Source organism: Leptonotus elevatus, chromosome 7 (assembly GCF_054856555.1).
Source record: "Leptonotus elevatus isolate MCC_2025b chromosome 7, RoL_Lele_1.0, whole genome shotgun sequence".
Taxonomy (NCBI): Eukaryota; Metazoa; Chordata; class Actinopteri; order Syngnathiformes; family Syngnathidae; genus Leptonotus; species Leptonotus elevatus.
In genome coordinates, this window is record NC_141245.1 from 5,980,562 (window position 1) to 6,124,740 (window position 144,179).

The following is a 144,179-nucleotide window of genomic DNA, read 5'->3' on the forward strand; positions in this document are numbered from 1 at the left end:
GCTACTCGGGGGACACATAGGACCACACACTTGCTAGCCAGATGACAAAAATGCCATTGTATATATGGACAAAACATGCTATTATTATTATCATTATTATTATTATTATATTTCATTTTTGATCATGAAATATGTATAAGAGATACATTATCCGAACATAACAACGGGTTTGAAGCAAACAACAAAATAACCACATACAGTATTTTTTTTTCCCCAGTGCAAAGGGATCTTGCATAAATTACAATTCAAGGACCACACAAAACTGCTGAACAGTAAACCAGCATTAAGTGCAATAACTCATTTTGTGCTCCCCAGCCCCATACACACACAAAAAATCAACTCACTCAAAATGTTTAATATTATTCAGGTACTCAGGTAGGTTTGTCCTGCATGTAATTTCAAAGCCGGAAACATTTATTTGGCCTACTCAGATAGATGGATGGATAGATGGATGCATGGATGGATGCATGGATGGATGCATGGATGGATGCATGGATGGATGCATGGATGGATGTTATAGTATAGGGCAGTGTAAGACCAGTTGTAAGCGCAACTAATCCATGCCTTATGTCTGCCATCTAGTGGTGAATAGTGATATTGTAACTTAAAACCGCAGTTTGGAATATTTGCATTTTTATATATATGTATATATGTTGTTTTTGTCTGTTTTTTTCTGGGATTTTTTTCTTTTCACTGTACTTTAATTGTATTTTCACATGCGTCTTGCCCATCCCTGAGATGGAGACTTCAACTCTGCTGTGTCATTTCTGGTAATGGTTCCAGTGTTAATATTGTAACTCTCATTGACTCCGGCGCTAATGACTGTTTTGTGGGTACGTGCGCAGCTATTAAGTTACTTAATTGCCCGGTATTCGCGCTCAATCCTCCAAAGGAGGTAAATGTTCTCGATGGGCATATCACGGCGGTAATCACTCATGAGACTAAGATACTTTTGTTACAACTGTCTGGTCATCTCAATCCATTTCTTCTTTGTTCCTTCACAATCAGCTTTAGTAGTTCTAGATTAGATCTGTTTTAAAGGGATACTTGTCTCATTGAGACATTTTCATCAGCAAAAAGTTAATATTTTGTCCAGAATGAATTTGGTAACTTAATTCTTTTTCATGTACAATTAATACCTTAAAATACACTTTTTTCCATTTGCTTTCGACTGAAGATGACATCACCTATGATGAGGAAGTAGATAACGACAAATCTTGGCTCAGTTTGCTGACCAAACCTAGAAAACAGGTGAGCCATGATTGGTCGTTACCTACTTCCTCATCTTCAGTCGACAGCAAGTGGAAAATTTAGTTTTTAAAGTTGTTAATAATTGTACAAGAAAAATAATAAAGTTATCAAATTCATTCTGGACAAAATATTAACTGCTGAAAATGGCTCAATGAGTCAAGTATCCCTTTAAACTTTACAACATGAGCAATAACTGTGGGAAACCGGTTAGCAAGAATTAGCCACACAATTTCTTCCTCCATTCTTCCTTATGACTGTGCAATAGATTTGCCAAACTCTTCATTACCTATTTGGAAACGATATACTGTATAGAGCCGCAGCTAACGGGGCTCTAGTGAAACTCCAGGAGGTGCCAACATTAGGATTCAAGAGCTTGTGGCCGTCTTTGCTTCGACGTCTGTGGACAATATGTAGCATGCAAGTTGGAACCTATCCCAGTTGAATTTGGGCGAGAGGCGGTGTGCACCCTGGGCTGGTCACTAGTCAACAGCTGGGCATCACCATTCATGAGATTTTGAATTAATTCAGAATATGGGCTTCAACTTCTTTTTAAAAATAGATTAATTATATAAACTCACATTACTCCTGAGGGAGTATAGAAGCAAAAGCTTATGAAGTGAAACAGTAACAAATGGTGCTGCGTGCATGTGCGTGTCTCTGTATGCATTGTTGTGTGTGCGGGTGTGTGTGTGTGGGGGTGTGTGGTGGTGGTGGTGGTGGTGGGGGAGGGGGGGTTGTCAGGCGTGTAAGACACAGCCCCCTCCACCAATTCCCACTGAGAGACACTAATGAAAAGTATTCTGCGCCACAGCGTAGGAGGTGCTCAGCGTGTCCAATTAGCTTCATTACTCTCACCCTCTTTGCTCTTGTGCACTTTGTCCTGAGAAAAACTCTCTTGTACTTTCTGTCCAGTGTTGCCTCTCTCTCTCTCTCTCTCTCTCTCTCTCTCTCTCTCTCTCTCTCTCTCTCTCTCTCTCTCTCTCTCTCTCTCTCTCTCTCTCTCTCTCTCACTCACACACACACACACACACACACACACACACACACACACACACACACACACACACACACACACACACACTGTACATTAAAGGGTCATAGCCATGCACTAGTGTTAATTTTATCCACCATTTCGCCATTTTCAAATTTAGTCTCAGTCAGTTTTAGTACCGTTTCAGTCACACTTGTTAGTTTTTATTATAGTCAACATCATCCAGTTTTTATTTACTCCATTTATAGTCAACTATCTAGCATTTCAGTCTTTATTTTAGTGCAAGAAAACATAACTTTATTCATCTAGTTTTAGTCAACAAAAACTGTCAACGTTTTAGTCTGGTTTAATCAGGGTAATTATTTTACCCCAGTATATTTTTTGTCACCAGATAATGTTGAACATAAAACTGTTTCACATAAAAAAATCTCTCATTTTTTTGACTGGCTACTTTGGCTCCATGCTATGAGCTAGTAAGTTAGCCAGCATTAGTTAGCGGTCATTACGGTATTGTTGGAACTTAATAGCTGTTGAATTAATGTTACGTTAAAACTATAATTTACTTTTCTTTTTTTCTTTTTTTACCTTTCACCGTGAAGCCACCTCCTGTCTCTCCCCTGTGTTTGTGCATGTTGCACTCACTAGCTACAGATTTTGTCATGATGCTGTCAGGCTTGGCTCTCAGGTTGTTTTGTGTTTTACTTGCATGCAGCCTGACCAGTGGGCGGGTCTCAGCAGCTGATGTCTGAGTCACTTGTCGGACTATTCGTTTTGCTCACCTCCTTAGCACAACTGTAGTCTCGACTTCCTGATCCTGTTCCTCGACCACGTTTGGCCTCGCCCATTCTTGATCTTGCTTCCATGTTTTTTTTTTTAAGTACTTTGACCTGTTGATTACTGTTTTCTTGCTGCCTTTTTGTTTGGCGCAAAAAACAAGACACTCTTGTGTCAGTTTTAAATGAAAAAGTAAAATACTTGTGCAACAGAAAACTGATGATGGTATTTGAATAAAATGCTTGTGACACTGGGACGGGGATTTGGGTGTTGTTGGTTTCAGTCGGTTCCTATGACCTCTCCAGCTTTGGAGAAGATACTTGTGATTTGATCATTTGATTTATATTATAAATCAGTGTATATAGTGTGTGAATGAATGCCTATGCACAATTTCAAATTAATCTATTGTGTAATAATTCACCTCCACTGTTAAAAAAAAAAATGTGTGTGTGTGGGGGGGGGGGGGGGTATTTACTTGATAAAAACATGGTAACGTTTTTTTTTTAAATTATATTATACATTTTACAAGGACAGTTTTGGGTACATTTCCCCAGTTGATTTATTTAAAAACGTAACTAAACTGTTGAGGAGTGAATTTGTGACCTTCTGCTTGGTAGGCAGACACTCTATCATGTGAGCCATATTAGCAACACACCAGCATCACAGCAAGAGTGGCGTGGCTCAGCTCCTAGCTTGGCTGTCACCCAACCTGAAGGTTGTGGGTTTGTGCCTCAACCCTAGTACTTTTTTTTTCATTAGGAAAAAAAACTAACAAACTGATAAGATGTACTGGGAACAATACTTGGAATTTGTTCTTAATTTTGGAGTGAAAACACTTTCATAGTTTTTTTTCCCTCACGTAAATATTACTCATTGTTTTTTATTGCACCCTTTCTCAATCTCAGGGACTTCAATGCGCGTAAAAGCTCTTCTCCTCTCAATCTTGCCCCAAGGAAGCATTGTGAGTTTGACTAAATCAAATTGACTGACTCGACCTCTCCCTAACTGGAGTGACACTACACACGACAGTCGCGGCCGACGAGTGTGACGTACAATGTTTCGCTTCCGCGGTCACGTGATTTTCCACCGAATGAAGCACGGCATCCGAACAGCGTATCGAACCACTATTGCCAAGAGCGCTCGATACCTGCCGAGCGTCCAGCGTGACGTCACTAGCGCCAGCACCTTTTGTTTATGTAGACTTCCGGTGGACTCCAGGTGGCGGAGTGGTACCGTCACTTGCCTACGATGCAGGTTGGCGTAAAAAATATGTAGACTTCCGCGTTTTGACGTGCGCTTTCTGATCTTCTCGTTCCTTGCATTTGCAAGCGATTTCAGTTGTACTTTGATTATTGTGTGCTCTTTGTGTAGAATACATTTTTGTGTTCCTACTTGGTGTCTACATTTTTGGGATCCACTGCTTACACAAAACAGATTTGAAAGGGTGTGTGTCACAATACAGTGACAGATTAGCAGACAAGATTTTACAAAAATCATATAATTTTTGTCTCGTTTTTGTTCATGAACTAAAATGCCCATAGATTTTATTCCAGTTTGTATTAAGTGAAGTACATTTTCGTCTCGTCTTCATTAGTCAACGAAAATGCATACTGATTTAGTCCCATTTATTGCTTATTAATGCGGGTTTTAGACTAGTCTAGTTTTAGTCCGGTGAAAAAATGTGTTCACAAAATAGTTTGTTTAGTTTTTGTTGATGAAATTAACACTACTATGCACATACTGTATTATCATTATTGCTACAAACTCAGCAGTGCATCACCTTGAGGTTCCTTGTAGGAAAAAGATTTAATGTTCGTGCGTGCGTGTGTGTGTGTGTGTGTGTGTGTGTGTGTGTGTGTGTGTGTGTGTGTGTGTGTGTGTGTGTGTGTGTGTGTGTGTGTGTGTGTGTGTGTGTGTGTGTGTGTGTGTGTGTGTGTGTGTGTGTGTGTGTGTGTGTGTGTGTGTGCTCTATATGAATTATTTAGTGGTGTTTATGTTAAGGACGAAATAGGATTTTGAATGCTTCAGCAATCTGCAGCACGCCGCTTGGGTGTCTAAAAGAAGAATAGAAGATGGGATTCCCTCTCAGTGTGATGTCCAGTGGCGTCGCTCATATCAGGAGAGAGGACGTGTGAACAGAAAGATCACAGTTCGGCAGCACATTGTGCCACGCTTCTGATGTGAAAGAGGTGGAGCTTTGTAATCGGTGTGAGGGCAGCAACGTGTTCATCACTGATAAGAGAGAAAAGGTTTTTACTTGACAACCTAAACGTGATCAGCTTGTCAGGTTGTAATGACGGAAGACAGGTGACAGGAGGGAGAAATTAATGTGGCATGATGGAGAGATAGGGGAGTTCTGGAAAATGTTCCTTCAGAAGGTTCATGTTAGCACAGCAAAGTGGCATCTTGCCATCTAGACATGATTCAGATGTGAACTATAAATTTTAAGTTTTACTGATTTTACACCAGGTGGCCACAATATTAAGAACATGCAGAAAGAAGAAAGGGTCTCTATAACACTTGGCCTCGTTCGATGAGCTGGAGTCCCAGATGGCTTCAGGCCAGAACTGTGGTGCACACCAGGAAATTGCAGGCAGGGTTGGGGAATCCAGGTCCAGAAAGTATAAAACCCTGCCACAGGTCGGCTTTAGCCACAAACAACTGGCAGGTAAACAAGCTCGGGACATAATAGACAAAAACAACCATTCACACTCACGTCAATGCTGCCAAGTGTAAACACATTGTTAAATGAATACCTTTCTGCTAGTGTCACTCAAAACTAAATAAAGTTACATTTCTGGTACAACAGTGGATCTTGATACCAACAAATTACCCTAATGATTATTTTTCTAAATAAAAGATGACACATCATTGATTTTAAGCCTCATTCCCTGAAAAGCATGTGTGGACATATGACTTGGGATACACATACGTTGATGATTTCAAAACAACAACAAAAACAGCTTCAGAGAATGGAATTGGTTTTAAACACAGAAAAGACTAAGCTCATGGTCTCCTCCAACGCAAGTTACAGGGGAATATCCCAATCTTTGTAACTCAACAAGGACATCTCTAAATATAAGTATCGCGGCTTTCTCCTGGACCGTGAGCTTTCTGTTAAAGCACACATCTCATGTTTTGTCACCAAGCTCTAGGTCAGGGCTAGGGAACCCTGGTCTTTGAAAGCCACTGTCCTCCCTGTCTTCCATGTCTCCCTCCACCAACACAGCTGATTTGATGAACACGATCGTTATCAGGCTTCTACACAGAAAATTCAGCAGAGTAAATTTGACTCTATTTAGAGTAAAATGTACGCTATTTAGAGTGGGACCAAATAGACTCAGTTTTAGAGTAGACTAATATTTACACTTAGAAGAGAGTCTTCTTCTTTTCCTTTCGGCTCCATCTAGCCCTGTCCTCTGCATCCTCTGCTCTCACACCAACTACCTTCATGTCCTCTTTAACTACATCCATAAGCCTCCTCTTTGGTCTTCCTCTAGACCTCCTGCCTGGCATTTGGAAACTCAGCATCCTTCTGCCAATATACTCACTATCTCTCCTCTAGACATGTCTAAACCATCTCAGTCTGGCCTCTCTGACTTTATGTCCAAAGCCTCTAACATGTGCTGTCCCTCTGATGAACTCATTCCTGATTCTTTCCATCCTGGTCACTCCCAAAAAGAACCTCAGCATCTTCATCTCTGCCACCTCCAGCTCTGCGTCTGTCTTTTTCTCAGTGGCAATGTCTCCAGACCAAACAACATCCCTGGTCTCACCACAGTTTTATAAATCTTTCCTTTCATTTTAGCTGAAACTCTTCTATCACACATCACAACTGACACTTTTCTCCACCCGTTCCAGCCTGCCTGCACACACTTCTTCAATTATTTTTCACACTCTCCATTGCTCTGGGCTTTTGACCCTAAATGCTTAAACGTATCCACCTTCTTGGTCTCTTCTCCCTGTAATCTCACTCCACTTGGGTTCCTCCTATTCACACACAGATACTCCGTCTTGCTACGGCTAACCTTCATTCCCCTCCTTTCCAGGGCAAACCTCCACGCCTCTAGCTTCTCCTCCACCTGTTCCCTGCTCTCACTACAGATCACAATTTCATCAGCAAACTTCAAAGTCCATGGAGATTCCTGTCTAACCTCGTCTGTCATCCTGTCCATTACCATAGCGAACAGGAAAGGGCTCAGAGCTGATCCCTGATGTAGTCCCACTTCCACTTTGAAGTCCTCCGTCACACCTACAGCACACCTCACCACTGTCTTACAGTCCTTATACATGTCCTGCACCACTTGAACATACTTCTCTGCTACTCCAGACTTCCTCATACAAAACCACAGTTCCTCCCTGGGCACCCTGTCGTAAGCTTTCTCCAGATCTACAAAGACACAATGCAGCTCCTTCTGACCTTCCAAACCATACTGCTGCTCACAAATGTTCACCTCCGCCCTCAGTCTAGCTTCAACTACTCTTTCCCATAGCTTCATTGTGTGACTCATCAGCTTTATTCCTCTGTAGTTACCACAAGTCTGAACATCTCCCTTGTTCTAAAAAAATGGGCACCAGCACACTCCTCCATTCCTCAGGCATCTTCTCACTATCTAACATCCTGAGATCTTAGATAGATAAGATCCTACCTAAGATTTTAAGCCTCATTCCCTGAAAAACGTGTGGACATTTGATTTGCAATATACAGCAGTACATACCACGCCACTGATGGACAATGGGAATGAGCTGTATATTGGTGCTTTATTGAAATATCTTCAGTGTATAGGGTTAACCCTATAACGCCAAATGCATCATATTAAATACAAGACATTTTGAGCCCTCTATTTCATGAGTATAATATTGTTTCCCCATTAAAACCCTGACGTATATGATCTGACACATGCATTGCAAGGGAAATTAGTATATGAACGGATGTATCAAATATGACACAAAACAAAAGTAATTTGTGGAAGTTGATTTTCAAAAAAAGAAAAGTTTGTTTAAAAGGACCAATAAATACTCTATTTACAAAGAATCAGAATTTTCTCCCATATATTTCATGGTTCAGGCTTTATAGGGTTAAACACTAGCTGGGTTGACATTTATGGAGACATTTTAGTCATTCCGATTGAAATCATTCCGAATGAAGATCTGTGGTCACCTGTTCACATGTGACGTAACCCATTCCTATCTGCTGTTTACATGTTCCGCTCCGTTAATCAGATCGGGCTCCGCGGCAGCCGTGAGATGTGCGGACATTGATCACGTAGTTTATCAAGACGGTGTTCATTCGTCATTTAGCACAGTCCTTAAATGTTCTCCATCTTTTTGTTCCACACGTCAGAACTGAACAGGGGAAGAGAGAATGACTAGCTACTACTGGTAAAAATCACATCAAAGTATCACTTTACAACTGTAGATGCATTCATATTATAAATGTTTATTTATTTGTATTCATTCTTTTTTTTTTGTTCCAGACATATTGCTATTAAGTAGCATGTTTTTTTAAATTTTATTTATGCTGTTTAATTATTCGTAAGGAACGTTACACTGGTAAATGTGGCATATTTCTTTAAAATAAAAATACAAATATTTTTTTTAAAACATCCATTGAACCAATTTCTGAACCAGCTGGCAAGAGAGGCCCATTCATTTCTTTGGCCTGTCAAGGCAATTATCCTTTCCATATATCACGGCTTGGTGTTGCGTGTACTCCCTGTGGACTGCTTTTTGTGTCGGTCCGACAAGCTGTCCTTGTCGTGAGCTGAGAGACCGAAAGCCTGACAACATACAGCATATACTCCCTGGCCTACTCGGTGACTATATCTTGAAGTTCTGCCTCTATAAAAGTACCCAGATAGCAAAATTTGGGTGAATCAATGTTGAAATAGGGTTTGGCTTAAGTATCGAATCTAGGTTGAGACCTAATGTAGAAATTATACAGAAAACGCAAGATTGATCAAATGCTGAGTCAACGTGTTTTTTTTCAACCATAAATCACACAATATCATAGTTAATTCAAGCATCAATTAAATCAGAATATGCATGCACGTTTTAGTTTATTTTTAATTGAATCAATGTTAAAGAAACAATATTGATTCAACCATCATCTTAACTGGAATTTAAGTTACATGGAAATTTTAAATAATATAAAACATTTTTTAAGGGATACTTCATTTAGCCCTTTTCAGCAGTAAGAGGTGTATAATTAGATAATTTTTTTTTTTTTTCATGTGCAATTAATACCATTAAAAGCTCATTTTGACACTTACTGTTGACTGAAAATGACATCACAGGTGCTCAGGTCATGTGACGTTTGCAAACTAAGCCAATATCGGTCGTTACCTGAGCCCTGAGCATGTGTGATGTCATTTTTAGCCGACAGCAAGTGTCAAAATGGGTTTTTAAAGGTATTATTTGAACATAATATTTTTTTTTGTTGATTTTGGCTATTTATGTAATTAGAGCCAGTGTTTCAAATCAAATGTAATTTAGTTTTAATCATATTTTATTTATCTGAAAAGATTTAAATGAACTAAATCTCAAGTGACTGGCTGTAAGTACATCAATTCATATAGCTGTAAACATTTCGCTCTTTGACCGTAAGAACGTCAGTCCATTATAGAATCCATGAGGATGTATCCTCATTGGTCATAGCAGTTCCCTGATAAAGTTAGCGGAATTGGTATCTCCTACAACAGCCAGGCGCGCAATCTTTATCAGAAAAGATATTACTAGGCTCGAAAAGGAGACTAAAGGTCATTTTCTTGACCTTCAGGAATATAAGTATTGTAGAGACTGGACCTATTTCATTGATTCAGCGTCCTTCACTTAACAAGAAATTGTCCTGCTTGAAACAAAAGGTTTTGCAATCATGTAAAATATTTGCGACTAACATTTGCTAGTCAACCATGTTCATGACAATTCTCTATTCAAACACTTGATAAGCACTACGCCAACATTACGGTGAGTGACCTAACAGGAAAATGAAGTCAGTACACCAACTGTTAGCAAGTTAATATTTTATCAATTCTCGTTAGAAAACAGTACCCAAATCCAGCTAAATATGTCAAATCTGCTGTGATCTGTGATCGCCCTGGCCAACTTTACAACATCCACTGCTGATTTGAAAGGGAATGAGAGGTGCTGTTTCCACTGACCGGGAAACAAGCTGTCTGTGTCACTCCCACAACGGCACAAATGCACATTTCTAGCTGTGCACGTCTACGAAAATACCAAAAGAAATACAATTACACCCATAAGCACAGTTAGTCTGTGCTTTGCGCTAGACTTGGACTGAGCAGGAAAATAGGACCTTATTATATTACTGCTTCAAACAGGTAAAATGATATTGGTAACACTACTGTATATGAGGCAATCACTACAAACTACAAACAGAATACTGCAAAATAAAATCAAAATTTCATCAAATTAATACATATTTTAAGTCATTTTAAATAGTGTTGTTGTCGTTGTAGAGGTGGTGTAAACTGTTGCTTAGACACGGTGTTCAGTTCATTCAGAACCGTACAACCTTGTATTGTGTATTTCTTCTCAGCTTTGCATGGAATCATGACGTGCGGAAGGTTAGTTCCAAAATAACATGGACACAATCATTTCTTCCCTCTCATTTGACCCTCATTCTACTGGTTCATTGAATAACCGCTACAAGACTGCCCCCTATTGGTACAGTGCTGTATAACAACAAAACGAGAGCTCTGCATGTATTTCTGTATTGTACAAAGTAAACCATTTATTGTTCTTCCCTACCTCTTAAATTAAGTCTTACATGGTGACAAATACTAACATTCACATGTGCGCTATAGTGATCATGCAAATTTACTCCATAGATTATCAGAGCGCATATGCGGAAGCTAAAATATACGTTTGCTGACAGACAGACAAACAGGTCTATTAACAGTCTTTCAAGTGCGTTCCAGGTGCATTTTATCACTAGAGCATAATAGAGAAAGGGGGAATCAGTTTCAGTTCACTGAGCCAAAAGAAGATGGCCGGTTCCTTGGATATCCTGCAGGATGAGTCATCAACCCAAATTAGAGGGGTTGCAGAGAGGCAAGGCACAGATACTTCAGAAGAGAATACAAAAAAGCAATCCAACCTCGAGGTGTTTTTAACATAAATGGGGCACAAACAACTAGGTAGGCCAAGACAATTGTTGCCCTGTTTTCAAACTCACTATTTTTAAACATGTATAACAGCACAGACAATGAATACAATCTATATCACACGTGAAATGGCATTTCAGCAATCACAGCAGAATTGCTTGGATTGTTTTTCTTTTTCACTATCCCAAAAAAAGCATGGATAGCATTACGATGGATGAAACAAGTCTCTTTTTTTTCTTTTTTCTTTTTTTATACATTAGTTGCACCATTGAATCACCCAACGAGATAAGCAATTACACAGTCTGTACAATCAGCAGTCTGTATTAACAGATAATGTAAAAATGAAAAGTAAAACATAATAAACATCATCGTACCATTTGCTAGATAGTGAAGCACTGCCCCACTTATCCTTGATAAAAAAAAAACGGCTTAATTTATTTTGCTGCTACGATAAAACACAAGAACAGACTAATTTCTGAGCTCATATGTGCGTGTGTGTGTGCGTGGATCATGCTAAACACTTAATATGAATGATCGTAGATGACCACAATCCCACAAGGGGAACATTTAATGTCAATCCATTTATTTTCTATGTCGGTTGCCGCAGGTAAGCTGGAACCTATTTGAGCAAACATTGGGCAAAAGGCAAGTGTAACGATACGATTTTTCGATTCATCACTTGTGTGTGTTAATTAATTATTAACCAATCTATAGTGTTGAAAACGGCTTGCTCTATTTGACGATGCAATATGGTTGGACAAACGTGACGTTTTGGGGTCTAATTTTGGACAAGGATTCCGACATGTTATCAGTTCAGTCCCTGTCAGAATTTAATTTGCAGCAAAGCTCTTCCCTGTTTATTTTTTTCTCTCTCCGCAGTACGAGCACAATTGAAAACTGAGTAATTGTGTGCACTTTTTGTTGTTGTGCCAAGTTATGAAAAAAAGGCATTGTGTCTGACGGTAACATTTCATTTATTATGTTTTACTTTTGTTGTTAAGTAGGCCTATCTCAGAGTCTGCACTTTTTTACTTTTTCTTCAGTAGGCTATAGAGTTGAATCAGAACGCCCACTTTTACCAGAATCTTTCATTGGACAATCCGCACTTTAAAGTAAGTGTGAGTGCACCCCTGGTTCTTGAACATCATTAGGCAATATGGCCCTGACAGGGCCTTGAATCGTGCGATTCTTCCTTCCGTCCTTTTCAGCCGGAGTCCTCACTCCACTGCCCCCTTGGGGGTCTCATCCGGACCCTCCCCGGTTCCGCTGTCCGACTCCTCCTCCTCGATGGCCAAGCGCGTGTCCGCGGAGGAGCACAGGGAGCTGACGCTGCTTTGCTCCGTGCAGAGCGCGCACGCAAGCGGAGAGGGCAGCGCGCTCTCGTGACGTAGATGTCCGAAGGGGTTGCCGCGGTTACCGGAGAACGACAAAGCTAGGTTCAAAGAGCGCCCCGCCGGGGCGGCCTCCTCCGGGAAGGAGAGACTGTGCTTCTTGGGGAGCGCGCCCCACTCCCGTTTCTCCTCCTCGTGCACGAGGCGCGTGAAAATGTTGGTCCTCCTCTTCTCCTTCCTCTTGGAGTGGAAGTAGCCGAGCATGATGCCACAGAGGAAGACTCCGTAGAAAGAGATGACGATTAAAATGTACAAGTACGCGTTCCCGCTGCTTGGCGCCGCCTGCGCGCGAAGAGGGGTGTGTGGGGAAGACTGAGTGGAGTTCTCCAGGTGCACCATCTTGTCACAGAAGCCTCGCTTGGTAAACTAAAAGAAAATTAAATCCGTTTGGATATAGTTGTCCCTCAAACATGAAACATGCACAAGCATACACAAATTGTGTAATTAATCTGTATTAAATTAGAAGTAGGCTAAAACAGCACTCTCTCTCTCTCTAACATTACCTTATTCACTTTACAGACTTCAGTTTAAGTTGCTCATTAGGTATTTGTGTGAAACAAAACTTCACAGTATTTATAATAGGCAATAGAGATTAAACATTATTTTTTCTTCTTCATATAAACCAACATAAATGATCTTGAAACACACTGAAAAGATTAATTGTTAACTCACCAAAACGAGGAGCCAAATTTCATGAGCCTTGAACGAGCAACTTCTTGGAGCTCTTTTTGTTTGGCAGATGTTCTCCAAGGATGACATTATTTATACAGAGTCGCCACCCCCTACCCCAACTGTGAGTCACGTGGAGGGGGCCGCCTGTGTAACATGGCTTGTGTCTGTGCCTGCATGTGGAAATCTTAAGAAAACACAAAATGTCGTCTCACTTACGGCTGTTGGGATAAAAAAACTCCATCCACAACTTTATGAGACATTTTCAGAATTGTCGTCACATAATTTGGCTGTAAAAGCATGCAACGCATTCAAAACACGTTTCAGTAGTGCAGTTGTACACCACTGACAACAGCAATTGTAAATGCATTGTTAAACAAGTGGCTAAATTCATGAAGACAGAATTGTTGGTGCGGAACCTTTTTTTTAACAATGCCATGCAATTTTAACAAAAATGTGAGCTAACACACAGAATGTATTATAATGAGCTGTCTTTTGAAACTAAGGGATCTTTTCCTATACACATACAAGTATTTCATTAATGATACACAATTGTTTTGATAGATTTTTAGTTTTTCATATTCCCCCCCACCCCAGCTTTTTAAAACTGCTTTTTATGCTTACTTGTGTTATCTTTTGTCTGATTGTTTGATGACATTAAAAGGTAAACTTTGCAAAAAAATAAATAAAATAAAAGACTTTACAGAGGGCCTACAAATACTTTTTTTTTTTTACGGTACTGTAAATAGTGTTGTTTTTTTTACTCTGGGAGGAAGTCAGAGTAGCCAGCCTGGTTCAATCAAAAAGAAAGATAGTATTCTCTAGTGATTTTTTTTGGTTCATTAAAACGATAAGAAAACAAAACAACTCTACTTTAAAAGCTCTAATGCAGGGATGGATAGGCAATTTGAATGGTGGGGGCCACAATGTTTTGTCAGCGCTACTGGAAACATTCAATGTGTTTCCCATTAAAAAAACAACAACGGAGTGAATCTTCTAGAAATAAATTTAAAATGTATGTGTAAATTCATTTTCTATGTCTTCATCTTTCAAATACTTTCTACCAGCTGAAAAGGTCCAGAAACAACTCAAGCAGGTTCTCATATTCCGTATACCATTGAACACTTTAGTCAGAAAAAAAAGTTTATTTCCTCCATTTGATTTTTCCAATGGAGAAAAAAAAATCAATATAAATACAGATCATTCTTGCAAGCAACATCTCCATTTACAATGGCACATCGTGATAAATACATACTGTAATTTGAAGTCCTTTTATTTCACCCTGGAGCACAGCACCTAGAAATAAAGAAAAACCCCACCAGAAATGATAAAACTTTATCATGCTCCCTACATGTACTGGTTTAAGTCTTAGACTTCTGAGACTGTCCTTAGCTTAGATATGAGTTACTCTGTCTTCTTAAAAAATGCCATGCCATGAACGACACGTGAGCAAAAGTGTTCATTCCTGCTATTTAAAACATCTTCTGTAATCAAATGCCTTTCTTGGCTAAGAATGAGACATTTTCATGTTTGCATTGTTCATCAAAATGACACCGATTACAGAATATACATAAATAAATGTGAATTCTTCCTGGAGTGTGTGTTCAGAACATTGGAAAGTACACTCTGTTACAGAGTCCAAGAGCTGCACAGACTAAACAGTCATCTGTTTCCTACTTTGAAATAACCCATAAGGCGCAAAGCATTGTACTTCAGATACATTCATTACAAGAAAACAGTTTAGAAAATACAATTCAAATGTGCAATTATTCTGTGCTTTTGGAATCAATGCGCATGCTAAACATGCTTGAGGAGAATACAATAATCAAATTTTAAAATGTGAAATCAATATTCAGGCCAAAAGAACAAAAGACCAAAGCGTCCCCTGACCTGCAGGACAGACAAAATTATAATCATTTTGAGATTTCAATAAAGATCAAAGAACAACTCGTTGAGACAAATACAAGTGTGCAATCAAATGCAATGGAAAGCTTCTTGCTGTGAAACTCAAGCGAGTTCAACAGACAACATCTTAGCACAGCACAGTCTGTTTCATAACTCCCATCTGAAACAATAAAACACTTGACTCTAAGGTCGTACACATGGACACGAGAGGAAAAGGCAGCAGCAGACAAATTGTTTGCACTTCCTGGAAACTTCATGTCTACAGTATAGTATGCACTCATTCTGCTTTAGTTCAGCTACAAATTCAAGTAAGAGCAACCAAAGTGGAGCTGGCTAATGGTCCAAAAGTAAAACAAAAACCCTGTCAATTGGAACTTTGTACATGGACTGTCATGGTCTTTGTCATCATTTCCCATTGTACATCCTTGCAATGTCATTGCGGTAAAGCTTTTCCAGCTCCTTTCGCTTGAGCTTGAATGCATCAGTTATCAGTCCCATCTCAGGAGTCCACATGTCCGGACTCAGGTGGATCTTGCGAGGGATCTCGAAGCGCTCGAGTTGGGCTAAATGAAGACGGTAGATAGTCAGCATGCACCTCGCAAGAAAAAAACAAACACAACTTTTCTGGGTCACGATCTTCTTACCTGCTAGAGCGACTTCTGTGACGACCTTGAGCACCAGCTCTTCCATCACCTTGTTGTTACAAAGCTCGTCCCGTGAGCCGCGGATCTCATATTGGTCGGCCAGAGCTTGCAGCTGCTTCTGATTGGGCACCATGAAGGCAATCGCGTACGTCTCATCGCTGCAGCAACAGAACAAGTCAAAGAAAAGACAAAACAGTCCATCCGAATCCATACAATCGGATTACTGACATTGTTCTAGTACCATCCATTTTCTCTATCAGTGTTTCCAAACCATTATTATGTATTATGTGTATGATAAAAAAACGACACGATTGATTGCTTTGGTCCGGTGTTTATGCGCTAGTTAGTAGCGGCTAAACTGCTATTGCTACATGGGCAGGCTGTGCTAACTCCACTCAGGGTTTCCACATCAGCACTTGTTTAAATAACAGTATTGCTCTGCTGCCTGTTTAATGGCACAGTTTACACAACCGCTTAGTCCACATCGCTTTGGAGGTACTGTCACACAAGCCATGATGAGGAACCTCTCTTGTCAAAATAGCTTCATCTTTGTCAGATAATGCCGGATGCCCATCTGCTGCACGTTTAGCTGTGTCTTTGGTCATTGTTTACTACCTCTTACTATTACTTCAATTCAACTTGCAAACCAAAGTAGAGAAGGAAAAGCCGTACTTTGATGCATCACAGCTCACCTTCTGGCGTAGGCGCAGATGTTGTCAACCAGAGGGCAATTCTTCAACATAGCTTCGACTTTTCCCAAGGAGACGTACTCTCCTGCTTGCAGCTTCACAAGGTCTTTCTTACGATCTGGAATCACACGCAAAGACAGCTTGTTTGGTAACATCCCGTATGCAAGTTGTTCAATGTGTTTTGGATAACAATGAATCCTGTAATACTGTTACGTGTACTGTCCCTTTAATGGCGAGCTCACTATGTGTGATCCGGAAGTGGATTCTAAATAACTGAAATGTTAAACATTTATGTATCTTTGTTTTACTTTCAAACAAAAACTAAAGTTGCAGAGAGGTGCAAAAGATACGACTGCAAACAACTGCGGGCAATTGTGGATCTAACAGACTGTGCAAGGAGGAGTTTCGAGTGGACACTATTTTCTGTCTGATACTATCTATACTATTTTAGCATTTAAGACAACTTGAAAATAACCATTTGCACTTTTTCCCTTCCTTTATCTCACCAATGATCTTGAGGCATCCGTCTTCATGAAACTCTCCAATGTCTCCAGTGCAGAACCATCTTTGGCCGCTCTCATCCACAAAGAAATCACTTTGGTCCCCTCGGTCCTTATAATATCCCATAGTTACATTGGGTCCACCAATTAGAATCTCTCCTCGTGGGTATGGCTTGTCAGTGTGAAGGTAGCCCCCTGAGACACACACACACACTCACCATGTCAAAAATTCTATTTTGTAAATAAAATACATGAACAGTGACAACATAAGTGTGCCATAGACTGATGTTGTATGATTTGATATCTTATGTAAAAAGTGTTCAATTTCCACAGGAATGGGAGGTTCCAAGATTTAATTATTATTTTTTTTTACAAGGTCAATTCATCTATGAGGTCCACATTTTAGTAGGCTTTATATGAGATTTAAAGATTTTACATAAAAAAAAAACACTTTCAGGGACCATGACCACTACAGTGGACAGTTATTCAAAAGTTGTTTTATTATACTTTGTGCATAAAATGTTTGGTCAAATCCAAGTTGTTTGACCCAGATTCCACGTTATTGCCGTGTGGACAGTTTGGTAACTTCTGACCACAATTTGCGTGCGTTACGTGTGAAATAAAAGAAATGACAGCAACGCTGTGTATGTGCGTGTTGACAGGGAGAGGGGGGGGGGGGGGCGTGGTGAGGTGGGGGTGCTATTTCCTGACCCATATAGCATCACTCACCCTCTACCCAGTCTTTGAGTTTGATCTCACAGCACACTAGTGGCCCTCCTACTCGCCCGGAGCTATAATCCCACACTGAAACAGATCAAATACACACACGTAGACACGATCAGGAAGTGCACTCGAATCAAGCAACAAGTTTTAATACCATGGCGACATGACCCGCTGGCCCACTATGGTAGCCCCCATCCCAGAGGAAATACCCAAACCAGTGGGCTGCAGGCTGATTTGTGGTTGCTGTCCGTCTGGGAAAAGCTAACCATATTTCAATGTGCGATTTCTAAATAAGGTAAATTTGTAAGGAAGACATTCAAAAAGATGACTCACAACTGTATGACAGACTTAAAAGGAATTTCCTTTCTGTCACTGAACACTTCAGTACATGACATTAAGTAATGTATTTTGTAATCATGTTATAGAAACCGAAAAATATTAATACAATTAATGGTTTTGTTCTCATTTAGCATGTATGGTTTACCTGTGATTATGATCAGCTTGACATCTTTCAATTTTCATTCTGCTTACCTTCGCTAACGGTTCCAGCTCCACAGGTCTCTGTCAGACCATAGCCCTGACCCACAGGGCAGCAGAAACACACATTCATGAAGCGTTGGGTGGCAGCGGAGAGTGGGGCTCCACCCGAAAATAACACTCGCACACGACCTCCGAGCAGAGCACGAACTTTTCTGAAGACCAATCTAGATGGCCACATACAGAAAATATTTTTTAGCATATAGTAAAAGTATGTATTATTACATGTAGCATTGAATTTGAAAATGCACTGTGATGTTTCTCATGTTGTCCCTATCATAGTATTATAGTGCACAGCATTTCATGCTGCACGTGTTATCGAATAAAATGAGCAGTGAAGAGTAAATGTTATTAGAACGTGATGCTGCTGAAGAAACTCACATACTTGTCACACAGAGGTGCGCTGTGGCCTTTGGCGAGTTGATCCAATTTGTAGTTGTAGGCAAGAGTGAAGAGTGTTTGCTGGACAAAGCTCATCTCCTCAACCTTGGCCATCACATTCTTATAAATGCGATCCATGATCTCCTGTCGTCAAGGTATAGGTGTAGGGATGGAGTTTGGACAGGGACAATAGAGATATGATGAGCGCTTGTGAATCATGAGTTAATGTGAGAACAATATAGAAAAAAAATCCTTTAAAAATGCAAAACAGATGGTCCTTATGGGTTATTACAAGGATGAGCAAACGGTACCCCCCCCCCCCCAATTAATTAAAAAAAAAAATCGTATTTTTTTCGCTGACTTTCTAAAAATAAATAAATATGTTTTTATATGTATTTCTTCTTTTTTTGTTTTGCTTAGTTTTTTTGGAGGGAGAAATCCCTAAATTTTCATGGAAAATGTACACTGGAGTTTTATCCACATTTTTGGGGGGGGGGGGGTGTTAAATAAAATTCCCATGCTTATCAATGGTCACAAATTATTCAGATTTTGCACTATTTGCACTGTAGCAAGTTCCACTGTATAGTTTTACGTTTGTAATATCACCACCCACCACTAGACGGCAGACATAACTTATTTGCACTTGTACCAGATTTTTATTACAATGTGAATAGGATGATAATTTTTTTGCTGATTTGGAATGACAAGCACTGCAAATGTAGCCTACCTGAATAATGTAAAAAATTTGAGTTGATTTTTGTGACCTTTCAAAATGTTGATTTTCCCTTTCCACCACAAAAAAAAAGAAAAAAAATCACACTGTGGTTATTTTCTTTTTACATTTTCAAACCCTTTGTTGTTGAAGACTGGATCTTTTATACTAAGAGACTGTGATGTACATTGGTTAAAATAAAATAAAAAAGACACGCATATTTTGTCTGTATTTAAAATGGTATTTTGGTCATATATCTGATTAGCAAGTGCGTGGTCCTATGTGCATCAAGCATCATTGAAGGAAAAATTGTGACTCCCTTCATCATCTAAGTTGCACATCCCCTGGTTAGCAATTCAAGTTTGCGTGCAAAGCAGTGGTAATGGGAGAGGAAGTATGCCGTTGTCATATCACGGCTTCGTGAGGATGCGTGTGAGCAAGAGTGCATTTCGTGGGGATGACCACACGGGGCTTTCTCACGTTCTGTTCACAGCTGTGAATTGTTCCAGAGACTGGGGGCCTCTGCCCTTTGCTCTGCAACCACTGGGAGATGAGGGGGGTTAGAAGGGTTTGTTGTGTATACGAGTGTGCTGAGGCAGAAAGAATACAGTGGGGAAAAGCATGTCGCCTGGAACTTGCCTGCGTGTAAAAAAGCTCTTGAAATTACCCATCCATACATACGCAAATCCATTTGCTATATTGCTTATAATGTTCAGGGTCACGTGAGAGCTGGCGCCTATCACAGCTAAATTCAGGCAAAAGCTCAACTACACCTTGGACTGGTCGTCAGTCATTCATCGGGATACACAGAAACAGTCAAAAAACAATAGTGGAGGGTGACGTCATGCTCGTCCCCGTGGACATTTAGTGTTAGCGTATGACAAACTTGGGATGGAAACTTAAAAAAACAAAACAAAAACAAGCGGCCAGCTCCGGTCACAGTCCAAACTACAGTTCACACTTCAAGAAAACTGAAAAAAAACGAAGAGTTTATTGGGGTGTGCACATACTCGCCCGCGCACGAGTTTGACACAGATGTTGCAGTTCCTCTTCAGGCCAGAGGTGGCAGTCGCGAGTAAAAAAAAAAAAAAAAACCTCCACAAAGCACTTTAATTTTGATTATCTCACACACACGCACACACACTAAAGATTGGCTTAAAGGGAATGTGGCAATATTTCAGCATGTATGGCATAAGACGAGGTGTTTTTCACTTACAGGAACAGCTGCCATTATGGTAGGCTGCAGGACGGTGATATCTCCTTTGGTGCCTTTCTTGATCATAGCTGACTATGAGTGAAAGATAAAATAACATACGTTAAAAATAATCTAGAGTGACTGTTTTCATAAAAATGTATGTAAAGTAATTGTAAAATATCAGGAAACGTATCGCCTTGAAAGTCATACATCATATTGTGACCTCTGTATTGTATCGTGAGGTTGTTGGCAATACCCAACCCTAGTGGACATATCGTCGCTGTCCTGTGAAAAACACTTATGTCCATTTTTTGTTTGATCCCATAAACGTAAAATGTGAAAAATTACAAAAATTGCAACTAAGTTGATCTTTCATGACAAGTTATAGGACATAATATTATCTTTTATTAATAAATAAATAAAAGTTCACAAATGCATAAACACGAAACGAGTGACCATACCTGGTCGGACAGAGTCAAAGGTGAAGAATATCCAATCTTACAACCATTAGAAATACACACAAGCTCGGCACTCAGCTCCAGTACATGGGCCAGAGGAAGGTAGCCAATGTAGGTGTCTTTCTCACTGCAAACAGACCAATATTTAGCACAAGTTGTTCAGTTTGTTCATAACACACTACAAAACACGTTGGGCCAGTGAGGCATTGATATAAAAGCATTTAGGTTTGAGATGATAAATATACTCAACTGTTTTAGCTCCCATTTTTATTAGATGAATTCAAAGATCTAAAACTTTTTCCATTTCTCTCAAATATTGTTCACAAACCGGTCTAAATCTGTGATAGTGAGCACTTCTCCTTTGTTGAGATAATCCATCCCACCCACCTCACAGGTGTGCCATATCAAGATGCTGATTAGACACCATAATTAGTGCTCAGGTGTGCCTTTTTATAGGGGGGTTCTGGGGACTCAGAAAACCAGTCAGTACTGTCTGTGATATTGTGTATGTGGAAAAATCTTTAGATCTTTTGAGTTCATCTCATAAAAATATTATTTATGTGTTATTTTTTATTTCCTTCGGTTTTTAGATGTGGATCTGATACACAAAATGGACCAGAAATAAAGATTAAAGCATTAAATGCCCCCCCCCCACCACACACACACACACACACACACACACACACACACACACACACACACACACACACACACACACACACACACACACACACACACACACACACACACACACACACACACACACACACACACACACACACACACACACACACACACACACACAATTTAAAACAGTGTCCATGTCTACTGATAAAATGTATGACAAAAATAAAAATCGATAAACTCAAAAATACCCCTAGAATAAAAAAATCTGTACATACTATAACATATAACACAGGGTATTACTTGGCATGTAGAAATCACCTCCTTGATGGATTACTCTCATGCAGTGAGTACTCATCCAATTCCACATACTGACTGGCCAATGGTGAGCTGGGCTTTCGTAAGATTGGCAACCAATTGACCATCCGGCGGGGAGTGTTCGAGGCTACTATGGATGGTATTGACACATCACTGAACACAAACACTTCCTCCGCCCCCTCAACATGACCATCAGAAGGTAATGCTAACCTGTGCTAACAGTGCAGCTCTGCTTCATCTAGCTCCGCTGTTTATAACTCTTGGATAAAAGTTCAGAATAATTTCCTGAAATTACAATTAAAAATACATTTTCTATATCTCTTTTTTAATATTTTATCTACAAATCCATTGCTTGCAATAACTATATCAGCCTCAACCACTGACATTGTCAAACCTTTGCATTCTTCTTTTGTGATGCTTTTCTAGTCTTTGACTGCAGCCTCTCTCCCCCTCAATTTGAAACTGAGCATAGACATTCAGGCCCCGTCCACACAAAAGCCAGTTTCAATGTATCCTCTCAAGTTTCTTACCATTCAGGCCGTTCGTCCACACGATGGCGCAGTTTTGGAGCTTGAAACCGATCACTTTTGAAACCGGGCTCCAAAGTGGAACAATTTCAAAACGCGCCTCGTACGCATCCGTCTGGACACCATATGCAGGATAATCCTCCAGTGATGACGTAATGGTCGCAGCTCGATGACGACGCATTGTCGCAGATTGATGACGCATGCGCCAATTTTCGCGTGACTGCGCGCAAACCGTCAGTCTGTCAACAACAATGGCGGATAGCCATGTCGTAGTCAGTTTTGCGCAGCCTCCTTAGCTTGCTTATATAAGCTTTTGCAGCAAAATATTTTGCTTCTTTATTCCCACGTTCAACAAGTGGTGGTGTACTTGAATCACCCGTCATTGTCACTTCTCCTGTGTTCGTCTTTTTCATGTTTTGATACATGCAAAGCCATGTTTGTTCTGTAGATTGCAATGAAGTAAAAAAAAAAAAAGTGTCCATCTTCTTCGCTGATTATTCTTCTACACTTTCCATTAACTCGCAGTGGCTGCGCTACAGCGCCACTCCAGACCTAGCATATACATTACAGCCGTTAAACGTCCTCAGCGTCTTCTTTTGGACACACGCAAGTCTTGAAATGCGTCTGTGTGTACGAGATTTGTTTGAGGAGCGAAGCCGACTTTACTTCCATCTGGACGGGGCCTCAGTGCTCTTTACTCAATATAATAGGATACACCCGGGCAACTACACAGATCTGCCCCCTGCCCAAAAAAACAGGGTATCACACCCAAATACCTGGAAATAAAAGCTTAAATTTCAACCACTTGTCTCGTTTAAACCAAATGTTTTCATTGTAAAATGAAAGAATTTCCAGTACTTTGTTTTGAATATAAGAATGTCCACAGTCAAACATTAGAGTAGAGGATATCAGAAATAGCAAGCAAGGGAGAAATAGCTTGATAGTCATAGGCAATGGCACAAAGACAGCAATGAACCCAAACTTAAAAGGAACCCTTTAGCTCTATATTATTTATTTGGTTGTTACTAGCATAACTATGAGATTAATTTTCCAAAAATCATTTCCAGTTCAATACATTTTGCAGAAACTTGATTTGGACGTATGCTGCCATTGTTATTTATGGCACACCGCATTTAGTGCGTAGTGACGTAGAATGGCGGCCGGATCTCCGTCTCCGCCGAGCAATGTAAAACGCTTATAAAGAAAGCAAGTTTAGCCTCGTAGCGTTCCTAAAGAAATAACATGCGATCAGGTTACCCTCCCCCATGCCGTGCTCTCCAGACACAGTTTTGATCGTCCCTTTAGGAACGCTACGGAAGGGGCGGGGGGCGCTCCTGCTCCTGGGTTTGCTCTCCGGCCGGTGGCCCTGGTGGGGCCCGGGGGTCGTCCTTTGGCGCTGCCGCGGCCTGGGGGGCCCTGAGGTGTTGCGCTTGCTCTGTTCCGGCGGGGGTCGTCGGCTCCCCTCTTTGGTGGAGATTTTCATGCATGCCAGATCCACCACACCAGCATCTACCGAAACTCAGACACAATCTGTTTCCTCCTCAGGTTATTGAATCGGTGGAGGCTGGTGTCTGCGGATCTCACGCGGCTTCGTCTGTCCTTCCTTCCTTTTCTCGGTCTCTCCTTTGGTCTCTTGAGGAATCCCTGATTTTATGTTTTTTGGATTTGTTGGGGTCTGGATGTTTCTTGGGCTGGGGAGGAGTTCTGGTGGGGGGTGTCTGGTCGGTGCTGGATTTCGCCTTCCTTGGTTTTCTTCGGTCCCCTCGGGTCTCCTGGTGTTTGGTTTAGGTGAACGGTATGAGATTTTTTCTAATAGGTTTTCTGGTGAGCTAACAAATACACGCACGCACATACACATACTCACCCACACACACACACACAAAAAAATATATATATATATATATTAAAAAAAAAAAAAAAAAGAGCAATGATGATGACATTTCCGAATGAACAATACTGAGCTCTTAAAAAAATAAAAAAAATAAAAATAAAAAATAAATAAAAATAAAAAAAGGGACGCTACGGAGGCTTACCTGGTTTTTTAAAAGGCATTTCACATTGCTGCCAGAGAGCTTGCCGCCATTTTACGTCACTACGCACTGAATGCGTTGTGACATAAAAAAAACAATGGCGGCGTACGTCCAAATAAAGTTTTTACAAAATGTATTAAACTGGAAATGGTTTTTGAAAAATTAATCTCATAGCTACGTTAGTAACAACCAAATAAATATTATAGAGCAAACTTGTCATTACAGTCAGGGTTCCTTTTAACAGTACGGTATATAAAACTGCGCACCTCAGGTTAGGTATCCGTTCAGCCAATCCAGTGGTGGCAGCAATAATGTTGCTATGGGAGATCATGGCACCTTTAGGAGTACCTGTGGATCCACTTGTGTACATGATGACCGCAATGTCGGAAGCTATAGGCTGATTTCGCTCAGAAATTGCTGAATTAAAAACAAATACAAACAAAATTATATTTATATATATTATATATATAAGTATATTTAAAAAACATATTTAAAGTTGAGGCTTGTCGTAGGAAGTCATGGCACAAAGTTGTATCACAAAATGTAACTTGGCTTAAGATATTTTTGATTGAAATAATTTATTTCAGCAAATACAACAACCTAAGAATGCTGCAAATTCATCAAACGACTATTTTCAGTTCTTTACAACCTATAAAATGTCTTGAAACCCTGCTGTGTGTAACAGTTTACAAAAAATTGTGTTATCATTGGGAAGGTTTGTTTAAAAAACAGTTGACTTGAAAATTATTAATAATAAAAAAATCAGACAAAAACATAATTTGCATAATACTTTGGAACACGGTGTAATAACACTGAATGCTTCATGCATGCATGCATGAGCACATCATGTCGATTATTTTTTTTCTTTTTTACACAGTGATAAATACTATGTCAGTATCCGATAAATATAGTCTGAATGTATGCCTTTGCATTTTCTATTTACTTTTTGTCAAACATGCCAGGATGGATTAATAATCAATAAGAAACTAATGGTGGAGTGCACTTTTCCCAAAGGCAAGGATGACTTGGATGTGATAGAAGCATGTCGTCAATCTGGGATATGGTCATGGAAAAGCCAGCAATTCCTATGATTCTTGTAGAATGATGCCTCTAATTAGACAATTATCTTGGCAATGCTGTTGAAGTTCGATATGTAAACTAAAATAACACATAAGCACAGCTGGCCATAAAAAAAGTCAGATGAAAGAGAGCTTGGTCCTCTCTTTTCCCTCAGACTGTCATGTAGGCGTTAGTGCTCTAAAAATGGACATCATGTGAAATTAACAGTCCAGAGTATAAACATAAATGTCCTCCTATCCTGTGCTCCATCCACATTTACTGAATTGAATTATTCCTAGCCTCTATCCTACGTAAGCATATCAATGCAAATCCAATGGAATGTCAACAAAAAGGAGGCAAGGAGGAGCATGCTTTTCCTTAGCCATCCATTGCTTAATAGAGACCTCACAGTACAAATACAAAAATTTTGTACCAGGAACCTGCTAACTTACTTACCATTTTCAGTTTTGCCGCCCATCCTCTGCACATCGGCCATGTTATAGATGCTTATGCCACTGGGATAGCCGGGCCATGAGGTCGGAGTTTTGTCCACCACTATGATGCACTGCAGCTTTGGAACTTTAACTAGAATATCCTAAAACACGTGATTTCAGTTATATTGTATTCTCAATAGAGTTCAGAGAATAATGCATGAGATGTTGAATTACTGTCCAGATAAATGGTGGAAATAATTATGCTGTAAAAGAGAAATATCTGTATACAGCATACATGAGTGAAACTGACCTCTTACGTCTACATTTTGTTTGTGTCCTGCATCACACTAGTATGCATTGCCAGAATGAGTGGTGTTCAAACTGATTTCTAACCTTGAGTCTGGTCTCCAGGAGCTTTCTGCTGGTGATGATGAACGTAATTTCTGTCTCATTTAGTCCGTGAGCGATGGCTGGACCCCCCAATGTTGAATAGAAAGTAGCCACTGCAAACACAAGATTACAAAAAACAGCAATAATTTACATACAGTGGTACCTCAGTGTTTGAACATAATTCATTCCTGCGAAGTGTTCAAAGTCCGAATTGTTCATCCTCCAAAACATTTTTTCCCATAGGAAATAATGTAAATGCAATTAATCCGTTCCCAAGGCCCAAAAACATAAAATTCCTATTTTAATTTCTATTTATGTTTTTTACATTTACAGTACAGTACAGTATTTTAACAATAAAAATACCTTACCTTTTTTTGTTGTGGTGTGATGGCTTCAGTGGATGATAAATGCTATGTTAATGCTAGCTTTAGTTCAGTGCTGAGTTTGTGTATTTTACATTGGGCATATTGTTAGACTACTAGGCGGTCCTTGTGTGCATTGTTTAACGTCAGGCACATTGTTGAACAGCTCAGATATGTCCTCGTGCCAGTATTTACAGAAGTAGTCACGGTAGTTACAACGGCGCGATAATCTCCTTCCTAATTCCACTGTGGTTCGTAGCACTATATGTTTTTCTTTTCTGCCACTGGCAGTCTTGTCTTTCTTTGGGCCCATGGCGAAGCAAATTGTTGTGGAAAAATCAAAATGCACTCGCGAGTATAGAGCACTTCCGGGAGTATTCACGATCCGACTGGAAATGAGCAGTGTATCGTCTCAACTACAGCAACGTGAGCATTCGGCATTGCTCGGCTTTATTTACTCAGCTACCCGTTTTCAAGGTACGTTCGGCTTAGCTTGCTTTGCTTGGGTGTTCGAACTCCGAAAATGGGTTCAAACTCCGAGGCATTTTTTACTCCGATTTTTTGGTTGAAGTCCAATGTGTACAAGGTCCGAGGTTCCACTGTAATCAAGTATGAACATTTGCTATCAACCAAGCTTCTGCATGCTATTTTGTCCCTCTTTTTGAGATTTCATTATGTAAACAAATTAAACGACTTAGAATCATATCAACTACTGTATCATATTGCAGTGTAATGTGTAATATTGTAATAGTTTAACAGTCTCCCCTAATGTCCAATTTCAAACGTTTACTAATGACTAGTGTGCTGCATGCACACATCTCTCTTTTTCTGTCTCTTATCTATGTATATATACACACACACAACACACATACTCATGAAAGCATGCATAGCAAGCAGCTTGAGTAACACTCCAATTACCCAGTTATTTTGATATAGAAAAGGATACACAATATTCATAGAGACAGCAGCAGCGGGAGAGAGACGTGATAGGAGTGTCTATGTGCCCTGAGGTTGACACTGAGATTTAAGGGACCGGGCTTGATGACATCATAGTCTTGCGTCATGGAGCAACAGTAATATTTCCTGCTGTGTGACATTGTATATGAGGCCATAACACCTCCAGCCGTGAGATCGAGATTCAAAGCTGCATGTGTGGGACTTTTGGAGAGCCGTTTTCACTGTCAGGTTATCTTTAATTTGGTGCAACTTAATGTTGCATTTCATCAGCATATCAGCCTTAAAATGAAAGTCAACCTTAAACATTTCTTGACAATAATATGTTTTATGTGACCTCCTAGTCTAAACATGACATTCTGATTAATATTACATTTGTGAAATAAGAGTTATGAAGCAAAATTCTGCCATTATTATCCATCTCAGGGGGCGGCCATTTTGCCACTTGCCGTCGACTCGAGATGACATCACAGTTGCTTAGGGCTCAGGCAACGACCAATCACAGCTCACCTGTATTCTGAAGCTGTGCTGCGATTGGTTGATACTTGAGATACTACCTGAGCAACATTGATGTCATCTTCAGCCGACAGCAAGTGGCAAAATGGTCGCCCCTTGAGATGGATAAAAACGGCTGGATTTTGCTGCTTAACTCATATTCCACTAATGCAATATTAACCAAAATCCCTTATTTAGACCAGTGGGGCTGCATAGAACATATTATTACCCCCCCCCCCTTCCAAAAAAAAGGGGGGGGGGGGTGACTTCCCCTTTAAAAGAAACAGTGTGCGCTACAAAGATTGCCAACAAAATTACAAGTAAATACGGCTGCTAATGTGACACTTGGATCTAATCTCAATAATCTAATTCATAAAATAATACACAGTGCAAGCCCATTTTTAATCACTTTGGCCAAAAATCCACTATATCATGATGAGAGCACACGCACAGAAACACAAACTCACACACTACGAGTTCACTGGGGGCCTTTGGCTGACTCCTTGAAGTCTCTGTCAACATCAGATGCTCACGTAGACTCACTCACACTGACCATGACGCCATTAGCCTTCACTTGTTTGCCTCGTTCCCCCTCCCTGCCGTTTCTTCCTCCCTCGCCCCCTCTCCAACCTTTAACTCCTCTCGACATGTTCACTTTCCGCCGTAGAAGTGTTTGTGTGTGTAAGTGAGAAAGATGCTCTCTAAAGATGCTTTGCAGGCTTGTGCTTGCAGCATATTTTCAGTGTGACAGTTTAATGGAGCATAAACTAAAAAGTGCAGGAAAAAAGATGAAGGATCCTTCAAAGAGAATTAAAAAGAATTAGGGAATCTAAAGTGCAGCCGGGAATACTTAAATAAATAACAACTATTTTCAACAGACATTAAAGAGTAAAGACGTGCCGAGTCCTTGAAATGCAACAAAAGCGAATATTTTACAAATTTCTAAGGAGATTAGGTTTAAACATTCAGAACTTTGATTAACTCTGCACGTCGAATATAGAACAGATGTTATAATGTTCTATCTGACCATTGCTTAAGTGCAAATGACATCCATGTATGCAATAAAACAGCGGGTTTCCATCACAAAATAAAGTGGATTTATGGTGGCCAACTGGGAAACACTGGTTACTTATATAACTGTAACAGAAGGGACAAATTGACCCTATTCTGTCTTGTCATTTGTTCGCACACATTAAATCATAATACGAACACACACACCCGTGCACACACACATTAACATATTCTCACAAGAGTTTAGTGGGGGAAAAAAAACAAAAAAAGTTTGCATGGTCTGTGACACACGTGGGAACTGAACCCACAGTGTCAGGCGAGGGAATCACAGCACCATCATTAAGTAAATGACTCCCTTAGCACATTACAATATGATAAATCAGTCATTGTATGCTTTCATAATGTATTTATAAAATAACTAGGCATGCTCCATACCACTTTTTTTTCAGACTGATAGCAGTAAAAGTACTCAACTCTTTAGTAGTCACTGATATCGAGTACCGATACCACTAATAGTTTTGATCCATCCATGGGTGACGTCTCATTCGAAGCCAGGTCGCTCGCCTGCTGTTGGTAAGTTGGTCGTCATACTGAGGACGCGGGGAACATTTCCCACGATCCTTTCGATCCCCATTCACCACGGCAAAAATCTCCTCCGGTGTACAACTTCTGCTACAACTACGGATGCGTTTAAGGTACTCATAATGTGTCGGAATTTTAATAAAACCCCTTCCCTGAAGACTCCAACTTATCAAGGCAGGCGTAGAATTGTTGCTATCAGCTAATCATGTAAACACTATAGTTAAATGTTTTGTTATACTTTTTACCAGGGATGGCAAGCGCTCGGGGCACGTAGCTCTGGCGTTAGTGTCACGAGCAACAAGCCAGTACGAGTCTAACCACGCTGTAGAAAATGAGGTAGCGAGCAGCACGAGTCTTACCGCGCTGTAAAAAAAAAAAAGGAGAAAAAAAAGGCATCTACTTTTAGTAGATGTTTGTCTTATAGCATGTATGTACTCAATGATGGCTGAATTGAAATATACTTGAAATTGCTACATGATCTTTGTTTTAAATTTTTATTTTAACCGACAGCTCGTTTGGGAGGGGGGTCATAGTGAGGTCCTAAGAAACAAGTATCAGTGCTTTCAGAAATTAGGGGGACAATCACTGCGTTTTATCAAAAACAATGAAGCTTGCCGAGATGTGGCAGTTAATTGTTGAGTACAGTCCCAATAATACAATATTAACATCTACACCTGCCGAAAAATAATACAAGGCTCTTACGGTCTTATCGTACTGCTCTTAGCCGAATCAAGCTAAATGTAAAATAAGAAATGTTTTTATGTTTCATGCACTATAGGAAAATCCTAATTGTTTATGTTATTTAAAATGTAAATTTCATTAAATTTGTTGTTCATAATTTTTTCTTCACAGACAAATGTCAAAACAAGTTTTTATGGTGATTGTCATTGCAGACAAATCATTTTATTATGTATGATTTATTGTTTAGCCATTATTTCAATGAAGAATTTGACAATGGATATTTTCACACACACGTACGCACGCACGTATCTACATACACCTACATACACACACCCTCTATCAATTTCCTGCACTGTTCATCTACTTTCAGCAACCCCCACCCCCTCGAAAAACATGGCGGCTCAGTGGTGACATGGGTTCAAACCCTAAGTGGGTGGGCAGCGCATGCACGTTATCATGTGCCCCCCTTTTTCTTTTTTATTTGAGCACCTGGCCCTCCAAAGGTCACTGCACGCCCCTTCAGTACACTTCAAAAGTCGCTCAAACATTTTGCATGGTATAATACACACAACTTACGTGGGTAATTCTGCATGAAGCAAGCCAAGGCAACTAGCATCCATTCAGCCCGTGTCTCACAGAATATGGCAATGTTGTGTTTAGGCTTCTGCCCCAGTGCTGCCAGACCACAGCCAAACTGGGATGCTGCAGAGAGGGTCTCCTTATAGGACAGCCAGTGGTAATCCCCAAGAACCAACTGCAGGATCAAGAGAGGATGCATAAAAAAAGAGGCTACTGGTAGACTTTCAGTTTGATGAAGTAAATGCTTATGAATTCGAGGAAAGGGGAGAAGGTGGAAGCCTTCCACAATTACTGTCAATAATCAAGGGACAAGTACATACGGCAGAGATGAGTTCACTCAAAGCAACTCTATATAAATAGAACGTTGTAACACAGGCTGCGTGTCGCAAGTCAGTACAAAACCCACAAAGACAATAACTACATAAATGATAGCTTGTCAAACATTAAGACTCATATTGGTAATATTTAATTGAGAAGACAGGCAAACAATGGGCAATATGAAGAATGGCTTTGGAACCATTAAATATAATAAGTGATTGTGAATGTGTAGTACAGCTAACGGATGGCTTTGGAACCATTAAATATAATAAGTGATTGTGAATGTGTAGTACAGCTAACTAATAGAAGGACAGTACAGATACTGTGTGCCGAATGTGCCAATTATTTTGTCACAGAGCAAGATTGTATGACTTGACTTGCTTAACCCAAGTAATGAACCGACTGAAACTTAATGGGGACTTGCTTGATTTTTGGTTGATTAAGACTTGAGACTTATGAAACATGTGACTTACTCCCATCTCCAGCTGAATGACATTATACCATCCATCCATTTCCTGTACCACTTATCCTTGTGAAATCCAAACACTGACAAACAGCACACGTTGTTGAGCCAACAGTGGCCTCTAACGGTTGATTAGGAATAGTGCATGCGTTAGGACAGCAATCACTAATGCAATCAAGGATTTGTATTTATTTATATGTGTACTATTATTAACGGATGTGTATGGACTGGTTATGCTTTTATTAAAAAAAAATATATTTTATTCATTATTGTTGTTTTGTTGTTATAAAGCCTGACACTGGTTTTGTTTTTATTGTTTTTATATTTACGCTTATAATGTGTCAAATGTGTTGTTTCATGTTAAAAGTTTTTTTTATGCTCTATAAATAAAGTTGGGTTGAACTCAATATAATTGTGCTGCTAATATTCAGTCACATTGGTATTCTTGTCCACATTTTTTTTTCAATACTGCTTTGAGCTTTGAAACATTTTCTTTGTCCTTTCTATATACTGTAATTGGTGGTTATTACGTGACCCCACAATGTCTTTACACTGCTCAACCACATATTGGAGACCATGCTCAAACCGCCCACTAATTCTCTGGTACAATAAATGGGAAGTGGCCAGTCAAGTCATCCAAAAGGATTGGATATAGTGTTTATAGTATCAAATTTAAAACACATTTTGACAATGTTACTAGATTAAAATATGCTGCTGTTAGTTTCCATATATTGCATCACTTTGAGCTGTACAACGACATTTAATCAACGTGACTTTTACCTTTTTGAACGTCTTGCCGCTGCTCTGCTGCTCATCTTCTTCACTGATCACCTCTCTTGTGCCAAGGCATTCTCTGTGGGGGAATCTTATGGCTGCAAATTCGAAAACCTTAGGCAGGGTGTCCAGTCCCGGGTACAATGATATCATCAGTCCTTTGTTAGCTTTGACTGCTCGATACGGTCCCTCATGTAGTCCCAGCACTGAGTGAGCCTTTGCTCTCTTTGCACGCTCCTTCTCAGATCCATAAAGAGCCCCTTCAGGTCCAGAGACCCAAGTGAAAATGTAGTACGGAATGAAGCTGAAGAAGGAGTAAATCGACACCATGAAGTTGAAGACGAGCAGTAGCACGGGGTTCATGTCTTCTTTTTGTTTCATCTTGGTTCGGGTGTTTAGCAGCTTAAGAATAGGTGCTGATCAATCCTAGAAAATATGCCACAATTAATACATCACACCACCAGCCAACCAACTGCAAATGTTGGCTAGTTCTTTATTGTCATACTCAAAATGACCCTTAGCTCCTGTAGCTTAACATTCTGCGAGGCTTAACTTATTGCAAACCATGAAACTTCACTAGAGCTCATACCTTTTTGTAGTCTTCATCAAAAACAAGAGAAAGGGTTTACTTGGTATATTTCACAGTACTTCCATTTTGCATCCTCATCCATCAGGAATAAAGTGCATTGTGCCTTTAACTAAAACAATCAATAAGCTCAACAAGACATGAAAGAAGTGACAAGACAAAGCTCTGAAAAAACAAGAGATATTATTTTAAATTGCGTTCAAGAGATTTTGAATTTAATGTTTCTGACTCTGTACGAGTTACTAGAAGGGAAAAACATTGATCCATTTCCTCAACCTCAATAAGTTTTCGAGTGTGCTGGAGCCTATCCCAGCTGTCTTGAGGTGGTAGGCAGAGTACAGCCTGGAACAGATGCATGCAAAGAGAGCATAGCGGGAGTGTGGACTGCCAGGTCAAGTTAGCACATGTAATTGAGTGTGCTCGAAGGATGAAAGGACTGCTATAAATTTGCTTCATTATGAAAGGTGTGCTTACTTTTTCAACGACAAAAACACCCTCACCACAAATATGATGGGTTTGGCCTATCAGGGAGCTGTCCACTGTTCTGAACAGAGATGTTGTGTTGTTACAAGTACTGTATGTAACAATATATTTGATGCTGTACCTTTAAATATTGTACAGCGTTACAAAACTGCTGCCATGGACAATTGTGAGCTTACGTCACAAGCCAAAATGGCGGTACAAGGATGCTCCCCGCTCATTAAAAAGCATTGGACTTTGGATGGTTGTAATTTGATTTGTGATGACATTTTGAATGTGATGAAATGTCGTTTGACTACAGGTCAAGTAACAGGCAAAAGCAATACAACACGCTGTTTGTTTTCACTGTGTAAGGTGTGTTGCATTGCGGAAATACCACAAATGCTCGGATGTTCGGAATTGTCCACAATAACATCACCCTATTCTCTTTTGTTGCACCGGGCGGTGTCACAAAAGCACTGCTTGTTTTAAATGATCTTTGTCACTTGAAACTGGAGCTTCAAAATACGCAGATTTATCTGATCACTGAAGAAGCACCAAACTACCATTATGCACCAACTAAAATGTATTTACATTAATCATATTAATACTCCAAAGTGATCCAATTTATGATACTCTTTCCTAATATGATTTAGGGAGGGTTATGTGTCTATACTGTAAATAGTAAATACAATTCCTTATTATCTAATTCACCAAACGCAACAACCATATGCTGCTATTGCTAAAAAAAAAAAAGGCCCCATGACAAAACAGCTTGCACAAGTGTATGTGTGCACAAAGGCAACAGTCAATTTTAACTGCAGTTTTTCATTTCCTAGCACAATTACTTGTTTCTTTGGCACACCACTACGCCTCCCTGCCCATTGGCACAAATTGCTTTCAATCTTTAGAAAACCATTGCGGCTGTATTGACACAATCGCCTTGTGCAGCAGTTTGCTTTTTATTTTTTTACTGTTTCTTCACAAGCTATAAGGTGCTTTGTACAAGGACTTTAGAGTTCGGCTGAAGCTTGAGGTGCCGGTCATTAAGTGCATTCTCTGTATTGCTAAAAAAAAAAAAAAATAGTATTGGATTCCTTCACAAGTCACACCACCAGAGACAGACAGGCAGTATCACTTCATAGAAATGTAATTTATTGTATGACTAGCACAGGTGGGCATCTCTTGCTACTATATGATTTGACTCAATTATTATTTGATGTGACCAATTATTGTGCATGCCTCAAAACAATGCACATCCTATTGTTTTCTGTCATTGTTTTTGTTCTGTGTGTCTATTTTTAAATACCTAAATTTTGTACCGTGGACATGCAAAATCTACCCAGATCCGTTTTAAATGCAAAGCTTTTGCTTCATAAAAAAAAAATGGAAACAGGATAAACCAATTTAAAACATTTTCTACCATTAATTTGACTTATAACCAACCTGCACAACTCAAATAAAAAACAAAATCTTCTCGACAGAGTAAGTAAAAATAATCAACCGAAATAATGCTATTACTGTTACAAGTAGTCACACCCTCTCAAAACTGGAAAGAGGCTGTGTTTAGAATGAACAAATTAAATTTGCCCGCGTTAAATGGTAGTCAGCACACACCTGCCACCATTTAAAGTGCCTCTGATGAACCCCAAATAAACTTCAGCTCTTTTAATAGGCTTTTCTTGACATATTGGAAGAAAAATGCTGTACCACCATGCTTCACTCTCAAACATGACGAGAGAGAAAATTTGTTCTGGTCCAATGAAACAAAGGTTGATTTAAAAAAAAAAAAGTACCTATGATTTTTTTTTGTTTCATAATTACAATGTTTGCCGCAAACACAACACTGTTCATCATCAAATGAACACCATGCCTACAGTTAAGCATGTTGGTGGCAGCATCTTGCTTTGTGGCTGTTTTTCTTCAGTAGTAACTAGCGCTCAGGACAAGGTGGAAGGAATTATTAACAGTTCAAAATGGCAGCCAATGTTAGCACAAAACCTTCAGGCTTCAACTAACCAAAAATGACGTTAGAAAAAGCCTATTAGAACATCTTTGATTTATTTGGGGTTAATCAGAGGCGCTTATGGTGGCAGGTAAAACCTGGCATTTAAACATTGTGTAGACCTTTTCACTCAGTTCACTATACAGAAAACAAAAACAAGTTGTGAAGGGAGTGTATGTTGTCCTTATTTTAACAGTTACAAAGCTATAGAGGAACCAGTATTGTGAGTGGGCTGCATAACATCCAATTAAGTTTTGCTACTTCATCAACCAGAGTAGAAATGCAAAATCTTTTGCTTAAAGACTAAAGGTCAAAACACAAAATTGCACCACAAGATTACGTAAGAAAGTTTGACCCTAATCTCTTGCCTTTCGAGAAAAATCCTCAGTGTGCAAGATGTGTTCATTCAATGGCCGGCTTTATACACCCTCTTAATGGATTAATGAGAAATATTGTGACATAGTCTCAAAAAGGGAGGGGGTGTGCAAGCATGTGTGTTTGTGAGTGAGGGAATACTGTTTCCCATTGTGCGAATGTGGTGTTTTGTGCATCATTGTGCCAACCCATTCAGCAAGCCTTGCAGAAATGTGAAAAATGGTGGCTATAGTGGTAAAATGACAACATACAATTTGACCCCAAGAATGCCACTGGTTATCAAAAGAGAATGTGCGTTAGGCTGAATGAGCTAAATGTAGATCACGAAATTAACTTTTTAATTACAATATCACAATGTGTTTGTCTTTTTGGAAATACATTTTAAAACACCATAAGGAGGATACACGTGATGCTGATTTGAACTCATTTACTGCCATTGACGGCTATAGACGTCAAAAATTCATTTGAACTATTTCTATTAGTTTAACATTTTTTCCCATTTTTGTTAACAAGAGTATGAAAACCTAGGGGGAAAAAAATATTGTACATTTAGACCAGATATAAAATTTGTGATTAATCATGAGTTAACTATTGAAGTCATGCGATTAATTACAATTAAAAAATGTAATCGCCCGACGCCCTAATTTTTAATAATCTTTTCTTTTTGGAAAAAAACATTATTTAAAAAATAAAATAAAATAAAAGATTATTAAAAATTAGGTCGTCAGGCGATTATCTTTTTTAAAATTGTAATTAATCACATGATTTCAATAGTTAACTCATGATTAATTACAAATTTTATATCTGTTCTAAATGTACAATAAAAAAATGTTTTCCTAGGTTTTCATACTCTTGTTAACAAAAGTGGAAAAATGTTAAACTAATAGAAAAAGTTAAAATGAATTTTTGACATCTAAAGCCATCAATGGCAGTGAATGAGTTTAAGGGCCCACGGCTGGCAGGGGTAATAAAAAATAGCATTTTCATTTTGTGGTATTTAAACGATGGAGCTCAAAATTATTTGTTTTCAGAGGGAATATATGGATATATTTAGGAGCAAAGTTATGTAGTCCAGTATTCGTATTAATTACACCAGATTATGCCCTTCATAAATAGATTTGCATAATTTGGTAACTGTTTGGGAACTGGCGGCACCCTGTTTACATCCAAAAGTAAACATGCTGGTGTGAAATGTATCCTACTACAATATGTCCTAGTAGCGAGGTTAAGCACACACAAAAAAATGTCCATTGGCTTCAAGTCATGATGCAAAGGTCCCCTGGTGTGGAAATACATTAGGGTCATACAAATAAATTTATCCTAAGACAAAAGCGATGTCACAATTTTATTTATTAGATTTTTAAATAATCTATAGAGCCTATCTATATCTTTGCTTGATTTGCTATAATGACAAATGTGGTGTCAAAGTATATATATTTAGGGGTCAAGGAATCCAATAAAATAAGCTTCCCCTTAGCACGACAATTGGAGTGTACCGGTAAGTGTAACCGTGCACATTTCACATAATTGTGTCATCAAAGTGACTTTAGTGTTTACCTTGAAAATTGTGAAGTGAAGTTTCTTGTGTACAGCCTTCCAAGGCATTGAGATTTCAACCAGGAAGGACTAGCGGCTACTTACTAGCCTTTGCAAATCAGTTCCTGAATCAACATATTCCATCCGTAACTAGTGATCTTCATTATTACTGAAGCAAGCACTTAGCTTACATGCTATTAGCTTGTAAGTTGGCCCCATTATTTAACATATTTTACTTCTGTGCAATATTGTTAATGCTCATCAAACTCATGATGCTAAAACAACTTTAATTCTTATTTTAGTTTTAGCTATAATGGAAGGTCATGACTGGAGTTCACGCTTCATGTCAGTCCGCCCTACAGAATGAAAGATTGATTAGATACGTTGTCATCATTCAAAGTGAGGAACAATACTGAAAAACTGCAATAATGTATGTACAAAGAAGCTGTAGATTATATCCAGATAGTGAAGGCTTCAACGGTAATACGGGTCTCTCTATACAGCTGTTGTCAGAGTCTGGTCTGGATTGCGGGTTGTATGTTGGATCCAGTGAGAGTTGGAATGCCTTTTCAATTGTGTTCAGAATTTCTAGGAACAGCAGGATTCTAGTTTGCTGACCTAAGTATTGCGTCTCCGCTTTTTGCAGATAATGTGGTTCTTTGGCATCATCAAACTGCAATCTTCAACTTTCACTAGATCAGTTCGCAGCAGAGTGTGAAGTGGCTGGGTTGAGAATGAGCACTTTCAAATCTGAGACTAAGTTCTTCAGTTGGGAAAGGCTGAAGTGCCCTCTCCAGTTTGGAGATGATATAATGCCACAAATGCAAGTATCTTGGGCTTTTGTTCATGAGCGAGAAAATAATGGATTGTGAGATCGACATGCAGACCTGCGCAGTGTCTGCAGTCATGCAGACTCACTATTGGTCTCTCGTGATGAAGGAGCTGAACCCCAAAAAAAGCTTGCGATGTACTGGTTGATCTTTGTTCCTATCCAGACCTCTAGGGTCACGAGCTGTGGGTTGGGACAAAATAATGTGAGACCACCCAGGACATGCTGGAGCGACTTTAACCGTTTCTCAGTATTAAGAATGCAGAACACGATCTTGTTAACTCAGCCACTATGCAGGGTTGGGGAATCCTGGTTCAGAAAGTAAAAACCCTGAAACAGTTTGGCTTTAGCCACAGGCGCTTCTACTCAACAGGTGGAGACAATCTCGTTTGTCTGCCTGTTGAATAGAAGCACCTGTGGCTAAAGCCAAACTGTAGCATGTTTTTTACTTTGGGGACCTGGATTCCCCAAACCTGCCAGTAAGTCTTCCGAAGAACGTATTTCCAGAGAACGGCAGTCTCTTTGTAATTGGAACGGCTGCGTACTTGTGAACTTCCCCGCTGGCTCTGACGTATTTCTGTAATTTACAAGTTATATCATGTGCCTAGATTTAAACTTATAAATGTGAGTAGTGAGTACTCCCCTCCACTGTTGTATTAGCCGTTTTGACCACAGCACAAAATGCATCTTGGGATATTTCCCCTGCCAAGTCTTCTTAAGTCCCCAACTGATGCATCCTTGGTTTAAGCTAGCAGACAGCATCCGGGTATTCCGTGACTTCTTGGTTTCTGCACACTTTATATTGGAAAAGGGCTTCTGCTAGCAACTAATGACATTTCACAAGATCATAAAGATGTAAGAGAACGTACAAGAAAGTGAAAGGAGAAACGTCCGCTTTTGTCTCCTGGCTAGCCTGGGAATTTGGAAAGCCTCAAGATTCTTCCAGAACAACTGGAAGAAGTAGTTGGGAGTGGGAAGTCTAGGCTACCCTGCTAAAGAGACTGCTCCACGTGACCCAACCCCAGATAATCAGAAGTAGTTGGACGGACGGGTGCATACTTGTAAATGGATTGTTTTTTGACGCCCTTTTTTAACTGAGCAAATTGCACAAATACTGCAATTGTCATAGATAGTGCTGCCTCTATCGAATATGTTTAGAATCGATGAATCGACTAATTGGATTCATTTTAATTTTGCATTAAAGTGTATTACAAAAGCATTTTTTCCCGGATTACTGTTTATTATCCAGTGGTTGATGGTTATTTTGTACTTCATATTCATATAGTGATTTAAAAAAAAAAAAGGTGATTGATGTTGCACTGTGTTACCGGTTTGGTCACTATGATTAAACATAGAAGATAATTAGTCTTCTTTTTTAACCTCGAGTTGAAACTCATTCTATTTGAATCATTGACGCCAAAAATGCACAAACCAAATTTGTCACTATAGCTACTGTATAACAGAAGGATAATAGGCCTCTCAAATATGGTCGTGGACATAAAAAATAAAAATTTTAAAATGTTAAAATATTTTATGTACAAAATGTGATTTCACTTGTGTTTTAGGATAATTTGTTTTCTATGACAGGGAAACTTTGCATCATAATTTTAGGTCAAAAGTCACTAAACCTGTCTAGTACATTGCATAATTGTACAAATGTGCCAATTAGGACTCCAAGGAGTGTGTGTACAGTACTATAGAAATACTTTACAGCAGGGGTGACCAACCTGGTGCCTAACCTGATATCCTTCCCAATAATCAGCAACCAATGACAAGCTCCCCTGAACATGTAAAACAAAAGCTGGCTTGCTGTTTCTCTTTTAAAACAAAAACATTACAATTTTAGCAATAATAGCACGCCTATTTATAATTCATAAATCAACAGCTAAACGTGTACATTCATAAATTATAAATGTACACATTTAGCTGTTCTTTGTTTTTATTTATTTATTTATTTTATCCTTACCTGAATTCGTTGTCCAGCCCCCAAACAGTCAATATCAATGAAACTGTGCAGATACACGGGAGTCGTGATGAAGACATTTACGTTTTCTCGGCAAGTTGATGCACCTGCAACTGAACGCATAATCTTGCGGATACATAGGGAACACCGGCAAAACAAAACTCACCTTTAACTGTAGCTGTTAACGCAAGTCTTCCGTTCTGGTTCTTTCCATCAAGCAACACCACCGCACGAGAAATTGTTTCACGTCGTCACTTGCTTGCTGAACGGGTACGGACGCAGGGGAGGGAGAGCGACTTTCGTCGTGCTATGATTGGACTTGAAGAAGTGGCGCGTGCTGACTGAGGGACGGGCTGGATGCGAGGAAGAAGGACCGGAGGAATGCAAGGGTTACCTGCGGTCACATGAGCCAACTGGGTTTATTTTAGCCCGCAATGCCCTGCATTCCATTTTAAATGTATTTGACTTCATTTGTCATTAGGACGCATTTTTTTTTTCAATTTATCAATGAAAATACATGCACACTTAACGTACCACCTTAGTCAGTACACATCAATATATGTGCTTAAATTCATATTTACCATCCACTTTTCCTTTAGGTCCATTCTTACGCCCTTCTAAAGCATACAATGTTAGGTAGATTTTATTGAATTGAATGAGCTAATAAATTGCTTGAACTGCTATATTTAAAGAAATGGCAGCTTGTTTGTCTAGTCTGCACGTTTTGCTCTACTCGAACAGGAAATACTGGTTGAATAAAAAAAAAAAGGTGCATGTGTGTCGTCAGGCATTTCTACGGGCAACTAAAGCCGTCTTGTTGGGTCCTTTCACCGTGGCTAAGAGTAGGAAGCTAACCAGAAAAACATGCCAACTGTCGGTGTGAAAAGGGATCTTCTCTTTAAAGCGTTGGGGAGAACCTATAGTAAGTGAAGCTAATGTCTTAATTAAACGAGAAACAACAATATGTCTTTAACATGTTTTCTGCTACGCGAAACATTACCACGAGTGTTCTGAAGTGCAGCCGGTAACAGGTCGCTAATTAATTGATTTAGGTTAACCTCTCCCAACTACTTAACACTCTAAGAACATTTTACACGAAACATACCTTCAAAACCAATGTGTTCTCGTTTTTTGAACAGTAAAGTTGTTTGAGCACTTTGTTGTCTCGCCACCAGTGGATTTCAACGTCATTGCATCATCCACAGCACGTCATTAGGCATGAAACGTCGCAAATTTAAGACCAAAAATACGTTGAAGATGTCATGTAATGATTTATTTACAAAAACTTTCAAAAAAAATCACCGTAAATGCCTAAATTTGCTTTATAAATGAGCAATTTATCATCGGAATGAGGTACATGTTATACCATTGTGAACATATTTTTCCCATGTGGATATTATTCACCCTGAAAAAAAAATCTAACCACTGTCTTACCATTCATTAATCCTTGTTTTTCTCTTCGTTCAGCCGATGAGGAATTTGACGAACTGTGTTTTGAATTCGGACTGGAGCTGGATGAAATCGTAAGTAGTGGATCACACCCAATTGTCGTTATATAGGCTCCGATACCCACGCATCAAATGTTATGTATAATACATACTTTACTTTTCTCATTCTAAGCTTTGGGTGCAATAACTTGATTTAAATCACTCGTGGGAAATCCTTGAGAAATGTTTATAACCGAATAGTTGTTAGAAAAAAATGAGCGTTAGCGTTGAGCTTGAACCTATACGTTAAACAGTTTCCTGAAATCATCCTGTTTGTTTGTAGCAAACATGTATTGTACCACAAGGGCAGCTTGAAAAAGTGCTTTGAAAGTGTTAAAGTATAATGTTTTCAAAGGTTTGTGGACCTTTTGGAACTTAATTCTGACATGTATCTAAATGTGTGTTACTGTTCAGACCTCAGAAAAGGAGATAATTAGCCGTGAGCAAGGTGATGTAAAGGCAACAGGCGCATCTGATGTTGTCCTTTACAAGATTGATGTACCAGCAAACCGCTATGACCTTCTATGTTTGGAAGGTTTGGTTCGTGGGCTGCAGGTCTTCAACAATAAGTAAGACTTATATTATATATTGGTCAAATTGCTGTATACTGTATTCTGATACTCAGACTTTTTTTTTGTCCAGGATGGAGGCACCACGGTACAGACAAGTCAGCCCCATCAGTGGGGAGTCTCAGAAGCTTATTATCAGCAAAGAGGTGGGTTTGTAATATTCAGAATTGTTATACATGCAGTGCTTCAAAGTATTATTCCACAAAATTTTAATTTGCATGTTGTCATTTGCAGACAGCATCAGTGCGCCCCTATGCTGTGGCAGCAGTTTTGAGGAACATTACATTCACACAGGAGCGCTATGATAGCTTCATCGAGCTGCAGGAGAAACTCCATCAGAACATCTGCAGGTGAGGTCAGGTGTGACACTGTACAGCACCGCAAATATGACCCCGCAAATACTGATACAAAAAGTGTGCACATAATGAAGTGTGATACTGCTGTACTGATCAACAAATATAAGACATTCAGTCATATTTAGTACACTACTACACATTTTTTCCATTATACACCATTTGGCCATAACTTCCATTTCAATCACTCAATCAATGATAACACAATAACTTTTTTAAAACTCTGGCCTTGTGTTTTGAACAGCGGTGCATTATACTGAAAGTTGTTTTTATTATAACGTACCTCCCATGTAGCTAATTAAAGTAAGCGAAATAATATGAACATAAAAGTACAAATGACAACCATGGTAATAAACATATTGTTGCCAGTAATTTAAACTGAGTATTAGCCAGGAGCCATGCAAGTTTCAATGCATTACCCCATAATAGGGATGGACAATTTTTGCTAAGATTTTTTTTGGGGGGGACATTTTTAATTTTTTAAATTTAATAGACTATATTAAACCTTAACTGGGTAGGAAAATAATACACGATCCTTACTTGACAGTTATGTGTGGCTGGACGTTGAACCTGCTCACTACTGCATCACTACAGATTGATCAAATTAGAATAAACTAAATGCACCTCTGTGCTTTGCTAGGCAGTTTTTTCCTCCCTTGCCACTTTTTTAATGTCCAAACAATAAGCAAAGGAAAAAAGAGAATGTGTGCTCCTTTTCACACATTTATGTTTTGTGTCATCAATCTTTCTTCTGTATAGCAATTTTATGTTGTAATCAAAGCTAGAAATCTTAGTTGCTGTGAGAGTAATTTTAATTTTGTTTAAAAATGTTTTAATAGCTGAGCTGCGGCATCAAATTCTATTTTTGTGTATTGGAAGTATACCCGCCATGACCTGCTATTGTTTTGAATGAATACAAATACAAAAAATGTGACATTCCATGTTTTACCATCTGTAATTCCACAGCAATGTTTTCGGGTCTGGGCATGGCATCCTTTCAGTATTAGTACACAATACTATATGGCGGTGTTGTCAGAATTTTGTTATCACGACATGACAATGCTAATCCATATGAAAATGCATTACAGAACTGATGCTTTGAGTGTTTTCTGAATTGGTCATTGTCATCTTATAGTAAGTATACCATGCCACAATTGAACCTTTAGAACAATCCTTGTGCAGAAAGAGGAGCCTTGTGGCGATCGGGACTCATGACCTGAATACCATCTCGGGTCCCTTCACGTACACCGCGAAACCACCCAGCGACATCACCTTCAAGCCCCTCAACCAGACGAAAGAATACACTGCCACCCAACTCATGAGCCTCTACAAGGTTCAATAGCTACTCAAGAATGTTTTCTTTGTTTTTTCCTTGCTTTGTTGACCTTCTTTTTGTTGACTTAGACTGACAGCCACCTGAGACATTATCTTCATATTATTGAAGACAAGCCGATGTACCCTGTTATTTATGACATCAATGGTATTGTCTTGTCTATGCCTCCCATCATCAATGGTGAGTATTTACTGTATGCTATTACTCAAATTTTCCTAAAATTGCAATCATCATTCAAACATATACAGTGCTGCTCAAAAGTCTGTGAACCCTGCAGGCGTGGTCAGATTTTTTGTATAATATATTAAAATAATCTTATTAAATGTTTAGTCATACCCCAATCTACAATGCTGACATTGAAAATAATGGACTTGAACAAAAATAATGATATTATCATTCATTATTGAACAAAAGTTGTTGATTTAAGAAAAACTCAGATTTCATGGGTGCAAAAGTATGTGAACCTCTCACTTAATTGGACATTGCACCTTCTTTTGCAATGAGAACTTCATCCAAACACTTTCTTTAGTGACTTATCAGTCTTTCACATCTACTTTGGGGGATATTTTGGCACTCTTCCTTGCAAAATGCAGCCAGTTGAGAGAGGTTGGATGGGCGTATAGCATAAACTGCCCGCTTCAGGTCCTGCCACAGTATTTTGAAATAATTTAAGTCAGGATTTTGACTGGGCACATCCAGAACATGAACCTTGTTGTTCTTCAGGAATTCCTTGGTTGTATTGCTGGAATGCTTTGGATTATTGTCATGTTGCATGATCCACCTTCTACCAGGCTGTAACTTCACAAAGGACAGCTTCAGGTTATGTTTCAGGATTTCACAATATTCCTCTGAATTCATGATTCCCTGGATTATGCGGAGTTGTCCAGGTCCTGAGGATGAAAAGCCAGCCCAGAACTTAACATTCTCACCACCCTGCTTCACTGTAGGGAGAAGGTTCTTTTGCTGGTATGCAGTGGTGACTTTTACCAAACATGACTGTTTTAGTTGTGACCAAACAGTTCAATTTTGGACTCATCAGTCCACAGAAGGGACTTCCAAAAAGCTTCAGTGTTGTTTAGGTACTCTCTGGCAAAGTTGAGATGGGCAGCTTTTGTCCTACCTGATCCTACTTGACTGCTTGTTTTAAGCAATGCAGCTCACGGTTCACTTACTTTTGCACCTACATGAATTGACCCAAAACTATTTTTAATTAAGTTTTGACTACACGATTGATTTTAAAAAAGAACAATGCATTGGAATGCTAAACCTACACCCGTTATTTCATATAAAATGTAATGGTTCAGATTGAACAACAAAATCAGGTTGAAACAATTGAGCAGCACTGTATGTCTGCTTGTAAAATGTGATGTTATGATCATTGATTTAAAAAAATAAAATAGGAATGTGCCATGAAAATAATGCATCTCCGTACTGCGTTGTCATGATATTTACTTATTTGCATAACAAAATTCTCTGGGTTGTCCTGCAGGTCTTGTTCAGTATCTACATGATAATACCTTGTAACACATAGTTCTACTTATGACCACACCTTCCCCATTCACTTTGTATTTGAGATGAGCAAAGACACACTGTTCTAAAGAGCTCAATGTGTGTGGTAGCAATCAAGTATGAATAGTGTTCATTTTGAAAGTAAATCCATTCTTTTCATGAGAATTGTGAGTAGGGATGGGTACCCAAGTCGGTCTGTTTTTGGATCAGAAAATGCATTTAGTTGTTCAGCTTTAATTTGTAGCTTTCCATTTGTTTTTGCAGGGGATCGCTCAAAAATTACCCTGAAGACAAAGAATGTCTTTGTTGAGTGCACAGCCACAGACCTGACCAAGGTAGAACCGAACCGAGTCCCCAGAGAAATGTTGTTCTTCATGCAGCATTCTCACAACAACTAAAATGTGGCTCTTCTCCAGGCAAAGATTGTATTGGACATGATGGTGACCATGTTCAGCGAGTATTGTTCACGGCCTTTCACGTAAGTTACAAGTTCATCAACGCTTGGAAACAGAAACGTATTATTTAATGGTGGAATATGATGAATGAAACTGAAAAGACACATTCTTGATTCAATCATTCATTAACCTCTCCAACCTATTTGGTGACGTCAGAGCAGCTGCTCCCCATCAACTGCCAGTTAGCACTTATTATCATAAGCAGTCTAACATCATTCCAGCTCAAACTACATAATGAACTTTTTTTAATTTGTATTTACCCTGTTTGACTGCTTTGGTACTGCCACCTAAAAATGTATCATATGTCTCTTATACACAAACCATTAAATGTTTGGACAAATTAAAACGTAATATTTCTTGTAGCGAAAACATAATAATTAATGTTCTCATCAATTTCAATAAAAGTGTTGAGATGATTCACTAAACTTGTTAGATAATAATACTCAAGAAGGAATTTAATGACTTTAGGAATTTTCTCAAATTCATATTTTTTATTTTTTTATGAGAAACAATATTAAAAATTTACTAAGTTGAGCTGTCAGATAATTGTAACTGAATTCAGGGCTCTAGGCTAACTTAGCACTGGTGCCACCAACGTTTTTTCTTTCTTTCTTTGGTGAACCCAAGTTGAGTGCATCCAAATTTCCGACTGTATCTTATTCAACACCACAGTTTTATATGTACACTCTGTTTCTTAAACAAAATTGCTGTTGGTCTCATTTGGCAATGCAGGTATGGACTGGTAAATGATTTATTATGATTGATCATCATAGAGTTTTTTTTTTAAATTATTATTATTTGAAGCACAATTCACAAAACGGGAAACTTATTCAAAAGTACTGGTGCTTGAAGTTTTCTGTCACACTGTTGGTTAGACATTTGACCTTAACATTCAAGAAATTGTTACAATCTTATCATCCACAGCTATTTCTACTATATATCTGATGGGCGTAGGTCACTCACATAGGCCTGTCACGATAACACATTTCTTTTTAGACACGTATGTATTTTCACAGAAACTATCATGATCAACGATGATACAGTTAGTGCTGTTTTTTTTCCTTTATAGTGATATTATGATGAAGCATCTTAAATTGAGAATATCGTTTTTTTTTTTAAGTAAATAACTTATTTTTTTATCCTCAAGAATATGATTTACATTGAAATGTAGAACAATAAATACAATATCTATAAAATATGAAACAGTCTTGGGCTCTGTTCACAAAAATCCCTCTTAAGTAAATACTAAACTTTTGGCACAGAGGTATAAGAGTCACTAATACCTTAACAGGAAATATACTGTCATTCAAGTTTCAAGTTGGTTAAGTGTTGTATTCAGATTTGTACAGCAACAGTCTATCAAAAAAAGAAGCATTTCCCTGAATGCTGTGTGTTCACAGCTATGCTAAGCTAATGTGCATACTTTCCATTAAATTTTCTGGGACTGTCGCCCCTGCCAACATAATCATCACCACTCATCACATGCAGTATGTCCATTTATTGTATTGCTTTAAATGGGAATGTTGACGTTAACAAGGCCACCAAGTTGGCATGTCTGTTAGTTTGCAATAGTCTTACAGTATATCTCTTGTTAAATCAGGAATCAGTTGGTTCCAGGTCTGTTAAATAAATGTTCCACTGTATATTACATCTCAGTTGAGAGACAAAATTGAAATGTCAGGAGGGGTTAAATGTCGCACGAGTTGTAACGGAGAGTCTACTCATGTGTAATTGTTTTTCTTACTCAAATCATCTGTAAGCCATTTACTTTTAAGTGCAATGATGAGTTTGAAATTATATTAAATTGTGGCTCACAGTTTGTGGTATATTTAACATTTAAACTATAATGGAGACAATTAATAATTTTTGGTGTATGGGAGAGGTGCGTGTATCAGTTACTCGCTATTGATAGCTGAGCACATACCCTTTGTGGGGGATTTACGGAATACAAATCTGACCAAACAAGTGTGACTGCGGAAGCTATCTTCAATCACATTAAATAGAAGATCTAGTTCGTGTTTTTATATGAATTCATATTTTTCCATTTCTCCCTTGTGCTCTTTCAGTGTAGAAGAGGTTGAAGTGGTGAACGCTGATGGCACCACCTGCAAATATCCAGTACTGTGCTCATTATACTTACATACACAAAATTCCCCTTTAAATTGCTTACTCTCATTGTGTCCTTTGTTTTAGGAACTGGCTTACAGGAAGGAGAAGCTCTCCAGCAAGTTTGTCAATCACAAAGTTGGCATCAAGTAAGATAGTCAGACATGCTCAACAACAAACAGTTATCGTTTTGTTTTTGCAACTCAATATTTCAGCATGTTTACTTGGAAAAGCAGAAACCTCTCCTCAGATCTTCTGACAGGCGACTTGTGCATGTATTTTGCTTTTTCTTGAAAGCGAGTCGACGGAGAAGATCGCCCAGCTGCTAACTCGGATGTGCCTGCGCTCTCAGGCCACTGGTGTAGGTGATGAAATAGAGGTTGAGATCCCCCCCACCCGCTCAGATGTCCTCCATGCTTGTGATATCATGGAGGATGCAGCCATGGCTTTTGGCTTCAACAACATCCCCCGCACCACGCCACAGACCTACACCATTGCCAACCAGGTATGCTAGTTCAACATGTGTGTACAACAGGGGTCCCCAACAAAAGCCACCCGCGGGACCGTTCCAAATTTAGCTCACCAGTGATGGGCCATTGTGGTTTTCTAGGAATGTTGTATAAATGATCATTTGAAAATGGAAAAATCAAAGCGATTTATAGAATTAAAATTGTGCATTCAGCACAGGAGGTCCCTGGGTTACGAACATCTGACTTAAAAACATTTGTGGATATGAACAAACGCTGACTGATAAATACGCCACATCAGACTCTACAGTATGGTAGCTCCCCTTTCTGCCATAACTTAGCTGAGCAGCACAGTTCCATATGCGCATTTTTGACACTCATCTACAATGAGGAGAAGAAGAGTAAGACCACTCAGTCAGTTCACCAGCCGCCATTAAACATCACAAAGAAGGAGCCACTTGGGTGCAGACTCCTCTGCAATTCCATCGTCAGCATCGTCTTCCACCTCAGCAGTCTCACCTGAACGTGCACTCTTAGAGAAATCCACAGAAGATAAGAAATCTCCGGCGACAATCTCCGATGGCAACGCTGCCTACCGCCAACAATATTTTCTCCTAATCTGCACATCCGTCTGCATATGATGTACATCGGCTTCCTTCTAAAAATGTGCTTAAGTTCGATACTAATGTTGTGCTTGTTGACATAATTCCCACATGAAACTCATGTTGAGAGGTTACCGGTAGTTCAGGCAAGGTGTCATTTTTGTGTGTTGGACTTTCAGTTGACTTCCTGTTTTTGGGCAAAGTGAAAAGTAATGGAGTATTTTGTGACACACCTCCAACTCCTTTTCTTGGGCACCACGTTACAGTATTTCTATTTGAAATGATCTAAAATTGAAATTATAGATTGAAATTTAATATATAAAGACTTAGGAACAATTCAGCTCTTGAACAGCCTCGGAGCTCATTGGGTTTATATCTTGGGGACCTCCCTCCTGTATTGGCATTTATCTGTTTCCTGTTTACCGTATTGTGAGAACCCATTAACATGATCAGTGTCTTAACATAAAGGACTAGTCCGCCAATAATAAATCTTTTTAGAATTGATTATCCTGTTGATTATTCTATCAATTACTCTGTTAATTGCACTGACCACCCCATTTTGAGGTTGAGTATTTGTAGTTAACTTAGCCAAGTTAGAGGATTTTTCCCCGCAGCCCAGTTAACATATGATAGCAAAGACACCAGACTACAAAGCGCAGCTCAGCAACTGATTAAAAGCTGCAGCGGCTAAATTTAGCAGTAACGATTGAATTTGTTCAAACACTATATTGGATTCCTATTATAAACCACAGCTCTCCACGTTATAACGTGGGATATTTGCAAAAAAAAAAGGTCGCACAGATGATTAAAAAACAACTTTTGTTTACCTTAAAGCTACTGAACACAAAAAAATCAGTTTTGAATAGCTACTGCCACCTGTTGACTAAAAATGGAACTGCACACGGATTTGTGTGTTCCCCCCCCAAACAAAGATGAACGCAGCTAGCTGCACAGTAGCGTCCCAGAACCTTTCTCATTCTCGCTTATTGTTCCTGGGGATAGCACCTGTCATCCGTTGCCATCAATAGTGGGCATCGGTAGCCAAACAAACAACAGAGAGTGGGGTGTCGCATTGCAGAGGTGGCTGTACTTATGCCACTCATTCCCTTTGCTCAATAAACTCGACTCAAGATATTTATTTTCGCTCTCAATTGCTCGCAGTACCACACTGCTACGTAATATGCACACAAACTTGTGCATTTCTCTCTCAGGCAGCCCACCCCTCTCTCTTGCGTGTGCACTCCAACCGTAAATTGCTGATGATGATTCAGCACAAAGTCGGACTCGGGACACATTCACTAGTCCACTGTTGACATGTTCGGTAATTTCATTGGTCAGATGTGATGAGACTTGAAGCTCGTCAGTAAAACTTTATAAATAAACCGGGTCACATTAAAAGCCGCAGGGTTCAAAGGATGGGAAAAAAGTAGCGGCTTATAGTCTGAAAAGTACAGTACATGTAATTTGAACAAATGTGTTATTTCAAAAATGTTTATCAGACTGGTAGCCCCTCGCACTAATTGGTAGCGAAGAAGTAACTAAAAATGTTGGTGACCCATGATGTACAGTAACAAATAAGTAACTAATAGCAATGCCATCAATTATTTGTGTTCTTCTATAGTTTCCACTGAATAAATTGACAGAGCTGTTAAGACACGACCTCGCAGCTGCTGGTTTCACAGAAGCCCTCAACTTTGCTTTGGTAAAACACACAACAATTTAAAAACCTCATTTAAAAAATTAAGAAGAGTAACACAATCTCATCTTCCCCTGTAGTGCTCAAAAGAAGATATTGCAGACAAGCTTGATAAGAAGATTTTAGAGACAAAAGCGATTCACATCTCCAATCCCAAGACTGCAGAGTTCCAGGTGAGCAACAGTTCCACAAGAGGGCCCTCTCTGACTTTTGAAGAGAGTGTCGCCGTTTTAATAACACTGTTCTGTTGCTCCACCAGGTGGCGCGCACCACTCTGCTGCCAGGCCTGTTGAAAACAATTGCAGCCAACAGGAAGATGCCCCTGCCCCTCAAGCTGTTTGAGATATCTGACGTAGTGCTGAAGGATGAAACCAAAGGTAGGCGTCTGAATGTGTGAAGTGATTAGCATAGTCACGCTGAGCAATTGTACATTTGCAGAGAAACGGTTTTCTTATTGTCACTGACGCTATGTGAGTTTTAATCAAATCTAAACTCTGTAGAGATTTTGGCCTTTCACTATTGAGTCTTTAGAATCAAGAATCCTGTCAGTTATTGCATCAATTACTTGACTAATCAAAATGTCAATCAAATGTCTTCTGTGTTTACTGCATGGACATTTGCATTCAGTCAATTGGACATAGTGCGTCTGTCAGCGGCACAGTTCATGCGTAAACCTGTAAGTGGCCAAAAAATGGTTCCAGTCATCACATATATGCTTTTAAAATGATTAAATATAGTTCTGAGGCAGACATTTTTATGTTGACCTTTTTTTTTTTGTCAGCCACCCAACTACAACCCCCCCCCCCCCCCGAAGTAGAATTATGCATTAATTTGTCTTTTTATAAAGTTATCCAGTTAATGAAATTACTGGTGCCAGTTAGATGTATTATTTAAATGCTTATTTACAAACTTTACAAAATTGACAAATACACCACATTGAGGCAAAATAATGACAAGTTTTCTTCCATGAACCTACCTAAGAAAAATAGTAATTGGAAAATTACAATTGAATATATAAATATAATATATATTTTAATTTAAACTTATTGGCCATCCTCCCGACCACCAGATGTTGGGGCGAGGAACAGCCGACATATTTGTGCTGTGTACTACAACAAGAGTCCAGGTTTTGAAGTGATCCATGGCCTGCTGGACCGTACCATGCAACTGCTGGCGGTGAAACCCGGCCGGGGAGAGGGCTACCATATCCAGGCTGCAGACGGTAAGGAACGTCAGTCTTTCTCCCACATGAAAAAAAAAATGTGTTAGGTTAATTGGAAGCTCTAAATTGTCCATAGGTGTGAGTGTGAATGGTGGTTTATGCTTTGCTATTGTCTTGCGACCAGTCATGGGTGTACCCCGCCTTTCCCTCAAAATTAGCTGGATTATACTCCAGCTCATGCACAACCTAAACGAGGTTGGAGCATAAAAGGGATGGATCGCTTGTGAATCGCACACATTGCATAATCAAATGTAGAAATGACAACCATGCTCTTGTCGATTGACAGTAGTAACCTGACCGATTTGTGAGACTTCAGAAACGGTTTGCTGCGGGTGTGAAGCACATCTGAACATATTTTGGTTCCTATAAAGACATACAGTACACATACATTTATTGGGCCTCCCTCTCCTAGTCCTTGTTTTCACACACAGCTGGTCATCCCCTCCCCAGCCATTTATCTCTGCTCCCCTTGACAAGCGTGCTCCAAGGGCGCACTGTAGGATATCCGCACAGCAAATCAATTGGGCTCAGGTATCCGATGTGAGCAGAGGGAGCAAGAGGAAAAACAGAAGGGGTGCTGTCAGTGGAGCTGAAGGTGCTGTCACGAATGGTCAAGAGAGCGTGGATTGCAGAGTGGAGAAAATATGGAAGTCACGTTCCTTACTGCAGTAGCAGACAGACAGCAACAGCAGTGCTCAAGATCCTCTTTGACTTTGTCACCTTGAGCAACATTGGTATACTTCCCATCTGTCATAATACAGTGCCTTGCAAAAGTATTAGCCCCCTTTGAACTTTTTGACCATTTGCCACATTTCAGGCTTGAACCACTTTTTTTTAAACCAATAACTGAAAAATACTGTGTGCGAAATTATTCACCCCCTTTTCTCTCAGCGCAGCCAACTGACCCCAGAAGTTCCCTGATGATTTCTGAATGATCCAATGTTGACCTAAATGACTGATGATGATAAATAAGAGTCCACGTGTGTGTAATCTTAGTACAAATGAACCTGCTCTGTAATAGTCTCTGAGGTTTGTTAAAAAAACAAATATTGGGGTGCAACAGCATCATGGCAAGTCTGACACACCAGGCAAGTCTGGGATAAAGTTGGAAATTCAGACAAATTGTTCTGGAAAAGAATTTCGATTCTTGTGTGTAACGTTTAATATTTGTATTGTTGTTGGATGCTTGGGAAGTAGCTTGTGTGCGATTTGGGTCTGCACTTCTAAGTTGGTTAATGTGGTGTCGGTGTGAGCCGTCATATCGGATACATGTCACTTGAATTGTGCATGTAAAATCAGATATAAACATTCAAATGAAATTGGACATTTAGACCCGCAGTGTAAATATAGCCTTATTAGCTAACTGTACTTATCTTATTTGAGTCTGTCTTAGGGCAGTTTTCTAAACTGTGGCCTCAAGGGGGTGGAAAGCGGCTTGTTTAGATTTTCAATGACTAACTGGCTATTATTGAAGATGTTGCAGAGCTATTTGTACTGCTGCCTTTGGTTTCTGCTGAAAGTACGAGTGAGTACATGTGAGCTAACAGCAAATGTAACCATTTTGATACAGGGAGAGCTTTTCTTATCTTTCGCCCAGTATATACTGTAAGCAGTGGGCTCCGGAACGCCATTAGCGGACCTTGGTGAAATACCATGTCTCTTGTGCGTGGGGATGTTGTCATAGCAACTCCTTCATCCTGTGAAATCCATCACAAATCTGTCTGATTGCTAGTCGTCACTATTTTTAAACGGGTTGAACCAATGGTTGGTCTCACTGTTAACGGAAGATGGCATTGGCACAAATAGATATCGTACCCTCAGATTTGATTTTCAAGAAGAAATCTTTGTGAAAGTGACTAGGTATGAAATCCAATTAAAGTTCCATGGCCTCAGAGGTATTTGCTATTGAGTAATAATCTGATTTTTGTTTTTGTTTTTAATGACTTGCTGCTCAGTGATGTTGAACAAAACACATTACTGTACTACGCAACCCGCCAAAGCTCTGCAGCTCTAATTGTCTGCGCTTACTTAGATCTTCAGCTTTAAGGCTTTGGGTTTCAAATGGGTTAGTGGAGGGCTGAGCAGTGAAAGATAATGTGGGGAAATGATTGACTGATAATGATAAAGGTCACATGACAGACAGTAGAGCACCACCCATCCTATGACTGACCTTTGCGCTTTCTCTTACTCAAAGATAAATCGGCAAACCTGTACAGATTTGATCATAGTCCATCGTCATTAAGTCGAGGAATTAAACAATAATGTAATAGAAATGTCACTACATGCCAACATAAAGGCCTCTATCACACCTTTTCACACTGGGTGAATCTGGAACGTATCCCCCACCTTTAAAAGGGGGTTCATTGTAGACGTAACACTGTAGAATCCTCATTAGTGATGACTCTCTCTTGTTTCAGATTCCACTTTTTTCCCCGGGCGCTGTGCAGAGATCTTTGTCGATGGAAAGAGCGTTGGACATCTTGGGGTCCTCCACCCGCAAGTCATTAACAACTTTGAGCTGACGATGCCCTGCTCCGCCTTTGAGATGGACATCGAGCCTTTGCTGTGAATTCCTCTTTTTCTGCACTTACCTTACAAAATAGCATCCGGCATGTAGCCACCACCCTGTAATGTAATAATTTTCTGGAAAATGTAGTAACGCATGAAAATGTCAAAATTTGCACTTAATCAAGAATGTACTAAACCCCAACAATAATGTAAGGACTAATATTGTAATACAATTTCTGCCAATAATGTAATGTAGTGAAGGGCAAATGAAGCTTCATGAAACACTTACGATATTTTTGCTACGATAACGGCGGCTAGTGCAATGGAAATTGATTTCCACTGCGTCTTTAAACCAAGAGCACCATCGAGAGGAGCAAAAAATATTGCAAGTGGTTTGTGAAGCTTCATTTTCCCATCACTACTCTGCAGAGTTGATTTAACACTGAATAAGTCAACTCTGTCAAATAACTCCCAACACTGACCTCCATTTAAAGTCAGACAGTGTTAAAAAATGCGCTTTGGGGTTGAAATCAACTCTCAAAACTATGTAACATCAAAATTATAATGCTCCAACCTTTGCTGTGAATGTATATAACAGTCTTACATTCTCAAAACACAAAAAGTCAAACTTTGGACTGCAAAATAACATATATATTACTTTATATGTCAAGTTTTACATTAGCACTTTTGAGGAAAAAAAAGACCCACGTGAAAATGTAATGAATTCCCAAGGTATGATCGGTGAAAATGTTATTACAATATCAGTCAGGATTTTTAAAAATAACATTGAATTTTCATTAAATTAAGTGCAAATGTTACTACATTTTCAGGCTTTTTTTTTTCTTTTAATTTTTACACTTTCTGGGTGCTACAAGGCACCGCCATTTCTAAGTAGTAGTAGCAGAAATGCATTTGGAAGTATGCCAATGAATGAGGACAATAAAAGAACCAGCAGCAGTGTGTTGAGCCATTTCATTTTGATGTATTAACAACTTCGTTGAGCCCATTTACTTCCACTTTCATTCACTCTGTTGTGTGTGCGCGTTTGTGTCAACTAACTTGCATGTGTGCTCTTTTTCACCTCTATTCTATGCTCATCCTGTTTTGTCGCTTTTGGTTCTTCTAGTGGCCACACGGCTGAAATGCACCTCACGCATGAGGTCCCCCTGCAGGAGGTTATCACACACAAGTTCCCCACTGAAGTCAAATCCCCACAAGGTGCCGCCGCCGCCTCCTCCAAAACGGTGTTTGGAGACTTGAGGACACCCGATGCACTCAAAGCTCTCAATGATTTCCTTGTTGACAAAAGCTACATTGAAGGCTTTGTAGCATCTCAGGCAGACGTGGCCATCTTTGAGGCCATCGCCTTCGCGCCCTCACCGACTTTGTGCCATCTCCTGCGCTGGTACAACCACGTCAAATCCTTCCACGGGGAAAGAGCCCACCTCCCTGTCGCCAACAGGCAATTTGTGCTGCCAGATACTCTTCCCACATCCACCAGCAGCGACGACGACATAGACCTCTTCGGCTCAGACGATGAGGAAGACGGCGCAGAGGCGGCGAAAATGAAAGAGCAGCGGCTTGCGGAGTACGCAGCCAAGAAGTCTAAGAAACCAGCAGTCATCGCCAAATCGTCCATCCTTCTTGATGTCAAACCCTGGGATGACGAAACGGACATGGTAAAGATCGAGGAGTGTGTCCGCAGTGTCGCCATGGACGGGCTGTTGTGGGGGCAGTCCAAGCTGGTGCCGGTTGGTTATGGAATCAAGAAGCTTCAAATAGGATGCGTGGTGGAGGATGACAAAGTGGGCACCGATCAGCTGGAGGAAGCAATCACCGCCTTCGAGGAATATGTTCAGTCCGTTGACGTGGCTGCCTTCAACAAGATCTGAACGATACGGACGCTTGGGCTACCTTCCGCTTCCACATAGATAAAACAAGGATCAACCATGTAGAAGAACCAGCTTCGCAGGTTGTGGTCACACTCGAATGTGTGTGTGAATGCTTAGCGATATGCTAACTCGCCATTGAGCAATCTCAGTCCACTGGTGTGGTTCAGATCACTTCAGACTCATGTTTTTCTTCAAAAATATTTTTTAGGGGTGTCAGACAATTACATTTTTTTATCATAATTAATCGCATGACTTCAATAGTTAACATTTTATATCTGTTCTTAATGTTTTTTCTGTTTTCATACTCTTGTTAACGTAAAGTGGAAACATTTGAAACTAATAGAAATATGGCTGCATCTTTTAGTCATTGATACCGTAATTTCATAATTCATAAAATTGACTTCAAATTAAATAGATGTACTGTACTGTAAAAAAACAAGTATGATATTGATTTGTGTCATTTTTCTGCCCCTAGATGGCATAATGACATTTGTAAGACTATCTAATATTTAACATGAAGTAACTTGTTATATCCTGTGCATTTTTTAAATTGTAAAATGCAACTTGACCCCAGTCTCCACAAATATATATGCATCATTATTCAATTTATTTCTGCTAAATTTTGTCGTCAACGTGTCTACTGCGTTGCGACTGGAATTCCCCCGTGGCGTTAAAGGAACTTTAAATTAACTCAAAATTAACTACTAATTTCGACACCCCTAATATATATATATATATACACACACACATATAACCTCATCATCACATATGAACTGGTCTGAAAACACACAACATTTGGTCCTAGCCAAATGTGTGATGCAAAATGAATCTGATCATTTGCTGCTTTGTCCGTACTACACACCTCTCCTTGTCCTAAGTGGTAAAGACACCAGTCTGAAAACAAGCCAATAAAAGCCCTCTTAACTTTGAATGCTTTGATTTTTCTTCTGTTCTTCCTGTAAACGTGAAGTTGATAAGGAAAGCATGCTGTGCAGCCGCCTTACAAATAAGGTCTGACAGACACGCCAGCATTCCTTTAAACTTAACTGTTCATCTGAATATTTGCATGATAGCTTACAACTTGTTGAAACTTGCAGGATGATTATGGTGAACATTTTCTGAAGCAATTTTTCTGTTCAACTGGTTCTATTTTACGCGAGCTTTGGTCTGATTTTCTATTGCTTAACACCTTTCTCCAACTCCCATAGAAGCACACTCAATGTCCTGCCACAATGCAGTTGACAATTTTTTCTGAAAGTCTCCCCGGCCAAAAATGATATATTTTGAAATAACAGTTGACCCTGCTATTTGCGTGTGCTAAGGACCAGGCCAGCCCGCAAATAGCAAAAATCTGCCTATAATTGGCACTCATAAACATGCATTGAGATTTTTCCCCCATACTGAAAACGTAATTCAAAAAATGCTAATAAACTTTAAATATACGTTTTCCAAGAATAATTGGGGGGGAATTGGGAGAAGAAAAAAAATCTTAATATGCAAATTCTCAGATGCCCAACAGCAAGTATGCAGTAGGCAACTGTATTATTGTGACTGTGCAAAATATCCAAAATGGTTAAGACCATTGCAGCTCTGTTAAGAAACTGCTCCAAAATTCACTAATTCATGTTACTACCAACTTGTTTTCGTCATGGGCCACATCATAGTTTGGGTTTCCTTCAAAGAGCAATTATGATTGTGAACCCAAATATGTATGTTCAACTCATATTTACAAAATTGAGGAATAACTAGTTTTGAAATACGGAAAAAATATATATTTTTAAAGGAATTGGTAACCAAAAATGCTTGCAATATTTTAATGTTTTTACAAGTGAAAACAATTTGCAATTTTGGTATTTCAGCAAGAAACCCCAAGTTAATGCACATAATTTGCTTTGTCGGGCCACATAAAGTGATGTGATGGGCTAGATCTAGACCTGGGGCTTGAGTTTGACACCTGTGTACTAACAACTATATATTTTTCTAAAATGGCAAGCATTTTTTTATTTAAAAAAAAAAGTAATAATTGGCTTTTGAGAATGATTTTGTTATTAAGGAAAACAATTATTTATTACACGAAGTATACACAATTGTCGTTGCAAATGCAGATTATATATTTTTTTGTGTTTTTGTTCTATTTATCATAGCCCTAATCGAATGAAGACTCTACTGACCAGTATAGAATGAACAAGTCCAACGGCTGTATATGTGGCAAATTTGCTTGGTACTTCAATCTCTTTCCTCATCCTGGCACTCTGGTCGCATTTTGGTACTTTGTACCAGCAGTACAACAAATGTAGGCTGACTGCTTTCATAACCTGCCGAGTACCCACTAACGCTCCCACTCCAACGAGGATGCGGGCAGTGCCAGATGCCAGCGTGCATCTTGTCAATGTGGGTAATGGCACAGGCAGGACTCCTTGGGGCTCAAATGTCTCCCCCAACTGTTTGTTGACCCAATAGCCAAAAGAGCAGCCCGCCCCGGCTCCAAGGACGGTGGTGGTGTCACCCCGTGTGGTGCTGTAATGGTCCAGTTCTGGATACGTGTAGCTGAGGAAGAGGGGCAGCATCAATGCCAGGATTGGCGACAAACTGCTGGTGAGCTGGAATTGGTCGAAAGCTTCCCAGTAGGGGTGAGTGAGAAACATTAGGAGGGCTGACATCAGAACGCCGCAGATGACGTCCTAAAAGAGGAATAATAATTTGTGGTTAATTGTAAAGACTTCATGGTTTAACATTTTTGCATTATGATGTCAGTCTTGTTCCTCAGCTTGGTGATCTCCGGATGCTCCGTAGCCTCCTGCCTGGTGGACCCAAAGGTACTTTGTAGCTAGAGACCACTTTCACTGCTGCTCTTCTAATGTGCATGTGGGCGAGGATGCGAATCTCCGATATGCCAATCGCCAAAATGATGTTCTTCACTTCACTTACAGTAAATGTGCCTCCCACACTGTGTGCGTCCTTTTCATTTTGATTATACTGCTTTTATCAAATGAGAGATTCACACGTAGTTATTCAGTACGTGCTATTTCATTTACTTGTGGATTTTACTTTGTAACCTTTTTTGCAGAAAAATTCACCTATTTGCCATTTTCTGTGACTGAAAAAAAAAAGTCTGAGAATTCTTTCCTTGTTAAGCCAACAAGGTGAAACCAGGTCTAAGTCGTGTCGCAGTTGATTTGACACGATTTTGATGGATTTGGCAGGCAGACAGATTCTGTACTCCACCGCTATGTGTGGTAGTTCTCATCGTATTTCATTCATAAATTCATTTAAAATTCATTGAATGCATTATTATTATTAGTGACGCACTGAATATTCGACCACCGAACATTTTCAGCATTCGCCGGGATAAAATGCAAGCTGAAAAAATATGGCCGAAATAGGATGTTGTGGTGACGCAAGCAAAAAACGCTGCAAGCAAGCGTCTGTTTGAATTAAACAGCAAACGCAGGGGTTTGTGTCCGCCTCGCTTCTCGCTGGCTTTTCACCGTGTGAGTTTGCACCGATCGGTGGCAGCAGCTCCCAGGGTCATTGCGCACACCGGAGGAGAGGGGCGTCGCTTAGTGTACAACATTTAAGCTGATCGAAAAAAGACAGAACTGCCGTGGACTGCAGAACAGATGAGCCACTCTTTCTCCTGCAGCTCCTTCCCTTTTTTAAAATTTAAATAAGATCCCCTCGAACGCTTCCACTTTTTCACCGGCATCCCGGTGGCCGTGCTAAATACTTTAGCTAATGCTAGCACTATTGCTATCAACAGTTTTAAACACGGAAACACTTACCGCTATCTCCGGGTGGTGACAGACCTGTACAGGACGCTGTGTGTGACTTTGCAGTCCGTTCCCGAAGCCGATTAGCTGGTGCGAATAAATGTATTTCTTTATTTTTAAATGTTGGTGAATGTGCGGATTTTAAGTACGCCGCACCTTGTCCCGCCGCACGCATCCGTTCCCGCCTGTGCGAACTACATTGACTATAAAGTGCAATCACACCGCCAGAAAATGCTCAACCCTCGTTTGGTGATTAATGTACGATTAGCCAACATGTCTGCGGTGTGGGCACATTTCAATTTATTTTGTGCTTGGTTAAAATGCCAGTGCTAAATAAATATTTTATAATAATCTTATAATTTTAATTAATTAAATTAAATTTAAAAAAAATCAGCGTTTCGGTTTACGGCCAAGCATCTTTCTTTTTTTTTTTTTTCGGACAAAAATTTTCATTTCGGTGCATCCCTAATTATTATTATTATTATTATCATTATTGCACAATCAGTTGTGAAAAATGGTCGCCAAGTAGGGTTGGAGAATCCAAGTCCTGAACATAAAAACCCTGAAACAGATTGGCTTTAGCCACAGGTGCAACAGGTGGAGACGAGCTTGTTTACCTTCCAGTTGAGGAGACGCACCTGTGGCTAAAGCCAAACTGTGGCAAGGTTTTTACTTTCTGGACCTGGATTCCCCAACCTTGTCTCTAAGTGCCCATTTTGTAGCGGCCAACTTTACATCATCTTGCAGTTCCTCATAAATGTACTCTGTGCACGGCAATCTCCTGCAACGAGGGGAGCTGCTTCCATTGGCCGGGAATCAAGTCGACTGTTCACTCCCACAACGGCACAAATGCTTAGATTTTTTTTTTTTGCTCCTAAACCAAATTTGGCTTCCATTTATCCTTTCGGCAACACATCTCTGACATCCTCTTGTATTATTCCCTATTTTATTGTTAGTCGCTAGCATTTTAAGAGCTATTTGGAGAACGGCAAATGATGCCAGACAGTTGAAGTGGATGCAAATGAATAATGTATTTTGCATTGAGCTTGAATGTTTAACGCTGCGAGCGAGTGCGAGGACGACCAGCTCACCAAAACGGAGTGCATGCCAGTGTAGAGACGGCTCAAGCACACCATCGTCGACAAGGTCACAGCCATCAGTAGGCCCATCTCGAATTGGAACTGGCATGAAAAAAAATGCAAAGCACACAAAACTGTGACTGATAAGCTGACATGATGAGATAAAGAGAGAGAATGTTGTTTAACAGGTGTTTTCTTGGCGGCATTTGCTCTCTTACTCCACCGTCTCTCCATCATTTATCTCTTCCCGGCCTCTTTTACCTAACATCTTTTTGTTTCTCCTCCATTAAGCCTCTTGCATTCATCTGCCCCCTCCACTTCTCTTCTGCCTTTTTTTCCTTTCTGGAAGCAGCTGGAAGCCTATTCACTGGTAGTTCATGAAGAGAGTCCCCCCCTCTCAAAAGCCACAAAGGACACCAGGAACAGGAGGGGGTGGCCCTGTGATTGACTGCGCTGACCTCCGACCTACTCCGGGAAGTTGCCCTGAGGCCTTATAGTCATTCAGAACCTTCTGCAACTTATCTGAAGCAATGCACTTTGTTTCAAATCTGCCAGTATTTAATGGCAGATTTAAGTACCATACTGTAAATGAATGTGATTTCTTCGAACCTTGAGGAAAGCCCTGTATGAAATTGAGGTCGCCGTAAGCCCATCCACAAATGACCTTCATGACTCAAGAGCCCTTAATTTAAATGATTCAGTCTACATCTTTAAAAAAGTAATCCGTTTAAAACACTGACCTTAATTAAGAAAGTCCATGATTGAGCCACTGAGTGTTTTACTGACACATTAGGGCAATAAAGAGGCGAAGAAGCTGTGACGAGGAGGAGGCGGGAGGTTGGGATGTGGACTGACAGTCATTGACTCCCCCGAGTCCATCAGGAGACCAAATAGTAGCTTGACAGGTGTAGTTGATGGAGACTGATTGCAACTGCAGGCCCCGCCCCTCCCGGCCCTTTATCCAGGCCCCGCCCCTCCCGGCTCTTTATCCAGGCCCCGCCCCTCCCGGCCCTTTATCCAGGCCCCGCCCCTCCCGGCCCTTTATCCAGGCCCCTAGAAACGACTGTTTGATTGACAGTGGAGTCGCTCACAACCTTCCCACTCGGCGAACAGTGAGGAAGATGCCATCCACTGGCCCCAATAAGTGACCCTCCCACACAGCCCAATTTAATATAGAACACTGAAATGATAGTAAGACTGCTGTTAAAATACCAGCATATGTCAAATATATTGATTTAAAGAGAACTTTTTTTTAAGTTTGGTAAACAAACCATATTCAGAGACATCTGGTAAAAGTACTTTACTTTGTACTTATAGACTAGTGAAGTAGTGATGCAACTCCTTAAGTAAAAGTAAAAAAATAAAGGCTCATATATTTGTAATTTTCACTGCCATTGGGGCTATAGACGTCAAAAATTTATTTTAACTATTTCTATTAGTTTAAAGTTTTTTTCACTTTTGTTACAGTATGAAAACCTAGAAAATTCAAATATTTAATCGCCTGATGCCCTCAATTTTTAATAATCTTTTCTTTTCTTTTTTTTTTTAATCGCCTCAGGCAATTAAAATCGTTAATTGTAATTAATCGCATGATTTTAATAGTTAACACAATTAATCACAATTTTTATATCTGTTTTAAATGTACAATAAAACATTTTTTTCTAGGTTTTCATACTCATGTTAACAAAAGTGGAAACATTTTTTAACTAATATAAATAGTTCAAATGAATTTTTGACGTCTATAACCGTCAATGGCAGTGAATGAGTTAAAGGGTATGTCAAACCAAAAATGTAATAATAAAACAATAATATGACCACCCCTTTTATCTATTTCAGGGGTCGGCCATTTTGCTACTTCACACACAATCACAGTTGCTCAGGGTTCAGGTAACAACCAATCACGACTCAGCTTCAGAAAACAGGTGAAAACAAGAATTTTTTGGGGTTGACTTATTTCTTACCTTAACTCAGGCTTCCCCAATCCTGGTCCTTAACGGCCGGAGTCCTGCAGGTTTTAGATGTGTCCGCCCTCCAACACATCTGATTCATATAATCAGCTCACCAGCAAGCTCCGCAGAAGCCTGTTAACGACCCTGAGCTTTCGAATCACCTGTGTTGGAGGACGGAAACAACTAAAATCTGCAAAACTTCAGCTCCCAAGGACCAGGATTGGGGAAGCCTGCTTTAACTAAAACCTCTGGAAGCCTATTCCCACCAGTTGTTTTTTTCCCTTCTTTTACTGTCAGAAGCTCGTTTCTGCCACTGGGTAAACAAAATATAATGATTATGATGATGATGATGATGATGATGATTATTATCTCTTTTATCACAGTCTTTGCTGGTGTTCCTTTTGTGCATCAGCCGGGTGCAAACCATGCACCTAGGGCGTCAGTCACTCAAGTAAATTATTCTGTTCATATACTAAGCACATTTTGCGCGGATCCCAGCACGCAGATCTTTGCCGCCAGAAAAAAAAAAGGGGGGGGTGAATCATACCACCTACACCAATCATACTCTCACCGCAGCACAGTTACTTGAAGTGTCGCACTCAGCAGGACTCTAAAATATGACTTTATGTAGGTATGTATGTATACTTCTGTAAAGCTTTGTCTCTCCCACTTCCAACCACAGCTTTGGTGCATCATGGGAAATGAAGGAAACCTGACAGGGCCACCATTCAAAAAGCTTAATGTCGGATCCTGTCTACCGAACACGTCATTCTACTGCATAACTTGCTACGATATCGTAGCGTAGAACTCCACTAGATGATGAGAGCCATTTCTAGGGCTTTCGGAAGCTCAAACTACAACCGCAATAATCAATGTAAATCCAAATGGACTCATTAGGTAGTGTAAGTGTGTCATGTTATGGCCAGCAAGTGTATTTCATCCTCTTATGTGAACATCACAGTGTAGCAAAATTTGACTCGCTCTGACTCATTATTTGAATGCGTCAACAATAATGCATAAGCTTCGTATACGCCTACACTGTTTTCCATGTTTAATTTTCCATCACTACGCTTCTCAGCAGGTTAGCAAGGGGAGATGATGATCACGTGTTGCCAAGCAACTCTTGCCGATCGAAACAAAAACAAAAATGTTATACTTTGATACACTAAAATGCATCTGTTTTTCTGTCCAGCCTAAAACTACACAGCTATGTCAAGTGTGGCTCACAGTTTTCATTATTGGCATCAGTGATGCTCACCTGTATTCTGGAAGGTGCGCTCAGTAACAATGTAAAGAAGATTGCTGTGGCAGCCATGGCATGGGTGGAGGGCAGCCCGTACTCCGCTTCAAAACGCATCTCCAGCTTGACCACAGGGGGGGAGCTCGGACGGGGCAACTTCAGCACGTCCTTCATTACCTGGCCGATGTACATCACCAGCTACAGGTGAGGATAAAAGTCATGGAAACTGTCAAATTCAAGATGACAGCAACTGTGAACAGTAAAACTAAAAAACCCAATCAGGTCATGTTCTAAAACTAACCACACATTCATGAATAAGTGAGTACAATCTTGACATAAAAATAGAACACAAGTGCTGCTGCAGTTCAAACGCTGAATTAAGGGGGGTGCCCGTCAACTCCGTTTTATTTAAAGCTCTGCCTTTTATATTTAATGAATGGCTGACAGTGAGGGACAACGATGCAATGTGTGCAGTGAGGGCACATGGCATTTATGTGAGTGTTTAAAGAGAATAAGTAGACAGTTTATTATTACCAGCTACGCTAAAATTGTACTGAGAAAATGCTTGTTGATCTGTAGAAAAGGTCTACCAATCAAGTCACATTGTGGAAAAGCGGGCACTAAAAAGCTTCTGTCAGATAAATGCATCGTGCTGAAACAGATGTTGTAAAAAGCCATGAGGAGCAAGCATTTGAAGCTGCTTGTGTCTCCTGATAGACCGACATGGTTTTTTCAAGGCAGATACGATTATTAGTAGTCAAGGAGACCGATAAACCAATATTTCAAGCCGATATTAATTTGCAGTAAAAGAGAAATTATTACCGTCCCCCCAAAAAATAAATAACTTTTTCTTTTCATTTTAAACCTATAAAGAATAGACAGCTTTGTTTAAAAAGTTATTTAAAAATGCAGGGAGCTTCCAGAGTCATCAGCATGTGTTAAGCTAAATTAAAAACTAAGCAAGTAAATAAAGTTTTCCAAAATTTCAACATAATTTCTTAATGTATTTTTTTTTAATGAAAAAAAGTGTAGGGAGTTCCCATTGTCTGCATCAATTATAAAGTGGAAATTTAAATAAATCCATAAATTAAAAGTTCCCTGCCTCTCACTAAGTGACAAATGCATGCAATGCAAGATACTCCAAAGCACACGCGACAACACCAAGAAGATACATAGATAGAAAATAGCTATTTTTGTGTTGTAAAATATGAATGTTGAATTATTCATTGCTACAACATAAAAAAAAATAAAGAAACAATGGTGTGATTTTGTTTGATTAATGGCCAGTCTTCCCCGCAGCAATTGAGTTCCTTTATGAAGAGGAAAACACATTGGACAATTTTTCGTAGATGGGCGCAAGTGCGCTGGGTATAACAACGGGCGCATCTCAAATTCTCAATACTGGTGTCGAGGCAAGTCTCGTCTACTTTCTTTAGGACTGCATTGCGCCTCTCTGGGCGTTCCACAGAGCCCCCGGCACATCTGGCAACAGAGAGTTGACTGCACTCGACCTAAACATGGGCACATCTTATTTTTCGTGCCGGGGCAAGTCTAGTTTAGCGTTTTTGTGAATTTGGTGGACATGCTATGCCACCCTTAGGTGTTCAGTTGGCCACAAGTGCAGCTCTTATTTGTTGACAAAAAGTAGACACGATTTTAAACTCGGTCAAAGCAGGTCTAATTAGTGGCACAGGAGTTGATTTTGATGGATTTGATCAAGGTGCAGGCAGACCCATTCGGTGCTCTTTGGACGTGAGTGGTGGATGTCATCTATTTAATTCAGAAATATGACAACAATGTGTGACAATCCTTCTATCATACACGGCCGCACGGTCGTGGGTGCAAGGCGGTCTCCAACTACATAAATCACATGCGCAACTGGCTACATCATCCACAACGGGAGCTTCTGTAGTTTACCTGCCAATGTCATGCATGGATCCGATCGAGTCTATTTTCTGTTTCTGCAGTGTCGAACCTGGCGTCAGCTCCCACCAGTGACGTGCAATGAGCTCTAGGTTTGGGTAGGCAGGCAGTCGCAAATTGAGACGCACACGGCAATTACAAATTTGTGTGTCGGCAGGCGAGTGTACAACGTATCGTCGAGTGACCATATTTTCATTTCCAAAAAAAGAGGACACTCAGCCTGACCTTGAGATACTTGATACTCAGATACAAGATGCCATACATTCAAACTATTTTAACATATGCCTCCTCTGTATAGGTAGAAAAAACAAAAAACAAAAACATTACTCTCTTTTGAAGTCTTACATTTTTTGCACCGCAATCTTTTTCATTTTTTTTTACTTCGAGTGGGGTTCGTACCCGTCGTCTCCGGTGCAGCAGCTCAACATTTGCCACTCAGCAAGTTCTGGACCACCGTCTGCCAGCCACAGTAAACGTTGCAGTGCACTCTGCCTCCCATTTGCCGCACAACGAAAAACGGACCATTTCAAACCCGCCCAGAAAGAATGTAATAAAGTGAATATTTCCCTGTAAAACAGCCTAATTCCTCTCAAAATCAAGCTAGCAATAGCAATAGCAATGCCAAACACCATGTCAACTGAAACAGCCAGTTAATCCAAGCACGTCCACAAAGCCAATCTTTCCTTTTGCACCATTCTGTGTGAAAAGTACGAATAAGTCTTCGTCCTTTACTTTGCTGAAGATCCGGTAGCTTTGGCGTTGGTCTACCATCCTTCAAAAGCAGACGTTGTCCCTCAAAAGAAAGGTGTGAAATAAGTTTTATATTCTCCCGAGTGGCGTCACTTTACCGCTTTGCTGTGCACCAAACATACGTTCGCACAGGAATAATACAGCGACGTAAAAAGGCTGCGTAGCGATCTGCCTATTTGCGTAAAGGACTTTTCTACTGGGAAACTGACTACGCATGCGCGAACAAACATCGCTACGCGGCCAGGGCTGGGAAGAGCACAGCAGCGGTGTGCCTTCAGGAGGATAATTTTTGCAGCATTGTTGCCTGCAGGCCAGACGAAGTAATGAGTCATTTTTAATTGAGGTATGAAAATCACCGAATGTTGTCACTTTTAAACCTATAGATAGTGTAGGCTTTCTGAAATGAAAGAATTAATTAAAATAAATAGAAAAAGGCAAACGGTTTCAACTTTCATTTCAGCCTGGGGTAGGCGGTGCCTACCTTGCCTATCCTGAACGCACGTGACTGGCTCCGACCACCCTGATTGGAATGCAAATGGCCGAGAAAACTTGATGTACAAAACCTCTTCTACTTTTGTGGTCATGCCTACAAATAATGTTATTCTATTCCAATATTTACATGTAACAAACACGACACCTACTCCCAAACACACAACTGGTCCTATGAAATGGACAATAAACAGAGGCCATTAAGCATGCCTGACCTCATCTATTCACCATAGCTGCATTCACACAACAACACGTTCTGTGCGCACACTCTTCGTCCCTCCTCCGCATTCAAACAATGCAGCCCAAGTGCGAGCATGATATGATACCCCCACTTTCCCCCTCTACACCCACCCCCGACCCACACGTCACATTCAGCTGTGTAATGCCACCGTGCCATCCTCTCATCACTGGTGCCTTTGGAGAGGTCACGTTAAAAGGCTGACCTAGGGACTGTCAGGTCACCTTACGAGGTGAAGAGCGTTCAAGACAGGGAAGTGTGTCAATGTGTGCGATTTGTGATTGAGGCAAGTGTGGAGTTGGACTTTGTACACCACTACACATTAACAGAAGCCAAGAGGTGTTGATTGAGAAGAATTTCATGTGTATACATCCAGTGTTTATGAGGAGTTTATTTCTGAACGAAAACTTTGGACTCTGCCTTTAACAAGCAGCTCTTTGAAGTCAATTGCCTTCAATTAGTCCACTCGTCGCATGAGCGCAGCGGAGTGCCTTGAGTGTTTAGTTTGCATTGTAGCCTATCCATCCATCCATCTATTTTCTTAACCGCTTATTCCTAACTTGCCTACTTATTTATTTATTTATTTATTTTTAAGTGTGAAGTCTGTTTTAAAAATAGCCCACCAATGATTGGATAGTGTGCCTTGCTAAGAAAAATGAAAACAGAGGAAGAATATCAACATGTATTTACTTATTAACTTAACATTGTACATGTTTGCAAAAGTAAAAATTTGTCTTTATTTTGTTTAAAAACAAAATAGAATGTGTTACATTAAAAAAATGCAGTTATTTCCCCAAATATTTCAAATAGGCACATTTTAGAGCTGTAATTTTAATACTTTGATATTTTTACTCATATCGTCTCATGCCTGTTTGTAAAGTGTCGGTGAAAGCTGCTCCTTGCTCTGCAGTGCATGCCGCTTGGTGCTAAACCAGAAGAGCTGCTAACAAAAAAAAAATTCCATCCAGAATAATAAACATATCATTTGGGTATACATATGATTGTTATAATAAAAATGCAAATAAATTCATGTAAAAAATTGAGATAAGTATCACCTTGAAGATCATGTATTGGGATACATATGTATTGTGAGGTTGTTGGCAATACCCAGCCCTAAAAATTACCTTAGTTCTCGTTTATTCTTGTTAAATTGAGCATATTACTGAGACTGACTGTTAAAATCAAGACTTGCTGAGATGCATCCTAAAGAAATTTCGTTGTATTTACGATGACAATAAAGCTTCTTCTTCTTCTTCTTCTTAATTGTAACATTTTGTTTGTATGTTTGTGTTGAAAAAATGCTTATGATGAATGGACATTGTGTTATAATCTGTGTTTTGATTTGGTTTTAGTTAGATTTTAGTTGTCATGTTTTCCTTGTGTCCCTTTTTGTCACTCATTAAGTTTTATTGCGTCCACCTGTGCTTGTCAACCCGGTCCCTTGTGTCATCCAATGAGATCCCTCAGCCACTTGTGTCTTCTCCAGGTGTCTCTCGGATCGTCAGTTTTTATGTATTCAGCTCCCTGCTTTCATTCAGTCCTTGTCGGTAATCCTTGTTGCCGTTTACTGTCGAGCCTTTCCAACTCTTTTTCCTTGTACTGCTTTTGATGCTTTGAACCCTTGTTATATTGGACGTTTATTAATTTTGAATAACCCTTGCTTGCCTTTTTGTTCTTGTTAAATTATTATTGATTGATTGATTGATTGATTTGAGTGCACACCTGCCTTGCCTGCGGCTTTGTCTCATTTGGGTCCACATCCATGTGAACAATAAACACATCGTGCTGCTCCTTGCATTGGCTAGGCAAAAAACTGGCGATCCGAGAGACACCTGGAGAAGACACAAGTGGTCGACAAATTTATAAATTCTCATGTATAACTAAACGTATGTGTTCCATAAGGTTCAATTCTGGGGCCCTTTGTTGTATCTGCTGCCCCTGGGTTCCATCTTAAGAAAACAGCAGTAATTGTTTTAAACACTGCAAAAACTAAAATCTTAAGTAAGATTAAATTTTACCTAAATTTGCAAATTTTTGAGTTGACAAGTTATTTTTACTTAAAATGAAATTGTCAGGCAAGATCATTGTTCTTATTTTAAGATACTTATTACTTAATTGTCTTATTTGATCAAACAGTCTTGGTATTGAGTGTTAACAGCCAGTTTTAAGTATTGTGAGGATTACAACAAGCATTTCCCACATTTTAAGATGACAACTAACCAACATCAAAGGCCCCGAACTGGGGTTTCATGAGTTTTCTTATTTTAAGATTTTGCATAATCTAGTAAATACGATAAATGGAAAAAATACAAGTATGAAAACAATTATGGTTCATTTCGTTATCTTTACTTCTTTCAGTACTAGCTCAGTGGCCTAGTGGTAGAGTGCCTACCCTCAGTCTTTAAGGTTGTGGGTTCAATTCCTGGTTGGGTCATGACAAAGAAAATGGGACCTGTTACCTCCCTGCTTGACACTCAGGCTAAATTATCCAAGCGTAAAAAAATACTCATGTAATTTATTTATTACAGCTTGAAAAAAGTCGACATTACTTGTTTTTAGTCTGAAAATACTATTTTCAAGACCCGCAGTGGTTGTTGATATGGGCCTAGTATTATTTTCTTGTTTTTCAAAATCTTACAGGTAAATTTAAGTAAAATGTTCTTGTTCTGTTGGCAGATAATTTTGCTTATTTGAAGTAATAATTTTCTTATTTTACTATATTTTTTTCTTAAAATTTCTACAGTCATTTTTGCAGTGAAGTGCTTTATAAATATAGAATTGAGTTGGGCTAAGCTATTAATTTCAAGTAAAGCTTTGTGGTTGTTTTGAAGATATGTGTAATTCTCTTTGCTTTATGTTTAGCTTGACAATAAACTTCAACTAGAAGTGGCAATAAAGAAATAGTACTGCTCGTTTTTGAAAAATGATTTTTAAAAAAACGGTCTGTCAAACTGCTGCTTGTTGTGAAGAGTGTTGAGTTCACTGCCATGATACAGCGCTTGTATCTCAAATTTTGCTCGCAAGTCAAGGGGGGGAGGGTGTCAACAGGATGGTTGATAGTCTTGAAAAAAGTTGGGTTATTCGCATATATAATATCAAAACGGCACATTCAAAGTTTGTGCACATATAGTCATAAAATGCGTGAATGTACTTCAGTTGTTGGCCTGAGTTGTTTTTGATGTGGGGGAGGTGGGGACACAGAAACAGCATAATACAAAGACCCCCGTGAACATTACATTAGTCCTGAAGCACAATGGTGGGTCGTTGTTAGAAGTGCATGCTGATGTGCCCCCGGGATGACAGCCCAAATGGTTCACCCAAAGTCAGAGAAAGCACAGGCAAGTGATGAGGCCTATAAAACACTCTGCTGGCGCACTAGGGGGAGGAGAACACAGAGCAAAGCTGGTAATGGCTAACTAGAGGGAGGAGAATTGGTGTGTTTAGCCTACCAGATGAAGAGAGGGTACATGTGTATGCGTGTGTGTAGGAGAAGAGTTCACACAGGGGCCTAGTGTAGCCAGGATGGCAAAAAGAATTCTATCTCCTAGCCGTAGGGGGCCAAACAAGGGGTTCAGGCACAGGGCACCCACTAAGGGCTCGAGGCAGGGACACAAAGGGCAGAAAAACACACCGCCTGTCACACACACTAGTTTCACTCTCCAAAATGTCCAAATCTCTTTTAATTCAAGGCACTCTTGTGTTGTGACATCCTCTAATAGGAAAAACATCTGAAAAGGTAAAGGCCTTTTCCTTGTGATGTCCTCATGTATGGCCTCTCAGTCAGGGGCCGGATCAGTCTGGCCCCAGTGTTCCCTGGCCTGGGGATATATGGACATGCATGGTGTCATAGACAGGTCACTGGAGAGGGTAGAAGGATGAAAGGAGGTTGAAGGGTGAAAAGAGGGAGACCGGACTCCAGAGAGAAGAGAGGATGCTTTGTGAAAATTAGGGACAACAGATTGAAGGCTGGTACGAGAGCAGTACAAGAACTACGAGTTCTACCCTCCAGCTTTCCGCAGCCACTGAACATTTTTCCACATGCTTGTAGGTACATAACCTCCATGTCAGGTTTTCAACCACTGAGCAGAGTGAGTGATAATGAGACGAAAAACCCCAGACTTGCTTGGACGGGTCATCGGTGATGAGTCATGTATCTTCGAGTACGACCTGAGCCTTTGCTGAAAAAGCAGAAAAAAGCATCAAAGGCCAAAGTCAAAGCCACAGGGCCAGATGATCAACCAGCCCGTCTAAAAAGAGATACTGAATCGTTTGCTTTGTTCAGTGTGCAAGTAAAAGCGAGAGTTGTGGCCGGACAACTTGTGGCTTCCCTGAGCATCTGACAGTTCCCATCCAAGAAGATCAATGCAGTGCTGGAGCACCCTTCCCACTCACCCAACCTGGCTGTGTGTGATATTTTCCTCTTTTCCTAGCTCAAGAAGGTCATTTAGATGACGATGACAACAAGTTGGCCGTAATGACAGAGATGAAGAGCATCTCAGAAGAAATCTTCCAGGAGAGCAAATTTTTTGAGAAGACAGTTTTGTCACTTTTCCGACCCACTGATCAACAACATTGTGGCCAATTGCACATGAATCTAATATAATATAATACAAGAACTGTATCAAATATTCTGCCTCTACAAAGATAAAAATTTTCATTTGTCAGAGAGGTAATAATTAAACAATATTTTCCATTACTGCGGTTGTAGTTTTCTCAGGTGTAGAATTCTTATTGCATTATGCTGAAAGCTCCTAACATGACTGACACATGCAAATAAATAATCACACACATCTCTCGTATCATGTATAAATTGTTGAGTATATATTTTGACTCACGGTCCAGATGTTAATCAGGCGCCGGCAGAGGAAGGGGTCCAGGCACCAATGAATACATGGCAGACAGGTGATGTAAAATACTTCGTGACCAAGGCCAGCGGATAACAGAAAAAGGAAGTGCAGCAGCCAGTTCCTCACTTCATATTCAGGTGCGCTGCAGCCCTGTTATACAACAAACAGTCATCAATATCAAACAATACTTTTAAGATTGCATCTCATCGAGCATTTGTCTAGCTCATTAAAATAACAATCATATTTGTTATTACATATATTGTGTAAAAAAAAAAGAGACTCTTAAAGACCCTGTAAAGTGAAAAAACAAAACAAAAGACAACAACGCTGTACGGAAGCCTGTTAGCCCACGAGCTAGCCACTAGCATAATAAAGAATCAACAAAGTGTTTCTGTTGTGTGGACCCACACGCAGCACGTAAAAAAAGGCAGTGGTGAAAAGGACAGATCTTGGCATCGCCACTGGGCTGCCGGTTCGCAAAGCAGCAAGCGAGTTAGCCCGCTAAGTAACCATGCTAGCTGGCCCGCAGCAATTTGCCACAGCCTTGATTCGTAAGCTAAACATTTGTCTATAAAGACACTGTAGCCCAAATTACACAAAACATAGAATACTTTTGGGGGGCAAAACTTCGTAGCAAACTGAACTATGTAGTGGTAGAAATGAGCTAAGTTTTTATTATTAATTACCTCAGCTAGCCACCATTGAAATGTACCTCAGTACCTGCCATGCAAAGGGCCAAGGTGTGGAACTGGACTTTAGCCACACACACACACACACACAAAATTTGGACAGCTGATAAGTTGAAAAAGAGTTTACCGCTTTATTTCAACAATAAAGTACTCAATTGTTCTCAGTCTTTGCACATGTTTTCAGCACTTCAAACATATTTAACTTATTTAAAAACAAATCACGACAATTACAATACAGAGGCTTTAAAGGAAGAACTTAGCACTGATTCATCTCAAATCCTATATTGGTAAAAGTAAGAAACAAAATAATAATAATAATTAAAAAGAACAGACTGGATTTACATATTGCTTGCAAAAAAATAACAAACATCTATTTAAAACATAACTGAAAGAGCATTTTAGATCATGCCAGTCTGTCTGCCCGTTGTAAATCACTATGGTAATATTAAACTAAGATGATCAGATCCATATACCGGTACATTATTTTTGCAATGAATGTAAAATACTAGGATTAAGTTAACATAAAGGGGTTTACATTTAACCATCAGGCCATTTTTAAACTGCTACACTTGGGAAATACTGTGAATGAGAAGTGGGTCCTGTACTAAGTGGAAGTGTACTCCAGGAAGAATAGTAATGGCTTCTGTATAGCTAATGGAGATCATAATAAATGTAATGAAATGTATTGAGGAGAAGGAAAAAAATCAGTTTGCATGTCACATTTTGTTGTTTGTTAAAACCAGCGTTCATTATGTTGTCAACTGAGTAACAAAAAAATGCCAAATTAAGTCAAGATTACTGAGAAAATGAGAACACCTTACTATAATGTGCTTTTGAATTACAGACGCTGATGTTATTAGGCACAATTAAGACACAATGCATTCACAACAAATCATTCAACATAAAATAATTATATTAATAAGGACATGGATGGGGAATATCTTGCTTCTCCAAAGCCGCTAATATAGTTGTTAATGTTCTCTGGTTCACATTACTCCTTATCTCTGCCGTGTTAGTTTTTCATGACCCAAAAGCTTGACCGCATTAACTTTACATCCCTCTTTTTAGGTCTTTTTTATTAATGTTGTGTCATCTGTGAAGGTTGAAAAATGTAACAAAGCCTATTTTGAGAAACTAAGGAGAAGTAACTATACAGATGTTTTCAAATGTAGGGAGTAAAAGTAAAAAGTTGTACGAAAAATAAATACTCAAGTAAAGTACAGATACCTACAAAAATATACTTAAGTACAGTAACTAAATGCTCTATTTTTACTTAGTTACCTCCTACAACTGCGGATTGGTAAAATTTGGATATGAAAGTCAAAACCTTTAAGCTCAATAATTCACAGGTTTTCTGAGTCAAATTTAACACATGTACATGCCATATGTTGACCTAAAATACTTGATCATTTAAATAGATGGACATCATTACTACTACAAATCCACTGTGTCAACATTCAACAAAAAGGCAGACAGGCAAATGTAAACATTTGTCTCTGTGCAGATGAGGACCTGGCTGCAAACAGAAAAAGCAAGACAAACAAGAAAAGCCAGTCAGAGTTTGATTAACAATTGCTGATAAATATAAATTGGACTGTTTTCCTCGTCAGTTTCCAAATGTAACATAATGGCATGAGCGCTGAAATTTGAAATTTGTTTTCCTGGGTTAACAATAGCCCAATTCTAGAAGGACTTAACAGTACCGTGAGTACATACCTCTTCTTTGTATTTGTAGTTGGAATTGCTGTCCTGGCGGTCCCACGGCGTCTTACGTAAACCACGTGATTGGTGAATTTGGTCGGGAGTTTGAGCGAGCGCCATCCCTCGACTGTGACGCGTCGTTTGGACAAGATGAAGTCCACATCTTCTCTGGAATGCCGCTACAAGCTCCGAGTCCTGCAAGTACAACAGGACCTCCAGTTTGGCCAGCGAACAGATCATATGCTCAAAGGTGTTCAAAGTGGCGTCGAAAAGGAAGCAACACCTGGCTGGAGTAAGCGCAAAGCCGCGCACGGGTGCGGCTGATGTAAGTCACAGGTGCGCGCGACTGGGCGGTGCTAGGCGGACTTGCAGGTGCTTGCCAAGTCGTGAGTGGTTGTAAACGTTGGACGACCTTTCTTCAAACGTCAGGGGAGTGTTTAGTGTGACAAGTCGACGAAATAGACACCTCCTGTTCAGGCGGTTTGTTTTGTTTGGAGCTTGTATTGAGGATCTTCATTACAAAAGCAAAAGGTGGCATAAGTAGGCTACTGCGCTCACATTCTCTGTAGTAGAAGTACAGTTACTTTTCTCTAAAAACAAACAACAAAACTATATATATATATATATATATATATATATATATATATATATATATATATATATATATATATATATATATATATATATATATATATATATATATATATTTATTTATTTATTTTTTTTTTTTAAGTACAGGCTACATAAGTTATTACATTACAAGTATAAAATACAAGTTAAAGTGAAAAAAAAGAAAAACAAGAATAGGAAGAAAGAAAAAAATCATCAGTAATTTTGCAGTTTACATGTTTAAAAGGAAGTAGGAAGAAGTTGAAAACTTGTCTAGTCCTACCCTTTATGTTTTGACTTGTTTCAATGGATACTAAAATAGGTATATTAATATTTCAATGAAAGAAAATGTATAAACCTGTTTGTGTATGCAACTGCACTTTGACCTGTACGTACATTTGCCAGTAGCATAAGTACATGTAATTCATAGACATACACCATAATAATTCATCCTCATACTCACATTTACAATTTTCATTATACTGATACATCAGAAGAAATTACACAATTTCTGATTTTTTGCCAGCACAAGTCTGATTTAAATAATTTTCTTGAACTTTGCTTTAAATTTTTTTTTAAAAAATTAACTCAACAAGTGACTGACATTTTTTCAGGTTAGTACCAAAATCATTCCACAAATTAACACCTTTTACAGAAACACACCTTCGCTTAATATTTGTTCTTGTTATGATTTTTTTGTAGTTTGAACATTGAAAATGTTTAAACAAGAGAGACATGTGAAAATGTAAATGAGAAAAGTGTATAAACTGTGTGGTGTGGGGTTTTAGAGCCTTAAAACATTTATAATAAATGTAAAACATAAAGCTAACTACTTTGCGGATTTCATTTACTGATGATTTTTTTGGGGAACCTAACCCCAGTGGAAAACAAAGGAACACTGTATTGGGTTTTTGTTGTTGGATTAAGTGAACATAATCTCAAAGGTTTGAATATCCTGCTACTAGGTGGAGGAAATCGCCCACAAGAGGATGACCATGATGAGATTGTTTATTGCATGATTTATCCTTTGCTTTGAATACAGTATTTAATATTTTTTTCAATAACTCTTGATATGGTTTTACTTGTACTCAATATTTCAAACTTAAATTTGGAAGATGTCTATGAAGCATCATTTCTTCATATTCTCCAAACAGGAAACACTGCAAGGATCTTCAGTTGCTGGACTCGAACCCCGCTTTGATGTCATACCATTTGCCACCGTCTATAGATGGATCAATAGGTAGTTCTATTTCGTCTCTCATCGACCACCAGAGGCGGTGCTATATAGCATGCAAAGTGTCTTCCCGCACGCACAGATGAGAATATATACCAAAGGGACATGTCACTAGTGTCCTCCGGGTGAACCCAGGTGTGACTGCATGCTGGCAACTGTGCAAACAAAATTAATGCCTCAGCATATTTATGCAATAAAGAATAATGATTTCTAAAACGGTCTGGTAACGGTCCAGTATATTTCCCCCTTTATATAAGCTGGGTCGTTATCAAAACACAGTCATTATCCTCCATAGGTTAACTTTGAGCTTTGTCTTGTTAACCAGAATAAAAATGTTTGGTCACATATTTTTAGCATCGGAAATACTAGTAATACTAATAGACATATATAGAACAGACATTGCATACATGTTTCAATTTGGATTGTTTTTATTTGGCTTTGGTATTATGTTGAAGCCTGATGTGCATGTTACATTTGGTTAAAAAAAATAACTTGAATTTTACTGCAAAACTTGTTTTAACAACATATGGATTTTAACTTGGCCTAAGTAGGATGCAAAAATAATCAAATAAAAACAGCAACTATATGATCAACTAACATTTGATAAAAGGGTGTCGAGTTTATCTAGTAAGATCAAGTATACAGGTAGCTTTTTTTTTAGACAGTAAAAAAAAAAAAATACAGGGACAAGTTATTGTTCGTATTTTTACACTACCCATAATAAGACAATGAACGGCCCAGGTAAAAGGAAATTGTTTCTGGACAGAAACTAACAGCCCAAAAGTAGGCTTCAAATAAAAATTGCGACTTCAATATGTTTAGCAACACGACATTAGCTCACAGGACCGCACCGTAGGCTATGATCGTACAATAAATCTTACCTTTCTACTAAAACTGTTTTCTTTCCGGCCAATTTGAGGCTTCTGCATGTTAATCTACGTTTAATCTGTTCCACACTGTTTGTCGATTGTACCATGTAGAAATAAAAAAAATGTTTAGCTTTGGGCCAGGCGTCCCGGCGGATTTCGCCAACCTCATTGTTTTGTTCCGCTATTACGCTGGCGTCTCAATTTTTGCAATGTGTATTCTTTCTGATTTTCATTCAAATTCACGTTTGCGTTCTCATCTGCATCCGCATCCGCATCTAATCGGTAGCAGAACGGATTTAAATAGCAAATAGTGACCGGAACTAGAACTACTTCCTGCTTTCGCATCTAAGAATCATGGGAAATGTACTACTATCAACTGCGATCGACAGTCACTGGTCAGACAACGCAAGCTGACATTTCTAGCTGTATATTTCTAATGTTACAATGTGTGACCGGCACCACGTAAACGGCGCAGCTAGCTTTCAATAGCGTGTCAGGACCAAGCAAAAAAAGGTTGGATAATGGTGAGTGCATTTTGAGCTGTTGAACAGTCAACCAAGATAACATTTAGCATTAATGATTGGTGCGCATTGTAACGCGCGTTGGCTGATCAGCCATGGACGGCGCAGCTGGAGAGCAAAAACTGGAGAGCAAAAACTGGAGAGCAACAAAGTGAACTGGCTTACTTTATTAATAGTAAAAACAAAAGCAGTAGGCTTCTCTGCGCTACCACACGTCCTGATATGCGTACACGTCCACGGCATCAAATATATTGATGGCTAAAACGAAAAAGTGCTGCATAGGGACAACAAAAACAAAAAGGCGCCACCCTGTGGCGCGGTACCACACTGTGGATTGTTACAGCATGTCAGTCAGAGTATTTTTTTTAAATCTGTATTTCTCATTAAAGAACCTGTAGAGTGGTTTTCATGATCTGTTTTAAAATATGTTAAGTATGTTTGACGATAATTGCTTACATTTTTTTGCAAAGATTGAGATATTTTTTTTTAGGTGTAATGTTTAATAAAAAAATCACCTCATCAGTTGCGTATTTTGGGGTGTGGCTAAGTAATGTTTAAAAAAAAAAATCACCTTATCAATTGCGTATTTTGGGGCGTGGCTAAGTAATGTTTAAAAAAAATCACCTTATCAATTGTGTATTTTGGGGCGAGGCTAAAACGAGGCCCAATGATGTATACAGTAAGTTCTGAGTAGCCCTCATTTCATCTGTGGCTATCTGTTTCAATTGCAAATTACTTATGATTATCATTAACACCTTGCCCCAGTTCTACAACCACCGTGTGCCATTTAGCTATGCATACAACCCCCAAAAATGCATCTTCCCTGAGGTGTGCTTGTGAGCTGACCAACTAACAGCCTCGCTCCATGTACCGTGTACCGATCATTCAATGTGTTAGTGCCTCGCTTGGCGTTGTTGTGTGTGTGTCTCCACAAAACAGACACGGAATGGATGGAAAGTTAATGTTTTATTAAACACATCGGCACACGTTCAGCATGCAGCTGACTACAGACACTTTAGCACAAACTGCATGAACAAACGTGTATAATTGACAGGTGAAGGTCAAGCAAAACATGTTTCCAGTGTCTTCTGCGGACACACACACATTATAGCGCTGGAAGGCGGGCTCTAGTTTTCAAGATTTTGGAGCCGTATTTTATAAACTTCAAATGTGTCAGGCTTGATCACAATACTCTTTCTTCACCGTGCTGTGTCATATTTACAAGACTTTTTTTTTTTCGGTCAGTGATTTGGCTAACTTCAGTATTGACACACACAAAAGGATTCAGAATTTCTAAATTAGTAAATAGGTTTAACATCTGATCGTTTTCCAAGCAAGAAAAATCACTAACAGACCACACACCACAGGGTAATTGCTCAATATAATATTTCAGAGACATCTGAGAATAACGACCTTTGCTGTCCTTGATTGAAGGAGGAGGGAAATGCTCATATTTCGCCTGATTGCCAGTATGCGTGTACCCCGCTTTAATCAATTTTTTATATGTGAAGGACAGCACAAGATGATGGGTGGGGGGTTTGGGGGGGTCCTCAATATGGCCAAAACGGCACAGCACACCCAAAACAATATATCCACTGACATGTGAGTCTTGTCACTCAAACCCAAACCGTGATAGGAGTCGCGGTGCCGCAGGGAATACAGGCTGCCACAAAAATACAAAGAAAGAGTAGCAGAATTAGTAATAGTAGTAGTAGTACTAATAGATACTTTGTACACAACACAACCACTTGAGTCCTCTATTTGTGTCCATCAACAAGCGCAAGCTTCAGGTTGCTTCTTAATTGGATATCGTTTCGTTTCATGTGGCAATCACATGAGTTAACTGATTTTTTTATTTAGATTTTTTATCATAAATGCTAAACGATCATCTGCCCCAGCGGTCTTCCAAGCAGATAAGGGAGGTCAAATCACACCACAGGCCAGGATCTTCTAGAGACATGCAATAACTTTGTTCAGAGGAGGGAAACCAAAGTTCAAATTGGCCTGATAATGTAATGTTAGATTAGGGCTCTTAATGATTAGATATGTGACTTGAGCTAGGCCGTTGTGTCGTTGTGACCTGTCCTGGCTTGGCGCCTATCTGCACTCTGGCACACTTATCCAGTTGAAACCAGTTAAGACCATCAGGTCACACATTCTCACATGTTCTAGGCTGAGCCATCCCCCGTGTGGGTGACAGTATAAGACTAGAGACTATTTTAATAGATTAGACCTTCTTCCACATTCAGCAGATAAGGCTTTACAGCTGTGCACTCGATCTTTCAGGCATCCAGAGCACATGCAGTCTCCTGGTTGTTATTATTAGCATAGCATGCATTCAAGATAAAAGAACCGATGAAAGTTCCCATCTAAACTTCACAGTACTGTACTGGGCTTAAGGGGAAAAAACGTCAAGTACCGGTTGTCCAAATTCACTTTCAAAAAAACAAAATGTTTGTCCCCTGACCTAGAACAACAATATTATTTCCTTTTACACTGACAATAGATTTTTTTTAACAATTCAACATTAAATGCTCTGTATTTTTTTAAAAGGTCTGTAAGACATGTGGAGTTTGAGGCTCAACTATTCATTTTAAATGCACATGCCAAATAAAAAGCATTTACAACATGTTGGTTCTTGCTGAGAAATACAAGCATGTTACCTTTAATGCACTTTACAGACAGTCAAGCAAATACAGAAAGCCTCAACTCATCTTTATTTATAGACCATTTATAGAAACGGCAGAACCAAAGTGCTGTACATGAATAAAGATTGAGTATAAAAAAATGAAACACAATAGTAAAATAAGAACAATAAAAACATAGCATTTAATAATAATAATAACAACATACACTTATCCTCACTAGGGCCACGGACATGCTGGAGCCTATCCCAGCATTTGGGCAAGAGGCGGGGCACACCAAAAACAGAAAGCCAATTGGTGACATAAAACTCCTCTGTGTTTTTAGACCAAACTGTCACAGTCCTGGCTCCCAGCTGACCTGCCAGTGGTCTGTTGGTGGTCTCAAAAGTGTATGAAGTTGAAGTTACAATCCCCAGAGGAGGGAGCGAAGAACAGGTGTTTGCCGTTTTCATACTGCCGTACAGTACAGCAGCCAGCCCCAGACTTAGTTTTATTCCGTCTCACAACACATCTTGGAGCAAAAAACAACAACCCAAAATCGTCAAATGAAATGGGGTACAAGTGTTGGGTGATGAAGAATTCACTCGGTTTATACTACAATATGTACAGTACTAATCCATCATGGCCATAAAGATCTTTGATGCCATTGAGGCTGTCAAGTTCTTCCGTGGCTTAATTTCTGACAAAAATGTTTGACAAAGGTTTTATGCAGATTAAATTGTCATAAATGTCTTTTGTATGAAACGAAAGCGGATTTATAGTGGAACCAGTCTATCATAATCCGTGTTTGATTAATTAAAAATGCATTTCCACTCTTTTCTCAATAGGTGTAATTTACATTAATACCGGATGTAAAATTGATTATGTGAAACCGTTTGTATTAACACAAATAAGGACTTTGATAAGTGAATTGATTGTGGAAAGCTCAACATGATACATATGAGGATTACGTTGTATTATACAGTAGGCTATAGTGGATTGTACAGTAGCCTATACTTCCGGATTATTATCTAGTCTAGTGGACAGATGGCACCCTAGAAAGGCGTAAACACGTTTTTAATTAAGGATGTATTTTCAAAGGCCAAATATGTTCCAACTCACAATATGAGTGTTCTGCAAACTCCTTATAAAGATATTAACCACCACAGAATTTTATCCTTCATATATAGTAGCCTATAAATTTGTGTTTCCAACCCCCCAAATATGACGGTGAGGACAGTCGGCTACTCACAATCTCGGTCAACACCGTGTCTTACACACGGCCGCCCCCATCATCATGGTGGGTGCATGAGCCAGCACTCAGCGCAGCATTACATCATCCGTTCCCACACAGAGTGAGGTGAAATTAGGGCATTGTAATATTTAAACGGCACTGAGAGCATTTAGGTCCGATCAGACGACGCCCTGCACGCTCTGCATCAAGGATGATCTAAAGCAGACACGGTACAGTCTACTGGGATGATGGCGTTTCCGTGAGCACAGCGGAGAGGAGAGGAGGAAGGGAGGGGAGAGGGAGAGGAGGATAGACGTCAGCATCTGTCCGCCAGCTTCCTTTGTGTTCAACGGAGAATGTGAATGGCCAAAGATGACATGGCAGAGGTAGATTTAGCATCAAACGGAGCGGAACCCCCCCTGCAGCCCCCCTCCGCGTTCCCCTACGAGGAGTACGAATGCAAAATCTGCTACAATTATTTCGACCTTGACCGTCGGGCGCCAAAGATCTTGGAGTGCCTGCACACGTTCTGCGAGGAGTGCCTCAACACTCTCCATCTCCGGGAGGAGCGGCCATGGCGCATCAGCTGCCCCGTGTGTCGCCATCGGACGCCGGTGCCGGATTACCGGATACAGAACCTCCCCAACAACACCAAGGTGACGGAGGATTTCCCGCTCTACATCGACTCGGACCCCTTGCCCCAGGACGCTTTGCCGCCGTACCCTCCCCCGCTGCACCCGGCTCTCGTCGCCCTCCGCCGGGAGGAAGCGTCGGGGGCGTCCAGCGGCAGCCAAAGCCAGGCGACCCCGTCCACCACCGTGTCCACGGCCACCACCATTTCCCAAGACTCGGTGCGCTATGACAGCTGTCAGAGCTGCAAGAGAGTTGCTTTAACCACCGGCTGCGTGTGTGTGATCTTCTCCTTCCTGTCCATGCTGGTGTTGCTGTTCTTGGGCCTGATCTTTGTGAACAGTCACGGCATCCCTCCCCTCCCAGCGGGACCTATTTGCTTATCGGTGGCCAGCATTCTGGCCATGTTCTCCGTGGTGGTCACGTGGCTCATGTGCTGGCTTAAATACAGACCGGACCATGACACAGGCCGCTCATCTACCACCGGTAACTCTCGGAGAAACGCCTGATCTGCTTTTGACTGTTCTTGCGAGCTTGTGTTGTATGACCGTGATTCCCTTTTGCCCCTTTACCTTTTCTAAGGTTTTAAATAATCCCAAATGGCATTCTATTAGTATCGGAAATACCCAAAGGCCTTTGTGTTAGGAGCATTTGACCATCCTGATCCTGAATCATCTTTTCATCAACTTGGAATAACAGTGGACTTGATCATGCATTTGGACCTCTGGGATATGTTTGATTCGGTGACTGGATGTGAGGCGCTTGCATCCCTAACTTGTTACATAATATTCCATTTTCACACCACTTCCTGTATGACAACTGCCCATTGCAAACAAGTGAGGTATTGGTTTGATGTTATGAGCTCTCTATGCACACTTTTCACCTCCTCCAGCTTAAGTAACTGTCCCTGCAGGATGCCACTGTTTCCCTTTTTGTCAATGAAAACTGCACCTGCAGGGTTCCCTATATGGTAAATCTTAAAAAGGGATGCACTCAGCGATAGAGGTTTTTTTTCTCTCACTCTGTGTCTATGTGCTCGATAGGCTACTGAAAAGTCAAGATCATGCTTTGTGACTGAGCTTTTTTTAACGACATGGACGTGTGTGTCTCTGACTACTGTGCCTCACCTTGTTGCTCATTGAAGCAACCTTTACTGGAATCATCAACATGAGGTGCAGTCCCACTGCAACAAAGCAACCGCTGGGACCGTATTGCAGCATTTATACATCACAGATTTGAAATGTTTGAAAACATGGTGTTGCTTCACAACAATAATTTTTGTTGTTGTTTGCTTGTTAGCCAACTTGATTTGAAGATGCTTAATTCTCCGAGTCAACTCATTAGCAACGTGTCATAACGAGCTTAAACTATACATATCCTGGGAATGTCTGTCATGAATTCTACAGAGATCTAATTGTTGCTAATACAATCAGCTACTTCCTTGCACTTACCAAGTGGAATACATGAAGTATGTGGAGTTGAATCCTAAACATCTCAATGGTCGCAATATGATCATGTGGACACGAAAGTGTTTTAATGTAGCATTTGTTTCCCTGCCCCAAATCCCAAACGTCTGAATTTCCCATGAGACGCAGATAAGAATCAAACTGTGAATTTTTAACTCCACATCTGATTCCAACATTTCAATCGTCCTGCTTAACCTTCTCCCAACTCTTACCAATGAAGCACTTTCCCCCTTTTTTCGACAAGTAATGGGGTATATTTTCAAATGTGAGCATATACTGGATTCATTTCCGAGGACCTAGAAGCTATTGTTGGCTTTTACTGCGAGTATGTGGTTGTTGTTAAAGTACCAAATGTATTTGCACAGAGAAATGCTCTTTATCTTCTGTTTTGCAAACATAAATACATTTCAATAATAAAGAAAACATAAATATAGACGCCATTGCAAACTGTGTATTAATTTTGATTGTTTCTATTTTGTTAATTTTTTTACAGTTAAGATGTCAACATATAGCTTTAGTTTATCATGCTTGCTCTGACTGCTATCTGAATAGCCACTTGACAGATTAAAATCCTTGATGTGTAGCAAATACGCCCTCTACCGGACGGTTTAACATTGCATGCATGTTCTCAAAATATAATTACTACAGTACATTACAAATGATCGTATGTGCATATTGATCATCATCATTGTCACTGTCATAAAATGCTCCCTTCTATATATATATATATATATATATATATATATATATATATATATATATTTTTTTTTTTTTTTTTTTTTTTTTTTAAATGTTTAGTCGATAGTCTAATGTTAAATCAATGATGCGTAGCTGCTGCCAAATAGTTGCAAAAAGTCACGCCTCATAAATTTCAACCACCACACGAGATCGGTACTTCCCCAACTCGTTTGCACTCCCAGCATAAACAAGTAAACAAGTCCCATGTCCACAAGCAGTTAGCCAAGCTGTATCTATCAATTCGATACACTCCCACTGGCTTCTGTGAAATGGATAAGGGTGCCTTTGAAAATCAGCCTTGACCAAATGCCAAGCGTGATAAAAAAAAAAGAGGAAAAATGAAAACACCCACCCATCTGTAACTATTGCTATAATGATTGTGTCTATCAACAACGTGGATTGCATGGAAGTTGGCTCTTGCTCTTGCTTTATTTTTCACCCCAAAACCACAAAAAATAGCCTACGTCACATTTGCATAATTTAGTGGCATCAAACACAATCGCGAACAAATTGTTTTCAACTGCATGCTCTTTTCTTTCTTTCTTTCTTTCTTTCTTTCTTTCTTTCTTTCTTTCTTTCTTTATTTTTATTTTTTATTTTTTAATGCGCTTACTCACACAAACACGCACACATACACATACAAGCATGGTCTCCCAGGCAGGGAAGCGAACCCACGCCAACCTGCATCGTAGGTAAATTGTGGTTAGCTATAGAAACAATGCATGCTCACAAATAAGCCTACTATTAATTGCACACATTTTCTTGCACATTGCGGCCACAATAATAGAAGAGCCTAATCTACACACCTATACGCATATAGGCTACTATTTGAAAAGGATGTAGTTGTTACAGTCATTTTTACATTTCATTAAACACGATCATTAAAAACATCAATAAGAAGTAAGATGAATTAATCTATGGAACATCTGAATCATAACGTGCCCTGTATTGGTAGATAATTGACGATGCACCGCCATGCCGTGAAGCTAAATATTCAAAAATGATTTTGAATTCCACACAAAATATATAAATTCTTCCATTGTTTGACCGTAACCTAAATTAAGTGGCCAATAATGTGCTTGTAATTGGCCCCCATGCGGAGCATGTGATGTAACTCATTTATTTCTCATCAAGCCAGAATTCTGACTTTGAATCTCTCCCCCCTGCTAATGGATTGGACACGGAGATTCGATGTCGCTTTAAAAGAGCGGTCCCAAGCATGCATCATGCCGCATGGTTCCCATTTGCCCCCTCTGTTTTCTTCACTCTTAATATCCAATTTCAATAAGACCACCGACTCCCCCAAATCGTCACGTTTGCCAGCGTCACGAATTGGTTGCTCTCTCACCTTCTTTTGGTTAGTAAAAGAAACAATCGGAAAAACACAAAGTTAACATGTTGTTGGCCTAAAAGTGCGTTTATACGATCGAAATCTACAACCCCCTGAATTGACAATACAAATACACATTTTTATAACATTTATCACGTTGATCATGCATGGAAAAAGTCCAAAGCAAACTCACATTTCCTCTCTCTTTGAAGCCACAACTTGCGGGATTCCTTATCTCATGCCTGAAGGTAAAGACGCCCCACAGCAGGTGAAAGACCCCCGTCAGCGCTACGTATTTGAAACGTTGCGCGCACCCTATGAACGTGTGCGGTTTTGACAGCAAAAACATTTGAATTGTATTTTAAAGGGAAAGCACAAGACGCACATAACAATCGAACTCAGTGGGAACACTACGTGTCAATTAAAATGAATGATTGGTGCGAGCTGAGTGTAGACATAAAAGGGCTGATCAGGTATTTATTTATTTATTCATTTATTTATTTTTAAACCCTAAAATGGACGTTTTGTAGTGAAGTAGCCTATACTTCCCGAAAGTAATCTCCCGAATTTGTTAAGCGACACAGCTTGTCCATGTGTCCCGGATCACATTTGAATATAATTCAGATTTATTCCATAATAAGAGCATCTTGGATAAATGATAACAAAAATCAAAATCAAAGGATGAACATGACCTTCTTTGGACTAATATTGACTTGATGAAAGATTTTATTCTTCAGTAATTTCAGCCATGCCCTAATGCCATTTAAGACAATGACCAAGCGTGAACTTTATTGTATAATGTCGTGAGATGCATGGACACTTCCACAGACTGTCTTTACAACCTCCCTGGCGTCGTATCCTGCTGTGGCGCATGTCCCCCTTTCAGCTTCTTCTCGGCTGGTTGGAGCTCAGACTGAAAACCACAATAAATTCCTCGAGTTGCGCACACTTTAGTACCATTTGTGTCAAATACAAGGGCACGAGGTGGTGACAAATTAGAGTCAGTGTTGGGTAGCAGGCGTTAAATGGCTCGTATGACGCATACGGTTGGTGACAATAATAAGTAAAATAACATTTGGTGTGTGAAATGTCACTTCTTCTTTTTTGAAAAAGACATTAATGCCGATTGTTCTAAAATGAAGCTGAAAAAGGGGAATGAAGTATTATTGAACTTAATTTATTGTTTAGTTATAAATTACAACTATTTCCTCCTTGCGCATGCAAACGTATTGCAATTTCAACACCCTAAATTTTTGTTGACGACATATATTATGCATTCAACATGTGTCTCAGCGTATTTTTCTCCTTGCATGCTTAAATATTCTTGGCAATTTGGAAGTTCTTTAGACTTTTGTCATGGGCTGTTCTGTTGCTTCACTGCAACAGACGGTGCACAACTGTAACGACGTCTGTGATAGGAGAAAAGTTTTCACACTCAGCCAATAATCGTCGACCTTTGGTTTGCGGGTCTGCCCCCTCGACCAATCAGAGCCGGGAGCGCTGACTGACTGTGTGATGAGGTCTCCTACTTTGACTCTCTTCTCACTTTGACCGATATGATATCAACAAATAACAACATTTAGCCTTCCGGACGCACCCGTTGTTGCATACATTTCTAAGCAGATAGGATAAAGTGGAAACATACGACTTGTAACGTTCCCTTTTTGGGTCTCTTTTGTGGTCTTCCATGCTCGGAGAGAGGCGGCTGTCCTGGGACACCCCGGTGCTCGCTTCAACAAAATAACCGACCCATAAAGTCGGACGCTTCTCAGGCTATAGACGGTGGCCCCGAGGTCCTCTTTTTACATCTCGGGCAGCCTCCCTGCTTGGAGGGGTTTATCAAGTTTTGGGTTTGGTGGAGGGATGACCGCGCTGGCTGGGTCTATTCCCAGGATGATGCGACCCGTGCTGGCTCAGAACTACCCTCGCAGTGGCTTCCCTCTGGAAGGTAAACATTCATAGTTGTCGCTAATTTGGTGTTCAGTTTTTATTGCAAGAACTCGTCGTTTGCCAACAGTGTGAAACTTCGTTAGCAATGTAGTCCATATGATTTGTCACCAAAGGTCCATAACATTGCAGATAAACACCACAACGTAAACTGTATATTATTATTGTTATTTGTTTTTTTAAAGTTCTATTTTGTTGTATTTGATTTGACTATATAGTATCAACTCCGCTGGGTCAAGGCCGAGTAAACCAACTCGGTGGAGTTTTCATAAATGGCAGGCCTTTGCCCAACCATATTCGACATAAGATCGTGGAGATGGCCCACCACGGCATCAGACCGTGTGTCATCTCCCGCCAGCTGCGGGTCTCCCACGGCTGCGTGTCCAAAATCCTGTGCAGGTACCAGGAGACCGGCTCCATCAGACCCGGGGCCATCGGGGGCAGCAAACCAAAGGTACATCTGAAAAGAAGAAGGCGTTTAAGGATCAACCTATTGATCTGGAAAGCAGCATCACGTCCATGCGTAGCGGTCAATAAACTCTGAAACCTTTCTGACATTTCCAGCAGGCGTTGACGCCGGACGTGGAAAAGAGAATAGAAGAATGCAAGCGTGAAAACCCGGGTATGTTTAGCTGGGAGATTCAAGATAAATTACTGAAGGATGTGATATGTGATCACGACAATGTCCCTTCAGGTAAAAGGAGCAGAAATGATTTTATTATTATTATTATTATTATTATTATTATTATTATTATTATTATTATTATTATTATTATTATTATTATTATCATCACCATCATCATCATCATCAGCATTATTATCATTATTATTATTATTATTATTATTATTATTATTATTATTATTATTATTATTATTATTATTATTATTATTATTATTATTAGCGTTTGAGCAATTGCAGTGTCGGCCTATTGATTGAATGAATTGTCCCATGCGTCCACTTTTGCAGTCAGCTCCATCAGTCGCGTCATGCGCAGCAAGTTTGGTGGGAAAGAGGATGAAGACGAGGATGAGGATGACCTGGAGAAGAGCGAGCTGGAGGAAAGTGACCGCAGGGCCAAACACAGCATTGAAGGCATCTTGGGAGACAGATGTAAGTAACTTTCTCAGCTTTTCTTTCGAAAATATGTATTTCGATATTCGTTTGTATTTGAACTTTTTTCAAGTTATAAATTCATGTTAGAAAAGAAAAAGTGAGTGCACACATATCTGTGACCTGTTGTCATAAAGCTACGCGATGTTGTTGGATGGGGGTGCAGAGCGTTGTATTTTGAATTCTTTATCGACCATGTCTCCACGGCTAATTCTTTTCCCATGAGGCCAGACAGTAAATCAAACAGCAGGTGATGGTTTAGTGCTTACAAATGATGTGTGTGTGTGTGTGTGTGGGGGTGTGTGTGTGTGTGTGTGTGTGAGCGCGTGCGCGCAGCCTTTTCTTTCTGCAAAAACTTATCCACAACTTCCAATGTCATAAAGTGGCTATTTTTGTGAAGCAAATTTCTTTTCCACGGTGCTCGTGATGCCTCGGTAAATAATAAGGAAATGGAAGCACCTGTTTCGTAACTCTTAAAGGGCACACTTATTTAAAACAACAACAACATTTATTATTATTATTTAATTTTAAAATTTTAGGTGAGTTGTGTATTTAATTCCGCAACTTATTCATGACTTTTTGGTTCTCTTGGATATTTGTGTTGCGGCGTCAGGCTTCATTTCCATACCTTCGCCAGAGATAAATAATTGTTTTAAAGATTATTACAACTCAACCCTTGTTTTTGAATGTCACCTCTTGGCATATTGTTTTCCTCATGAGAAACTAATAGTAGACCTGTCGTCCAAAGAAATAAGTGTTGCTTCTCGTTCCATTTCGTCAAGTATCAACATCGAAATGTCAACATGTCCCGCAAGGTTGAGTGAAGTGGATGAGAGATAAAGCGCCCCAGTCTGAGGAGACACAATTGTCCCCCAGATGAGTTGATCAAACATTTGTTCAACGGTTTCCATCAGCGCACAAAGACGAGCCAGCGCGCACCACGGGGATGAACTTGGGAGACAAAAGCGCCGGAGTCTATTCGGGCCTCACGCTTGGGCTACGCGCGGACAAAAGAGCCAGCTTGGAAACACATTTGGCCGCTGCTAAAGACGAAAAGGGTAAACCTGTTTAGAATTCCAAAAGGGGAGAGGACAGCTTCCCCGTCCGCGGCAAAGCCCGACAAAACATATTATGAAGGATGAATTATTCAGGGAGCGCTCCGGTCCTGTTTCAGGAGCCGTGCAGCAAGAGAAAATGGCCACTTTCCCCTACAAAATGTTTCCTTTTTAGGCTCTTCTATAGAGGCCGGCTGCCAGTCAGCCACCACAATAGAAGCCTCAGAAATCCACTCACGTATAGAAGTGCATGCGTTGGTCCCGCACTCAAGAGCGCGCATATAAGCGAGCTAACAATTTTATAGTAAAGCTTCTAAATTTAAGTTTGAATTATAGGTTCAGGTTCAAAAAGTACTCAGCATGGACCATTAATATGAAACATTATATTTACAACACAAATATACGCATTTTGTTTCTTATTTCTTTTTACCATGTTACTTTTCCTGACTTTGTATAGGCCTACAACTTTAAAGTGGAAAGTGTTTCTGTAAGAAAAACACCATGCAGTGTCCAGGGGATCAATTGCTATTTGTCACATCTCCAGACGCTAAATGGTCAACCAAACAAAGCCAGCTGCACTTGGGAGGGTGCGCTAATAACCAAGACGTCGTCACTCTAAAACTTATGATCTATTATTGATTCTTTTGGTGGATGTCGGCCTTTCCTCCCCGGAACATTAATAATGTCTTTTAAACGATGTCGATATTGTGCTATGACACATTTAATGACGGAGGGAGTGTATTAAAGAGTGTGTTGGCTGAATAGCGAGCAATGTTCTCTCCCCGGAGAGCCCAGCTCTGGCCCCGGAGCGTATAGCTTCACAATTGGGGCCGGCCACCGGTCCCCGCTGACCCCCTCCCTTACTTGCCGCCTGCTCCTCAAATCTCTTCAAGCAGATTAAATCGACTCTTTTATTTCATCCCACTTTCATCTGGAGAGCGTCTCCTCCCCTCTCCCTCTGTTTCCTATTCTTTCTCTTCTGTTGTCAGCCCCGTGTCACCTGCAAAGTTAGTCAAATTCTAGATTTTTTTTCATCGTGTTATTTGTTTACCATCATATTAAGATATGAAATCTTTGGCTATGAATAACTATATTAAAAAATATATGTCAATGTGTAATACATCTTTATGCTATGGGCAAGGAATCATAAAAGTGTTCTAAATAGAACGTGACTATAGCCATGCTTGAAAAAAAGAATAATTAAAGTCCAATTACTTTTGACTTTAATTGAAATGTTTGTTTTTAATATTTTATCCGTCCAGTGTTTTTTTTTTTTTTTTTTTAAAGCAGTGAAAATGGCAAATTTATGGGGTATATGTTGATAGTAATCTCTGTTTCTACTTGTTGGCTGTCTTAAGAACACTCATACAAATGTATATGGCGCTTAGCCAGAACTACACAGATCATGTGATAGTCACCAACAATCCTTTTGGAAATATACTATATGTTTCCTATAAGAACTGCCATTTTCTAAATCACCGAAGATTCTATCAGATTTAAATACATTTATTTGGCAGTAAAGTTGGTCCTCCAGGTCTCAACATAAGCATCATAGTTAAAGACCCTGGAGACAAAATAGTCACAGTGGGCCAATCTTCTCCTTACTGCCGCTTCAAGTTTTCACAGTATCTTTAAGAGCCAACTCTTCGTTAGGTTAAATTAGCCAGATAATACAGAGGAGTGTTGTTGAGTGGCTGATACATTTCCATTTAGTCCTGCACACACACGCACGCATATCCACGTGTGCACACATTCCTCTTTGCAATGCAAACAGTCAAAGGGATAACTTTATTTGGCGAAAGAGGATCCTGGAAAGGGCTAATTGAATAAGCCCAGGATCTTTGAAAAAAAAAAACCCTTACCATGGTGAGCGCAGTCATCATGTCATAATTAGGTTTATTGAGGCACATTCCTACAATCTGCCTCCATTCTCCCGGGCTCATTGTGAGCAGGGTCTGGGCCAATGACTAGGGGACAAAAGGGAACCGTGAACAGACAATACATGAAAGGGCCATTAAGATTTAGCTGGCTTTGTCACACAAACTGAGCAGGACTTTGTTTGTGCAAATAATGTGGGTGTGTAAAAATGACTCGGGTCGAAGTTTGCTGTGCTGCAAGTGTAATAGATTGGCATATGTTGGATCCGTGCCAGGGTAGAGGTGATTTGGAAAGGGGACGAACTGGAGCACAGAAGGCCCGCTGTGTGTCAGGGATGTAGTTTAAGGCACCAGTCACGTGCAGTTAATTAATCTTTACATGTTGGAACAAGAATGATCTTTAAATGACACTTTTGCGATTTTATTGTATTTTTGCCGAAACGTGGAACTGCCAATGTGGAGCAAACATTTTTGACTGACAAATACTTTTAAAAGTTTTTGCAAGTACATTCAAACGTATAGTTTCGAATGTATTTACATGTATTACGAATTTCCGAATCTACTTGCAAATATCTTTAAACATATACTTGCAAATGCGTTTAAATGTACATTCAAACATACTTGTTGGCTAAATGCTAAATACGTAGCATTTTTTTCCAATACCTCCACGGGGCATTGACTTGCATGCACAAACAAAACTTTTTTAAAGCATTTTGTCAACATTATACCAATACGTTTCAAAATTAAGTAAATAAACATTGTTTATTAGTAGTTTTTATGATTTAGTATTATTACTTTTTTCTACAGTTCATGATTTCCGTTCAGCATTTCCCCCCACAAAGCCACGGGGTATTGATTTGAGCATGCACATGCTCCCGTGGCATTATGGGAATAAATGCTATGTTTTTAGAATTTAGCCTACAAATACTTTCGAACATACTTGCAAATACATTTAAAGGTATTTAAATATGGTCGAGTGTACCTGTAAAATATGTTTGAACACACTTGCAAATATGTTTAAGCAACTTGTAAATGAGTGTAAACGTACTTGAAAATACATTTAAAGGTATTTAAATACGTTCGATCGCACTTGCAAATATGTTTAAAGGGGAAGTCAACCCACCAAATGGTGGAGATATGTAGTAGATAAAGTGCTATATAAAAAGCAGTCTAGTCAAGTCCAGTCTAGTCCCCCAAAAAATCTTGACAATAATATGTAATTATATGCAGCCCCGCCAGCCTAAATATGGTATTTTGGTTAATATTGTGTTAAGTGGAATATGAGTTGAGCAGTAAAATCCAGCAGTTTTGATCAATAACAGAAGGCGGCCATTTTGCCACTTCCTCTCGAGTGAAAATGACATCACAGTTGCTCAGGTCTCAGGTAACAACCAATTACAGCTCAGCTTCAGAAAACATGTGAGCTGTGATTGGTCATTGCCTGGGCACCCAAGCAACATTGATTGCATCTTGCGTCGACAGCAAGTAACAAAATGGCTGCCCGCTGAGATGGCTAAAAATGTCTGGATTTTGCTGCATAACTCCTATTCCACAAATGTAAAATTAATCAGAACGCCATGTTTAGACTAGTGAGGTCACATATAACATATTGTTGTTAAGACATATTTAATTCAGGTTGACTTCCCCTTTAAAAGCATTTACTAGCACAGTCAAATGATTTTGCCAGTCAACAATTTACTCCACATTGGCAGTTCCACGCTTCCGTATATTGTAGTCACAACAGATACAAAAGATGACTCAATCCATACACGGAACAGATCCGGTTTTCCTGAATGCTGCCATACTGATTGTGTCTCATCATGACGTGACAACGACAGGGCCAATAAGGTTTCTGAGGATCTTCTAATCGCTATTAGCTCTAATGTCTTGAGCCAAGTGTCTGGTGAAGAGGGCTCTGTCTGTCCATTGAAAGAATGAATGTGTCACTCATGAGTGTCTGGGCATGAGGGCAAAGGAGGGGGGCACCAGGGCCAAGTGGCGAGCACCAAATCACTGTCCTCTACCCCTGGGGCTCTCTAGCTCGCGCTCCTCGTCCCGCACTCCTCCCTCTCTCGTGAGTTTTTTTCTATTAAGCCCATGCATGATGACTATCCAAGCATGAAAACATAGTTATCCACAAATGAATGGCTCCTCTATGCTTCGTTAAAGCCCCTTTCTCCTTTCACACTTTTATTGTGACTCACTGATATCAATTCAAAGAGCAATTAATGAATGCAACACCGACTTTGAAGTCAGACTGTGCTTTTTGGGAGGGTGCTGTGTATGCAAGTGGAGGGGGCAGAGGGTATTTGGGGTATTCCCCTCTTCAAGACAGGCTCTCGTGCCCCAGCCTTCGCCGTGATGGAATAGCCACATTGAGCTGCTGCTGAGTGCGCCCCAAAGAGTGAAAAGGCCTAGTGAAGGTCAAATAGAATGGCTCGTCTTAGAATAAGGCCTCTCTTTATCTGTTGCAAACTCGCACTATAGGCACAGCAACTTCGGCCACATATGGCTGAGATGTCAAAATATGCATTTTTGTGATGTGCTACTCTCAATGCAAAGTCAATTTGAGCTTAAAATTGAGGCGGGGCAAACCTAACTAAACAGACTGTGGAAAGAACCAATCAGCGAAGAGCAGGAGTTCAAGTTTGGGAACTTCCTACGTAGTTTGACCTGGTGTATTTGCCGTAGTTGGTAAACGAATATAGCCTCAGATCATGTAATTGCATTTTACTGATGAAATGTGCATGTTGCGCTTCTCCCGGTCTTATCGGTGGCATTTTCCCCATAGACACAGAAAATAACGTGAAAACGCCGCCGAGAAATCAATGTATTCAAGCAAGTGGCAACATAAGATGGCCGCCGGTGGTGTCACTTAGTAAGCGTCATTGTTAGTCCATTGTTTTTTTTCAATAAATAAATGCTTCCAGTGCAGTCAACTGGAGTTTTTTTTTAATGACTTCTACTCATTTAAAACTGAGTTTAATGCTGAAGGAAACAAACCGCCGAAGAGTGACGTTACTCGCAAAGAATATGTCACAGCAAATAAACAAATTTGATTGCATGGTTGGTTTTGAACTGGGCCCAACAGCGGTCAATTGCAGCCTTTTAAGACCCACTTTCTGTCTTTCAAGAAACTGGATCTGGAGGTGGTAACCACCATATTTAAAAGAAGGTTTTGCGCTCCGTGCTGCACTGAAGGTTTTCATTATGTAACATTTGTGAAAGCGCCACAAGCACAAAATGAACTCAATTCATCTTTATTTATACAGCACTTTGAAAAACAACTGCAACGGATGCAAAATGCTGTGCGAGAATAAAATGGCACATAAAACTAAAACAATCAAACACCAGTTCTCACCCGAGGTTCACCCATGGCTGAGAAACCCGAGGAGGGTAGGGGCGGCGGGGCCAGAATCCCTCAGACGAGCCGGTGTCAGGTGCCAGACCAAGCAGGCAGGCATCCGTGGGATCCAGCCAATGTCAGAGCACAACCAAGTGAGGGATAAATCCATGAAGCAGCCACGCCTCAGTGGAATACAAGAGCCCCCCCCCCCCCCCCCGTTAGCCTGATAGCTCTTTACTACAGCCGTTATTTTGTCACTTCTTATTTTGATTGATGGAAGGAATCGTTGAAATCTCCTCCTGTCTTTCTCGATCCTCTCTCTCTCTTTGGCACGGGCTCTCTTCCCTTGGGGATTTCCGCTCCATATCTCCTCAAGGAAGCACGGAGAGGGAACGCGAAGTAGGGTTTCGCAATTGTAGGCAAGCATCGTAAGCAGACGAACAAAATGTCCACCATTGTTGATATTCTTTCCCAATAAATACCACGGCTAAAATGCTGTAATAGTGCAACCAGTAAAAGATCACCATAAATAAATAAATAAATAAATAAATAAATAAACAAATAAAGGACCTCAGAGCACAGTTTTTGATTAACACAATAAAAAAAAAAAGTTTGAAAAAAGTTTTAAGTGTTGGAAGTGTTGTGGAAAGGAAACACATGACTGACTAACATAAATCTGTCGTTCTACCAATTTAGGGTAAAACAGCAACCGCCTAAAATCTACATTTTGTTTAATTGAACTCACCCGGAATGTGTGTGGATTGGATGTGTGCCCATACGGCTTAACACTGTGTTTAAAATTGCGCTGGCAGAGGCAGTTGGGTCAAAATAATCACATTTGGATAAAAACTGTCCCAATCCACTAATTAGCGGTCAATTTGACTCAATTTTCTCAAATTTTTGAGCAGTTGGTGTGTCTGTTTTTGACCCACTCTGGGTTATTTTTGACCCAACTGCTTTTAGAATGATGCATAGAGACATACATTCTAGGAACAGTTGGGTCAAAAATTACCCAAATTGGTGGGTCAAAAAGGGAACACAACTTTTTGGATTAAATAAATATCCCTGACTGCAATTTCATTAAAATGACCCACATACAAGAAATGTGGAGGTGTAAGAGATTTATAATAGAGTAGGTGATATGGCATGATTCCTTCTTGTGACTGATGCCGTGTCAGCTCTTAATTCATTAACAAGCTCTAAAATTGCATTGCTGTTACGATATGTCACAATATTTTTAGTTGGGAATTCTAAAATGTTTTACACGAGCGGAAAGTTACAAAATCACCAAACACGATTGAGTTCAGATTAGATAAATCACAATTTAAGCGCTAACTTCACCTACTGTGTTTGCACTGTATTGTATATGATCAGCTCTTTTCCAAATGACTACAAATTAATTTTGTATATTCTGAGAAAAATGGGAAAAAAAGAAGCACAGATCTGAAAATTTTACAGCCATTCATTTTATAATATTAAATATTCATTGACGCAGTGTGAATATGTTCAACTCAAGTTAAATTATTCTGTACACAATGAATGGCATAACAAGGTGAATAGTTTTACTTGGCTTTTATCTTGTTTTGGAAAATAGCTTTTTATGTAAAGCTCAAATGAAGGGATCCCATCCCCTATCGCAGTGGTTCTCAAATGGGGGTATGTGAAGGCACCCTAGGAGGGGTGTGGGAGATTTTAAAATAAATTTAAAAAGTACGGTATATGTAAATATTTCAGAAAAATATAAGTTCATAAAATAAATGTTGTATTCTATTTCAGTATCCTAAAAACCAGCATTTCTTCCATACCAGAATGGTTGAACCCAACTTGTCATATGCCACCTAGAATCACCTGTCAATTACTTGAAAACGTTTTAAAAATTCTGTTAATTATTTATTTTTGAGAACAGAGCTTTACTCTGATTCCAAAGGACAACACTTTATATTGATTTATGCGTACAAATCTTTATTTATCCTGAAATTCTTTCTTTCTTTTTTTTTTAGTCATCTTTTTTTTTTATCTCTAAATAGTTTAAGAGAGACCACATAAATAAAATTAGAGTTCCAAAATGTAATAAATCAGATGATGGCACAGCACTGCATCCTGCAGCATCACAGCACTGATTTCAACCAGAAATATTTTCAGCTGTTTAAGGGGTACTTGGCTGAAAAAAATATTTCACAGTCGGTACGTCATTGAAAAAAAGGTTGAGAACCACTGCCCTACAGTACCAAGGCAGCAGAAGGAAGTGAGTTTAAACTTGGCGATATAACTAAGAATGACAGTTAACATGTAAAGAGTTCACCTTGTTGCCTCTTGACATATCTCCCCCATCCCCTCCATGACCTGAGTGGTGAGATAGATTTAAAAGACAGGGAACAGCAAGGTCAAAGGGCAGTGTGAGGTCGCTCTCTCTCAGCACACAGGAAACAAGGTTAAAAACACATTTAGTTAAAGTTGACAGGTAACCACTTCCTGATACCCCCTCACCACTACTTTTTAACAACTTCCATGATAAAACTCCTTGAAAACCCATAAGCATCCCTTTTTTAAAACAAGAGTGTGATTGATGACACTTCGTCGACCAACGCACACAATTTGCTGAGTCCACTTGTGAAGGTCACAACTGCTTCTCACACTCACCATCTTTTTTTTTTTTTTTTTTAAATCATCCCGAGAGCGTCACAGATGGGCCCATAAGCTGTCAGTAAAGCCATTATCTAACCCAGCATCTGCCTGCGTTGACTTCTATATACTGTTTAATGCAGTCAGCCAGTCACTTAGTCCCTCGGCGCCTGAATAGAAGCGGCATGGTTGGCCCGCCCAAATAAATGCTGCGTTTGTCTCCTCTGCCTTTTGTTTTGTGTGATTTTAGGAAGGGAAGCTTGAGAGAAAGGGGGTGGACAAAGTGTCACCGCCTCACTGTTAACTAAAGCCCCCGAAGTGTTCCTGGGCCGTGCGAAGAAGGGGTGTAAATAATCCACATATGGTCAGGCAATTCCCCCAAGTCCTAAATTCAAGAAGCTGGACACCTCTCACGCACGCACACATGCATACATCTTCAACCAGAACTGTCTCATGTCTCAGTGGACATATTTAAGCCTTTGTGTTCCCCCCATTCTACACCCCTCCACATAACCAGCAATACTGAAGTCTTTCCAACAGTCTGTTCCAACTAAATCCTCAACGCTCCCTTCTGGTTTTCCCTGGCTTGGAGACATGTTGGGTTCTCTTGGCTCCAGAGTGGTTGTTTTGCTTGGGGTCCCACGAACTGTGCCTCTTGGGGTGTCAGTTTGGTTAAATTAAACAGTTTTCTTTTCTCCTTTGACCCTCCGGGCCCGCCCCTCCAACTGCTTCTCTTATTTTGATTAAATGCTCCTCAGCTTGTCTCCACTGAGTGAATGATACTCTTTTAAAGGGGAAGTTAACCCCAATTTTTCTTTGGACAATAATGTGTTCTATGCAGCCCCTAGGGCTGTGCAGATCGATCCAAGTATCGATAGAATCGATACTAACGTGAGTATCAGTATCGAATCGATACCAAAGCGCTAGTGTCGATATTTTACATTTATTTATTTTGGTTTCGCATTGGGTTCCTCATGCAATCCCTTTGTAGCACATGCGCATGTGCCGGCCTGCCATTGACAGCGGTGGGCGGCACTGGCGGTAACAAATCATTATTTTTACAGTGAATGACATAATATGACAATGAGTCATGCTTAACTAGAGGAACTTCGGTGGCTGACGTTTCTTTGAGCGCAGAAGAGTGACAGGGACGAAGAATTTGAAGATTATTACTACATTGCAAATTTAAATAACAGCCCTGGTATTTTTCCGTTGAGGATATTTTTATGGCATGTTTAAGAACTTAACAATAAAGCCTAATTTGATTAAAAAATTTTTTTATTGAATAAGACAAATGATTTAAAATACCATAATATTTTATGAACCTAAAAGTACTTGGTATCTGTATCGATATTGGTGATATTGGCAACAGTATTTACTTGGTATCAATCGATACCAAAATCTCAATTATCATACAGCTTTAGCAGCCCCACCAGTCTAAATATGGTATTCTGATTGATATTGCATTAGTGGAATATGAGTTAAGCAGCAAAATCCAGCCGTTTTTATCCATCTCAGGGGGAGGCCATTTTGCCACTTGCTGTTGCTCAGGTCTGAGGTAACAACCAATCACAGCGCAGCTTTAGAAAGCAGGTGATCTGTGATTGGTCGTTGCCCGAGCCCTGAGCAACTGTGATGTCATCTTCAGTCGACAGCAATGGGGCAAAATGGCCTCCCCCTGAAATGGATAAAAACGGCTGGATTTTGCTTTGTAACTCATATTCCACAAATGTAATATTAATCAGAATGTCATGTTTAGACTACTGAGGTCACATATAACAAACATATTATTATCAAAAAATGTTTAAGGTTGACTTCCACTTTAAAGGGATAGCCTACTAGACTCATTGAGCCATTTTCATCAGTAAAAAGTTTATATTCTGTCCAGAATTAATTTGATAACTTCATTATTTTTCATGTACAATTAATACCTTAAAATACAAATGTTTCCACTTGCTGTCGACTGAATTATGACATCACCTGCGCTGAAGAAGTAGGTAACGACCAATCATGGCTCACCTGTTTTCTTGGTTTGGTCAGCAAACTGAGCCAAGATCGTTACCTACTTCCTCAGCACAGGTTATGTCATCTTCAGTCGACAGCAAATGAAAACATTTGTATTTTAAGGTATTAATTGTACATGAAAAATAATGAAGTTATCAAATTCATTCTGGGACAAAATATTAAGTTTTTGCTGCTGAAAATGGCCCAATGAGTCAAGTTTCCCTTTAAATACAATATTTGGTATAAGGACATACAAAGACAAGTCAAGTGTTTACTGGGGCTAAGAGCGCAGCATTTCAAGATGAATACTGGCAGACGGCGATATGTGGGCTCGAGAGGATAATTTGATTGGCCAATTCTGGGTGACGCTGCCAAATTGATGTGATCAGATCTTAAGGACAGCAAGGCAATGACGGCAAATGGGGCTCGCTGAAATCACTTGCTTACAAAGTTGGAAAAGGTCCTAGAAATGGGAAAAGTTGAATCCTCTCTTTGTCACTCTTTTAAAGGTCATCTCAGTTAAAGACTTTTTAACTACTTTAATACTTATGATGACAAAAACTGTTTTAAAAAGCTTGGGTTAGAGTTTTTGTTTGTACTTGACCGCTCAAAAACAAATTAGGAGGCATCTAGAGACTGACCATGATGAAAGGGAAGTACAAGTGGGGGAAGGCTGTAAGCACAAAGGTGGTCATGTGCTTGCACTACTGCTGAGAGTCTGTGTATGTATAGTATGTGTGTTGAGTTCTTGAGCCAAGCTTTACAAATGACAACAAGTATGGACCGTGAATGATATAATGTTCAACTGTGTCTCTTGGTGATACTAAATCCAAAATGGCCAAGTGGCGATCAGCTAAATTGTTTATACTCGCTCTTCTTTACTAATAGCTGTGACAACAAAGTTGTTGTCCAGCAGGGTTCGGTAAACACAAATGAGTGTAAGTGAAAGGCATGGGGCAACATATCGTAAAAGTTGTAGATACAGGATTTATTCCACACTTTTGTGAACATCGCAGACACTTTCAATATCATCCTTGATATCTCAGGAAATACTTCTAATCTTGAGGATATTCCGAGAGCCATTCAGCTGTACTTAATGCATAACAGTGCAGCTCCATGTATCGAGATACATATTGAATTGTCTTGTATGGGACATATTCACCAGATATAAATCTTTGGACGTTGCTGATGATTTCTTGTTTCTTTGAATTTCATTAACTTGGATCGTTTGTGCTACATGCCAACATGACAAAAGTTATAGCCGTACCATAGAGCCGTACCCTCTGAATCGAACCGAACTGAATGCTACATTTTAAATTATCGTTGCCCATATATTGAGAATTGTATCAAATTGTCTTTTGTGAGAAACATATGCACTCTTGATTGTCATTATTTAATCAAAATTTCATCCTTGATTAAATACAATGCCATGCTTTTGTAGACTTGATGTGCTTATTTCATGGCGCGTGATGTTTTGGGAAGCCCCATGAATCGTCCTACCCAAATGCGAGAGACAGGAGACTCGTCCTCAATGGATATGCTACATTTTACAACGACTTCCAAAAACCAACACAGATGCCCAGAAAGACAATCCCCACGGGTGCATTTACATCAGCAACAACAGACCCCAATGCTCCTATCACCCCCTTAGGTGCTTGTACAGTTTCCTCCGGAGGAAGGAGATTTCTTTGGGGGGGAGGGCTAAAATGCCCCTGGCTGTGCCCCCATCTCCCCCCCATTCCTCTTTATGCACCCCCTTCCCAGTCCAGCTCCCCCATGGGGCAGGTGACAACCCTCTACTGTGAAGGGCTGAGGGAGCCATGACGGATTCCCCAGATGGAGCGTGGAAATCGCCCGCAAAGACTTCAGCTCTTTGCGACAACAAAGGGCCAGAGAGTCCGAGAGAGAAATATGGGTGGAAAAGAACGATTGGGGGAGACAAAGCAAGACAGTTAAGAGAAAGAGGACAGGGAGGAGTCGGGGTTGCTTGTTTAAAGAGATGTTTGCAAAGTTGTATTTTCTCTGAATGATTTGAATTTGATGGGACTTACCATTTATGACACAAATAATTAAGATGTTCATTTTATTAAGATCATTGTAATGAGTTTCCCCACACAGGACTTTGTGGCATACTAGAGGCAGATCATGGTTAGCTCACGTTGCAACGGTAGCAGTTATAACCAATAGGTAATTCCAAAATGATGAAGGATTTTCCCAGCTACCTCCACTTTCCCAGGGCCCAAATCCCTGTGAAATGCTGAGGAACGTTCATGCTGCTATAGTCGGGGGGAGCCCAAAAGAATTCCATGTGGCCCTGCTTTAGGAACCCTGTATGTGTGTGTGTGGTTGTGTTAGTGGTGGTGGTGGTGGTGGGGGGTTCTTAATGCAACAAAGGCTTCATCTCTTGTTTTGTTTTTTTGCCAACCTGCCCAAAATGTTTTTAAGTAAGTTGCTTTAGATTAGACATCATTCAAAACTAAATGCGGATGGAATATCCAATAATGGTACTGCAAAAATACTTTTTCTCCCCCATTGGAAAATATTTGACTTGTTACCAATTTGCCCCTAATGCATGTCTCTCCAAAGGGGGTGCAGGGATCAGTTTCACACAAGGGGCCCTCATCTGGTTGGATTGCCTTGTATTTTATTGCTGTTTCTAAGGGGGAACAAATACAGTGTTGCACACAAAACATTGCCTTTGCAGAGGGGAATTAATTAGGTGTAACACAAAAGGCCTTGGTGAATTTATAAGTCATACATTAGTGTGTTTGAAGTATTAAATAAAAACACATTGCTGGATTATAGCATATACATCACAATTAAATTAACTTAGATGTGAAGTAGAGATAGAAAAATAAGAATTTAGGGCTATCAGAATCAATAATGTAACTGCTGCTCAGTCAGGCTGTACATCACATAACACATAAAAGAAGTCAGATTTTATTTTTTTATATTTACAAAAAGAAAATTGCATAATTTTGCTAACTATTCTGCATAGTAGTACGTCGGTCATACAGGCATGGATAGTATAAAAAGATATCACCTGAATATCATATTGCAATATTTTTGTTTAATCAGGTATTGTAATGAATATGACAAAAATAACAACGATGAAAAACATGACAAAATATGCAAGGTTTTCCTGAGATCGGTGTGTGGACCTGTAAAGTGAAGATTCTAATCGGCTACAAGTAACCTGAATAAGCAGTATGTTATCTGGCATAGTCACTTTCTCTCTCTCTCATGCTCACACACAAGCATGCCCCCCCCCCCCCCCAACACACACACAAGACAGAAGAATGGCCCCAAGATCCAAATTAGCCTTTTGTGTGGCTTTTAGTCCACTAGTACCCCTGCGGAGCCGTGGGATTTTCTTCCATAGGGATTATTCACTCCCAATAATTATCCTGAATGGAATTCTGTTTGGCCACAAGACCACAAGAAAACTATCATTTTGCAGTGAATGTGTGTGTGTGTTTGGGGGGGGGGGGGGATACTGTAGTGTAATCCCTCTTATTTATTTCGGTCGTCAAGTCCGTCTCTTTGACCATTGTGATACTATAAACTGATTAAATAAATTGTAATATTTCCTGAGGAAGATGCGTCACCATTTTTTACTTATTTGTCCGTTTAAAGATCTGATGTATGGAGAAAATATTGAGTGTTTTTTCTGTCTTTCCTGTTGATTAGCGAGTCACTCAGATGAAGGTTCAGACGTGGAGTCAGAGCCTGATCTGCCGCTGAAAAGGAAACAGCGGCGTAGTAGGACCACGTTTACGGCAGAGCAGCTGGAGGAGCTGGAGAGGGCCTTTGAGAGGACCCACTACCCCGACATCTACACCAGGGAGGAGCTTGCTCAAAGGGCTAAACTGACTGAGGCCAGGGTGCAGGTAAGAGATGCACATATGGGCCACAACATTAGTTAGATTCAGATGACTTTATTAATCCCTAAGGGTAATTTGCCCAGCCCATCCAAAAAACATGAACACAACAATGATCGACACGGGGAAGGAAGGACAGGAAGCCTTGTGGGTCGCCTTTCAGTGCCCTGAGTTTCTTAGATGAAAACAAAAAGAAGAAAAAACACAAGGCTCACACTCTGGTCTTTATATATATATATATATATATATATATATATATATATATATATATATATATATATATATATATATATATATATATATATATATTAGGGGTGTTAAAAAATTTATTTGGCTACATATCGCGATATCAAAGCGCACAATTCCCAATATGCAGCCGAATCGATTTTTAAAGATCTATTTTTGATGTAAATATTTAACAAAATGTCTTAATTAGGGTTAGGTTTCACACTTTAAGCATGGAAGAATGTTATATTAATGGAACATTAAGCCTTAATATTTGATTTCAATGCTGTTCAAACATGAGACAGATTGCAACCAGTTGTTCAAAACTCGGTTATATCTTTTTAACCACTGGTTAAGTAGATTTAACCAAAGGTTAATTTAACGGCACTGTTATTTATTTGTTTAAAACTCTGTTACTTTAACCGGCTGTTTACTTGCTGTTAAAGTTAACATACCTAAGGACCACCGCTAACTTCTTAACAGTGTGGTTAACTCTGCATTCGTGGCTTAATGATGCCTTTATATTACCTGTTGAGCGCAAGAAAGAGAGTCTATCGAGGTCTTGACTTTGACATTATTATTCTGATGAAGAGTTAGGCACACGCTACCACTTAGTAGTAATACAATGCCAAGTCTCATGCTGAGTCAAAAGAGAAAGAATACAAATTAGTTTTTTAAGACGAGTTCTAAGAGGGGGCTTGCCCAACATTTAGTGGGAGGTTATTCCAAAGAGAGGTTACTTGTGATGTTTCTTTGATGTTTGCTTTCACATCAATAATCAAACAGGCAACAACACTGTGAATAGCGGCTAATTATTTCAGTTACATTTTTGAGTTCATTTTTTTAAAATTAATTTTAATTTAAAACAATTACAAATATTAGTAATAGTTACAAATATTAGATGAAAAATACACACATACTAGATGTATGGAAATACAAAAAGACAAATAATTCCAAACTATTCTATCAAAATATTACCCAAAAATATAAACCAGTCAAAAATACAAATATGTTAGACAAAAAACTGACAAAAATATGAGAAACAAAATTAGACAAACATATGCAATGTTATACGCTACAAAAATATTGGCAAAAATATTACACAAAATATTCACTAAGAAATACACACAGTAGGAAAAAATATATAATGAATACAAAAAATTTAAATAAACTATTTCACAAAAACTCCTAAATTGCTTCAACCATTGATTGAATAATGTTTTCTTCGTCAGCAGAAAAGTTCCTGCTTATTTTTTTTTGCGCCGAGTGCCAGGGGTCGTTTGGATAGTGTCCATTTCTTTCGCCGACCCGAAAATAAACAAAAAGAGCAATTGTGGGATATATCAATGCTAACCAGTGACGTAAACGGCATGGTTAACTTTGATGGTGCCGTTAACAAACAGCGTGACTAACCGTGTTTTGAACAACGCATAATTAACGGCCGATTAGTTAACGGCGGGTTAAGAATTTTTTTTAATGGTTAAACAGTGGTTAAAATAACGGAGAATTAAACAACTGGGCCCAGTTTGTTAAATACAGTTATAAGCCTGAAGTACAAATCATACAAATCTTACAGTGTACATGTACAAGTTTACTGATTAGTATTTGCTCAATTTGAGAAAAAAAAATCACAATAATTGACTTATAGACTTGTATTGAATCGAATTGTGAGCTATGAATCGTGATACAGATCGAATCGCAAGGTACTAGGCAATTCACACCCTAATATATATATATATATTAACTCAGGAAACACTCCATATTGGAAGTTCTGTAACCCACGTTCATCTGAATCAAGCGCACTGTGTTTCAGTATCAACTGAATATTCAACAGCCAACACTCACATATACTAACAATGTCCCAACATTACTAGGTGTGGTTCAGCAACCGAAGGGCCAGATGGCGGAAGCAAGCCGGAGCCAACCAGCTAATGTCCTTTAATCACTTGATCCCAGGTGGTTTCCCACCTTCAGCCATGTCCAGCCTAAGTCCGTACCAGCTTTCTGACAGCACATATCCCTCTGCATCCATAGCACAAGGTACATGAGGTCTCAACACATAGGTCGATATTTTAATCTGTCAAAGAATTACTGATAGAGTATAACATTTGAACCTTGTTCACCTTAGAAGCGCCCAGCACGCTACATCGACCACAACCTCTCCCGCCGTCGTCAGGCCACCAAGTGCCTGGTGGTGGAGGACAAGGTGAAGGAAACTCTGCCTACTGCCTTGCCTCTGGACGCCACTCCTTCTCAGGATTCTCGGAAAGCTTTGTGAGCCCCGGATGCCCAGTCAATCCAATGAACCCAGCCATTGGGAATGGACTCTCCCCGCAGGTGCGTGAACCTGTCATGTTTGACTTTGACACTCTTATAACGATTGTTTCACTGCTGGTGTTGCCCTTTCACTGCTGGGTGAGGCGGTAGAGCCTTGTGCCTCAACCTGCCGAGGAAACGGATAGGCATGAAATGAGTGAAGCAAAGTTGTGCTATTTTGTCATTGGCTTCCATGCGCATAATTTTGGCATCAACATTTTCCTTTATGTGAAAGTGCAATAACAGCATAGCAAACACTGGACCCTGTGCCTCAAGGGAAGTCCTGTGATTGCATTCTTAAAATGCCTCCCTCGATATTCCCCCTAGTGAAAGCAGACTTTTTATTTATTTGTATGTTTCATATGTCAGGGAAGGAATATTTCGTCTTTCGTATCCCGACATTCTTCTCTGTGGACTGAATACGCTAATTCAGCCCTCTGGCAACGGCTGCGTTACAATATGAAATTCCCTAGAATGGTAAGTCAGCAGCCCTCTCATGAGGCAGGGAAAAGCTCTGGGGACAGAAAGAGACATGATGGGTCAAGGCATGTAACAAGCAGAGGTATATGCATTAGTGTCATTAGAGTAGAACTTTGCAGTTATAGCGGCGGTAGGTTACTGAATCCTGAACATTTTCGGGGGCAAAAGTTCCTGTTCTTTTACTGTGTCCACCAAGTCTTCCAAACATAATTTCATTTTTTTCTGAGGAAAATGTTACAGGGCATGAGAGGAAACACCAGTTCTCTCTCCAAGTCAACATGGACTCGTCCCTCCTCTCCTACTTGGAAATGATTTAAGCAGTACCATGTGTGTGAGTGGATGTAGAATAATATGTCACTTATAGGGCCAGGAGGACACATAGTGCTGCATACCTGCTTCTTATTAGTATGATTCTCGGAGCCTCGAGCCTTTGCTCTGATCAGATGTAGGGTGGATATGATACATTTAGAGCTTTCAGGTTCAGTTACACTATCGTTAAAAGGTGAGGAGCACAGCCTTAATTTCTCATTAACAGGTTATCCATTTTTACTGGAATATTGAGTGCGCTTGCGAGGGGGTCGGTGTTATCGGCCCCATTTGGACACCAGTCGAACTACTTCGCCCTGCAGCTCTTTTCCGTGCTTTGCCGGCCAACGAATAGTCCTCCAAATTTGATTATTGTGTCGCTAATAAAGACCAGGTCAAGAGCTAACGCATTTCTCAAGGTGGAAATGTATTCTAAGGTTTTAGTAGATTCAAACTTACAGATGTTTTTCTTTTGAGATCAGATTTTTTCCCTTAGATAAGTTGTTGTCTTTAGATAGAGCTTATTTTCAGGTATCTATCTATCTATCTATCTATCTATCTATCTATCTATCTATCTATCTATCTATCTATCTATCTATCTATCTATCTATCTATCTATCTATCTATCTATCTATCTATCTATCTATCTATCTATCTATCTATCTATCTATCTATCTATCTATCTATCTATCTCACTGTAAAACTTTGCTATAAAAACAGCCACATTCTGACAATAGACTAATATACAGTTTTCCATTAACACTAATGTTAATCCATCCATAAGCTACCACTAATGCATTCTGGGAAACATTGTGGGTATCTTACTGTTTTTCATTAAATATGGTAATACACCATATAAAGTGTTGCAATCTGTAATTGAGTTGAAAATCAACAGCGAGACACCACATCAATACTGCACGTCACCGTATTTATGAAACAACAAGTAAGCCCCGTTTGAAACTTTCAATCCCCACTGTAAGTAGATAAATAATTAAAGCACAGTCAGTCTGCTTTCTGTGAGTCTATTGGATGATTTCTCTAGCATTGCGTATCTTTGCCAGCTTGGCACATTGCACCATAGATTCCTAACTGATGCCCTGATCCAGGTCAAGGAAGACTGGAAGAGACTCCACAACAGGCTGTTGGTCATGTCATTGCGAGCATAGCACAATATTATAAGCAGGGGATGCACACGGGCTTTGAAGTCCTTACGCACAGTGGAGCAATTATGGGATGTCTAAACAAAAGTTGGTACCCCTTGAAATCTCATTTGGTGACTTTGATGTGAAGTATAATCCAGTCCTTGGTAGCATACTGTTTTGATCATACTGGTGTTATTGTGTTTTTATAAATCACACTATATACTTTCGTAAAACAGAAAACATGCCGCCATGCATAATGAACCCAACATATTAGACTGGCGTTATTCTCAAAACTGTGTTCTCTCATCTGTCTTTCCAACAGGTGATGGGTCTGCTGAACCACGGTGGGGTTCCACATCAGCCCCAAAGCGACTATGCCATCTCACCTCTAACCGGTGGTCTTGAACCACCTGCCGGCATGGCCGCCAGTTGCAGCCAACGCATGGACCACATCAAAGGTCTGGAGGGCCTGACCAGTGTTCCCTCCATGTCAGCTCTGCCTTCCCTGCCCAGCTCCCAGTCCTACTGCCCCCCCACCTACAGCTCCCAGGGCTACACGGTCGACCACGTGGCGTCCTACCAATATGGCCAGTACGGACAAAGTAAGGTCAATAGATTTTACTTTATCTTTTTTTTTCTTTCCTCACATTTTTGTTTTACCCATCTATGGCTTGTTTTTGAAAAACAAAAACAAAAAAGCGTATCAATTGTTTGACATGCATCACAGACCAAATGTGTACTGTGCTTTGTGGAACAAAGATCAGCTGATACATATTTTAATTATTTGTATTTTTCAGCAAAGTCCCAGTGTTCCCATAACAGATATTTATATCCACAAGATAAAATAGGTCCCAGTGCTTGTAACTCTTGTCAGTGACTACTTGGAAACCGCATGATTGTTTCTATGAAGCCTCGTGTGCAACATTCATTGTTCTACATAGTACACTGGTTTAAAAAAAAAAATGTCTGAAGAAATTTATACCAATAGTACAGTGGTTGTATAAACCATTACAATGCCCCACAAGCTGTTGTGAGTGAGGCACATCTCTGTGATGTTGAATTAAATCAAACAGGAATTAATTGAGTTCTTGTTTCCCTGAATTGTCATATTTTGTCAGTCATTTTGACCAATTCAATACTTCCAACACCGTGACAGTTTGGGAAAGGCCCACACAAACACAGAGCCCTGACGTCAAACCTCTTAACGACCTTTAGGAAGAATATGAGGTCTGAATGAATTGACAAAAGTGAGAACATTGTTAATACTACAATGGCCAACAACTCATTTTCTTTCATTTTCACTTATCGTTTATGAGTCTACATAGCGAGTACGTTTAAATGCCGTCAAAACCCCTTTAAAACTTGAATATTGGCAAATTCAGATTTTTTTTTACTTCAGGAAAATAACTACATTATTTAGCACGGTTAGTGACATAAATATTAGGGCTAGATATCAATTCTAATTTCCTCAATTGATTCAATTTCGATTCGCAAGAGTTCAGTTCGATTCGATTTGGATTTTTTCAAATTTGATTCACATCAATTCAATCATTATTGATTCACTATGGAACATCAATTCTTCTTAGATAAAGAACATGATAAAACTCATTAAAATTAACATTAAAATTCCAAACTAGTAACTGGTTAAATACTTTAATTTTAATGAAAGTGACACGTGTTATAATCACTTAAGTGTTACACAAACATTGACATCAATATGGACAAGATAAAAATATTTTCATAATTATAATTCAATGACTTTAAATATAAATGAAAAAGATTCTGAATTGCAATAAGTCAGGTTTTTCATAATTGTGAGAAATGGTTTTTAAATTCATGTAAAGTAAATTTCAAGAAAACACAAAAATGTTGGCCTTAATTGATTGTAAAAGATATTAAAATAATTGATTCATGGTTTTCTGAATTGATATCAGGCTCGAAATTTTTAATCAATATCGATTTTTTTTTTAAACAGCCCTAGTAAATATAATAATGTCCTTTATTAAATGTAAAAAGTTAACTCTCTCAATACATATGACGTATGGATACATCATGAGCTTTTTTTTTTTAATGGAAGAGTGTACAGGAGGGTCTGCTTCTGACTGAAGGATTAGGCTTGCCTGCAATGTTATTTAAAAGAAACGGCCAACAGGTGGCAGCAAGTACAAGATCAGCCAGTATCACGCAAGGATCTTGTTGTAGAAGAAGAGAAGCAAGAAGTGTAGATTGGGACTGGGAGTGTCGTCTGTCACTACTAGCGTGTTGTAGTTAACCCTGCAGGATTGCTTTTTGGTTTAAAAAAAAGCATCCTCATCGGCTCATCAAAGCATAACGGCGGCCATGGAGTTGCAGCACGTCAAGGAATGACGCTTCGTTCGTCGAGCAAACGCAACGAGCAATCGCCGAGCGATCATCCGCGGGGTTAACGGCTTGTTTTGCCGGTCACGTCGACCCAAGGATAACTGGATGCAGTTATAAACCAGTCAATTGTTTATTTTTATGTGCAATAAACTGTTATTTTGTTGCCAAAAGCACTTTTTGGAACGTTGTTTTATTGCACGAAAACATGATTTAGATGTTTGAGCTGTCACAAAAGAAAAAATAGTAGTGTTAAAGTCGAAGTTGTGTTGGCGTATTTTCTAAGTTTTTTTTCTCAGGAATTGGAATTTCGACAAAACTTGTCTATATTCTAACGCTGATAACTAAAGAACGGAAAAACAGAAATACACTCATTTTTTCTGATGAAAGAAAAATCTGTCAAATCTTTCTTTTGCTATGCAGTTTCCATTTTTATATAGCAATAGAACACAATATTCTGTGGGCCTTGCAAGATAAGTAAAAATCCAGTAAATTGGCTGGCATTGAAGGGGGTTGCTCCAATGAAAATGGCTGGGATTCAATGAGTTAATAGCGGAAATGACATCTATTTGCAGAGATGGGCACTTCCGTTAATTCTCAATTCCCGTTGATGACAATGGCCAAATTTCACCGAGTGCTTCCGTATTTTCTACGAATGCTTTATGATGCGAAACCTCGCAAAAATGCACGGAATAAGAAGGGCTGTCTGTCCTCACCCCGATCGACGGATGTAAACGTGCTTCAGTCGGGGCTCAGTCCATGTATTTTTTTCGAGGTCGGCGTCATTGCGCGCTCGCCGAGGTGGTCATCGACGGGAAGTGACGATTAACGAAAGTACCCAGCTCGTTCTATTTGTGTTATGAATGACATTGACTGTGCGTCACGCTTTCCAACGGGGTATTCCAATTGAGCACAATGCCCGTGTATATGGGAGTAACTCAAGCATGTAAACGAGTTGTCCTGAATGTTTCAGAAACTGGAATGTTGACCTCAACCCGAATATTGACTGCATGTAAACGTAGTCGGTGTAGCTGCTGTCCTGCTTGTTAAGCTGCAACCACACTCCATTCTCAGGTTTTGGGGGTAATTGTGCATGTCTGATTGCCACTGAAAAGTAATTTGCCCAACACTGTGACACAGTCATTCAGTAGAGTCAGCTCACATCACGGACAAGTAAAGCTCCAATAAGGCTTGAGAGTCCTACTTAGCGTGTTTGCCCTTAAAGAATATTCACTTGTCGAGTCATGAGAGGGTCGTTTCATTTCACATTACTGTTATGAAAGTCTCGCAATCAACTTCAAACAAATCAGAATTCGCAGGGCAATGTCGTTTTCTGTTATGCTATGATTACAGCAGCCGGCGTTTCCAATTTTGGTCTACAGGGGGTTGACCAATCAGTCTCATCCAATAATCTTGTTGCAAACCCTGGACAGGGCTCTTAAAAGAGCGTGAAAATGTGCCAAAAAGTCTGAACACGTGTAACTTTGTGCGGCAGCGAATATCAAATGAATATCTCACTTAATAGAAAACATAGTAATAGTAGTAGTAGTAGTACTAGAAAACGTAGTAGAAAACATTTTATGAAGTATTCCGGTAAAACAACATGGACCAAATGAGAAATCTTGGTTATACGCACGGGAACAACCTTTAGCCTGTTTGTGTTAACACGCCTAAAAGCGCAAAGGCGGTCACCAGAACAGCACGTGTTCTTGTACGCCTACACACTGTCACAAGCCCGACCCGTCCATCTTGATGTGATTAATCAGTGGGACTGGATAACCAGCGTGCAGTTGGGCTTGGAACTGCAGAAGAAAGGTCTTTTCTGGAGGTGGACGGATCTTAATAGCCTCTGGCAGGGCGGCTATTAGAAACAGGTGTGAGGACTGAGGTCAGCTGGGGAGGCAGCATTTAGAAGTGCTGCTTAGGGTTCCAGTGTTAGAGATGGCAGTCCGATCACACAAAATTGTTCCCTGGATTGCTGAAATAACAGCAGAAATACATTTTTTCTTGCTGGTTGGCGGTAGCGAGATTTTGTTTGTGGCTTTTTGGTCTTCATAATTCATAACACAGTGCTACATATAGAAAAAATCGATTCGGCACTATATCACGATATTACAGCGCGCAATTCTCGAATCGATTCGATATAGATTTTTAAACTTCAATTTTTTATGGGAATATTCAACAAAACGTCTTACTTAGGGTTAGGATTCAAACATTAAGCATGGAAGAATGTTATATTAATGGAACATTAAGCCTTAATATTTTATTTTAGTGCTGTTCAAACATGAAACAGACTGCAACCTGTTTGTTAAATGCAGTGGCTCAGTTATAAGCCTGAATTTTTAGATAGATAAATACATTTTCATACAAATCTTACAGTGTACATGTACAAGTTTACTGATTAGTATTTTCCAAATTTGAGTAAAAAAACTAAACGCAATAATCAATTTATGGATTCGTATCGGGATTAATTGGTATCGAATCAAATTGTGACCTATGAATCGTGATACGAATCGAATCGCCATGTACTAGGCAATTCACACCCCTAATATATATATATATATATATATATATATATATATATATATATATATATATATATATATAATTTACGAGTGAGCTTTAGACACTCTGCCACTAAATGGCCGCAAAATTTCACTACATCCGGTCACTGTCAGTTCATGTGGTTACTTCCCTGTGGTTTGTTGTTGTTATTTTTGTTTGCTTGCCTTCCATTTTTTTGCATGTATTTTACAAAATGTATATTTTTTTCTAACAATGAGTCTTACGAAAGTGAGTGAGAAGGACACAATGGCTGTAAGGCCAGCCAAGGGCCATAAAATAATTTCTACGATGCGGTCGGCTGCCAATGAAAAGATGAATAATTCGCTATCATCTACAATCTACAATTGATTGTAATTTATATTTAAATTTACTTTGAAAGCATGTCACAACCATTCCACATTCATTCAGCTTTTATTAGCATTTCTCAATTTCTCCAGAAATTGTACTTTTTCTAGCTCACGGTGTTATTTTTCCTATTTTAAAAATATTGGTGTTTTTTAATGGCATTTCCATTCATTCCAATGAGGACTGTTGATTTGAGGTACAAACATGGTCACAGAACAAATAAAACTCACACGTCAACGTAACACTTAGCTGTGATCCTAGGGTGCGGTGCACCTCAGTGATAAATTTCTTAAAGCAAAGGAAACACACACAAAAAAAGATTCAGTGTGAACATTTTATATGTTTATATTTTATTTTATCAACACTTAGATATTTTACTATTACATTATTATAGTACTTACTTACTAGACTCCATCTGCATATTTTATTCGCCAACTGGAATTTACTTGATCTTACAGTCTGGCTCCACACATGCTGCTCAAATCTCCTGTTTGGCCACACTACTAGTAGACAAAGTGCAATTTCTGCAGAAATTGCGTGGGAATGCTGAAAAGCTGAATGCTCGTAGCTGAATGCTAAGATTTGAATGCATGTGCTTATGAAGTGAATTGAAAGATAAATTATGTAAAAATTACAAATTTTTACTTGTAATTAAAGTAGCACTAATGAACTTTTCAACCTTAATAAAAAAAAAGATGAAACATCGACTTAAAACTAGTTGAATGATACCTTTGCCATGGCCTGAGGGGGCCTATATCATTTTTACTGGCACTAAACAACTTTGAGGAAGATGGTAGGAAAACTGCCACACACAAAAAACTACAAATATGCTGACTGCTTTATGGCATACATTACTTCCCCCTTTACCCATTCGTTACAAAGACAGAAGTCAATTTGAATCCCGCAAGCTCAAAAATGACGCAATGCGCTTGTCCTCATGAGAAACATGGTCTTCCTTCAGGCATAACGTTACCAACTTTGTCCATATGGCGGCGCCATATTCAACGTAAACTGAAAGTTCCTTAGTGTTGCTTTAAATTACAAATTAATAAAAATAATACTTGAACTGCAATCTGTCAAAGGTGGGATATAATCATTTCAGACAAATTATAATCCATTTCCTGATATGATAGTCAGCTGGTATCGAACCATCAAATTTACTAAAATGTGGTCCAAGCGGGGTTTGAACCAAGGTTCTCCCCCATGGATATATTGGCAATGTACGGTCGGACACCTGGCAATGATGATCAGTTATATATATGGAAGTAGGCGTGGAAAGTGGCACTTAGAAAAAGTTAATTGTCAGTCCCATTGAAAATGAATGGGGAAATTAAATTGTGCAAATACTGTAAGTAATGTGGAATTAGATGATATATATATATATATATATATATATATATTCCGGGGTGTGAATTTTTGAAGCAAGTCGAAATTTGAACAGTATAAATCAGAAGTGTTATGTGGGAGGTGTTGCGCGGCAAAAAAGTGTGGAGAATAAAAATCACAATAACATATGTGTGAATGCTTCAGCATTCCCACAACTAACAACAGTCATTTGTTAGTGAACTCTCTAACTATACATCCAAGCATACAGTTGTGCTTGAAAGTTGACATACTCTTGTACAATGTACAAAAGTTAAACGTCGCTTAGGTTAATGACAGAAAAATGATATGAATCGCCACCAAAATTCACATGCACATCTCTACTTCATTTTCAGTATTTGGGACTTTATGGGCATTGAGCCTTTTGCTTACCATACGGTGCACTTATAAGTTTACATATTACTAGGGTATGTAAACTGTCGAGCACAACTGTAAATCTCCGTCTTTTATCATCTTTCTCTACAACATTTGATTTCAAATGCTTGGTGTCTGCACATCTCATCCTTTTTTTGTATTTGTACTTTTTCAGGTCCCCTTCCTTATCTGAGGCCGGAGATCGCCTGACCCAAAGCTCGAGTCCACAAAGAATGAAGACGATCATTCGTCGACAGGACCAAAATGAAATGGAATATGTTCTCTGATGCGGGACGTTACATGCTTTTTTTTTTTGGTGAAGGACAAACAGAGAGCTCTAAGAAGGGAACACAAGAAGGAATACCAGACCAAAAACTGTTCATCCACTGAGGACATTTCTGCATCAGGAGTGCAGATGGACAGCACAGACTTCAGCGCTTAATTCGGTCAGTTCTGCACATGTGGCACTCTGACCATCTTGACTTCTCAGTGAAGTCTACCAATCGTGTCTTTTTGTTTTGTTTTTCTTAAAGTGACTCAAGGCAACATGTTTACATATCTTAAAAACCACAGGAGGATGTATGAAATTCCATGTAATGCCAAATTAATCTCCCAAATCGTTTCTTCCCGGGTGGGGGTGGAGGAAACGGGCTTTGCTGATTTTATCTATACGGCATTTATTTGAGATCCCACACAAGCCACACATGAAGAGAAATTCAAGAGGCAAAGAAAGCAAACACGGGGAACGCTAACATACACCACAGCTGTACTGCTAAGGAAGTTCATTTAAACCTCCAACTAAGCACTCGTCCTCTTCTTCTGTCTTCCTCTCTGTGTCTCGTTGACGTTTGGGACGGCGAAGCACACATCTCAGCCTTTTGTAGTGGTCCAGAGGCCTTGCGGGGAGGTCAGGGGTGACGTTAGGGAAAGTGACAGATGAGAGAGCAGTAGAAGAGAAGTGGTTTTAACAAAAAGGGGAGGGGGTGGGTGCTTGATAGGCAAGATCGATCACAGGCTTAAACCCTTTTAAAGATCTTTCTCTTGCGGGGAAAAGCCACCAGGTCACAAGTCACGACCACAAAACACTTGAGAAAGCAAAAGAGCAGCAAAGTTTAGATAAAAGATGGACGTGCGTTTTCCCCGCCGAGCAGGAGTGCAATATATCATATATCGCAGTCGGACACATCATTTCAGGAAACATTTGTCCTTTTGGACTATCTTTTCACATTTTTATTTTTTTATTGGGAAAAGAACAAAAAGTTAAATTATGTTCATGATTTTGAAGCGGACAAATTATTTTCTCAAAGAACGCTATTCATACTAAAAAGCCAGCTAATTGAGTCACCCCAACAATATGCCAGCTTTTCAACTACTACAGTGTATTGCTTTCTGTGTTCATTCCAACAGGATCCACTTTGATGAGATCTCTATTTTCAAAGCTCATTCATTAAGGAAGAGCACATGTGCTTTTAATAAGACGATTAAAACACAACAAATTACATTAGGAAGGACAAAGGCAAAATTTTCAAGTTATTATATTGTGGGACCATTCTGTCTCCGTTTCCTTCTATTTTTTTTTTATTGTCACAAACCATTCCAAACTGCAAAAGAAAAACAAGTTTCCCACATGAAAGCACTCTGTTGTTTGAATATTTGGTAGAATGAACCATTTCTTGTAGTCAATGTGTGTTTTTGTACTATGAAGTTGTATAACATAAGGCCATGTATGTGTATAAGCACATTATCATTATTATTTATAATGAAATAAAAATTCTGAAAATGCTGGCTGTTTTGTTCATTGTTTTCTCCTTCGCGTTACTAAACGGAGTCTTTGTGTTTATTTTGGTCATTTTGTGAAAAAAGCCAAGTGACTGTGATTCACTTAAGCGAGAGTTCAGGCCCATTCAGAGACAACTATGTACTTTTCAAGGCACTCATGTGAACCCCCCAACCAAAATAGGCCCACCAAATGGCGATCACCAGACATCCAAATTGACAGTGAATACAAAAGCCTTTCTTACAGACGACTGTTGACGTTCAGACGGCTGCATCAGCGGGTATTAATACGCTCACTGCCCCCCCCCGCTACAGTAACAAACTGACTTTTGTTTAACAACGTCTAAGACGAAGCGAACAAGCCTTAAAGCGCTTTGGACAAATCCAATTTCACATCCACATATTCATCCTGGTTACATACACAGGGCCCCTCTGTGAGTTTGGGTACCACAAGCATTCATATATTATTTTCATGGTCAGATATCGTGTTATTTCTCTGAATGTGTATGTGTGTGTGTTCATACAGCCTGAGGGTGTTTAGTCTAATTATAACTGATTAATAGTTTCTGCTTGCAGGCCTCAGAGTGGTGGCTACTATTCATTGCACACTCTGTAAACATGCTCTAAATCAATAACAACTCCCGAATCACCCTTAGTTTTGTTATATAAGCTTACGAAGGAAAGGACGGGATTGATGTTTGTGGCCTAGCGCTCTCGCAAACATCTTCACGCACGGCACAAAGCCACATCTGCGCCCGCACTGTTTGTTTTCATATCCGGTCCATAAATGAAGACAAATCACAGCTGCAAATTTCCAAAGCTCACATTTTTCCTAATGACGTCCCTGCTTCACGTCCTGAAAAGGAATTTATTGTACCACACTTCGCTATGTGTGTATGTGTATGCTGTACAGTGCTGCCTTGAGATACGAGCGGCTCAACTTATTTTTTATTTTATTTTATTATTATTATTTTTTTAAGAGCTCAGTATTGTTCATTCGGAAATGTCATCATCATTGCTCTTTTTTTTTTATTTTTTTATTTTTTTAATATATACATATATATATATATATATATATATATATATATATATATATATATATATATATATATATATATATATATATATATATATATATATATATACATATATACATGTATATATATATATTTTTTTTTTGTGTGTGTGGGTGAGTATGTGTATGTGCGTGCGTGCGTGCGTGCGTGCGTGCGTGTATTTGTTAGCTCACCAGAAAACCTATTAGAAAAAAAATCTCATACCGTTCACCTAAATCGAACACCAGGAGACCCGAGGGGACCGAAGAAAACAAAGGAAGGTGAAATCCAGCACCGACCAGACACCCCCCACCAGAACTCCTCCCCAGCCCAAGAAACATCCAGACCCCAACAAATCCAAAAAACATAAAATCAGGGAGGCCTCAAGAGACCAAAGGAGAGACCGAGAAAAGGAAGGAGCCGATGGAAATGATATTCCCACGCTCCGATCCACCCGCCACCCAAGCATGTTGCTGAGTGTATGTGGTGCATTAAAAAAAATAGATAGGGCGGGGGGGGGGGGGGTGGCGACACGGACAGGGGACCACAGCACTGCTCTATACTGCGGCCCCCAACCGATGGCACCCCCACAAGCCCCCCCCCCACCCACAAGTTGTGTGGTGTATTAAAATTGGAGGGGAGTTGTAGGGTGAAGACGGTGTTTCCACCCTACCCCACCCCCCAAAGTGTGTTATGTGCCCTATATGTCTATAAAAGTGTATTGTGCAAACCTAGTGTAGTGAGTTAAGAGGTGTGACCAGCGGGGCCCCCCCCAACCGGGCGGGGGCAGGAGGCGCACCGGCCCACCAAGCCCCCACCCACCCCACCAGGACCCCGGCGGGCATATGGGACCCGTCCGGCGGGGCGATAGGGCTCGCCCCCCGGATACTGGGTCCCGCCCGAGGTGTCAGGACGCCCACCGGAGCGGGGCGGGCACGACACCAAACCCCAGCCACCCCCGCCGGCCCCCATAGCACCGAGACCCGGGCCATGGATGGAGCCCCCGGCCCAGGGGAGGGGAAGGAAGGCGTACCGGGGAAGGGGAAGGGAGGAGGGAAGGGGACGACAAGAAGGGCAGGGGGCAGCGGCAGGGACGCAAGGAGAGGGGGAGAGGAGGAGGAAGGGCGACGAGGGAGAGGGGACAGGGAGGCGGAGGACGGGCGGGGAGAGGCGAGGAGGGAGAGGCAGCAAGGGGGAGGAAGGGGGAGGGGAGAGGGAACCACCGGGCACCCCGGCGGCCCACAGGCCCCGAACCGCGTCGCCGGGCCCAGAGCGACGGACCGCGCCGGAACGGCGCCGCCCCCGACACCAGGGAAAGCCCCGCAACGCAGCACCCCCCAAGAGACCCAGGGAACGGCCAAGACGCAGCCGCCACCCAGCAGCCAACAGAGGGGCAGACCCGCCCACTCCCCGCCAGGGGGGACAGCACCCACAGAATTAACCCACTGGCATGCCGTGAATCCGAATATCAACCCCTGGTGCCCATCGGAGGTGAATCCGCTCGAGAAAATAAGTGTCTGTAGTGTTTTGTAAACACTGGAGACAAATGTCGGAGTCTGAGAGTCCCATTTTCTTCATCATATATTGAGTAATGTATGTTCTGTGAATAATTTTATATTGGATAAGTTGTAAATTTGTGTGTTTTGTCATTTTAAAAACATTTTCACAAACTTGAATCCAAAAGACAGATTCCGGAGCTATAGACAAGTCTGTTTCCCATTTTGAGATGGGTAAAGACGTTTTATCAGTATATGAAAGTAACTTATATATTTTTGAGAGTTTTTTTGTTGTTGTCGGAGAAAGCTTGGTAATATCTTTAGCTAAAACAGGCGGTTGGAGCGTACCCTGGAGTGTTGGAATTTGTTTCTTTATCATACTTTTAACTTGCAAATAATGTAAAAAGTTTCCGTTTTTTATTTTATATTTTTGGAGCAAGGATGTATATGATATAAACATATTATCTGAGAAGAGATGGTGGAGATGTGTAATTCCTTTCTGCTCCCACACATTCAAATAAAACGATTGGTTGTTAATTTGAAAGTCGGGGTTATGCCATAGGGGAGAAAGCCCACAGGGCTCCACTTGGGCTTTTGTCATTTCTAGTGCCTTCCACCAGGCAGTCAGGGTGGCGGAAATCATTGGATTTTTAAAGCAGTTATGGCGCTTAATCGATGTTGTAATAAAGAGTAAATCTAGGAGTCTGAGGTTATTACAATCCTTCTGTTCTAGTTCCAGCCAACAGTTAGTATCTCTATTGGGTTGTGCCCATAAAATAATATATTGTAGCTGGTTGGCTATATAATAGTGCATAAAATTTGGTGCCTCTAGACCTCCTTTGGATTTATTTTTCTGAAGAGTAGATAGACTAATCTTTGCTTCTTTTTTTTTTCCAGTAAAATTTTGTAATGGCTGAGTCCAACAACTGGAACCAGTTAGCCGTAGGTTTAAATGCAATCATTGAGAAAAAATTGTTTATTTTGGGTAAAACTTTCATTTTAATAGTGGCTATTCGTCCTATTAGAGAAATAGGAAGATTATTCCAGCGCTCCAAGTCACTATAAATGCTATCCAGAAGTGGAGTGAAATTTAAATTAACTAAATCAGTTAATTTAGGTGAGATTTTTATGCCTAAGTATTTTAAATTACCTATAGGAAATGAGTAGTATGGGTCCTGGTTTGCAGGGTTCCATGAATTTTCTGTAATAGGTAGAAGTGTTGATTTTGTCCAGTTAATAGAATAGTCTGATAACTGTGAGAATTTAGTTATTAAGTTAAAAACTTCCCCTAATGAAATAGCAGGCTTTTCTAAATAAAGTAAAATATCATCGGCATATAGATTAATTTTATGTTCTGTTACCCCAGAGTGAATTCCTTGAATCATTCTTTCCTGGCGTATGGCTAATGCAAGCGGTTCAATAAATATTGCAAATAATAAAGGCGACAGTGGGCATCCCTGTCTTGTGCCTCTCTGTAGAGTAAAACTCTTAGATATAATCCCATTAGTAGTAACAGTAGCTTTAGGAGAATCATATAATACTGACACCCAGTGAATAAATGACTTCCCAAAGCCAAATTTATTTAAAACAGCAAAGAGGAAGGACCAGTTAACTTTATCAAAAGCTTTTTCTGCATCCAATGATATAATAACTGCCTTTTTATCATGCCGCTGTGACATACTAATAAGGTTAAAGAGCCTTCTAATATTATTAGTAGAGTGACGCTCTTTAATAAAGCCTGTTTGGTCGCTATGAATGATTGTCGGGATTACTGTTTCTAATCTAGATGTAAAAGCCTTAGTGATAATTTTAATATCAGTGTTAATTAGTGAAATCGGACGGTAACTTGATGGAAGGGTGGGGTCTTTTTCTGGCTTTAATAAAAGTTTAATTGCTGCTGTATTCATGTGTGGGCGTATGTGACCATTAGTTTTAATTTCTGTTACTACTCTTAAGAATAGTGGAGCAAGCATTGACCAGAAGTGCTTTAAAAATATAGCCGGATAACCATCCGGGCCGGGTGCTTTGCCATTTGGCATACTATCTAGAGCACTGTACAACTCGTTTATAGTAAGTGGTGCATCTAACATATCTTTATATTCAGTAGTTACCTGAGGTATACTTAAGCTACTGAGGAATGCCTCAATATGCTCTGGGTTAGATTTATTAGTTTCTGAGTATAAGTTGTGATAATAATTATAAAAAAATTGATTAATTTCTTCTGGTGATTGTGTACATTCACCAGTTGTACCTTTAATAGCCGTTATAAGCGATTTTTCCCGATTACGTTGAAGTTGGTTTGCAAGAAATTTACCTGATTTGTTATTATATTCAAAGTTGTTGTATCTCAATTGTTGTATTATAAACTCTGTCTTTTTAGTTAACATATCGTCTAACTGTATTTTTGTATTTTGTAAGTCAGTCCATATTTGGTTATTTGGGTTTATTGCGTACTCATCCGTCAGTTGTTTAATTTTATCTTCCAAGTCTTTTTCTAATTTTTGATCCTGTTTCTTTTTATAAGATGAATATGATATAATTTTACCTCTAATTACTGCTTTCCCGGCTTCCCAGAGAAGAGCTGGAGATAGGTCTGGAGAGTCATTTATTTCCAAAAAGTCTGCCCATTCTTTTCTTATAATTTTGTCAAATTCTGCGTCGTTTAGTAGTGAGATGTTAAAACGCCATGTAGGTGGTGGTTTAAAGGTATAATCAACTTGTAGGGAAAGGGAGACTGGTGCATGGTCGCTAATAATAATAGGATGTATTTTTGTAACGGTTTTATCAGCAATAGAATTATTTGTAAGAAAAAAATCAATTCTTGAAAAGGACCGGTGCACAGCGGAAAAGAAGGTAAATTCCTTCTTATTTGGGTTTTTAAGTCTCCAGCTGTCGACGAGGCCAAAGTCATCCATATATTCCCCTATTACTTTTGTGGATTGTGATCGCCTTATACATGTTGTTTTATTAGAACGATCTATTAATGGATTTAAGGTTGTGTTAAAGTCTCCTCCAATAATAATAGTAGAGTTCGCTGCTAATTCAAACAGCTTAGAGAAAAATTCATGGAAAAAAGCCGGATCATCATTATTAGGGGCATATAAATTACCGAATGTATATATTTTATTAAATATAGTCACCTGAATAATAATGTATCGGCCCTCTGGGTCTGTTATTGTATTATTTAAAGTAAAGAGTAAATTCTTATGTATGAGTATACAGACTCCCCTTTGTCTACTGTTATAAGGGGCAGAGTACGCTTGGCTAAAATTTTTATCAATAAGTAATTTTTCTTCAGATTTTTGTAGGTGGGTTTCTTGTAGGAGGCAAATATCTGCTTTTAATTTTAAGAGATGGTCTAAAGTTTTTATTCTTTTTGCCTGTGAGCGAGCGCCACAAACATTCCAGGAAACCAGAACTAATTTATGCATACAAATAATATAAACACAGTCCTATGTATATATCTGTATAGGCCATTTGCCACCACTGGCATGTTATAGGATAGAATCAAAGTGGTTAGGTGATTTATATAGTTTGTATAAAATATGAGGTAACGTATAAGGCAACATGTAAGGTAATGTGTAAGGTAACGTGTAAGGTAACGTGTAAGGTAACGTGTAAGGTAACGTGTAAGGTAACGTGTAAGGTAACGTGTAAGTAAATAAAACAGTGCAAAAACGAGTAGGGCGGTTTTTAAAGTGAAAATAAAGTGAGAAGGATGCCAAACTTTTCTTTTCTCTCTTCACTGGCCATAATCCTCTTCCATCGTATTTTTATAAAACATTTTTGAGGTGCTTCAAATGAACAGAACGTCTTTGGATGAATCATTAATATACCAGCGGCTCAACTTAAGAGTTTGTCAAGATACAAGCCGTCATTTGGAGCGCACACTTGCGATACGAGGGCTGTATGGTGGCAGTGAGCTCAACGTCACAATAAGAAGCACTTTGGCGAATAATGAACAGTGTTGTTTTTTTTTAACAGGCTTCAAGCTGTTTATTGCCACTTCCAGATTAAGTTTTTAAATGTCTTTACGGTAAGTTTTTTATAGTACTATAATAAAGAGTACTATATTTCCTCAAAGGGAAGTCAGTTCAATGCAGATTCTTTACAATAATATGTTCTAAGTGGCCCCTCGAGTCTAAACTTGGCATTCTTATTAATATTGCCTTTGTGGAATATGATTAACAGAAATACACCACTTAATAGTCATTTGCCAGTATTTGATTAGGCATTGTGTATAAAAAAATAAAAGTGCAAAGAATATCTTTGGCATCTTATTCGTTGATTTTTTTTTAAACCAATTAAACGGCCTTCATTTATTTGAACGTGAGTTTGCTGACGTAATGGGTAAGAAAAAAACTATCGTCTATCGCCAAATACCGATCAGGTTTCATGTCCTTCCATTGGCGGGTGGGTGAGTGGGGATGGCCTCTCCTAATATGCGGTAAACACACTGAGCACAACAACATGTAGCTGGCCTAGCGGGATGTTTACCGTCCAGGTTAGGGACCAATGTAAATGGTCATTTGAGTCCCACATACGTCACCTCGTAACATGCAACCTGCAGACGTTCCCTAACTTCTACCCGCTATGGGGCGGCTGACTGTGTCCTCCGTATCTGCCAGTTTCATCTTTACTTTCGGTTGGACACAAATATTTGGCGAGTCCGCCTGTGGCAGTACTGCTTTTGAATAAGTGCTTCTTTGCTATACGGCGTAATTCCCCCTTTGATGTCCGCTGTGGGACGCAATAATCCCTTGTGAGTCTTTTTGGAGTCATTGGCAGCCCAATGCGTGTTTACAGCACGCGATCACATGATTGTCCAAAAATGGCCGCTACTGTACTTAATGCAAAGACATCCCTAAAAAATACAATAAAAATCATAATCACTCAACATAAATTGATTTTTTTTTAGGGAAGTGTTGAAATTAACCATTTCACATTCACCATTTCGCTGGTTAGTTTTTAATAAATGGTGTGTTGCTTTAAACAGTAAAATCCACCCATTTTTATCCATCTCAGGAGGCAGCCATTTTGCCATTTGCTGTTGACTGAAAATAACATCACAGTGCCTAAGAGGCTCAAGTAACAACCAATCAAGGCTCAGCTTGTGAATGTCACATGACAAAAAAACCCTACTCAGAAAACAGGTGAGCTGTGATTGGTCGTTGCCTCAGCCCTGCGCAACTGTGAGGTAATTGTCAGTCGACAGCAAGTGACAAAATGGCCACCCCCTGAGATGATTTTGCCGCTTAAATCATTTTCCACAAACACAATATTCAGCAGAATGCCGTGTTTAGACGAGTGTAGGCAAATATAACATAGTGTAAAGATAATTTTTGACTTCCACTTTTGCTGGTCCGGAAACGGTTAAAACTAATTAATGGCATTTCCATTTACTTCCAAGGGGAAATATTATTTAAGATGCGTGTCTTCTGAGTTGCGAGCTTGCGCACTGAACAAATTAAACTCATCTAGCACCACTGTAATGTTTTTATATACATCTCTAGTCTACATCTTGCGCTATGAAAAGTCAAAAAAACAAACATTCAAATTTCAAATAAATATGCTATGCTTCTTTTTTATCTTTCTGTCCGTTTCTTTCTCAGATGCACAAGCCACACACTCCGTTTGTATTTGTGTGTGTGTTGCCATGTGATCCCGTACCCCACATCTTAGACAACCCCCTGGGGTCAAGAATTTGTTTTCTTCCTCACTTTAGTGATCTAACATGACCTCCTGATCACGCCAGCAGCTGTTTCTGCCATTCTCACTGTGTGCTAATGTTCAAATGTGTCTTACACATGCATTGGTGTGTTCTGTGTAAACACCCGCCGACATTATCATGGTTGCTGTCTCCAACAGGTATCTCATGTCCATTTACTGTACAGTTTGCATTTAATATGCTAATTGGAATGGGTCTGTATAATTTCCCAGTATATGTTGTCATGAATGCACCATTGTTTGAAGAGATCTGGACCTGGCATTTTATTATACATTCATTTCTTAAGTTATTATTTTGGACCTATCATGTAACTAAATTAGGTGATTAAAAACAGAAACGGCTACAGTCAGTATGGCACACTTCAGTTTCACACTACACCCACAATAATTGACATGATTTTATTCAAACTGGCAAGGCATTATTTTCATACAGCTTTCTTGCATCGAAAGATTTGCCTCATGGTATGGGATTTTTAATAGGTTTTAGGTGAACTAATGAGTACACACTCACACGCACGCACACATGCACACACATACATACATCCATGCACATACAAAAAAAAAAAGAGAGCAATGATGACGACATGTCAAATCTGTAAAATTACCGAATGAACATACTGAGCTCTCTCGGGAAAAAGAAAAGAAAAAAAAAAGTAAAATAACAAGAAAGATTTGCCTCATGAGTGTATTTTAGATGAGGTGACACAGGAGCAATTGTTTGGGGTTCTTATATTTCAACTTACCATCACCCCGCTGTACGGGCACTTAACCCCCTGACGCTCTCCTGCATTCACACACTCTGTCATCACAGGTCCTGGCTGCTGCTGACCTGAGCATAACACATGCTGGGCACAACTTAACCCCCAGACCCGCCCCCTCGATGGAAAACATACTGACACCGGAGAAAGATGGCATCTGAGGAGAAGGTGACGTCCCGCTTCTCGAAAAGATTTGGTTGAAACTTTTCCTCTGCTTTTTGCGTTTCAATTAAATGTGAAGTGGGCATTCCAGCAAAACTTCAACTTTTCAAGCCACGATGTTGCTAAATCGGACATTTGTCCAATTTTATGGTTTCTCTTTTGTCTGACGCAAATGATTACAATCGTCTGATTCCAATTCATACACTGATTTATTTGATTACAACTAAAAGAAGCACAAGTTTTTTTCATCATCCCAAGTAGAAACCCGTCGTCTTTGTTCAGGTCACAAGAGAAATGGCCGTGGTGAATTTGAAAAACAAAAGCAACCAATAATTGCTCAAACTTATGGGACAAATAAAACAATCTGAAGGGTTTTACAGGTATGGGGCAAAATTCCAGAATTCAAAACTTCAAAATTCAAAATTCACTTTGCTGTAAACTCAGCAACACATATTATCATGTGGATAAAGCAAATGAATGCCAATTTAGGATATTAAGTAGGTATGCAGCAACATTATTATTCCTTTCATGGAAAATGGAGAATGTTAATTTAAATCACACAGTCATTGTGCAGCTAAATATTGATGCATTTAAACCCACACAGATCTAGTAGCATATTGAGCTAAACTTAACATACTAAAATTAGTAGATAAAACACTTATTTGGAAGTATTTGGTAGGTGTTTCCTTCCTTGCTCCAAAAGTGTGGTCCTGAGCTGCATCTTTTAATCTTCCCGTGCTTGTGTATTTCCGGTGGGTTGCGCGGCAGATGCACAAACTTACTGTATATACCACACACATGTGTGTACATATACACAGTGTGGCATTTTGGCCGTAGAGACAGACAATAATGCGAAAACACTGCAGATAAATCAAAGTATTCAAATTGGGCTCTCTAAGCGAGTGGCAACGTAAGATGGCCGCCGCAAATACAATTATTTCCTGTACTTAAAAGACAAAGACTCCTTGTGGGCAGAGGATGCGCAGAACACAAACTGATGTTCCTTTAAATTGAGGTATTCCAATACGTGTTTATATGACTAAATATTCGATTTAGAAAAGGGGTAAGCCACAAAGCTGTTGTGTGAACTACCTGGAAGTCGGAAGTCCCGCCTCCTCCGTGGCATGTACCCCATTAGGCTTTCAGTGAGGTTGTACACGTCTTCACATGGGACACTAATATGCTACGTTCACACCGAACCGAAAATATTGCGACGCTACGCTGGTCTCGCGCGTGTTTGCTCGCGGGATTCTCAATGGGATTTGTTTCGCGCCGCAACTGAAGAAGAGGAAGAATTTCCGCTTCGGTTGGTGGTGCTAAATTTATTGTAGCATTGCTAGCTTGCTTCACACTTCGACAATAAAAAAAAATAAAAAAACTCACCGAAAAAGCCCTCGTGTCGTACAGCTCCGGGTGCCAGCAAACCGCGACGATCATGCTATCCTCCATTGCTATGCTACACGTTCTGCACACTGCAACCGCTTCAATTCTATTATTGATCAACCCTTTCACTTTTGTGATGTTAAATCATATTTGTATTGATGGATACATGCACGATGTTCCTTCTGACACTCTCCCTATGTTGTTTTGATACATGTAAAGAATAATGTTTGTTCTGTAAATTGCAATAAAGTTTAAGAAAAAAAAACACTTCAACCACTTCCTGTGTTTTTGTCTGCTGTGTGACGTATTTAGTGTCGTGGACTATCTCGACACCAATTGGCTGTCGCTGATGCGATGACGGCAACAATTAAATTCAGCCAACGCCGACGAAATGGGCGAAGTATTTTTTATCTTGGGCGAAGTAACGAAATGCTTGCCGGAAACGTGACAAACGCAATCGCAAACGCCTCCCCCGCTGCTGGTGTGAATGCAGCATAATGCTTGAGGTCAGGAAGAGGCTGAGGTTGGTGGTACAAAACGTAGTCAACACCAGAACAATCACTGGCCTTTTAACGCAGTCAGATAGATGCTGGTCTTCCGACCAAATGAGCCGGGTTCGAATCCCAGTAATGTCCGTTATGCTTCAGTTTAAATTTTTTTTTTGCTATTTACATGGCTGATAGGAGTTGCTAAACTACGATACGTTACACTTAATTTGTCGTAATTTGGCACATTTCAAAACGTCCTATGTGGTCGTATTAATTAGCATGTAAACATGTAAACGTAATCATTGGAAAATACTTTGATGTCAGTATGTTGCGCCAAAAGCTGCACATGCCTTCCAGCATTAATGATGTCTTCACATATGTGTAAGTTGTCCATGCCATAGTCACAGCCACCCAATAACATCTCAGAGGTTGGCTTTTAAACTTTGCGAGGATAACAGTCTGGATGGTTCTTTTGCTCTTTGGCCCGGTGGACACGACAGTCATGATTTCCCAAAGTTTGTATTGTGGACTCATCAGACCACAGCACACTATTCCACTTGCAATTATTTACAGATTTTTCACAATTTACGCTAGGAATCGGTCCCTGTCCCATGCAAGTAGCGAGGGTTTCTTCTCTTCTTATTGGAAACATGATCTCAAAATCCAAGCAAAAAAACAACTTTAGATTTACTTCTTTTTTTAATCACTATGTAAGTTTGTGTTTTCCTTTTGCATGTCATGAGAGAGGGAGCCATTCGACAGACAGTGACGTAGTTCAGAGAGGCGCTGCTGGTGGAATGAAATCAGGGTAGAATTTTGAAGGAAATGATGTTTTGCAGAAGAAGAGCAACGTGACTGCATTCAGTGCTTTCCAGCCCTCTCCGAGCTGACATTTGCCCGTGGTGCAAACACATGTTTGGACACGAGTTTGGTTTGATGGAACCTCGGGGCCTATTGTGTGCGCCGTGTCTCATGTTAACTGTTGGAGAACAACAATGATATGGTCATGTGGCAACGTAAACTATTTTTAATTAGACTGGCTGATGCTCGACAGCGTTGATTGGAAGAACATACAGGAGAAGTTAAAAACACACACTTCCTGTCAGGCCACAATTCGTAATCTCTTCTGACAGTTATCTGGACTAACATGGAGACATCTGTCGGCAAGCCGTACTTTTTTGGGGTTTACTTCTGTCTTGGATGATTTAACCCAGAGATTCTGTGTATTTCAAACTGATCATCATCCTGCAACTGTTGCGAAAGCAAACACACTGATACAATGAAACACAAAAAATTCTGAAGAGAAAAACACAACCATAGTACTGTAACCCAGTTGACCCAATTTCAGAAATACGATTGAAAAAACAGTTTTATCGTGATCTATAGCAGATGCTTCATAAATCTGTGTATGTAGCTAAAGGAGGTTTTACATGAACAAATGGACAATACTTGTAATTGAAAGAAAGTAACCAGATCACTAGAGCAGTGATAACACAGCATCATAACTGAGGTCCATTTTGGTGCTTAATGCTACTTAAACAATACACGAGGGGAACCGGGGATCAAACATAAAACCTTGCATGCATACTTTCAACACACCATCAACACACCATCAACTTTATCTTGTTTACAAATGCAATGTTGTGAGCATCTTTCACGCACATAATAATACTCATATGAATCACTTTAATATTGTTCATTGAACAATTCATTAGCTGCTGAATAAGTTAAAAAGAAGAACACAAATGGATCAAAATGAACTATGGAACGGAATCGTATCGTCCCAATTTAAAAGACATCAGCACATATATTGAACCATACTGTATGAGAGATATATCTTTGAAGGAAACACATTACAGTCGCCTACTGACAAGTTCATTCATATTATAAAATGAAAATAAGAAACTTATTGCATACCTTCTCGAACTGAGCAGTACCATTTTGAATCAAATTGTGATTCCTCTGAATCGAATCATTCTACTTGAGAATAAATCATGATTTGAATGAGTGTGTTCATGGATTTAGTGCTGTCATTATCGAACATTTTTAGAATTGATAAATCTATCAATTATTCAATCGATTAATCAACTAATCGGATTTATTTTAATTTTGCCTTAAAGTGCATTAGACACGCATTTATTTCCCTGATCACTGTTTATTAACCAGTGATTGGTGGTTATTTCGTACTTTGTATTAGTATAGTGATTTTTGATGTTGTACTGTTACCGGTTCGGTAATTGTTTTTCAAAGTAAAAACAGATGTTTGCAAATGTCTTATTTTGATTAAACGCAGAAGATAATCAGTCTTAGTTTCATGAAGGATAACAAAAATCAGTGAACAATTAACTGTTGATATGCTGAAACCAGAGAGCATTTGGAGAATTTAAAATTTAAAAAATGATGAAAAATGAACGATTATTAAAATAGTTGTCGATTAATTTGATAATCGATTACTTGTCAATTAATCGACTAATTTTGGCAGCTCTACTTGTATTATATATAATTATAAAGGGAACTAAGTGCAGAATTCGAATATATGAATATCTTAATTTTTACTTTTTTATATGTAGACTATTTTTCCAGAGCCACCTATAATTAGATTCACCACCAATTGGTGCACTGCTCTTTAAACATATATCCCCATAACACTATATGTGTGGCGGCCGTGCCTTCCTAACCAGAATGTCCGCTGTTTGAATCCTGCTCTCCCCAAGTCATGTGTCGTCGTGTCCTTGGGCAAGACACTTCACACAGTGCCACTCATACTGGTGTATGGATGGTACGGATGTTTGGTGGTAGTCGGTAGGTGCACACTGTTTCAAAGTACTACAAGAAGACTAAACTGATTGAGTGTCATGGTGACAAGTGGGTAGTATATCCACCTCACAGTTTTGAAATTGAGGGTTCAAATCGGGGCTCCGGCCTTCCAGTGGAGAATTTGTATCTTCTCTTCTGTGCTTGCGTAGGTTTCCTCCAACTTTGAAAACATGTTTTTTGGTTAATTGGAGACTCTGAATTATTTATAGGTTTCAACGTGAGCTTGAATGCTTGGTTCGTATATACTGTATGTAGTGTCGGTTGAAATAATGAAGTGTTACTGGTGGTCTGAAGTTTCCTTTTAATTCTCCTTTCCTTTGTCTCATACACAAACCTTTTACATCGCAAGAGCTGAAAAATAAAACAAACTTGATGCCGTCAATCAGATATGTTCACATTTCCTCTATACAGATAGTCAGACTAATTAAACTAAAAAAGGTAAACACAAATATAGATCTATTCAAAAATAAGGTAAATTCTTTACCTCGTTGCCACTTTCAACCGCGCTAAGTATCTTGAATTGAATTCGTCGTGCGTCTGTTTTTAACTCTTCAAACGTCTCGCTCTCTCGATCAAGTAGCCATTACTTACGTCATTCTCCTTTTCCATATTCCTTCAAAATAAATATCCGCCTAAAGAGGAAGTAAGAAAATAAGAGCTCCAACATTGACAGAAATTTAGCAAATAAAAACGTTGTCCTTTACACTTTATCTGGTGTATGTTTGGTGTGTGGTAGTTCTTGTTATGCTGGGAGGGAAAATGACAACACGAGGACGGATTTGGTATAAATCTTCACACATGCTCTGGCAAGAAGGTGAAACGAGGTTTGCAGAGAAAGCCTGATCAAGAAAAAGAAAAAATCTAGTTCAACATTTATGGAAAGAGGCAGATGTCAGCGATGTGATCCTTCTACCTGCAAAGAAAAATAACTTTCTTCCCTCAGCTTGTCCGTCAGTGCCGAGGCATGGCAAGTATGCGAAGACTTTTGGGGGAGAGAACGTGATGTCGGATACTGCAAGTGGAAGAGCAGCTGAGGCTGTCCGGTGCTCATGAATCAGGCGCAGGCACCGTGAAGTTGCGGCCCCTCATACGAGCCAGATGGGCCCTTGCCCACACACGCAAACACACACAAATACACCACGTATACATGCGATAAGGTTTGTGGTTGGTTGAGAAAACATGACACACGAATGCATATATTACAAGTTGTCAGAGTCGAATTAAAAATATGTATTTTATTGTAGCTGCAAGTTTTATTAAATGTTTTAATAACTTATTATTTAGCTATTTTTGTATTGGGGGGGGGGGGGGGGGGTAGGGGGGGGGCAAAACACAAATATCTGCAGTTTCACTTTTATATACAAAACACAGGTCCATAGTATTTTCTCATTCTATTATTTTCTAAAAGAAAGGCTTTGTGAATTGCTAAATAACTTGCACGAATATAAGGGATTTCATGAAGAAAACAAAGTTGTTCTTTTTTCCAACCATCTTATAAATGGCCATTTAACAAATTAAGCATTAAGTCCACATGTAAAAATGCAAATTTATCACCTAATCTTACCTGGAACTGAATGAAAAAAAAAAAGTGCTCTGCTAACCATAAATCCAGATACGAAAAATGGGCTTTTCTATTTGTTTTTGTTTTTGCAAACAACACATTTGAAAATATAAAAAATAAGAAATATGCTCTATGCAAACACACACACACACACACACTAGTTTACATAAAGTATATTTTAACGTTAAAAATATACTTTTATTTTGAGAACTTCTCCATGAATTTACTGTTACAGAACCATAAACTAAATATTTTAATAATTACTTTGGGGTCTAATTAATTTGCAACACAATAATAAGCACAGTATGTTTTTTTTATTTTATTATTATTTTTATTGCCACATTAAAGTAGAATAGCTTCAAATGCATCATTATTAAAGATTACGCCCTCTGGTTTTTCGCATCCAATTGGACAACTATCACAAAGTCCCACTTTTATATAAGGACTTACTTTTGATCACAAGCATTAAACACACAAATGTGTAGATTTTTTTTGTTTGTGGTATAATTTCGCAAACTGTAGTCATGTGCTTGTGAGGAAAGAATGAAGTATGAGAATGATAAAATAGAATGAAGATGATGAGAAATGGAACTGAGTCACAATAATGTTGAGATGCATGTGAAGTGGATACAAATTTGGGCCTGCATGATGCTCAAAATGTATTACAATATACAATATGCCCCGCAAATTAGGTGTGACCTTAAATAAATAAATAAATACAAATTATTCCAAAAAGTAACATATACATATATGTTTCATTTTTTTGTGAGTTTGACTAAGTTCCAAATGTAAATTTCAACCTCAATGTCCACATAAACACGACTTGCAAATCTAGTTGGAAACTAGCAACAGCAATTGTAAATTCATTGCAGATTCAATTCAGGTTATTTTTGAACATGTATGTTGCATACACTAAAGTGCTACACTGTTCAAGTCTCCCACAACCCACACACCCTAGGTTTTAAGTGAGAAATAAAATGGAGAAAACGCCTATAAGAAAGTAAACAATAAGTAAATGATCCATATCACAATTTTTTTTTTTTACCTTTTGCATTTTCCCTGCCCTTAATAAACCAATTAACTCATGTTGTTTTTAATTCTAAAAACAGGATACTGTTGTTCATGAATTTTCAAATGTATTCTTGCAAGAAAATACAAAAAAGTAAGCACATTTTAACTTGATTAAAATGTCACATTCTTTTTCTACTTGCATTCCAGAACAGAAAAATAATAGACAGCCTTGCGGTTTAATGTTTTGCTCGATTAAACTTCTCAGAGAAGCCCAGTGAGTGGCTAAAATACGGGTGATTAAAAAGTTGAATTGACCTTGAGGTCTCTCATTCTTGTTTAAAAAAGTAAATGGTCGAGAGGAAAAGTCTGCATTCAAGCTTTTTATGGGAAAGAATATGTAATATAAACTGAACTTTGGTTGATGGGGGGGAAAAAGTCACTCGGTTCTTTCCGTTCTCAGACCAGAAGCCATAATAAGTCACATAAAGCTGCACACTGACATCTGCTGGCCATTTCTGGCAAACACACGATACAGTCCATAAAATATGATAAATACCACGATTTGTTTATTCGCAGAGTTGAATAAATTTACGTTTATTACTCGAGTAGAACTATAGATATTAGGGTTTGAGCAGATTTGTGTGGAATTTGAAGTATAAACTTGAGCTTTTTATACAAATAAAAGTGTAAAAGTTGTGGTTTGGTTTCAAAACTACATAAAGTATAAAAATAAAAGTAATGCAGGGTGGGGGAGGGGGGGGGGGGTGGTCAACAAAAGGCTAAACTCATGCCATGTCACAGGCGCTGATCATACCTTCCCGCACCTCACCCAACCCACCTGCCAATACATTTTAAAAATAAATAAATAATTTAGGAGGAGCATAAGTTGTTGAATATTTGCCTCAGCTTCGTGATGTCATCATGGAGTGGAAGCTCTGATGATCTCCATACCCAAACCCAAGACAGTTAAGGCAGTGGTAATATCGGGCAGTGGTGTCCAAACTATGGCCCGGGGGCCATTTGCGACCCGCCATTAATTTTTCAGCGGCCGTGACATGTTAAAAAAAAAAGTAAAATTGAGAGGGAGGTATAGTGTCAAGTGAGGCTGTCAAAAAAATTGGTGCCAATATAAAAAAATAATTTATGTATGTTTCTAAATAATCAGAGATACAAATAAACCATTTATGACTAAAATAACACAATTTCTCTTCATAACTGATGAATGAAGATGATTATATTTTAGATGGCAAAATAGTTTCTTCCACTTTCTGCTCTGTGTCAATATCCGCTTTATTAAGATATCCAAGTAACTGTATTAAAAATTGTCATCTTCCTCTAATTTGCTCTTGTCTTGGTTCTGATTGTGGAGATCGGATTCGGCTGCTGTTCAGTGCAGGGGTGGATCTAGTCTCGTGGGATACAAGGCTGACGGCCACCCCAAAATCTTAAAAATCCCTGAACTATTTGGCTTATCACCTTTAACAGAAATCTATTATGCATTTATTAAATTAACAAGAAAATGCAATCTATAATTGGTTATTTGATTAATTTTAGTGTGCTTAATACATTTAAGTTGAACATTTTTCAAGTGGCCCTTTGCATTCTTTTATTTCACTGTATGCGGCCCGCAAAGGAAAAAGTTTGGACACTCCTGACTTAGGGTGTACTCACTTTTGTTGCCAGAGGTTTAGCTATTAATGGCTGTATTTTGAGAGAAAAATACATTTACACTGCTAAATAAAGAGTCATTTCATCAGTGTTGTCCCATGAAAAGTGAGGGTTGCACTCACTTTTGTGAGATAATGTATAGTGTAGAGCAGAGCTAACCAACCATTTTGAAACTGAGAAGTATGTTTTGGGTACACTTGAAAACATGAAGCTCTGCATTGCTGTGAAAACAGGCACCATGACAACTAAAATACGATTGGTTGTTTCCAGCAAGTAAATTAATTGATCCAACCAAATCACATTTTTGTGACGTTCATCCATTCTGGGCACCATCACATTGGTAGGACTTTACCCCTTTACCACAAGATGGCAGTGGCTATCTATTGTAGTGCATGAACTCATTAACCTCCAAGGCTGTGTGGGATGGTGGAGTGATCTTTCGCTTCTGACAGTCTTTTTCCCTCATTGCTTTTTAAACATGCATGAACAAAGACTTTTGCCTGTGTGTGCGCTCATGCAACGTCTGTGTGTGTGTACATCTGCCGTGCACGGCCACTTTATTTTGACTGTTAAAGGCCAACCTGCTTCTGAGCAGCTACTACTGGGGACTGAGGAAACTATCCTAATGCCAGAAGTGGCAGAAGCACTCATACGCTGCACTTAGGTATAGACAGTGGAAGATACTTGTTTAAAAAAATGAAAAAAATGACCCTAGTCACTGACACTAGTACATCGCTAGAATGGCTAAACCATGTGATGTGCATTTAATCTAGTCTAAATCACGTAATTTAGTCTCATGTAACCTTTTAAAATCTTTATATAAACAGAGGTACACAGCAAAATTAGATTAACACTGAGAGTGTTAAATCTAACACAAGTAAATTATTTATATGTGTTCACACTAATGAGTGTAAATCTGACAATTTTCAAAGTGTTACTTTTTTCCCCACCCTTAACCAGTGCTAATCCAACACTTTATAGTGTTAAAAAACTACACAGGTAAACACTGAGTAGTGTTGAATGTACTCTACACTAGTGTCAGTGTTAAACATTTAATTCTGCCAAACTACACTTAACTTTGAGGTTTAAACACTTACGAGTGTATTGCACTAGTGTCAGTGTTAAATACTTAACTCAAACTACACTTTACAGTATTTAATTTATATCGCGTTTTCCATCCTTACAAGGTCCTCAAAGTGCTTTACATGTTAACTACTGATAACACGGCATCAGGAACAACTGGGCGTTCAGTATCTTGCACAAGGATACTTCGAGATAGTCAAACTGGTCGAGGGTTGCCAACCGTCCCTTGAAACACGGAATAGTTCCGTATTTAGCCCTAAAAGTACGCATCCCGTATTGAGTTGTCAAGGGACGCACTTTGTCCCGTAATACAGTGAGAGTCCAAAATAGTCCGTAAAAAGTCAATGGAATGAATGAATAACAGTGACCTGTATGTGAGAACTTACGGTAAAGTTCCAAGGACTGCTCTGTGACCAATGAGCTGACAGGACATTCATTCACGTGTATGACGAGAATCCGCTCATCTTATTGGTCAACGTAATCTTGTCTGCGGAAGTACATAGCTGACAACCCGCCCCGCAGCGCAGCAACAGTCCTCCTTCGATTGAAGGCAGAAACATGAGAGGACTGGGATGCAAAACACATGGGTTGAGAAAGTGTGAGAAAATATCTATCAAGCGCACTGTACTGTCTGCTGGCGCTCTTTTACCAGAGCCTCGATGGTGGACTGACTGGCCTCAAGTAATGCTTCCAGTGGTGCAGCCGTGCAGGACACATGCGGAATACTGTACAATGCACAACTAAACTAGGGGAGCCCCAGAAAAAAAAATTGCCCACCAGGTAACGCCAGCAATAGATCTGGTATGCAAAGAATGATTCTTTAACCCTCTGATCAAGGTTAATATGGAAATGCGCCATGAATATCTGTGTTGTATGGAAAACATAGTAGATTGACAAGTACGTTAAATAGATAATACATAAAAGTAACCATTGATGAATAAGACACACAGCCTTACATTTATTACAACTTCAAACAGATTTGCACAATTTTTCCTGTACATGCATTGATATACGACTAACTATAAATATATACAATAAAAATAGTTTATCTAATTAACAGGTGACTGTTGCAGATGTAGGCCATGTCTATCACATTGTATGCATGGTTTGAGCTATAACTCAGCTGACTGTGCTCTAAAGTTGACTCTCAGAACACTGAAAGACAATGATGAAACTTAAATGAGAAAAATAGGCAAATAAATATAAATAGTCTCCACATAATGTGGCATTGATAATTCATAAGTTACAGGTTGAATGTTCTGCTTATTATTTATTGTTTAAGGGACTAATTGAGCAATTTTCAGCAGAAAATAGTTAATATTTTGTCCAGAATGAATTTGATAACTTCATTATTTTCCATGTACAATAAATACCTTTTTGTCCACTTACTGTTTACTGAAGACAACATAACCTGTGTCGAGGAAACAACCAATCATGTCTCAGTTTGCTGAGCAAACCCAGAAAACAGGTGAGGCATAATTGGCCGTTACCTACTTCCTCAGCACAGGTGATGTCATCTTCGGTCGACAGCAAGTGGAAATATTTGTACATGGAAAATTATGAAGTTATCAAATTCATTCTGGACAAAATATTAACTATTTACTGCTGAAAATGACTCCATGAGTCAATTTTCCCTTTGAGTTAAATAGGAAAGGTTTCTGTTTGAGAGATGTTTATTTTTCGTGAATTGTTAATTTGTAAATTTCGGGATAACAACTTTTACATGTGTTCATATCATTAAAAAATATGGGGGGCACCTACAAAAAAAACCCCCTAAAAAATCAGGTTGGCCGTCCTTGTCAATGAGGTGTCCCTTATTTATTTTTCAGGGAGTTGGCAACCCTACACTGGCCTGGGATCAAACCCAGGGTCGCGAGACAACCACTCTACCACTGAACCACACCGTCCCAACCATAAACATTGGATGCATCGCTATTGAAATGTCGGCAGCGCGCTGGAAAATTGGAAAGTTTCTCCAGCACAGGAGATGAGGGTGTGGTCAATTTAACACTCAAGGTAGTGCTATTCAGGTTACAGCCAACATCCACCCCAACACTCAAGGAAAATTACTCTGACAGTGTATCTTTTTATCCTAAAAGTGTTAAAATAACACTGCTTACTGTATATTTGATTGAACACTGGAAATTTAACACTAACCGATTTGCTGTGTAACGCCACCCTGCTCTAAAGCATCATGTGACATGTCCTTATGACAGTATCCAATATTATATAGGGTTGGCGAAAAGTGTTCTGTATTGTATCTATTTTGTAGCATCTCACAGTTCTAAAGTTTGGCCTTTGAATCTTTTTTTTTCTTTTTTCTGGAGAGCACAGTTCATTCGGTAATTTTACCGATTTGACATGTCATCATCATTGCTCTCTTTTTTTTATTTTTATTTTTATTTTTTTAATATATTTTTTTATACATTTTTAATTTGTATGTGGGTGTGTATGTGCATGTACGTGTGTGCATGCGTGTGAGTGTGTATGCATTAGTTCACCTAAAACCTATTAAAAAATCCCATACCGTTCACCTAAACCGAACACTTCAGAATTCAGCCAGAGTCGTGAGGCCGTCAGGAGACCCGAGGAAGGAACAAAGAAAAGAAAGGAAAGTGAAATCCAGCACCGACCAGACACCACCCACCACCCACCGGGCCACCATGGCCTTTAAATCTTGACTACAGCCTTCCTGTGTGGAGTAAGGAGTTTGTATGTTACTTTCTAAATTGTCCATAGATGTGAATGTATGGATGCTTGCTTGTCTCTACTTTATATACCCTGCAATTGGCTCTATTGCTTATCGCGGCATTTGTTTTCTTTTAAAAACAAATACTTGAATGAAGAAAAGTGACCATTGTGTTGCGAAAACTGTTACTGTGCTGACATTTCTAAATGTATTGACAGTATTTGAGATATTTCCTCAGCTGTCTGGTGCACAGCCCCATTTAGTGACTTCTTTTGAAGCCCTATGCTATTACAGCACCATTACTCTTCATTTTTAACTCACATTTAATGTGATTAATGTGTGACTTTGAAGATAAAAACACACATTTGAACATGCTGCATCTCCCATTACCTGGTTATTTGCTCTGACACTACTTAACGACTGTACTTATTCTGCTTTCATGCTAAGCTAGCCTGAAGCTGATATGGGCGAATAGACCCCCCCCCCCCAACCCTAGCCCCAATGCAAAGTGTAAACATGGGTTCAGATCAACTGGAAATGTAGCAACAGACATCAAGTGACTCATATGCACCAGCTAATCCTCCTCTCCACCCTCCCCATTGACCTTACTCCTTTGTCATTATTTCATCATCTGCCTCACTTTGAACATATAAACACAACTTCATAAAGCAATGATCTAAACGAGGAATGAGTGAGAGGGGAAGGGCGGAATTAGGACGAAGGAACAAGGGGGGTGGAAGAGGGCAGTCTCAAGTTTAAACACCGTGATGGCCGCCTCTCCATCATGTAAAGCCCTTGAGGGCTTGCCGCTGAGTAGACCTGCGCTGCGCGCGGCCCTCTGAAAAATGAATTAATCATTGGCTTTTCTTCCACACAGCGCTTAACTTCGTCCCCTCCTCTCCTTCATCTCTCCATAAATACTTACCCCTACCCTTTTCTATTTGTCATTTGTTTTCTTTGTGTCATTCTAGCTCACCACTTTTCCGTTTACACTCTTCTCGTTATGCCCTTCAATCACTTTTTGCAGCTTAAATCATCCCCCTTGCTTCCATCCTGTATGCTAAATTCCATTTCTGGCCCACTTTTAGCTGATGGGAAGCTTGCGCAACAACATACCAGGAAGAAAGGAAGGATGGGAAAAGGTAAGGAAAGAAATGTGCTTACGCCCCCTCCTCTTCCTCACATGCTGTGTTTAAAGTAAATATTTTTACAACACTGCTCATCACAAGGACTCCTGGGACGGCCCTTGCCACATGCTCTCATAGCTAGATCAAATATTCATATGTCCTGCCATCACCCTTCCCTGCAGTCTCTTCTCTCAAGAACATGTGTGTTCAACCTTCGCATTACACAATTTGTAGCTCTGTCACTCCCCGTCACATAACACATGACCGAATACTTTCTCTTCCATCTCTCTTTTCTATCTTGTAACTTGTGGCAGTTTAAAATATATATATAAACATATCCTGATTTTGAATGTGTCCAGTGGATTTTGCATTTCTTTTGGGCTCAAAATGCATTGGCTGACATGTTGACTCATTCACTGCCATTGACGGCTATAGACGTCAAAAATTCATTTGAACAATTTTTTTTTAGTTAAATTTTCTCCCCCACTTTTGTTAACAAGGGTATGAAAACCTAGAAAAATAATTTATTGTACATTTAGAACAGATATACAATTTGTGATTAATCGTTAGTTAACTATTGAAGTCATGCGATTAATTACAATAAAACAATTTAATTGTCTGACACCCCTAATTTTTTTATAATATTTTATTTTCTTTTTAATTAGGGCATCAGGTGATTAATTTTTTTTATTGTAATTAATCACATAACTTCACTAGTTAATCAAAATTTTTATATCTGTTCTAAATGTACAATACATTTTTTTCTAGGTTTTCATACTCTTGTTAACAAAAGTGGGAAGAAAAGGTGAAACTAATCTATAGTCGTCAATGGCAGTGAATGAGTTAAAGCCCATTTTTTTGTAGGTATTGTTAAAATTGTATGATGGTTGGACAGTAATTAAAATAATAGCAGGCATTTTTTTTGTATATAATTGCTATTCTATTTAGTTCTGACTCTTGATTATTTTGAGTGTAATTACAATGTTCACCAGTTCCATTTCAGTTTATGCAAATAGTATAAAAGGTAGTAGGGCAGCGTTGCAGTAGTGGTTGACTCAATTTAGACACTTGTCCATATAGGTGTGACTGTATGTGCCCTGCGATTGGCTGTCGACCAGTCCAGCCTAAAGTCAGCTGGAAAGGTCAATTCCAGCTATCCGAAGTAAAGACAAGTAATATAGAAAATGGATGGATGGATGGAAGATCCAAGGTCTATAGGGCTGTAGAATACATTGAAATGGAATTCAATCATTTATTCTCCTAACCACTTATCCTCACTAGGGTAGCAGGAGTGCTGGAGCCGATTCCAGTCGTTTTAGGTTGCGAGGCAGGGTACAAGCTGAACTGGTTGGACAATTGTGTGTAATATTCACAGCTACCATATGTTCGCATATGTACTCATTTGAAGGTTGGGAAGTGGTCAATTAATTGATTTGCACCACACCTTAAGATCTGAGAGACTGTATATGAGTTTACATACATCAATATGTATGATTTATATTTGTGCTCGCTGAGTTTTCCATTTCCAGTCAGTCTTTTGGACTTCTCATACATGCTTTCTGCTGTGCCATTACTACATTTAGATTTAGGGAAGTGCATGGCCTCCACTCAACACAAAACTGTAAATCTGTCTCAGGAAAAAGATTTTGTTTTCTTACAAACATCAGGCATTCCCTTTTGGGCTTGTAAAATCTGCTCCACTTCCCTTACAGATAAATCAAAAAGAGCAGGGAAGCAACGGGCTACAACAATAGAATCAGAGAACTGTAGTTATGATGACCATGAACCATCTTCTGAGCTTATGCTGTGAACTTCCTCGCTGTCATTTCGGCAAATGTATTATCCAATTCCAAATGGATCTACTCAGTAAGTAGTATTTTTTGAAGAGACCACACCACTAACCAGTATTCAGGCTGTGTAATTGCAGCCTTCAGACCATGCAGAGCTTTGCTCTTGTAAATCATCAACACTCAACTCAAAGGAAGTCAGAAATCCTGTTAAGAATGTTTGGTATAAAAACAGTACATGGAAATATAACTAAAATGTGTAAGACATTTATCTTTGGCCACTTTGACTGCACTTCTCTGAGGACAGAATGAGAAAGAGAGAGCAAGATGAAAAGTCGAGTAACGTTAAGGGCTATATGAAGGGAGGCATGTAAGTCAAATGGATGGAGGACAGAGAAGTATATAACAGACCCGCCCCTGCTGTCTCTCCTCTATGAATATTTGATGCAAAGGTCTAAAAGCAGTACTGCAATGTCTGAAAAGGTGTGACAGCTGCTCAGAGGGGAGACTTCCAGCCTCCAACCAGAAGCAAAACGAGATTTGCTACTGAGGGAGGCGCTGGTGAAACGTGACGAGAGATCACACGTGAACGAGTGCAAGCGACGGGAGGGGTCAGAGGCTGGAAAACTCAACTGAGCAAAGCGTAGAAAAGAGGAAGGATTGAACGAGGAAATACAGGTCATTTACACAACATTTACAACATCCATCCATCCATTTTCTTAACCGCTTGTCCTGACAAGGGTCGGGTGAGACAAACAAACACGCACAACACAGTATAAGGCTTCTTATTCAGGGGTATACTCAAGTGCTAATGTAGGAATGTGAGGACTTTGTCTTCTTCTTTTCTTTCGGCTTTTCCCTTCAGGGGTCGCCACAGCGAATCAGTTGCCTCCGTCTAGCCCTGTCCTCTGCATCCTCTGCTCTCACACCAACTACCTTCATGTCCTCTTTAACTACATCCATAAGCCTCCTCTTTGGTCTTCCTCTAGACCTCCTGCCTGGCATTTGGAAACTCAGCATCCTTCTGCCAATATACTCACTATCTCTCCTCTAGACATGTCTAAACCATCTCAGTCTGGCCTCTCTGACTTTATCTCCAAAGCTTCTATGCTGTCCCTCTGATGTACTCATTCCTGATTCTTTCCATCCTGGTCACTCCCAAAGAGAACCTCAGCATCTTCATCTCTGCCACCTCCAGCTCTGCCTCCTGTCTTTTCCTCAGTGGCATTGTCTCCAGACCAAACAACATTGCTGGTCTCGCCACATTTTTATAAACCTTTTTTTTCATTTGCGTTAAAACTCTTCTATCACACATCACACCTGACACTTTTCTCTACCCATTCCAGCCTGCCTGCACACGCTTCTTCAATTATTTTCCACACTCTCCCTTGCTCTGCACTGTTGACCCTAAATACTTAAACTCCTCCACCTTCTTGGTCTCTTCTCCCTGTAACCCAACTCTTCCACTTGGGTTCCTCCCATCCACACACAGATACTCCGTCTTGCTATGGCTAACCTTCATTCCCCTCTTTTCCAGGGCAAACCTCCACGCCTCTCGTTTCTCCTCCACCTGTTGCCTGCTCTCACTACAGATCACAATGTCATCAGCAAACTTCAAAGTCCATGGAGATTCCTGTCTAACCTCGTCTGTCATCCTGTCCATTACGATAGCAAGAAGGGGCTCAGAGCTGATCCCTGATGTAGTCCCACTTCCACTTTGAAGTCCTCCGTCACACCTACAGCACACCTCACCACTGTCTTACAGTCCTCATACATGTCCTGCACCACTTGAACATACTTCTTTGCTACTCCAGACTTCATCATAGAAAAAAACACAGTTCCTCT

The 144,179-nt window shown here is 39.6% G+C and overlaps 6 protein-coding genes and 1 long non-coding RNA gene across 25 annotated transcripts; 4 read left to right on the plus strand and 3 right to left on the minus strand.

The window, feature by feature from the left end:
• Positions 1 to 10,743: 10,743 nt before the first annotated feature.
• On the minus strand, positions 10,744 to 13,330 carry kcne4 (potassium voltage-gated channel, Isk-related family, member 4). Its single transcript, XM_086080804.1, has 2 exons — positions 13,206 to 13,330; positions 10,744 to 12,899 (listed from the first exon to the last, which is right to left on the minus strand). The coding sequence occupies exons 1-2, from the start codon at positions 13,290 to 13,292 to the stop codon at positions 12,360 to 12,362; spliced, it is 627 nt and encodes a 208-aa protein (XP_085936930.1). The 5' UTR covers positions 13,293 to 13,330; the 3' UTR covers positions 10,744 to 12,359.
• A 1,003-nt stretch (positions 13,331 to 14,333) lies between these two features.
• On the minus strand, positions 14,334 to 41,846 carry acsl3a (acyl-CoA synthetase long chain family member 3a). Of its 10 annotated transcripts, none has more exons than XM_086079897.1 (17): positions 40,882 to 41,051; positions 40,467 to 40,694; positions 40,304 to 40,346; positions 32,554 to 32,973; positions 30,990 to 31,167; positions 26,332 to 26,441; positions 25,961 to 26,099; positions 24,712 to 24,862; positions 20,950 to 21,073; positions 20,510 to 20,581; positions 18,586 to 18,725; positions 18,195 to 18,367; positions 17,670 to 17,744; positions 16,947 to 17,135; positions 16,444 to 16,558; positions 15,752 to 15,909; positions 14,334 to 15,670 (listed from the first exon to the last, which is right to left on the minus strand). In XM_086079897.1, exons 4-17 carry the CDS (start codon positions 32,926 to 32,928, stop codon positions 15,513 to 15,515), a joined length of 2,157 nt encoding a protein of 718 aa, XP_085936023.1. In that variant the 5' UTR covers positions 32,929 to 32,973; positions 40,304 to 40,346; positions 40,467 to 40,694; positions 40,882 to 41,051; the 3' UTR covers positions 14,334 to 15,512. The 10 variants fall into 10 exon arrangements, with proteins under 10 accessions (XP_085936023.1, XP_085936026.1, XP_085936024.1 ...); XM_086079900.1 differs by having other exon boundaries at positions 40,304 to 40,407; XM_086079898.1 differs by having other exon boundaries at positions 40,304 to 40,413.
• Positions 41,070 to 57,430, plus strand: farsb (phenylalanyl-tRNA synthetase subunit beta). 2 transcript variants are annotated; one of them, XM_086079890.1, is made up of 18 exons: positions 41,070 to 41,222; positions 41,768 to 41,823; positions 42,202 to 42,356; positions 42,430 to 42,502; positions 42,591 to 42,706; positions 43,892 to 44,042; positions 44,114 to 44,222; positions 45,816 to 45,886; positions 45,968 to 46,029; positions 48,073 to 48,124; positions 48,200 to 48,261; positions 48,410 to 48,617; positions 50,803 to 50,883; positions 50,958 to 51,050; positions 51,137 to 51,254; positions 51,947 to 52,099; positions 54,517 to 54,664; positions 55,734 to 57,430. In XM_086079890.1, exons 1-18 carry the CDS (start codon positions 41,165 to 41,167, stop codon positions 56,497 to 56,499), a joined length of 2,532 nt encoding a protein of 843 aa, XP_085936016.1. In that variant the 5' UTR covers positions 41,070 to 41,164; the 3' UTR covers positions 56,500 to 57,430. The 2 variants fall into 2 exon arrangements, with proteins under 2 accessions (XP_085936016.1, XP_085936017.1); XM_086079891.1 differs by lacking the exon at positions 41,070 to 41,222 and adding an exon at positions 41,548 to 41,653.
• An 850-nt stretch (positions 57,431 to 58,280) lies between these two features.
• Positions 58,281 to 83,298, minus strand: sgpp2 (sphingosine-1-phosphate phosphatase 2). 4 transcript variants are annotated; one of them, XM_086081253.1, is made up of 6 exons: positions 82,284 to 83,298; positions 75,190 to 75,369; positions 72,773 to 72,934; positions 64,556 to 64,735; positions 61,361 to 61,450; positions 58,281 to 59,180 (listed from the first exon to the last, which is right to left on the minus strand). In XM_086081253.1, exons 2-6 carry the CDS (start codon positions 75,292 to 75,294, stop codon positions 58,638 to 58,640), a joined length of 1,080 nt encoding a protein of 359 aa, XP_085937379.1. In that variant the 5' UTR covers positions 75,295 to 75,369; positions 82,284 to 83,298; the 3' UTR covers positions 58,281 to 58,637. The 4 variants fall into 4 exon arrangements, with proteins under 4 accessions (XP_085937379.1, XP_085937380.1, XP_085937378.1 ...); XM_086081254.1 differs by lacking the exon at positions 82,284 to 83,298 and adding an exon at positions 75,458 to 75,573; XM_086081252.1 differs by lacking the exon at positions 82,284 to 83,298 and having other exon boundaries at positions 58,283 to 59,180; positions 64,556 to 64,714; positions 75,190 to 75,533.
• rnf228 (ring finger protein 228) lies at positions 82,269 to 84,794 on the plus strand. Its single transcript, XM_086081255.1, has one exon. It carries the CDS (start codon positions 82,628 to 82,630, stop codon positions 83,402 to 83,404), a length of 777 nt encoding a protein of 258 aa, XP_085937381.1. The 5' UTR covers positions 82,269 to 82,627; the 3' UTR covers positions 83,405 to 84,794.
• A 3,213-nt stretch (positions 84,795 to 88,007) lies between these two features.
• On the plus strand, positions 88,008 to 116,608 carry pax3b (paired box 3b). Of its 6 annotated transcripts, none has more exons than XM_086080439.1 (9): positions 88,008 to 88,377; positions 88,595 to 88,830; positions 88,941 to 89,070; positions 89,344 to 89,487; positions 104,082 to 104,281; positions 106,372 to 106,537; positions 106,626 to 106,834; positions 109,064 to 109,348; positions 115,922 to 116,608. In XM_086080439.1, exons 1-9 carry the CDS (start codon positions 88,293 to 88,295, stop codon positions 115,937 to 115,939), a joined length of 1,473 nt encoding a protein of 490 aa, XP_085936565.1. In that variant the 5' UTR covers positions 88,008 to 88,292; the 3' UTR covers positions 115,940 to 116,608. The 6 variants fall into 6 exon arrangements, with proteins under 6 accessions (XP_085936565.1, XP_085936563.1, XP_085936568.1 ...); XM_086080437.1 differs by having other exon boundaries at positions 109,064 to 109,343; XM_086080442.1 differs by having other exon boundaries at positions 88,941 to 88,998.
• A 20,690-nt stretch (positions 116,609 to 137,298) lies between these two features.
• LOC147170666 (uncharacterized) lies at positions 137,299 to 143,992 on the plus strand. The gene is made up of 4 exons (XR_015095620.1): positions 137,299 to 137,511; positions 138,561 to 139,432; positions 140,509 to 140,562; positions 143,872 to 143,992. It is a non-coding gene; the product is annotated as an uncharacterized LOC147170666 (long non-coding RNA).
• The last annotated feature ends 187 nt before the right edge of the window (positions 143,993 to 144,179 follow it).

Coding starts and splice junctions, on each gene's coding strand:
- kcne4 (XM_086080804.1), bottom strand. CDS start 13,292: ATGTCATCCTTGGAGAACATCTGCCAAACAAAAAGAGCTCCAAGAAGT. Junction 12,900..13,205: donor AAATTTGGCTCCTCGTTTTG/GTGAGTTAACAA, acceptor ATTTTCTTTTAG/TTTACCAAGCGAGGCTTCTG.
- acsl3a (XM_086079894.1), bottom strand. CDS start 32,928: ATGAAACAAAAAGAAGACATGAACCCCGTGCTACTGCTCGTCTTCAAC. Junction 18,726..20,509: donor CCATAATGGCAGCTGTTCCT/GTAAGTGAAAAA, acceptor CCTTGACGACAG/GAGATCATGGATCGCATTTA. Junction 15,671..15,751: donor CACAGAAGTCGCTCTAGCAG/GTAAGAAGATCG, acceptor GTCTTCATTTAG/CCCAACTCGAGCGCTTCGAG.
- farsb (XM_086079890.1), top strand. CDS start 41,165: ATGCCAACTGTCGGTGTGAAAAGGGATCTTCTCTTTAAAGCGTTGGGG. Junction 42,357..42,429: donor CTGCAGGTCTTCAACAATAA/GTAAGACTTATA, acceptor TTTTTTGTCCAG/GATGGAGGCACCACGGTACA. Junction 42,503..42,590: donor AGCTTATTATCAGCAAAGAG/GTGGGTTTGTAA, acceptor TGTCATTTGCAG/ACAGCATCAGTGCGCCCCTA.
- sgpp2 (XM_086081250.1), bottom strand. CDS start 75,414: ATGATCTGTTCGCTGGCCAAACTGGAGGTCCTGTTGTACTTGCAGGAC. Junction 72,935..75,189: donor ACTACAAATACAAAGAAGAG/GTATGTACTCAC, acceptor GTTGTATAACAG/GGCTGCAGCGCACCTGAATA. Junction 61,451..64,555: donor GCGCACCTTCCAGAATACAG/GTGAGCATCACT, acceptor TTTTCATGCCAG/TTCCAATTCGAGATGGGCCT.
- rnf228 (XM_086081255.1), top strand. CDS start 82,628: ATGGCCAAAGATGACATGGCAGAGGTAGATTTAGCATCAAACGGAGCG.
- pax3b (XM_086080437.1), top strand. CDS start 88,293: ATGACCGCGCTGGCTGGGTCTATTCCCAGGATGATGCGACCCGTGCTG. Junction 104,282..106,371: donor TGACTGAGGCCAGGGTGCAG/GTAAGAGATGCA, acceptor CAACATTACTAG/GTGTGGTTCAGCAACCGAAG. Junction 106,538..106,625: donor CTCTGCATCCATAGCACAAG/GTACATGAGGTC, acceptor TGTTCACCTTAG/AAGCGCCCAGCACGCTACAT.